General features: G+C 40.4%; 2 protein-coding genes across 2 annotated transcripts; both read left to right on the forward strand.

Annotated features, from left to right (window-relative positions):
• Positions 1 to 19645: 19645 nt before the first annotated feature.
• KBTBD12 (kelch repeat and BTB domain containing 12) lies at positions 19646 to 107803 on the forward strand. The gene is made up of 6 exons (XM_003409726.4): positions 19646 to 19757; positions 31718 to 32900; positions 40969 to 41239; positions 43427 to 43577; positions 88649 to 88846; positions 105208 to 107803. The coding sequence occupies exons 2-6, from the start codon at positions 31831 to 31833 to the stop codon at positions 105387 to 105389; spliced, it is 1872 nt and encodes a 623-aa protein (XP_003409774.1). The 5' UTR covers positions 19646 to 19757; positions 31718 to 31830; the 3' UTR covers positions 105390 to 107803.
• LOC100672896 (large ribosomal subunit protein uL6-like) lies at positions 99525 to 100203 on the forward strand. Its single transcript, XM_064274792.1, has one exon. It carries the CDS (start codon positions 99537 to 99539, stop codon positions 100053 to 100055), a length of 519 nt encoding a protein of 172 aa, XP_064130862.1. The 5' UTR covers positions 99525 to 99536; the 3' UTR covers positions 100056 to 100203.
• Positions 107804 to 144179: the final 36376 nt, after the last annotated feature.

The raw sequence follows: 144179 nt of genomic DNA on the forward strand, positions 1-144179 counted from the left end.
GAATCAACTTGACAGCACCTAACAAATAACAGTGGAATGAAAAATGCTAAAGGCATCAAAAAGGACTTTAAAAAACACGTTGGCTGCAAAAACAACAAAGTGAAAATTCCATTGTAAGAGAAAGGCAGTGCAAACAGATTAATAACAGAAATTTTTTTTAAAGTTGTAATAACAGAGAGCAGAACCAGTACACACAACTACTGCCTTTCCTCTAATCTTCCTCAGGAGAAAGAATAGTCTTGAAACTAAACCTATGGCATAACCCGAATCTAAGTAGAAGAAAATATTAGACAAACTTAAATTGAATGACTTCAAAAATAACTAGTCTTGGTGCCCAGCCACAACCGATGACTGCCCTGACAGGGAGCACAACAGAGAACCCCTGAGGAAGCAGGAGATCAGTGGGATGCAGACCCCAAATTCTCATAAAACACCAGACTTAATGGTCTGTCTGAGACTAGAGGAATCCCGGCAGTCATGGTCCCCAAACCTTCTGTTGGCCCAGGACAGGAACCATTCCCAAAGACAATTCATCAGACATGGAAGGGACTGGACAATGGGTAGGAGAGAGATGCTGATGAAGAGTGAGCTACTTGTATCAGGTGGACACTTGAGACTGTGTTGGCATCTCCTGTCTGGAGGGGAGATAGGAGGGTAGAGAGGGTTAGAAACTGGCAAAATTGTCACAAAAGGAGAGACTGGAAGGGCTGACTCATTAGGGGGAGAGTAAGTGGGAGTATGGAGTAAGGTGTATATAAGCTTATATGTGACAGACTGACTTGATTTGTAAACGTTCACTTAAAGCTCAATAAAAACTATTTTTTTAAAAAAATAACTAGTCTGAACTTTTAAAAAATGTTAAGCTCATGAAAGACAAAGGAAGGCTGCGGAAATATTCGAGATAAAAGAGGACTAAGGAGACCCAACAAGTAAGTGCAATGCATGATCCTAGACTGGGAAAAAAAATTGTATGAAGGACACCATTGAACTTGGGCAATTTAAATATGGACTATACATAAGATAATAGTTTTGTTATTCATGTTAGATTTCTTGATTTTGATCATTACATCATGGATATGTTCTTAGAATTGCATGTTTAAGTGTTTAGGGGTGAAGTGTCATGATGTTTGGAATTTATTCTCAAATATTCAGAAAAAAATTATGTATATATATATATCGAGAGAGAGAAAGTGAATGTGGCAAAAAGTTAACAATCGGTGACTCTAGGTGAAAGATAAATGAGTTCATTATTGTACTCTTTACAGCCTTTTTGTAGGTTTGAAATTCTTTCAAAATGAAAGAAGAGAAAGAAAGATTCCCAAAATTGGAGAGCCAAGGATGAGAGAATCCAAGCACTCTAAAGAACTTGGAGTTGATACCAGAGGCTCCAGATGGACAAACACTGCAGCTGCTAACAAGTAGATTCTGAAAACAATAAACTCGATATTAATCTTTGGGAAAGTTCCAGAATGTAATCTCAAATAGAATCTTTGTGAACACTTAGAAGAGACTGTGAGGATCCCTGGGGTCAATATAAACTCACCCAAAAACTAAATAAATGTATGCAAATCAGGCCAAACTAAAGGTATCTCTTTTCTAAAACAAAGTAAATGAAACAAACGATTATCAGCACAGTGTATCTCAATTTTGGCAAAGTTTTTGACCAAGTCATTCACAGCATCTTCATGGATAAGATGGTGATACCACACTACTCAAGGACATTTTCACAGCAACCTGAACAACACCGCTCCAAAAAAAAAGACTGAATCTGCTTCCTCTGTTAAACACTTCTTTGTGAAGGGAAGATAATAGAAGACCCACTTATCGCATTTGGGGACTATATAAAGATGCAAAGGGAAAATAACACTCAGGGTGACGAGACAGCTGGTCTGGCAGATATGAGGTTAGGCTTCACGGCCAGCTCCCTTGCCTGCTAACTGTGCCGCTCTGTCCTTGCCGAGACTCAGCACCCTCCTGAGTGTCGTGAGGATTAAATGAGAAAAGGTGCAAAAGGCATTATAAAAACTGCAGGCCCCACACAAGCCACTAATCATCAGCACCACCACCTGCTGGGAGACTTAATCAGAGCTCCAGCAGTGCGGGTGTGGAGCGGATGGGGTGGAAGCAGCATCTGTCATTCCTATGTGAGACCAGTCTGCCTTTTTTTTTTTTTTTAAACAGCTGTCTTTATCAGGATTGGGAGACAGGGATTTACTAATCTATAAATCTAATTGTGTGTTAATTTATAAAGCATATCTAGAAGATTTTCATCCATTTCCTGCTCTTCAGGAGAGTTTAGATATTCAGTCCTGTAAGAGAATCTCCACCGCTTTATTCTAGATACCTCCTCAGACCTCCAATTTCATATCATCCTCACAATTAGCCAGAGGAAAATGTCCCAAACTTCTTCATATTTTTCAATCTCACGCTTTCTTACAGCAAGAGTTGATTTCTCTGCTGCTCAGAAAGACTACCAGCCTTTCTATTTCCAGTTTGGTTTCTGTTCTTTCCCTCTTCTCCAACCTTGGTCCCACAACGGTCTTTCCAACATTTGAATCTTCTCCTTTCCAAGGGTGTCATGGTTTTCTCCTTCATACAAACTTAAAGCTTCTATCTTAACATACTCTTGCCTTTTCCTGAGCTCCACTTAGGCCTAATCCGTGTTTCCCAGTGTGTCTCACAGGATCTCAACAGGCATCACACCAGACCCCATTCACATTTTAGACCCAGAGGTCCCAAAATCAAGAACGTTCAGGGAACATTTAAGAACTTTTTGTCTCTTTACTGCAGGATTTCTCAGAACTTCTAATACTGAATTTTGGTTCCCCAAGAAAGGAATTTAAAATGTAGTATTTCCCAAAATTTTCAAACTTGGCACTCCAATTTTCTGGAACATCTTTTTTTTGTGCTTTAAGTGAATGTTTACAAATCAAGTCAGTCTCTCACACAGAATCTTATACACACCTTGCTGTGAACTTCTGCTTGCTCTCCCCTTACTGAGACAGCACACTCCTACTCTCCACCCTGTATTCCCCATGTCCATTCAGCAGACTTCTGTCCCCCTCTGCCTTCTCATCTCCTCTCCAGACAGGAGGTGCCCACACAGTCTCATGTGTCTACTTGAGCCAAGAAGCTCACTCCTCACCAGTATCATTTTCTATCTTATAGTCCAGTCCAATCCCCGTCTGAAGGGTTGGCTTTGGGAACCAGTCTTGGGCTAACAGAAGGTCTGGGGACCACGGCCTCTGGGGTCCTTCTAGTTTCAGTCAGACCATTAAGTCTGGTCTTTTTATAAGAATTTGAGGTCTGCATCCCGCTGCTCTCCTGCTCCATCAGGGATTCTCTGCTGTGTTCCCTGTCAGGGCAGTCATCAGTTGTAGCTGGGCACCATCTAGTTCTTCTGGTCTCAGGCTGATACAGTCTCTGATTTATGTGGCCGTTTCTGTTTCCATAACATCTTGAGGAACTAGTGTCCTGCTTTCACAAGTTCTAGTCTATACCCAGTGCCTCCACTTCCCACTGGTCTGTGACAGAGACTATTAACTGTCCACCAAAATCTTTTTTCCCTTCTTAGACACAGAGACAGATTCCATTTCCTAATCTCCCTTGCAACTAGGTGTGACCATGTGACCAAGTCCTTTTCAATGTAGTGTGAGCAGCAGTGAGATTTGCCTCCTCTAGGCTTGACCCATAAAAATTCCCATACACTTTTCCATGACCTTTATTTTCTGACTAACCCAAGTGACTTTGGATGAGATGACAATCACCATTAGTCAGGGTCCCTGATCAGCTAACTGGAGGAAAGCTTCCTTGATGATCTAAGTATCTGCCTAGGACTGTCGAATAAGCAAAAGATAAACTTCTATTATGTTAAGGCATGGAGCCCTGGTGGCGCAGTGTTAAGAGCTACGGCTGCTAACCAAAAGGCTGGCAGTTCAAATCCACCAGGTGCTCCTTGGAAACACTATGGAGCAGTTCTACTCTGTCCTATTGGGTGGCTATGAGTTGGAACTGACTTGATGGCAATGGGTTGTTTTTTTTTTTTTTTTAAATGTTAAACCATGAAATGAAGCCATTTATTCACGTGGACTTACTCTTACAGTGCTAGATTTCTTCTCCACTCCCTGTAATTTAACATCTTCTCCTCAGCTTGTCCCTGAGACTGCCTGTGAACATTGGCAGTGACTTCTTAGCCAAATCCTGAGGTCTTAGCTCTTACCTCTTCATATAATCTGACCCTCTTTATCACCTCTTCCTTCTTTCTGGTTAATTACAACCATGTTCTGTCTGTTTCTGTGCTCTTATGCTATGGAATGTTCTTTTTATCTCCTTTATTGTCTTCTATTCCTCCCATAGCTTTGGGTATACTTTCAATTGCTGTCTTTAGTGCCCCTTTTCCCTCTAAAATAGTTTCATCTCTGATCTCATTGCTTCTACCATCTCATTCGTGCAGTCATTGGGGGGCCCAGGCTGGTGGGGCTCACCCTGATCTTACACTTGTGCTCCAGCTCCTTATTTCTTCACTTAGACTCCTAGATCATAGAGTGGAAGTGACCAGAGAGATAGTCTATTGGAAACCCCGGAAGCTCCCTTTTTTAGTTCAGGTCATCTCTTCAGAGAGGCCATCTCTGATCACTTTATATATGGCTTTATTAAATTAATAATTCCTTTTATAAGGATCAGCATAAAGCTGGTTCCTATGAGGCCAAATGCCCAACTTTTTCAAACTTCTGTACCACTCCTGGTGCAGTGGTTAGGCGTTTAGCTGCTAACCAAGAGGCTGGCAGTTCAAATCCACCAGCTGCACCTTGGAAACCCTATGGTGCAGCTCTACTCCATCCTATAGGGTCACTATGAGTCAGAATCAACTTAACAGCAACGGGTTTGGTTTGGTACCACTCCATCATCTCTAACATCTATTACTCACCCTCCCCTTGGTACTCTCCTTCTCATCTCTGGGTTCCCTAATTTGCTGCAATGTCTTACAGAACTCAGGAACTATATCAAGGAAATGGCTCCTGGATTTTTGCTGGATTCATTAACCAGTCTCTGTTGGTCACATGGGCCACCACTATATTCAGGTCAACCCTAACCCGTTCTTCGGTGTTTGATATTAACATATTATCATCAATGTAATGTATCGTTACACTTCAGATCTGCACCAAGTCCAAGTCTCTTCTAACCAGACTATGACAGTAAACTGATGAGTTCAGGTAACTCTTTACCACATGAAAGCAAACTGCAGCTGGCTCTTTTATGAGATGGGGATGGAGAAAAAGGCATTTGGAAGATCAATCACTGAGTACCAGCGTGCTGTATTTTCTGTACCATTGATACCATGTCTGGAACAGCTGAAGCCACAGGTGGCACTACTTTATTTAGGCCCCAGTAGTCTACTGTTAGCCTCCACAGGCCATCTGCCTTTTTCACAGGCCATACACGGCTGTTATAAAGAGAAATCGTTGGCACCAACACCCAGCTTTTGGCATGTCTTTAATCAAAGCAGTAATCTCCTTTTGTCTACCAGGTGTCCTATACTGTTTCAAATTAATAACCTGAGTGGGTTCGGGCAATTCTAATGGCTCCAATTTAGCATGTCCAATCAATACCAGCCAGCCTAAGGGCAGACTTACACGCCTTTGGTTTTACAATATCAGGTAGAGGGAGAGTTCCCCAACTAGACATAATATCCATACCAATAATACATTCAGGTAAGGGAGATGCACTACTTCATGCAAGATCTGTTTAAATCTCCCAATTCTCATTCAAATTTCACCTTAGTCTCATCAACCATTGCATACCCATATCCACCCACTCTAATCTTTTTTTTTTTTTTTTTTTAACCTTAGGCCCCTTCAAGATTTTATTAACAGGTTTTTGGATTTCAGTACATTGGGCTTCTGTGTCCAGGAGCCCCAGGAAGATGTCTTCACCACCTCTGGGCCATTTCACAAATACATGTGCATATGGCTTCGTCTCCCCTGCTGGGGGCTGGACCAGAAGACCCTGGCCCCTTCATCAATCCTTATCTTGATCAATTAGCTGAGCCTCTGCTTCAAATGGTCCCAGGTGGGAGTTTCCATCATTGAATGCCTCCTGGCTGGGGTGAATAGAACAGACTTGTCTAGGCCTCTTTACCTTGAGGAACCAGCTGGAGCCTCCGTTGGTACACTCAACCTCCCATGGTGCTGCATTAGAACCTTTGTCTCAACTCCATAGGCGTTCGCTATATCCATCCAATTTCTTAGTAACCGTCTAAAAATTTCTGTCCTGCTGGGATAAGTTCTTTCCCTACTGCCTCTTCCCATTCTCCTATGCATCCGTTTCTTTCATCTGGTAAGACTCATGTTCGGAAGCTGTGCCAGTAGATTCAACAAGGTTTCTTGGATTGTTGCTTTGTTTCACAGTAGCAAGTTTACATGGGGTGCCCATGTAGAAGCGGCTCCCTTGATTACCATATCTGCCATGACCTGTGTAAGGGGCATACTCATTGGATGAATAGCCTGATCACCATAAAGTCATTCCAGCATGACTTGCAAAAGCAGCATATCAGTTGCTTCCTCTGGAGTGTTCCATTGGGTATTTAGAGTGGGAGAGGGGCAGTTTCCCTTCTTGGGGTAAACAAATCTCCCTGCAAATTCTATCCAGTCCACCAGGCTGGCCATCCCCTCCAAGTTAACCTGCTGTATAACTGGATATTGTATCACCGTTTGTGATTATTCCATAGTGAGCTGTGGGTCTTGCATCAACCCAAACATACTCTTCCATTTTGCAGCATTCAAAACTATAGACACTGCCACTGAATTAGCCACTCTCACAATCCATTTTAGTAATAGTTCCTCAGGAAGCTGACGATACCAATCTACAAACTGAAGCAGTTCCTTTACACTATATCGCCATGGTTAAGAGCTGTGGCTGCTAACCACAAGGCTGACGGTTCAAATCCACCAGCCACTCCTTGGAAACCTTGTGCGGGCAGTTCTACTCTGTCCTGTAGGGTTGCTATGAGTTGGAATTGACTCAAGATACAATCTAATCCTTTAGTCCTGACTCATTAACATAACTGCCTCTAATCCTGCCCATTAACATCATAAAAAACCTGTTGCCATTGAGTCAATTCCAACTCATAGCGACCCTACAAGACAGAGTAGAACTGCCCAATAGGGTTCCCAAGGAGCAGCTGGTAGATTCAAATTGCTGACCTTTTGGTTAGCAGCCGAAAGTTTAACCACTGCGCCACCAGGGCTCCATTTACAACACATAGGATAGTCATATCAGATTGCAAAACGGTTGACAACCACCCAGTACTGGGAATCATGGCCTAGCCAAGTTGATACACATTTTGGGGGCACATAATTCAATCCATAACACCTTTCTTTGCCTTTATTCCAACACTTTACCTTAAACCCTCAAAATAAATCTTTCTTGATATTCCTACTTCCATTCTCAGTCCCATACAAAGTATCCTGGTAATCTCTAGGTACTGATTCACAGAGTATTTCTAGAAGGAGTTTCAAGAAACTGATATTAGTCCCTCTAGAGATAAGGAAACGAACAAATCTGTCTTGGAATAGGTATAACCAGAATGCTCCTTAGAAGCAAGGATGGCAAGACTACGTATCACATACTTTGGACGTGTTATCAGGAAGGATCAGTCCCTGGAGAAGGATCTCATGCTTAGTAAAATAGAGGGCCAACAAAAAAGGGGGAGACTCTCAAGAAGATGGGTTGACACAGTGGCTGCAACAATGGGCTCAAGCATAACAACGATCCTGAGAATGGCAGAGGACTGGGCCATGTTTCGTTCTGTTGTACATAGATAGGGTCAATATGAGTCAGAACCAACCTGACGACACCTAACAACAACAACAGAGATCAGGAACTGGGAGGTTGAGATTTGGGTTATACTTTTAATTGTATATCCTTTTAAATGATATGGATTTTTACCAGGTGCATGTATTATTTTGAAATTTAAAAGTTTTAAAATAAGGTGTTTTTAAAGGTTGTTTCATCCCAGATTTCTTTTGCAGGTTCAGCTTTTTTTGAGGAGGGAATAAATCTCTAAAATTGACCAGGCAAAAGCTATAAAGTGAAACCATTGCCAGATGAAAAGAATGTAATTCCAAGGAAGGAAGTAGCCAGAAAAGCAAACCTGTTACCATCAAGTCAGTTCCGACGCAAAGTGACCCTATAGACAGAGTAGAACTGCCCCATAGGGTTTCCAAAGCTATAATCTTTACGAAAGCAGACTGCCACATCTTTCTCCCGTGGAGCAACTGGTGGGTTCGAACCGCCAACTTTTCGGTTAGCAGCCAAGCTCTTTAACCACTGCACCACCAAGGCTTCTTAGGAAGGGAGTAACCATTGTTAAATGACTTGAGCAAAAGGCACTAGTTTTCACTAAGTCATCTGTCACCCACCAGCGAGCAGTTTTGGGAGGGTGGTGAGAACAGCAGCAGGGAGGCAGTGAGCACCACCAGCTCAGCTCACACATTTTAAAACTCTTGGCAGTGAAGAAAGGTGAGAGAAATTTTCTAGGAAGGGCAGCAAAACTAAGTAAAAGATTTTTTGGTTTTTTTTTTTTTTTAAGATTAATGAAATATGTCTGAGTTTAAAGGCAAGAGAGAGAGAATATTAAGACCCTAGAGTTTATCTGTCTTCTCACTCCAAGAGTCCATGCCTGTTTTATTCACAGCCGTATAAACCAGCATCTAGCTCTGCTCAGTAAGTATTTGTTAAACGGCTAGACAAACGGGTAGATGAAGAGGAAGGCATTACCCCCAATTCTAGCCAAAGTTGATGCTGAGTTACTCGGATCACAGCAAAGGACAAAATCCAGAGTCCAGGTGAGAGATGTCACAGGGGTCACAGTGGTGGGTCATATACTCATGATTCCATCTTTTCTTATGCAACATGGTGTGAGATTTTTTTGCTCCAACTGAGCATTAGCAGGTGCTAAGAAAGGGTTAGAAGTTTAATCAAAGGAGAATGCCTTGGGAGAGGAGCTGTAATGAGCAGTGGTGGGCAAGCACATTATAGCTAGAATCCAAAAACTTACGTTTATTCAATAAAGGAGCCATTTGTTTTAAAGCACAAACCAGTTCAAATCGAGGTTGTGAGGGCCTCCTATGTGCCAGTCATTTGCTAAGCACTGAGGATGCAGAGATAGGTGGGAGCATTCTCTGCGTTGGAGAAGTTCACCATCCAGCAGGGAACGACCCTCTAAACCATTGTAACACCATGGGCGAAATGCTATCTACCAGCAAAGCCACCAACAATGGTGTCATCAATTCTGCTGGAGATGTGTTCTCAGAAAGACACAGAGGAGGTGACAGGTGAGCTGGATTTGGGAGATAACAAGAAGTTCCTTAAGTGTATTAATTCATTTATTCAACAACTATTTATCAAGCTCTGTGCCAGGAGCTAAGCTCTGCTCTGGAGACAAAAGGGTGAGCAGAAACAGACACAGCCCCTGCCCTGATAGCATTTGCAGCCTAGTTGGGGCAAGGGCCTTAGTCAGACAATTACACAAACAAATACAAAACCGAAGCAAGACAAGTGCTAGAAAGGAGAGGTGCATAGATTTGTAAATGGTGGAATAGTTGTTCTCCCAGAATAAAGACTACATTTCCCAGCCCTCCCCTGGCACAATTTTGCAGCTAGGTTTAGCCATGCGACTAAGTTACAGCCAGTGGTATAAGAGCAGAAGTGATGCCTGTGACTACTGGGTGTGCCCGTAATAGGAGGTGCTTGCCTTCCCCTCTCCTTCCCCACTGATATCTGCACCATCCACCCCAATGCCTTGGAGGCAGTGATTAGCCTTTTTCATCATCTTGGAACACGTGGACAAGAGCAATACTCCAGGGCAGGAGGAACTAGAAGAGAGAAGGAGCCTGGGTCAGTGACACCCTGAAGCCACAAGAGCAGCCTGGAATACTTCCACCTATGTACCCAGTGAATGGAAAATGGACGGCCTGCCCATTTAAGGAACAAGCATGTTAATTCTTCTTTAGAGTGGCTAAACATCTATCTTAACTTACAGAATAATTAAGACCACTGATAATTAATGAATTGATGCAAAAATATAACAATCATGACTGTTTCTTATCTACTTGAACCCTGCCTAAAACGGGATTTGAGTATTCATATACTCAAGATTTGAGGATTTCATTGCTAGGGAAAATAAAATCATCTTGGAATATGGAGAGAAATTTGGCCTCCGGAAGGTTTCAGGCCTCTTGAAAACCCCAAACTACCAGACTAAATTGTGTGCAGCCTCTAACAACCGGAAGGATGGAATGTCTGAACATGGCTTATCATCACAAAAGCAGGAAAGTGGAGTGTAGCAGACATGCGTCATGCTTCCCTGTGATGATGGATCTATGAAGCAGAAGAGCCTCTAAAAGAAATATAGCCCATTTCTCTGCCTCAAGACAGGATGAAATAAATATTATCAGTAAGAGATGGCTTTCTGTCCCATTTTCGAGATCTTTGAGGAAAGGAGTTTCCGCTTAATAACACATCCTTGGTCAGGGAGAAATCACTCTGAGCTACTTTACCATTTATCAAAGCATTTTTATGCCCATTAGCTTTACCATTTTGTCCTCATAATAACTTGGGTGTGAGACAGACCCATTATTATTTTGCCTATTGTGCTCCAGAATCTGAGTCACTTACATGAAGTCATGTGGCCGTAAGGAGCAGAGCCAGGTCAGGATAGCAGCAGTCCCACCTTGAGGCTCAACTCCCTCTTCACTTAATAGAATTGCCTCTCTATCATCCAAAATCAGTGAACATTTGCTGACCACCATTCTGCACAAGGGTCTAAGCTAGGCGATCTGAGTGAGTCACAAGGGTATACAAGACAGAGTTCTTGACTTCTGAGAGCTTTCAGGTTTGGTGGGGAAAGATGACAGGTATGCACACATGGATACAATAGGAAGCTCTGTAGAGTAAGCAGCATGTGATGAGTGCAGGTAACAAGGGTCTGAGCCCTTGAGACAGGATAGCCAGTAAGGACAATGAATGAAGGTGTTGCAACTTCTGGGACCCCGCCCTCCAAAACCCACAGATGCTGAACCTGAACCTGTAGACACTAACACTATGACCACTACCACCTCCAACCCTCTCACATACACACACACACATCCACATAACAGAGCTTGAGGCTAAACACACCAGGTTTCTGGCAGTCAACACTCAAGTTCAAACCTCCCAGTCCCCAGACTTCTGTCCTCTACCATACCATCACTCTTCAGTGTTCTTTATTTGCTTGCTCTTAACCCAATTCCCTACTCTTTCACCTCCCGAGCCCTTCCACTTCGCTCTCTAGAACTGGTCCTCTTTTCAAAGTGCTCCCCATACCTGGCCACCTGGCCACAACTCCAACAAAGGAAACCACTTACCTTTGGCCCTCTCAAATGGTGATGATTTATTCTCTCACACCCCACACACCACTGGATGAGAAGGTATGTGTGGCAACATGGATTCCAACTCTCCAATTATATAGAAGCTGGAAAATATAAAAAAAGAATGTTTTAAAAACCTACAATTCCTAGATTCCCTCAAAGCCATGGTGCTGGTACGTGACCTAGCTTCTGCTAATGAGAGGCACCCGCAGGAAATTTGGACGTGGAGATGAGTCAGATGTCTGAGAAGGATGGGGTCCTCTGGAAAGCACTATGATAGTAGGGTCTGAGACAGCTGTGGAAATTACTGGAGTCCAGGCCCATTACAGGGGCGGAGCAGCGGGTAGCAGTGGTATCCTGCTGACTGTGTTGCCTCCAGTGGTAAAACATCCAAGGCTGGCTCTGGAGCCTTCCAGACTAGCCAGATTGAATTCCATTTTCTGCAACCAAGAACTCTGACCCATTCACTCAACAAATATTTACTGAGCTTGTGCTTCATGTCAGGCACCTTTCCAGGAGCTGGGAGTAGAGCAGCAAGCAAAACAGACAAAGCCCCTGCCCTCAGGGAGCTCACATTCAGGGTCTCAGTTTTTCTAAGACTACCATAACAAAAGATAGCACAAGAGGGGCGCTCTAAAGAACAGAAATTCATTTTCTCATAGTTCTGGAGGCTAGAAGTCCAAATTCAGGGTGCCAGCTCTAGGGAAAAGCTCTTCTTTGTCTCTTTCAGCTTCTAGCATTCTGTACCGCTGAGTCAATTTAAACTCATAGTGACCCTCTAGGACAGAGCAGAACTGCTCCGCAGCGTTTCCTGGGCTGTGAACTTTACAGGAGTGGATTGCCAGGTCTTTTCTCCTGCAGAGCAGATGGTAGATTCGAACCGCTGAACTTCCAGTTAGCAGCCAAGGGCTTAACCATTGTGCCAGCAGGGCTTCTTTCAGCTTCTAGTAGCTGCTGGCAATCTTTGGCATTCCTGGGCTTGTAGATTCTCCTTCACAGGATGTCTTTCCCCTGTGAGTGTCTCTCCGTGTCTGTATGTTTTCCCTTCTAATATGAGAGCACTCAGAAGGGACTAGGTTTAGGACCCACCCTACTCTGTACGACCTCACTAACATAGCAAAACAAGGTCACTTATTTCTAAACATGGTCACTTCTGCACTCTGGGTTCTAGCTCCCTCTCTGTGGCCCTCCTCAGGATGGAAGATGTCAGTCCCCTCTCTTTTCACATCCCACTTAGTCTAGGCAGCAGGACACAGGTTTTCTTCCTCAGAAAAATCTACCCTCTCACCTCCTTTCCTCAGTTGGGGAAGAGGGTATCAGAAGAGGCTCCATTGCTCTAATTTACGTTTTCTCCCAACATTTTACATGTGCCAATAATTCATTCCTTTCTCCTAAGAGCCTAGGGTTCTGGTATCCAGTCAGTCCTGAAGACACCATTTTTTCCATTTCCTCCTGTTTTCTGCTGTCTCAACTCTCTCTGTGAGGCAATGAGCATAGAACAGTTTCACTTTTTGAAATAACATGCGGGAGCAAAGTAGGATAAGGAAATACATGATGAAGGAGGAAGGGTGGGAAGTAACAGCGAACATTTTAAAAATCTCACTCCACAGACAATAAGACACAGCTGAATAGTAAGAATGAAGAGATGGAAAAGAAAAGAAAGCAGATACCACTTGCTGGAGATATTCATCATTCTGTGGCAGGCTGTTGTGGGGACTGAATGAAGTTTGAAATAATCAGGCTGTTTGTTTTTCATTTAGGAATCAGGTTTTTATCTAATCAAGAGACTGCCCAAGCCAAGTTATAGACACAGCTCCAGAAAAGAACTTAACCATACTGTGTCAGGAATAACATTTCCTACGTGTGTGCTTTTTCTTTAAAGGATGGGGATGATATGCAGTGGGAGTGGGTGTGGGGAAAGCAATGACTTCTGTGACAAAGAGAAGTCATTCCACTTCTTTGCCCAGAGTCAAAGCATAATAAAAGGGAGTCAGAAACAGGTAGACGAGTTTCAAGGGACCAGAATGAAGGAATAAATTAAACCAAGACAGTAAAATCTGCCCAAAGGAATAGTGAAAAATAACTTGACAGCGTAAGAGAAACTGAAGGCTGAAAATGAATATTGCAGAAAGGGAAGGGAAAAGACCACAAGAAAAAGGAGAGCAAGAGAGAGAGATAGAGGCCAAGTAGGAAGAAAGCAGGAAGTAGAAAAAGAGGGATAAGTCACTGCTGAGTATAGAAGAATACTTTTTTTTTTTTTTAATGTTCAAACAGCATACTCCTTAAAACAAGTTTTTGGTAAATTAGTATATCTGATTAATATTCAATGATTAGTCCTTTGTTTCTTTATGTTGAGGTGTAATCCATACTAAAGGCTGTGGTCTTTGATCTTCATCAGTAAGTGCTTCAAGTCCTCTTCACTTTCAGCAAGCAAGGTTGTGTCATCTGCGTAACGAAGGTTGTTAACAAGTCTTCCAATCCTGATGCCCCGTTCTTCTTAATAAAGTCCAGCTTCTTGGATTATTTGCTCAGCATACAGATTGAATAGGTATGGTGAAAGGATACAACCCTGATGCATACCTTTCCTGACTTCAAATCACAAAGTATCCCCTTGTTCTGTTCAAATGACTGCCTCTTGATCTGTGTACAGGTTCCTCATGAACACAGTTAAGTGTTCTAGAATTCTCTTTCTTCACGATGTTATCCATAATGTGTTATGATCCACACGGTCAAATGCCTTTGTGTGGTCAATAAAACACAGGTAAACATCTTTTTGGTATTTTCTGCTTTCAGCCAGGATCCATCTGACATCAAGCAAGGATAACCCCGGTTTCATGGCCTCTTCTGAATCTGGTTTGGATTTCTGGCAGTTCCCAGTAGATGTACTGCTGCAACCACTTTTGAATTATCTTTAGCAAAATTTTACTTGTGTGTGATATTAATGATATTGTTCTATAATTTCCACATTCGGTTGGATTACCTTTCTTGGGAATAGGCATAAATATGGATCTCTTCCAGTCAATTGGCCAGGTAGCTGTCTTCCAAATTTCTTGGCATAGACAAGTGAACACTTCCAGTGCTGCATCTGTTTGTTGAAACATCTCAATTGGTATTCCTTCAATTCCTGGAGCCTTATTCTTTGCCAATGCCTTCAGTGCAGTTTAGACTTCTTCCTTCAGTACCATCGGTTCCTGATCATATGCTACCTCCTGAAATGGCTGAACGTTGACCAATTCTTTTTGGTACAATGACTGTGTATTCCTTCCATCTTCTTTTGATGCTTCCTGTGTCGTTTAATCCTTTCCCCGTAGAATCCTTCAATATTGCAACTCAAGGCTTGATTTTTTCTTCAGTTCTTTCAGCTTGAGAAATACCGAGCATGTCCTTCCCTTTTGGTTTTCTAACTCCAAGTCATTGCACATGTCATTACAATACTTTACTTTGTTTTCTCAAGTAGCCCTTTGAAATCTTCTGTTCAGCTCTTTTACGTCATCATTTCTTCATTTTGCTTTAGCTATTTGATGTTCAAGAACAAGTTTCAGAGTCTCTTCTAACATCCATTTTGGTCTTTTCTTTCTTTCCTGTCTTCTTAATGACCTCTTGCTTCCTTCATGTATGGTGTCCTTGATGTCATTCCACAACTCATCCGGTCTTCAGTCGTTAGTGTTCAATGTGTCAAATCTATTCTTGAGATGATCTCTAAATTCAGGTGGGTTATATTCAGGGTCGTACTTTGGCTCTCGTGGACTTGTTCTAATTTTCTTCAGTTTCAACTTGAACTTGCATGTGAGCAATTGATAATCTGTTCCACAGGTGGCCCCTCATCTTCTTCTGACTGATGATATTGACTTTTTCCATTGTCTCTTTCCATAGATGTAGTTGGTTTGATTCCTGTGTATTCCATCTGGTGAGCTCCACTTGTATAGTTACTGTTTGTGTTGGTGAAAAAAGGTATTTGCAATGAAGAAGTCATTGGTCTTGCAAAATTCTATCATGCTATCTCATTTCTATCTCCAAGGCCATATTCTCCAACTACCAATCCTTCTTCTTTGTTTACAGCTTTTGCATTCCAATCACCAGTAATTAGTGCATACTGATTGCATGTTCCATCAATTTTAGACTGCAGAAGTTGGTAAAAATCTTCAATTTCTTCATCTTTGCCCTTAGTAGTTGGTGCAGAAATTTGAATAATGGTCACATTAACTGGTCTTTCTTGTAGGCATATGGATATCATCCTATCACTGACAGCATTGTACTTCAGGATAGATCTTGAAATGTTCTTTCTGATGAATGCAATGCCATTCCTCTTCAAGTTGTCATTGCCTGCATAGTAGACCATATGACTCCCTGATTCAAAATGGCCAATATGGGTCCATTCCAGCTCACTAATGCCTAGGATATTGATGTTTATGCATTCCATTTCATTTTTGATGATTTCCAATTTTCCTAGATTCATACTTCATACATCCCAATTATTAATAAATGCAGCTTTTTCTTCTCATTTTGAGTCATGCCACGTCAGCAAATGAAAGTCCTGAAAGTTTGATTCCATCCACATCATTAAGGTTGACTCTACTTAGAGAAGTCAGCTCTTTCCCAGTCATATTTTTAGTGACTTCCAACCTGAGGGGCTCATCTGGCACTATATCAATGTTGCACTGCTATTCCTAAGGTTTTCCTGGCTAATTCTTTTCAGAAGTAGACCGTCAGGTCCTTCTTCCTAGGTTGTCTTAGTCCAGAAGCTCTGTTGAAACCTGTCCTCCAGGTTTCCTCACAACTGGACCAATAAACAACATCATGATAAACGGAGAAAAGATTGAAGTTTTCATGGATTTCATTTTATTTGGATCCACAATCAACACCCATGGATGCAGCAGTCAAGAAATCAAAAGACACATTGCACCGGGCAGATCTGCTGCAAAAGACCTCTTTAAAGTGTCGAAAAACAAAGATGTCACCTTGAAGACTAAGGCACACCTGGGACCCAAGCCATGGTGTCTTCAATTGCCTCATATGCATGTGAAAGCTGGATAATGAATAAGGAAGCCTGAAGAAGAACTGATACCTTTGAATTGTGGTGTTGGCAAAGAATACTGAATTTACCACGGACTTCCAAAAGAATGAACAAATCTGTCTTGAAGGAAGTACAACCAGAGTGCTCCTTAGAAGCAAGGATGGCAAGACTACTTCTCACATACTTTGGACATGTTAACAGGAGGGATCTGTCCCTGGAGAAAGACATCATGCTTGGAAAAGTAGAGGGTCAGTGAAAAAGAGGAAGACCCTCGAGGAGATAGAATGACAGTAGCTGCAACAGTGGGCTCAAGCATAACAACAATTGTGAGGATGGCGCAGGACCATGCAGTGTTTCATTCTGTTGTACACAGGGTCACTATGAGTTGGAACCGACTCAATCACACCTGACAACAACAACAGTCCTTTGTTAATCATTTGACAAATGGATTTTTTGAGTCTGAGTTTTTGAATCAGCTAAAGTTACTTTAGGAGCCGTGTTGCAGAATGGTTAAAGCGTTCAGCTGATAACCGAGAGGTCAGCAGTCCAAATCCACTAGCCGCCCTGTGGGTGAAAGATGTGGCAGTCTGCTTCCATAAAGATTACAGCCTTGGAAACCCTATGGGGCAGTTCTGCTCTGTCCTGCAGCATAGCTATGAGTTGGAATTGACTCGACAGCAATGTGTTTGGTTGGGTTAAACTGACTTAGTCACAGAGCCCAGCTTCTAACTTAGCTTCCTGATCCTGAGCCCAGGCTTTTCCCACTAAATTCCACTTTCTCCTGAAACAAACGAAAGAGGTGTAAATAATGTTTTCAAGTAGAAAATCAAACAGGACTTTCAAAGAAAACTGAGAATCATTCACTTCACACAAACATCCTGCAAACAAAACCAGAAGCAGGAATAGGTACAGTTGTAAAAAAAAAAAAAAAAAAATTTTTTTTTTTTTTTTTGAGTATCTAAATGGGACTAACAGGTCAAGGAATGTTTATGGGAAAGGGAGAGAGGACTCTCTATCAAAAAAAAAAAAAAAGACTTTAAATAGGTAAACGTGTGTATAAGGATTGACATGAAGTCCTTCTAAAATTTTTCCAGGGACTTTACCTATCAATATAAAACTTGTCTTCTTTTAGTTGATCTACTACTACTGTCTTATACACATAGTAGATATTCTGTGACCCTGAACCCTTAAGGGAAGCTTCCTCATTTCTGTTCCACCCAAAAGCTAAGGGCAGCTAACCAGTCCTTTCTCAGGCTTCCAGAAAATGTTCCACTCTGAGGGGTTTAGGGCAAAGTTCACAAGCTGATGTCTCCCTGATAGGGTTGCCAGGCATAGCAAAAAAAAAAAACACAAAAATCACAGGACACCCAGTTAGACGTGAATTGACTATACAATATTTGGGACACGTTGCTGTTGTTGGTTGGTGCTGTCAAGTCGGTTCCGACTCATAGCAACCCTATGCACAACAGAACGAAACACTGCCCAGTCCTGCACCATCCTTACAATCTTTGTTATGCCTGAGCTCATTGTTGCAGCCACTGTGTCAATCCACTTCGTTGAGGGTCTTCCTCTTTTCTGCTGACCCTGTACTCTCCCAAGCACAATGTCCTTCTCCAGGGACTGATCCGTCCTGACAACATGTCCAAAGTATGTAAGACCTAGTCTCACCATCCTTGCCTCTAAGGAGCATTCTGGCTGTACTTCTTCTAAGACAGATTTGTTTGTTCTTTTGGCAGCCCAGGGTATATTCACTATTCTTCGCCAACACCACAATTCAAAGGCATCAACTCTTCTTTGGTCTTCCTTATTCATTGTCCAGCTTTCACATGCATATGATGCGACTGAAAATACCATGGCTTGGGTCAGGCGCACCTTAGTCTTCAGGGTGACATCTTTGCTCTTCAACACTTTGAAGAGGTCCTTTGCAGCAGATTTACCCAATGCAGTGCGTCTTTTGATTTCTTGACTGCTGCTTCCGTGGCTGTTGATTATGGATCCAAGTAAAATGAAATCCTTGACAACGTTAATGTTTTCTCCGTTTATCATGATGTTGCCCAATGGTCCAGTTGTGAGGATTTTTGTTTTCTTTATATTGAGGTGCAATCCGTACTGAAGGCTGTGGTCTTTGATCTTCATTAGTAAGTGCTTCACGTCCTGTTCAGTTTCAGCAAGCAAGGTTATATCATCTGCATAACACAGGTTGTTAATGAGTCTTCCTCCAATCCTGATGTCCCGTTCTTCTTCATATAGTCCAGCTTCTCCAATGATTTGCTCAGCATACAGATTGAATAGGTATGGTGAAAGAATACAACCCTGATGCACACCTTTCCTGACTTTAAACCACTCAGTATCCCCTTGTTCTGTCCAAACAACCGCCTCTTGATCTATGTAAAGGTTCCTCATGAGCACAATTACACATACTTACACTAAAAAATTACTCATTGTTTATCTGAAATTCACATTTAAATGGGCTTCGTGTATTTTGACTGTCCTACCCTCAGGTGGAGAACCGTGGTGGCATAGTGGTTAAGTCCTACAGCTGCTAACCAAAGGGTCGGCAGTTCGAATCCGCCAGGTGCTCCTTGGAAAGTCTATGGGGCAGTTCTACTCTGTCCGATAGGGTCGCTATGAGTCCGAATCGACTGGAGGGCACTGGGTTTATTTTTTTGGGTTTACCCTCAGGCCACATTCAATGAGACTACACATGGGGTTCTTTTTTATTTTGGTCGTTTTGCATTTTTTTTTTAATTAAGAAATATTTGTCACTTTTTAAAGCATTTGCGACGTTTTAAAAAATCTGACTTCTGGATTCTCTTTAAAAATGTGTCCTCACCCAGTTCCGAAGTGGCCTAGGCACGCGGGCGAGCGTGGAAAGTCCGGGGCAGACGCATGGTGGCCGGCGGGATTCCGAGGCGTCCCGGGTCGGCGCGGGAAAACCCGGCGCAGGCGCAGAGCAGGCCGCGAGGTAGTCCGGGGCGCCTCCAGTGCCTGCCGGGGGCGAGCAGCCGTGACCTCGGGTAACCGCTGCCGCCGCCGGCGCCCGCCCTCCCCGACAGGGCTCGGGCTCTCGGCCCCACACCCCGTGCCGTCTATTTATATCGCGTGGCCGAGACAGGCCCATATTGGGCAGTGACGGTCGTCAGCCCGCTGGCCACCCCGCCCAGCCTGCGGTCCAGAGGGCCCTGGCGAGCGCGAGGGTGCGGAGGGCCGGCGGGACGGTCGACCTGGCTCTGGGCACCCGCAGCCCAGAGGGTCCGCATAGCCACATCGCGACGGCGTCTGGGGAGCGAGAGGGGCCGTGGCACACCTGACTCAGGCGCTGGGGCGGCAGCTCCGTAAGTAGGGGTAGAGGTAACAGGGAGTCCGGGGCCCAGTCACAGCCTCGTCGCGGCTTTCCCGGTGAGGCCATCGGCGCGGGATCACAGTACCGGGAGTTCCCATGCCAGCCTCTGGGCCCGCGGCACTGACAGGTCCTTCAGGTCCCACATGTAGGTGGCCGTGTGGCCGGCTCCTGTCACCAGGTCTCAGCTCACCAGTGGCTTCCTCCTCGAGGCCAGTCTGCCCGTCCAGGGGTCGCCTCCCTCGTGTCTGTGGCATTATTCATTTTCCCATCCTTCCTAGTATTATCGTCCTTTGAATTATCTTAAAACCCAGAAAAACCAAACCAACTTCCGTCTAGTCCATTCCAACTCACAGCGACCTTGTAGAACAGAGTAGAACTACCACATAGAGTTTGCAAGGAGCACCTGCTGGATTTGAACTGCTGACCTCTTGGTTAGCAGCCATAGCGCTTAACCACTATGCCACCAATTACTGATTATTTGCCTTCCCCACTAGACTGTAAGCTTCATAAAGGTAGGAACACTTTTGTCTTTCTGTCTGTGGTTGCAAACCTAGAACCCAGAACAGTACCTGGCACTTAAGAAAGGCTTCAATGTATGTTAAATGTATCCCTAGACAATTCTCTTTAAAGCAAGGAAAATAATTGTCCTGCATTTTCCCCAAATGATTCATAAGAGGAACTAATGAGCTATAATGCATATTGAAACACTTTGAAAAGTATAAAGCACTGTGAGAATGCAAAACATTGTGAACTCCTCAAAGGCAGACTAGAAAACTTGTCTTATTTCTCTTTGGCATCTCTACGCCTGGCAGTTAGTAAATGCCTAGTGTGGGACGTATTATTACTATTAAATGAAGCAGGCCTTTTTTCATACTAGTGGGAGATTCAGAACACATTTAGGGCGGGCCATTTCCTGCCAGTTCTCCAAGTGTACGGCTTGAGCAAGATGGTGATGCTGAAGCAAAATAGGGTATGGGAACATAATGGTGTAAACCAGGGGTCACAAATTTAAATGGCTGTAAGCTAATGTAAATGGACGGGGTGAGAAAAGCAATAGTAGAAGAATTACAAGTGATGACTGATGCGCTGATCTCAATAGAGGATGACAGGGACTGGGGAATTGGAATCCACTGTTGCTATATCTTCCATTTTTTCAGTAGATGCTAAGATGTTTCAGGTTTGCGTGTTGACAACTAATTTACCCAAAAGTAGGTTTGTGAGCAGCCAATTTGTGATCTCTGGCATAAGTGAAGCCAGTACATAGCTTCAGTGGTTCTCTAAGACTGGGGGCCAAATCCCAGACAGCAGAGGAGTGAGATGTGGGTATCATAATGTATGAAGCTATAGGCAAGGGGATCAAGATAATGATTCTGAATGATTTATTTTACTTGTCAGGGAGATAGCAACTTGAAGCATCAAGTGTGACTTTTGTATGTAGAAGAAAAAAATCTTCAAGACAGTGGTTTATTAACATGTGGAAGAAAAAAGGATAGCATTAATTTAACTGAACAAACCTTACTGAACAATTATTATGTGCCAGGCATCACCCACAGACAGATGTTAGGAATGCAGAAATGATTAAGACATAAGTCCCTTACTTTCAATGTGCTCATCCTCAAAAAAGGAGGCAGGCATACGCACAAGTAAATTGCAATACCAACACTGCAGTAACCACTATGTACAGGTACAAGCTATGAACAAGGAAAGGCAGAGAAGGCTTCCCTGAGAAAGTGAAGTCTGAGCTGAACTTTGAAGGGCCAGTTGCATTTTTTCAGGTTGTCAGGGGGAGAAGGATATTCTAGGCACAGAGAACAGCATGTGTAAAGGCATTTATGTGTTAGACTAGTCAGTGATTCAGTACTACTAAAAGATTAAAAGTGTAAGGAAGGAAAGTCAGGAGATGAGACAGGAAAGATTGGGAGGTACCAGCTTGTGAAGGGCCTCATACTTCCTGAATTAGGGCTAGGGTCAGGATAGTTTTGTTGTAATGTGGGATAATTTATTCATGGTCATAACCAACTTGGAGGGGAGTTGTGGTTCAGTGGTAGAATTCTCACCTTCCATGTGGGAGACTCAGTTGGATTCCCAGCCAACGGACCTCAAGTGAAGCTACCACCATCTGCCAGTGGAGGCTTGTGTGTTGCTAGGATGCTGAACAGGTTTTAGTGGAGCTTCCAGGCTAAGACAGACTAGGAAGGAAGGCCTGGAGACCTATTTCTGAGAATCAGCCAATGAAAACCCTGGGATCACAATGGTTCAGTCTGCAACTGATGATGTGGATGGTGCAGGACCAGGAAGCATTTTGTTCCATGGTGTCATGAGTCAGGAGCTAACTGATTGGTAGCTTACAACAAGAAGTAACCAACTTAAAAAAGACTTTTGTTTTGAACATTGGAATTGGAACATCATTTTCGGATATAATATTAAAGTTCCTAGGCTTGTCAACCAAGGTCTCTTTAAGAAGGTTTTTAGATAAACTCTGAAATGTAGGAGCCCTTGTCCAAGTCATTTCCCAGGTCTTCAGATTTTTCATCTATAAAATTCAAGATTTTGATGTTGCTCAATCTTGTAGTTTCATGTTTGTAACCTACCCACCATACTGAAAATTTCTGTGGGAAAAAAATGCATACCAATTCAGGAATCCAGTAACATCTTTACCCAATAAGTGGAAGTAGGAATTATTTCCGCCCTCCCCCTTTGTACAGACTGATGCCAGGGTGTCCAGGATGTACCAGTAATGTGCAATTTGTCTCCAGAAATGGAGGGTGCTGAGAGACCAAAGAAAGAGGTGGGCAACTCTAGTGTAGCAACAAAGGACTATATTCGGGAGACTGACATGAGGCAAATCCTGCACTGCTGCAGGAACAGAGCAGATCTCCACACTCCGCAGTGGAAAGGCAGAAGTTTTGTAGTGGTGATGGACAGTAGTGGTTCCATGCCAGGGGCTTACATAAGAATGCACACTGTAGTGAACTAGTGGACCATATGAGGGTGCTCATGTTAGGCCTTTCAAGCGCTGTTTCCCCTTCGATCCACCCCTCAAGGCCGGCCCTTAACAATCTGGATCCTTTTTTGTGCTGCTCCCCATCTTGTGCCATAGTACAAGAGACCCCATTCCCTCCCACAGATATAGAAGTGGGGTTGGCCAGGTGCCGTATGGTGCCTGCACGTGTGCAAGAGACAGAAAAAGCTATTGTGTGCTCAGAACAGGGTGAAGACTTTGCTGATAAGGAGAAGGAACTGGGGGAGAGAAGGTGACCCAGTTCCCTCCCTCCTTATCAGAGAATGCTCTGGGCCCAAGGCCTTTACTTAGGCAGTCTGGCTGGGAGGCATAGAGGCAGACCATTCCCCTAACAGTCCACCCCCCTACTCCCATCAGGGTGCCAGATAAAGAAGTGAAGCAGTACCTAGTCCTGGTATGCCCATTACCCATTTTGGACATTGAGATGCATGTCCGTGGTTTGGTGCATAACTCTGGTGAATGTTATATTTGTGCATCATTTGAGGCAGCATTTAATGATTGTTACTAGTAGGACTGACCCCAGCAGGTTGATGACTCATGCTTGGAGGAGAGATGCCAACCAGCCGCCCTAGTTATGGCTTAGTCTAAGCCAACTGAATAGATCGAAGGGCTGAATTTGTCCAATCTTACGTATATATAACATGTCCTAATCAAGACATTTGTGTGAAAACAGCATATTTCTCCCAGCATGGCACATTATATGGACAGTACACATTTCAGTACGAGTAATACAAAAGCTCTCTTTCTCAGCACAATTGAACAAGGTATTCCCATTGCCAGACTAGGCTAATTCAGGCTTGTTGTAGTCAGTGTACATTGGGCCACCTGGTCATATTCTGCAAGTTCTCCGTGTGTAGAGTAACATCAAACTCAGTCTTAAAACTATCGTTCTCAGAGTCAAATCAGCCATTCTTGTGCTGTTTACATTTTTAACACACCAAGAGAGAAATCTCCTCTTAAAGCTGGCACACTCCCTACAGGCAGCTTTTATATTTTAAAAGATGGTTTCCATGAGTAGTGGAGTCAACCGTATTCATTTACCACATGATCTCCTCAGTACACCAGGTTACACATTCAGTTGGTTCACGAGGTGTTCTCCTTTTTGACAGATCAGCTGGAACAATGTGGAGACATGACTCGTCATCTCGGTTCAGATGTTGACAGAGCCAACAGCTGGTGTGATCTGTAGCTCTAGGAAAGCGTGTATCATTGGGTCCCATGAATGAGGGGCTTGTCTATCATTGTGAGATCATCTGGGAAGAAAAAGAGACCTCATTAACAATTCCCCCTTCCCCTCCCCTGTCTCCTGTGAGACTTGAGGTGAGGGTTGCCTGGGTATAGCCACCCAGGCTGTCTGTCCTAGGTTTGAAGCAGTGAACTCTGTAGGAACCCAGATCTTTTGTCAGAAACAGTTGTATGCAAAAGAAACACATTTTATAGACTAGACAGTTTGATCAAACATATGCACAAGTAAGAAACGCCTTTGCATTCAGAACTGCTGGATTGAGACCCCAGACTGCTTGCCTGAGATGCGCGGTTCAGGCTGAGCTTGTCCTGTCCCTTGCCATCAGCCATTTAAGCCTGTCCACTGAAGTTGTCAATCTCTGCTATGGTTTGGGGGTGATACAGAGCGCAAAGAGTTCATTGAAGATCCAGTGGAAGCCTCGGCATAGGGTAAGAGGCCCCGATATGGTCTACCTGCCGAGAATGCCCTGGCCTGTTGGCTCAGGAATATGTCTCCTGAGCAGGTTTTAATCTTGGCCAGGGTCTCGTAGGCAGATCAGCTTTTCTGTGCTGTCCGGGTTTTTCTGATGACAGTGGTAGTCCATGCATGCAGGCCCAGTCTAGTAAATCTCCATGGGCCATCATCTCTTAAATCCAGGAGGTGGTCGGTTGCACATTTCTTTGCTCTGGAGCAGAAGATGCTGCAACCTCTGCGGTCAGTTGGTAGAAGCTGTTTGTTCATTGGTGGTTTTCCCCTGTCAGCAAAGGGGCCTTTCTGGTGACCAGCCACACAAGTAACAAAAGCTTATCAGGAGCAGAACTGATTTTTTTTTTTTTTTGGTCCAGGTATCTCATCCCCATATGGGCTTGCTTTATATGTCAGTCTGAGGGTTGTTAGTGGACAAATTGAATGACCAGGCTATTAGCTATAGCTCCTGTCACAGTTTCTGTGTGCCCTGCTAAAAAATGACCGTAACTGCAGCAATTCCCATCAGGGCTTGGAGGCAGAAGTTTACAAAGGTGTGCATTAATAATATATCAACATCATCAGTACATATATAATAGGGGTTTTGGAGGCCTGTGTAACGGTACTAAAAACCCAAGACATACAATGCTTTTCATTTCCTCATTGAACTTTCCTTGTACATAAGACCTTTGGTCTTCCCTGGGACAGAGGGACTTAGGCTTAACCCTCCCTCAGTCTTCATTATTTCTGAAAGTCAGAAATCTGGACAAAGTTGGTAGAGCCCGCAGTCATTCGTGGAGCCACGCCTCCACCATACTGAGCGCAAGCGTGGATTCAGCCCAGTTGCCTAGTAACATGGAGGCAGGCCCCCCCTATTTTAGTTTTCCGCTTACTTGCAGCTGCGAGTATGTTGCTGCTTGGTTATCTTGCTGGGGGCAGGTATCAGAGGATTCAACAGAGGGCCTCTAAGGCCTCTTCAAGGCCACTCAACACAAGCTATCTTAAAGGGCATTTTACTTCTTTTTTTTCCCCCTGCTGTTTTAACTCTCGCTTTGCCCTGAGTATTACAGGGTGTTCTCGGCGCCAGGGACCTGCTTAGCCCCTTCAACTATCTCCAGTCCCATTATTGGAAGGCTTTGAGCAATAGCTAGGGAATTGTCCCCTTATCCCTTGAATCGCCCATCTTTACAAACTTGCAGGCAAGTGTTTCTTGCTCCTCATCCTGTTTGCAGACTGCCACACATACCTTTCCAAGCGTGACCCTTTCTGCAAAGCTCTTATGCATACTTCAGCAGCTAGCTGGGCTTCTGTGGCTAGCCTGGGATTTCCCCAGCAAAAAAGCATATGGGCCAGACCTCCCCACGTGGAGGTTTCTGGCCAGCCCGGGATTTCCCCCACAGAAAGACGTACAGGCCAGACCTTCCTACATGGACATCATGGCTGGCCAACTAGGATTTTCCCCGAAGAAAGGCATATGGACCGGACCTCCCCATATGGAGGTCGCTGGCCATCCTGGGATTTCCCCCACAGATGCCTTACTTCCACTCACAGTTTCCTTGGTCTCCTGTCTGGTTTGCCAATTGTCCAAGCATGGGCCAGTAATGTGAAATTTGTCTTCAAAAATGGAGGGCCAAGAGACCATAGAAAGAGGCAGGCAGCTCCAGAGTGGCAGCAAAGGAGTATATTAGGAAGACTTACATACAAGGTGAGTCCTGGACAGCTGCAGGACCAGAGCAGATCTCTGTACCCCACAGTGGGAAGACAGAGGTTTTATAGTGGTGGTAGATAGTAATGGCTCCATGCCAGGGGCTTATATATAAACTAGCAGACCACATGAGGGTGCTTATGTTTGGCCTTGAAAGCCCTGTTTTCCCTTCACAGGGAAATTAAGGAGGGCAGAGGGCTACAACCACAGGTTTTCAAAGGTTGGGACAGCAGTTCTTATTCAGACTGGATAAGGAGGTGGTAATCTTTTGTATTTTCCAGTCACTCATAAGTTGGGCTACCTACACCTTGCCTCTTTAAAAAGAAAACTTATAATTTATCTCTGTCTTTATGGCTATCAGGAAATGCACAGACATGGTTTACAAAAGGTAAAAATGATCCTAATGTTAATACAGTTTTTATTTTAAACTTATTTTATGAAATATTTGTTGTCGTATGCTGTCAAGTCTATTCCGACTCATAGCGACCCCATGTGACAGAGCAGAACTGCCTCAGAGAGTTTCCTGGGCTGTAATCTTTACAGGAACAGATTGCCAGTTCTTTTCTCCCAAGGAGCTGTGGGTGGGTTCAAGCCACGATCATCCAGTTGGCAGCTAAGTGCTTAACTATTAACCACAAAGGTTTCTTATGAAATATTTAAAATACACAAAAAACATACCCATTGCCATTGAGTCAATTCTGACTCATAGCCTACAGGACAGAGTAGAACTGCCCCATAGGGCTTCCAAGGAGTGGCTGGTGGATTCTAACTGCCGACCTTTTGGTTAGCAGCTGAAAGCTTAACCACTGTGCCACCAAGCCTCCTCAAAAAGGCATAAAGAATAATAAACATTAATTATACAGTTGAAACTTGTCACCCTTCCCTAATTGCATCATCTCCTTCGTCACTTCCTGAAGGCAGCCACTCTGCTGAATTTGGGGCTTATAATTATCCTTTATTTCTTTATATTACACTACAGTTGTATGTATCCTTAAAGAATAAGTAATATATTATTAAAATTTTTAATTTTATATAACTTCAAACTTTACAGAAAATTTCCAAGAATAGTATTAAAAACTCCCATATGTCCTTCACTCAAATTCAACAATCGTTTTTATTTACTTTGTCAGACTATATAATCTACATTTGATCTATCAGAATATATATTGTTTTGCATATTTTGAACATTATATAAATGGCTTGTTGCATGTATTCTGTTTTTTTTAACACATTATTTGTGAGATTCAATTATGTTGATACATGAAGCTCTAGTCATTCATTTTTTTACGCTATATAATATTCTCTCGAGTGAATATACTACAATCTATCCATTCTCCTGTTAGTGGACACTTGGGTTATGTCCAAATTTTTCCTATTTCAAGCAGTGTTGCTATGAATTTAAACTAGTTTTAACTGCAGCAATACATGAAGGGTCTTCACAGAAAAGAAGGCATAGTCATGTATCAGTCATCTCAAAAAAAGTAGCAACTTTAAAGATATTGTAAAGAGTATAAAGTTAAACATAGTTTTAAAAAATTGACAGTTTAAGTAAATTAACATTTTTGTGCCACCTTAAAATTTATAGCAGTCAATTTCTGAAAACTAAAAATAATGGACATGGGTTTAACTGCATTTTGGATTCACAAAGTAATTAGGCTTTATTCTTATGATTTATATTTATCTTTGCTACTCATTTTATTCTCCATTATTATGGGTACTATTAATATAAATGTACCAGTTCAGTCTTCCATAAATTGGAGCAGAGAATAACTTCCCGTTGATATTATTGAGAACATTTGTACAATTTTGTTTTGCTGATGAAAGTAGAATGCCCTCTCTGCCCTCATTACAAGAAAAAGTTGCTGTCAGCTCTCTTTTATTGAGGCTGTGTCTATGGTTTGTAGATGTAACCAAACATTTTTATTATTTGAAAGTTGTTTGTAGAGGTGTATCTTGCTTCAGCTTTACCAAACAAATTTTATGAACCAAATTCTAGATTGTACATGCTTGGCCTTATTTAACACCCCCAACTATTATTACATAACTCTCAAAACTAACCCAAGGTGAGAAAATTGAAGCTTAAAGAGGCTAAGAAACTTTTCCATCACAGCCAAACAAGAGACAAGCACATAAGGGACACAGTAACACCCAAGAGGAATGTGCTTCTTAGAACAATCAATTATATGAGATCAATAGGATAATATCTCCCCAAAAACAAAGATGAGGAAGCAGAAGGGAGGAGAAAATCAAAATAAAAGGAAATGAGGAACCCAGGGTGGAAATGGGGAGAGCGCTGACACATGGTGAGGCATGAAACCAAGGTCATGAAACACTATATACAAACTATCTAATGGGAAACAAATTTGCCCTGTAAGCCTTCTTGTGATGCACAAAAAAAAAAAAAAAAGGGTAGGAGGAGGAAATGGAATGTGTGACTAATTGCCTTCATGAACAACTACCTCCTTTGCCATGAGACCAGAAAAACTTAACATTTTCATCAAAGATTCTATAGAAGAATTCTGATCAAAGGGGGAAAATTCAGAACAAAATTTCATATTCTCATGGAATCCAGGATTTTTGGAGCCATGGAGGGTGGATGAATCCCCGAAATTGTTGCCGTAAGATAGTCTTTAAACCTTAAACCAAAAATACCCCCAAAGTCTTCTTAAAACCAAATAATAGTTTAGCTTAACTAGCAAAGAATGTCTGCCTTGAGCATTGTGTTCTTTTAAGATCTATCTATACAGGATCAAATTAACAACAACTTGAAAGATTAGATAGGAAACTTAGGGGGCAGTAAGTTTATGTTAATGGGGGAAGAACAATTCAGAAAAGGAGGGTTAGAATGGTTGTGCAACTTGAAGAATGTAATCGATGCCACTGAATTGTACATGTAGAAATTGTTGAATTGGTATATGGTCTGCTGTATATGTTCTCAACAACGACAACAAGAAAAATAAACTTAATTAATTTAAAAAAAAAAAAGAAACTTGTCTGTGCTACCAGATCGTAGAGCAAGGGTTCAAATCCAGGCCTCAGTAAAATAATAGCTCATGTTTCTAACCTCTGAGCTACACAGTGCTATACCACTGTAAAGTAATTAATAATAATTTCCATTTATTTAGCACTTGGATGTCAAGGACTAATCTAATTGCTTTGTTTATATACATTATCCCCGTTTTACAGATAAAGAAACCAAAGGTTAGAAAAGTTATATAATTTTGTTTACAGCAAATAAGTGGCTAAACTGGAATTCAGCCCAGGGCTATCTTACTTCAGAGCCCTCAACTGCCATGCCAATATCTTCTATGCACCTTATATGTACAAGAAATAATGCCGAGAATGTTTTTTGAAGTGTAATGGCCCAGGTATTTTCCAGGACTTTCATCAGTAAATTCACTTGTTCTGTTAATTCTTAGCAATAAAGCGTCTTTCAGTTGTATAAAAGGCAGTTGGAAAGAAGAGAGATTTAACAAACATTTACGGCCCTTTTAAAAATTCAAATATATTTTTCCAAAGAATGTTTGAAATGGTTATTTCTGTTTTAAAAGTATTTTATTGTTTTTGTTGAAGCCAGTGTTTGAGACAGATAAGCTATATCCAAGTAAAGTTTTTATTCAAGAAATTGATTTGTATGTGGGAGCCCTGGGGTCAATCGAGTGATCTTTTTAAAACAGGAATGATAGTTTCCCTTCTGAAAACTCTTCAGCTGGATTTAAGCAGAGAAGTAGAGATTAAACACCCAGACAAGGAATGTTGTCCTACTCATAATCTTATAAAATAGAATTATTTTCAAACATAGAGCAAGAGTTGGCAACCTACCACCTGTTTTTATATGGCCCACGAGCTAAGAATGGATGTTTTTAAAAACTTTTGCACATACCACTTACAAGAACTCTTGATTTGCAAATATAGCTACTATCTGTAAAGTTCATTGATGTGATGTGTGTATGTATAAAGAAGTCTAAATAATAAATATGATTTCAGCTAGTCATAATGTATTGTAGGAGAGTTCAGAAATATAATGACTTCTTAATTGTATTATCTCTTTGTAAAAGTGTGAAACAAATAAAAGCAAAAAGCAAGGGATTAACTTTTAACCTGAAGCCTTTGCAAAGACAGCCTTAAGTTTTTGTTGAAATAAAACTGAACCCTTAATGTGAGAAAGTCCAGCAAAGAGGGTTTTATTCCTATTCCAGTATAAAAAAGGGAATTTTATCAGTTTCGCCCTTTTGATTAGGATTGTGCTATAGAATCTTTGATCAAAAGCAAGAATACAAATTCTAAGTCTGGCTAGTTATGATAATTCCACACACTTCAGCACAGTGCTTCTTGGGTTTTATAGTTGCCATTATATAACTAAACATTCCTGTCATGTATAACACTTATTTACTAAATGAAGTTTAACACTGAAAAAAAGTCATTTCTCATTGTGATCCATAACATTTCTAATCCTTTTCAAAGTTACAGAAATTTAGAAGATGTCTAACCTTTACAGCTGACAAATTTTGCGTTCACTTTATTGAAATTATTGCCTCCCCTTCTTTTTTAACTCCCAGGACTAACTTTTCAATCATCGACTTTTATGCATAGTATGTGCAATTTATAGCCAAGGAAGAACTAGAAAGGGTGACAAAGACTTGAGACTCTCTCCTCACATTGGAGTTTCTGATTCTAGGAATGTGCTTTTTAAATCAAGACAGCTAATTAACTTCCTTGAAATATTCTGTTTCCATTCCCTCAGGGAAGGTGAAGATCAGACAACTAGCTTAAAAAAGAGACTTTTAATTAGACTAGAGCTTTTTAAGGCAGGGAGTGACTCAGTCTCTGCCACTGTGAAACGGGACAAAGAGGAGCTGAGCAAGGAGGGAGAATAGAAAAACTGGATAACTTTTACGCGTTTTCTAAGTTTATGATGATGTAGTTGTACATTTCAAGTATTTTGAATTCTCAGACCAGCAGACATTTGGCTGTGTTTTCCAAGGCCAGATAAAAAGGATCTTTGTATTATCCACTGTTTTGAATCATTTGCCCTATAGCAAAATTTAAGCAGAATTTTAGTGAACTTTTTTTTTCCAACCTTCCACCTTCAAGGATGTGTTCTGTGTGGCCCCAGTCCTGATTCTGTGGATTGGCCCTTGCGTGCATTTGGAGTGATTAACCTTTGTGCACATTTGGAGTGATGATGTTTTTGCCTAATGCTGGCTGGCAGACTGTATTTGGTAACTGGGAATGGGATTGTAAAATGTGCCCACTTTGTCAAGTTTTTTTTGTTTTACTTTGGGAGGGAGGATTTTTTAGTCCTCCTAGAAAAACCTCTGTGACTGATTAGGAAGATACTGTATTAGTTGTTAATAATTCACTTTATATACAATCAAATGCATTATTTTTAGATACAAGAGTAGTTGTCTTAAAGTTAAACTGCGCTGTTTGGAATTAATAGTATTTATTTAAAAATACTTCTCAGAACTAATACTGCACTCTTAAATTGTAGAGAATTTTTTCTCAGAAGAAACTTTCTGTTCTTTCTCTCAGGAATGTTACATGACATCTCTATTGCTTTGTGAGTAATCAGACATGCAAATAGCTCCCTCAGAAATCCAGCTCAATTTGAAGAAGACTTACCTAGGCACTTTGGAGACTGGATCATGGAGTACAGGATTGAGGGAAAAGAAAAATACCAACATAGCTTGAATTTACTGAATAAAATAAAGAACATGAAAGAATTAGCAGAAATGATTGATGTAGTACTCATAGCAGAAGAGGAGAAATTCCCTTGCCACAGACTGGTCCTGGCTGCGTTTAGCCCGTATTTTAAAGCTATGTTCACCTGTGGACTTCTTGAATGTACTCAAAGGGAAGTCATACTCCATGACATCACAGCAGAAAGTGTGTCGGTGATATTAAATTACATGTACCATGCCACCTTGGAGATCAACAATGCCAATGTACAGACTGTAGCGATGGCTGCCTATTTTATGCAGATGGAAGAAGTCTTTCGTGTGTGTCAGAAATATATGATGGACCACATGGATGCCTCCAATTGTGTAGGTATCTATTATTTTGCAAAGCAGATTGGAGCTGAAGACCTAACTGATCAATCAAAGAAATATTTATATCAGCACTTTGCCGAGGTGAGCTTACATGAAGAAATACTAGAAATTGAAGTGAACCAGCTTCTGATGCTTATTAAATCGGATGATCTTAACATAACCAGAGAGGAGAGCATTCTGGACCTTGTTCTGAGATGGGTAAATCATAACCAAGAATTGCGCACAGAGCATCTTGTTGAGCTTTTGAAGCAAGTCAGATTGGAACTTATAAATCCTTCTTTTTTAAGACAAGCCCTAAGAAGGAACACAATGCTTCTGTGTGATGCAGGTTGCATTGACATAATTCAGAATGCATTCAAAGCCCTCAAGACACCCCAACAGCATTCTCTAAATCTTCGTTATGGCATGGAGACTACCAGTCTTCTGCTTTGCATTGGCAACAATTCTTCAGGAATCAGATCAAGACATAGGAACTATGGGGATGCCAGTTTTTGTTATGATCCTGTGTCACAGAAGATCTATTTCATCTCATCTCCAAAGTATGGGGAGGGTTTAGGAACCGTATGTACTGGTGTTGTCATGGAAAGCAACACTATAATTGTGGCTGGAGAAGCAAGTGCCTCTAAACTCTCTAGACAAAAGAATAAGAATGTTGAAATCTATAGGTTTGTATCTGGCAGTAAATCTGTACATTTGTTTTTACTGGGATGCTTTGATATTAGCATAAGAGAGTTCTGCTAAATGAGGGGGTCACATCTTAAATTACGTGTAGTCAAAATTACCCTGTAAGTCTCCCATAAAGAACGGTATTCAGAACATGGTTTTATATATACACTCTTTGGAGAGTGTACCATGGAGTAAAAGATTGAGGGAAAAGAAAATACCAACATAGCTTGAGTTTGCTGAATAAAATTAAGAACATGAAAGGATTAGCAGAAATGATTGATGTAGTGCTCATAGCAGAAGAGGAGAAATTCCCTTGCCACACACTGGTCCTGGCTGCACGTGGTCCGTATTTCAAAGCTATATTCACCTCTGGACTACTTGAGTGTACTCAAAGGGAAGTCATACATTACAGCAGAAAGTGTATGACTTTATATGTATAGTGAGGACATTGATGGTTCTGTGGTAGAATTCTCACCTTCCACGTGGGTCGCCCAGGTTCAATTCTCCCACCACCCCCCTGTCAGTGGAGGCTTGCATGTTGCTATGATGCTGAACAGGTTTCAGCAGAGCTTCCAGACTAAGACAGATAGGAAGAAATGACTGCTGTTCTGCTTCTGAAAATCAACCAATGAAAATCCTACTGATCACAGTGGTCTCATCCGCAAGACCAGGCTGCAGTTCGTTCCATTGTGCGTGAGATCACCATGAGTCAGGGGCTGACTCCATGGCAGCTAACAACATCAAAAAATATCTGGTAAATATGGCATATGTGTAAAATTCATAATGAAATCACCCACATTTTAAAATTATTTTTCTTTCCCTTTAATCACTGAGAACATATAGTTGAATTTGCATAAGTTAAATGTATGCATAGTATTATTCCATTGTGTATTTTCACTCTTATCTTTCATTATTTATCCATGTGATAAGACACATACAGCTTCATTTTTAAAGCACTTGATATAATTTTTTAACAAGATGTTGTCACTGTCATTAGTTGCCGTCAAGTTGGCTTTGACTCATAGTGACCTCATGTATAAGAGAACAAAACGTTGCTCAGTCCTGTGCCATCTTCATATTTCATTCTATATTTGAATCCATTGTTTTGGCCACTGTGTGAATCCATCTCACCAAGGACCTCCCTCACCTTCACAAGCCCTCCACTTTACCAATCATGATGTCCTCTTCTAGCGATTGATGTTTCATATTTCCAGATGTGTCCAAAGTAAACAAACCGAAGTCTTACCATGCTCACTTCTAAGGATCATTCTAGTTGTGTTTCTTCTAAGACTGATTTTTCCTTCTTCTGGCAATCTATGGTATATTCAATATTCTTCACCAATACCATGATTCAAATGCAGCAATTCTTCAGTCTTCCTTATTTATTGTCCGGCTTTCCCATACATTTGATGCGAATGACAATACCTTTCCTGGGGTTAGGTGAACCTTAGTCCTCAAGGTGACACCTTTGCTTTTGATCACTTTAAAGAGATCTTTTGCAGCAGATTTGCCCAGTGCAATGCGTCACTTGATTTCTTGACTGCTACTTATACGGGTATTGATTGTGAATCCAAGTAAAATGAAATCATTAGAAATTTTAGTATTTTCTCCATTTATCATGACATTATAATTGGCCCAGTCGTGAGAATTTTTGTTTTCTTTTTGTTGAGGTGTAATCCATACTGATGGCTGTGGTCTTTGATCTTCATTAATAAGTGTTTCACGTCCTCTTCACTTTCAGCAAGCAAGGTTGTGTCATCTTCATATCACAGGTTGTTAATGAGTCTTCCACCAGCCCTGATGCCCTGCTTTTCATATTATTTGCTCAGCATACAGACTGAATAAGTATGGTGAAAGGATACAACCCTGGTACACACCTTTCCTGATTTTAAACCACTCAGTGCCTCCTTGTTCTGAGTGGTCTATGTACAGGTTCTGCGTGAGACAATTAAGTGTTCTGGAATTCCCATTCTTTACAATGTTATCCATAATTTGTTATGATCCGCAAAGTTGAATGTTTTTCCATAGTCAGTAAAACACAGGTAAACATCTTTCTGGTATTCTTTGCTTTCAGTCAAGATTCATCTGATATCAGCAGTGATGTCGCTCATTCCACGTCCTCTTCTGAATCCAGTTAAATTTCTGGCAGCTCCCTGTCTACATACTGTTACAACCGTTTTTGAATGATCTTCAGCAAACTTTTATTTCCGTGTGATATTAATGATATTGTTGGATAAATTCTGCAATCTGTTGGATCATCTTTCTTTGAAATGGGCACAAATATGGGTCTCTTTGAGTTAGTTGGCCAGGTAGCTGTCCTCCAAATTTCTTGGCATAGATAAGTCAGTGCTTCCAGCATTGCACCCATTTGTTGAAACATCTCAATTGTTATTCCGTCAGTTCCTGGAGCCTTGTTTTTGACCATTCCCTTTAGTGCAGCTTGGACTTCTTCCTTCAATACCATCAGTTTCTGATCATATGCTACCTCTTGAAATGGTTGAATGTCGACCAGTTCTTTTGGGTACAGTGACCGTGTATTCCTTCCATCTTCTTTTGATGCTTCCTGTACCATTCAATATTTTGCCTATAGAATCCTTCAGTGTTGCAAATTGAGGCTTGAATTTTTTCTTCCATTCTTTCAGCTTGAGAAAAGCCAAGCTTGTTGTTCTTCCCTTTTGGTTCTCTAACTCCAGGCCTTTGCACATGTCTTTATAATACTTTACTTTGTCTTCTGGAGCCACCCTTTGAAATCTGTTAAACTCTTTTGCTTTATCATTTTTTCCATTTGCTTAAGCTACTGTACATTCAAGAGTAAGTTTCAGTTTCTTCTGACATCCATTTTGGTCTTTTCTTTCTTTTCTTTTAATGATCTTTTGCTTTCCTCATGTATGATGTCTTTGATGTCATCCCATAACTCGTCTGGTCTTTGGTCACTAGTGTTTAATGCATCAAATCTATTCTTGAGATGATCTCTAAATTCAGATGGGATATACTCAAGGTCATACCTTGACTCTTGTGGACTTGTTTTAATTTTCTTCAGCTTCACCTTGAACTTGCCTGTGAGCAATTGACGGTTTGTTCAGCAGTCAGCCCCGATCTTGTTCTGACTAATGATATTGAGCTTCTCCATTGTCTCTTTCCACAGATGTAGTCGATTTGATTCCTCTGTATTCCATCTGGTAAGGTCCATGGGTATAGTTGCCATTTATGTTGGTGAAAAAGTGATTTGCAATGAAGAAGTTGTTGGTCTTGCAAAATTCTGTCATGTGATCTCCTGTGTCATTTCTATAACCAAGGTCATATTTTCCAACTACTCATCCTCCTTCTTTGTTTCCAACTTTCAAATTCCAGTCATGAATAGTTATCAGTCCACCAGGTCACTGAATCAGGATCAACTCGATGGCAACAGGTTTTTTTTTTTTTTTTTTGGTAATTATCAATGCATCCTAAGTGCATGTTTGATTAATTTCAGACTGCAGAAGTATGTAAAAATCTTTAATTTCTTCATCTTTGACATTAGTGGTTGGTGCATAAATTTGCATAATACTCATATTAACGGGTCTTCCTTGTAGGCATAGGGATATTTTCCTATCACTGACAGCATTGTACTTCAGTATAGATCCTGAAATGTTCTTTTTGAAAATGAATGCACACCATTCCATCCCTGGCATAGTAAACCACATGATTGTCTGATTCAAAATGGCCAATCCCAGTCCATTTCAGTTCACTAATGCCTGGGATATCAATCTTCAAGTGTTCTATTTCATTTTTGACAACTTCAAATTTTCCTGGATTCATGCTTCGTACATTCCATGTTCTGATTGTTAACGAATGTTTGTAGCTGTTTCTTCTCGTTTTGTATACATCAGCAAATGAAGGCTCCAAAAGCTTGACTCCATCCACGTCGTTAAAAAAAAGAAAAAAAAACCCATTGCCATCAAGTTAATTCTGACTCATAGTGACCCTGTAGGACAGAGTAGAACTGCCCCATAGAGTTTCCAAGGAGTGCCTGGTGGTTTCGAACTACCAACCTTTTGGTTGGCAGCCGTAGCACTTAACCACGACAGATGTCATTAAGGTCAACCCTATTTAGACCCAGACAGACTAGGAAGTAGGTCCTTCTTCCTAGTCTGTCTGGGTCTGGAAGCTCTGCTGAAACCTATCCACCATGGGTGACCCTGCTGGTGTTTGAAATACCAGCTGCATAGCTTCTAGCATCATTGCAACACGCAAGCCACCACAGCACGACAAACTACAAATGAGTGATGGACTTAACAAGATAGAAAATTTTGGTAATACAATCCCCTTTGAACTGATATTTTAGTTCATAATTGGGAGTAACAAGTAATTTTTTTTCTTGACCAAAATTACTAATTATCTGTCAGTTGTTATTTTCTATCCTAAATGTGTGGCTGTTTCCTAACCATCCAGTATTTCAAAATATGTGTAGCCTAAGAAGGCTTCCATCCTAGAATTGTGAGCAGGAGTGCCTGCTAAGAAGTGGCATATCGTCTAGACCTTGTATGTGAGAACACATACATTTATTTACTCTTTATTCAGCAAGTATTCTGTGCTTAAATCTAACTGGGTAAATAAGGAATATGCACACAGAATAAATGAGAGGTAGTACAGCTCTCCTTCAATATCCTGCTCATCTCAGACTTCAGTGCCCTTTTTCTTACCAGGGTTTGTTCAGACTTTTCAGTCCGAAAGTAATTCTTGATAGTGAAGATGGAGCAAAGAAAGGAGACGTCTAATATTTTTCTGTCATCTAGCACTACATTATTTGTTTCCAGCTACAGGCCTATCCCTTTTTCATGTTCTTATTTTGAAGAGATGCTTCATTTCCCCTAGTAGTGACAGAGGAGGGGGGACCTGGGCCAATGCCCATGGTGGCAGAGCATGTCGCTGAGTAGCAGAAGCAGCTTTCTTCAGAATTGTCAAGTATAGACCACAGAGCCAGGGTATCAACTCATTACGGTAGGAGTCTTTCCTGGCATGGTTCTTCTAGGTCCATGTCATTTTTTTTATACTTGCTCTTGGTTAGATGCCCTTCTTCCCGTCTTATAGTCTCTGCTAGAAGTACTTTAGGTTCTTTGGATAGCTCTTTTTCTTCCTCATCAAAATAGTTCATAATTCTGCCATCAGAATTTTTTTTTTTTTTTAATGAAAGTCCAAACCCGTCAAAGTGCCTTTCTATTTTTGATCCTTAAACATTTTCCCTCTTATTTTGAAAGCCTGCTTCCCTTTCTTCTGGTGTATTTTTGACTATATGCCCTATGTTTCCCTTTTTATCTATCTTGAACTCAACCAGGGTTCCTATCACCAACCAGTTCCTCCGATTAGTCAAAATTAGGGTAAAAGTATCAATTACCCTCATCGTTGTCTCTAATAATGAACTTGTCAGCAAGGCAAATGACATGAGCATCGCTTTGAGCATAAATGAGATTTCCAGCAGATGTCTAGTTAAAATCTCCTAGCACTACTGAAGGTCGCTTTGGTGCTACTTTTATGATATCTGTGAGAAATGTATTATCTTGTGGCACATTACTAGTATGTTATTTCTGTTACGTATCCGTTTCATCTTTGCCCAGATGCTCTTCGGTTTGCCTTTCCATTACAGCTCATAGGTTTTTCATGCAGGTATATTTTTTTCTTGATTTAAAGGAAGAAGTAAAATAGTACTCTCGGAGGTCATTTCTTTTCAAGTTGATATACCTTCTTATCTCCGTTACTCATTCCTTACATTTTGGTGTATAAACAACTGAGGATGTAAGTGTTGTCTTTAAACTATCAGCTTTTGTGAAACATTGAATGCTTTCATCACTATTGCTTTCTTTTTTATATCATATCCACTTCTCTTCATAGCAACAAGTTTATAGTTTTATTTGGGCATTTCTCTCCCTATTTTCAGTTCAAAATGTTAAAAACCAGAGAGCAAGTAACCCAGAAATAATGTACTTCCTAACCTTCATGGGATATATTTTGTCCCTAGCCTCATTCCTTAAACTATGTCTCAGAACATAAAAGCTCATTTCTCAAGTCTATAGCTACATTCATTCAAATGGCTTTACTTGAGTAATCCCTATGTATAGATAACTAGTCCTCTTTTCTAAAATCCAGTACAATTAAAAATAGTGGTAAAAATATCACTTGTGTTTCTAGGGACTTTGGTTTCCTGCCTAGAATTTTATAGTAGAACACAGCTATCACAGTGTTTGATAAATTTCTGCATTCAATTTTGTGACAAACAATACATGCCCTGTAGGAACAGAGTATACCTTCCAAGTTCCATATCAGGCCTGAAGTAAAAAGTTATCTTTTGGTAAGAATGTAAAAGTTGCCACCAGACTGAGTCCCACACAACTAAATGGTGCCCAGCTACCACCACCAACTGCTCTGACAGGGATCACAGTAGAGGGTCCCAGAGAGAGCTGGACAAAAATGTAGAACAAAATTCTAACTCACAAAAAAAAAAGACCAGACTTTACTGATCTGACAGAGACTGGAGAAACCCCAAGAGTATGACCCCCAGATATCCTTTTAGCTCAGTACTGAAGTCACTCCTCAGGTTCACTCTTCAGCCAAAGATTAGGCCGGCCTATAAAACAAACAATAACACACGTAGTACAACCATGTATACGAGACTAAATGGGCACATAAGCCCAGAGGAAAGCATGAGAAGGCAGGAAGGGACAGAAAAGCTAGACAAATGGAAATGGAGAACCCAAGGTCTAGAAGGGGAAAGTGTTGACACGTCTCCAGGTTGGCAACCAATGTCACGAAACAATATGTGTGTTAATTGTTTAATGAGAAACTAATTTGCTCTGTAAACTTTCACCTAAACCACAATAATAAAAAAGAAAAAATGTAAGAGTTGGCCTAGAACAGCAGAGAAAGACTCCTGTATGTGATCAACTGCCAAATACTTGATGCAAAATAAGTAGTGTATACTTAAAAGTTGTATTCTGTATGAAACACATATATACAATTTTTTCATTCGTTTCCTCACAGAACAAATTTTATTTTTTTCCTCTGTTTCCCTGCTCTTTTTGTTTCGTTTTGTTTTAGTTTTGAATTCCAGGTATACTTCCTGGATTTTCTGGGGCAGATATAATTTCACATATTTTATCCCATTGTCCCTGCAAGTACTTTTATCCTTCTTGAACTGTGCATCCCAAATCATAACTGGAGAAAATAGACTTACTGTTATTATGAGGCAAGACCAAGGATAGCCACATACTCAAACACTCAATGACTATATAACGCTATACACACAGATACGCACATTGTATATATAAGCACACACCTACAAGCACACATGTACGCACACACATACACACTCAGTTAATGAGTTGGATTCTAGGAGGCATTGAGACACCAAGTATCCTAATGTCCTTACCCAAGACTCTTCTCATATAGATATAACTGTTAGTGAAAAAAAAATTATCTTACCAATTGGATTAAAATAGGTGTTAAATGCCCAGCAGACATCTACAGGTAGGTTTTTATCAATGCTCTTGACCTTATTTTAAGTCAGTTAGAAAAGGAACAATCCTTAAAACTACATGTTCTATATCATCCCATTAGAAATCTCTAAGAGGTGTTTCAGATTCTTTGCTATAAAATTATGGTATTCTTTAATATAAAAGTGACAGTTCTGGTCCACAGAATAAGGCATTTTGTATTTTTGTTTATTTATACTTATTCTTTTTTTATGGCTAAGTTACAAATGACTTGCAGAAAGACTTTCCTATTTGTTCTTGATTTTCTTTCCCAGAATTAGGAAATGAAGGCTAGTCTTGAATAATTTATACTTTTCCTCTATGTTTCCCAGAATTCTTGAGGTAGATGTGGTTAATCTTTTTATGCATATTATATTCCATTCATTAAAAACCAAAAAAGAAAAAAAAACTGTACCACTATCTTGGATTAATGTTTTTTCCTCTTCAATTAGAAGAACCAGATCACGTTGTTTTTAATTGGAAAAGAAACTTAAGGGTATTTCTTGGATAAGTTGTTTTCATGTTAACTCTAATTCTGGGTTCTCTCTCTGTTAATTTACAGGTATCATGACAGAGGAAACCAGTTCTGGGAAAAGCTATGCACAACTGAGTTTCGAGAGCTTTATGCTCTGGGCAGTGTCCATAATGACCTCTATGTTATAGGAGGACAGATGAAAGTTAAAAACCAGTATCTGATTACAAACTGTGTTGAGAAGTACTCTGTAGAATGGGACAGTTGGAAAAGGGTGTCTCCACTTCCACTACAATTGGCATGTCATGCTGTAGTAACAGTGAATAATAAACTTTATGTGATTGGAGGCTGGACCCCTCAGGTTAAGACATTTCCTGTGTACCTAATTGGCATGGCTATGCTGAGTTTGGCTGCTATGTTGAAAATGTTGTAGTTGTTTAATACTAAAAGAGTATGACTTATATTTTTGGTAAAATGCTTTCTGTTTTCTGGAGCATTAAGCTTTAGATTTTTAAAGTGCTAATGCAGTTTAGAAGAATGAATTTTAAAGTGTCTTACTCATAGACCCGACTACATTCAGTATTCAGGCTGTGTTCTTCATCATTCTTTCCATTCTTGTTCATCAGGGAAGGTGTTTGTGCTCTGTAGAGATCTTCTAAGTAGGAGGCAGGGAAGCTGAATGCTCACCCAGTTCAGTCTGCTTCATAGCTATGCCACCTGGAGCAAGTAATTTTTAAATCTCTTCCATATTTAAAATTTTCATTCTTCCTGGGGAACCAGAGGGGCAGTTCTACTCTGTCCTACAGGGTCGCTGTGAGTCGGAATCGACTCAATGGCACTGGGTACTGGGTCTGGGGAACCAGAATACTGATCATATGATGGCACAATCATTTGCATAAAAGTACACCGTGATTTTAAACACTTCTTGTCTTTGCTGGCCATTAGTAGGTAGAGAAACCAGAATACCATTTATACTGAAGGCCAGAGAAGTGATGGCAAGCCACAACTGAAAAGTCATTAAAATGTGACCTCCATGGCCCTTTCTCTTCTCTTTGGGTGTCCGCTCCCAGTGCCTTAGAGCCCTCACACTAGTATCATCCCAGCGCCTTTTCTGCCCTGGTCATCCAGTCTTTCTAATAAAAATTAGTCTTACTAGCTCTTTGACTATCCCCATGAAGTAAATTTATTTTTGTCTACGTGATTTGTTTCTCCAGAAATGCTTCACAATAAAACTGATACTTTTTGTAGTAAGTTATATGTTTGGATTTTGCCATTTGTAGCATATCATATCTGTTGTAAAAACTTAAACTTCATTTTAACGCATTTGTATTTGTACTAGGTATCAAAAAGTATTACAGATTTCATCCCAGCTAGTAACTGAAACCTGATAAATTATTTGTAAAGGTTTTTCAAAACTATCAATTTATGTAATTAATTTTGCATGAGTGAGCTCCAATGACAACTTAGAAGCTTTTCTTTCACTAAAACAGGTATTAAAAAATTAGAAGGAAAATTAAAATGTTAACGTGAATATTTGTCCATTATAAATGTGTCTTTGAATAGGCGACATATGAAGGCTTATTGCATAAAGAGGCTTTGACTAGTTTGGTTTAGTACCTAACACAATAAATGAGATTGCAAGACAACCTGGGGTTGTGTTTGCACAATAGTGCTTATCTCTTGGTATATTTAAAGTAGTCAGCTAAAATTAATTGCATACAACTTCCTTAAATATTACAGTTGTTTCTGTGTTGAACACTTACATTAAAAAAAAAAAAAAAGACACTTAAGAATCCTTAGTTTGAAGTTACGTAAAGTTCCTGACACACTGTGTACAAAAAAACATTGCTTCCACCTGAAGTTTATCAATAAGAGAGGCTGCTTAGGTCTGTGTAAGAATAAACAATTATTTGATTTATACTATCTTTCTGTCAAAAAAAAAATTTTTTTTCTGTCATAGAAGTATATATAAATAAAGTAAAATAACTGCAAATTATTTAGATTAATCCATATATCTTGAAAATTGAATTCAGACCATTCTTAAATTATGAATTTAGGTGTAAAAATTTATAATTCAATTCAGGATTATGGTGTAAAAATTCCCTAATTACTAAAATATTTTTGCAAAACACCTTATAAATTATTAAAATTAATTTCTCAAAAACATTAATATCCACAACTATAAATTTTGGTAAAGTAGATTTATACTTTCTTTTTTTAACTCAAAAGAGCTTAGCTTCATTTTTAAGGCTTTGCTGTTGCTTCATTTTTTAAAAAAAGCTGTATCATCTCACTGCTAAGATCACAAATTGTTTGCTATAACCCAGTGCCTCAGCTTCATTGTTAAAAACAACAGAATCTAAATTCCTCTGGTATTGACAGTGTACTTATAACCCCAAATCATAGGATTTGGTGTGTTTGTGAGTATGAGTCACTTTGGTTAACCCCTATTTATCTCTTTGGCTGTCTGCTTTGATTAGTGACATTTGTGCACTCACAAAGATCTCTAAATGGTACACTATTATATCAGCTGCCCTATTTCATACAGATGGATCTTCCTGATGAAGAACCTGATCGATTAAGCAATAAACTGTTACAATACGACCCCAGCCAAGACCAATGGACAGAGCGGGCACCCATGAAGTACTCGAAGTACCGATTCAGTACAGCTGTAGTCAACAGTGAGATTTATGTTTTGGGTAAGAAACTGATTGCAAACAGAAAATATAACTACTTTTTATTTTCCTCAGCAGTTTGCACAGGTAAAAATGAAATAGTCTCCCTTTCTTTTGCTTCCTAGTTCAAATGCATGTATAACTAGCCAAAATTTTTTCCTTATTCCTGGATTAAATGAAGGTTCATTGATTTGTTGGAAGCAAAAATTATTTTTATGGCATTTTCAAGTGCCTTGAAATGCAAGAACAATAGTGATACATCTTTATATACAGTACCAAGTAAAATATTTTGAAATGGGAATAAGCTGTTAGCCACTTTTAGTCAATGAAATGTGGGACTTTGCAACCAACTGTGATTTTCTGTGCTAATAGAAGAGAAAGCCACCATAGATAAGATCATACCACAGATTATGCCAATCCTCTTCATTTTGCCTCCCCCACCAAATTTCTGTAGAGGTGTTACCAAATAATCCTCATCTGAAATTTTTTTTTTCCTGTCTCTTGAATATGTCTGGTTTTGTACTAATCAGTAGGGATTGGTGAAAGTCTTTGATTCAGTTCCACTAAAGTCGGTAAAAACAACTCCAGAACATGCTCCATATTTCCCCTATTCTTCCTGACTCCTTGTTCTTTCCTCTTTTATTAAGTCATTTGCTGATTTAAAAGCAGCCCTGCTGGCCCAGAGGTTAAGCACTTGGCTGCTAACTGAAAGGTTGGTGGTTCAAACCCACCAGCAGCTCTGCAGGAGAAAGATGCTTCCATAAAGACTACAGCCTTGGAAATGCTATGGGGCAGTTCTACTCTATCCTATAGGGTCAGTATGAGTCAGAATTGACTTCACGGCAATAGGTTTCACTCTTCCAAGCACATTCCATCTCCTTAACATCATCCTCTATTACCTTCCCCACCTCCCATGAGTACAAGAAAGAGACTGAGATAAGGAGGCTGGCTGGGCTGGTAACTATGTCAATTCTTTATTTCATCACATCTGCATCCACGCCAAGCTGGCAAAAACATGGGAAAGATGATGGGCAGCAAAGAGAAGGCATAGAAAAAACATGAAATATGGGATGAAAGCAAACCAAACATTTCAATAATAATAAAAAAAAAAACTTGTTGCTGTTGTTTCAACTCATAGTGACCCTACAGGATTGAACAGAACTGCCCCAGAGGGTTTTCAAGACTGTAAATCTTTATGAAAGCAGATTGCCATGTCTTTCTGCTGCAGAGCTGCTGGTGGGTTCAAACCACCAACCTTTCAGTTAACCGCTGAGTGCTTAACCACTGTGCAACCAGAGCTCCTCAAACATTTTAACAGAAATGATTTTTTTTTTACCAAATGGAAACCATTATCTCTTGGCGGTTCGCACAACATGAAGCAAAATAATAAAGACACTCAAATATTAATAGTTGTTTTATGATTTTAGGACCAAGACATTATGCAACATAATTTATGACTACCTCAGTTATGAAACTCACTTGTGATTATGAAATTTTCTCTGTAATATATATTCCTTAATTTGTTATATGCTATGTCATTTTTTTTTTTTTTTTTATGTCACAGGCCCAGAAGAGATAATACCAAAGCTATGATAGACTGTCTGGAATAGAAACATAATTCAAGGGGGGGGAGAGCCAAGCTGACTAATTATATTAAAAGCTGAAATTACCCAAAAGTGGGATAAAGGAGGGATATATCAATTTACCCAGAATGAGATTTACCCTTAATGTGGAGCTATAACTAGGCTAACTGCAGAATAGAGAAATAATATCTTTATTGGTAAAATTAATAGGGAAAAGCACCTAGAGACAACCTTTAGAGCTTACACTTGTTGATATGAATAAATGTCCACTGAATAAATGAAAGGAGGTAGATTTTAAAGGACTTGTAATATTTTGATAGGTGAAGTAGGGGTTCCCAGAGCTGTGAATCTTTTTAAAGGTGGTCTGCCACATGTTTTTCCCATGGAGTGGCTGGTGGGTGTGGGCCCTGGCCTTTCAGTTGGCAGCCAAGCTCTTGGCCACCATGCCAGCATGGCACCCAATCAGAAAAAATTTCCCATGATAAAAAGAATACAAAATTTAAACCCCCCAAAAAAGATGACAAAATGGCTTAAATTCAACAAAAGATAGTAAAACACAAAAATCACAAGAGAAGAAAGAACAATCAAAAGCAAAACTTGAAGAAAAGGAAATTTCTCTTATCGAGGTCAAATAATGCAAAGAATTGATAATTTTCAGACTATGGTGCTAAATATATTTGAAGAAATCAAAAAGCACACAGAAAACAAACTAGCAGAGATCAAGAAACAAATGGAGGAACAAAATGAGAGACTTAACAAGGAAATTGAAAACATAAAAAAAAGAGAACTACTGGAACTGAAGAATATAACATCTGAATTAGAAAAAGCAAGAGAAACACTCAACAATAGAGTCGAACAGACAAAAGATATAAGTGAACTAAAAGGCAAAATAACTGAAATTATTGTCTCGAGGAAATAAAAAAGGAAAGCAGACAAACCCAAAATGAAATGTGAGATTCAATTAAAAAGTCTAACATTAGAATTATGTTAACCCCAGCACTATGACAACAATAAAAGCACAGAAACAATTTCCTGAGAGATAATCAGAATTTCCCAGAAGTGAATAGAGAATAAAGCCTGCAAATACAGGAAGCTACATGAACCACAATTAGAAGAGACACAAAAAGATAAACTCCATGCTGTATTCTAATAAAACTCTTGAAAACCAAGGACAAGGGGAGAATTCTGAAAGCAGCAAGAGAAAAATGCAGTATAACATACCAAGGGTCTTTCATTGGAATCAGTGCAAATTTCTCCCCAGAAACTCTTGAGGCCAGAAGACAATGGAGCAACATATATAAAATACTGAACCAAAACAATTTCCAACCAAAAGTACTTTACCTAGCAAAATTGTCATTCAAAACTGAGGGGGAAATCAAAACATTCCCAAACAAACAGAAGCTATGGGAATGTATCACTATCAGACTAACTTTGCAAGTATTTCTCGAGGGAGTAGTCCAAAAAGAAAGGCAAGAGCAATAAGAAATAAGTACAGAGTAAAATTATAAAATACAGGTTTTATATTGAGGTTAATGGAGACACGCCAACTGAAAAAGGAGAGAGTGGAGCATATTAGGAATAGATTTATTATACTAAGGCTGTATGTTAACTGTTGTTCATATATTAAACAATGTTGAAATTGTAAGTCCTGTAATCTAACGTATGTGGTAATGACTAAGAAATCACCAGGAAGAAACATTCAAAAGACAAGAGGGAAGATAACAAAAAGGCTCATCACAAGAAAGCACCCAAATAAAAACAGAAAAATCAGAACACGAAAACAAAGAAGGTGCAAAACACTCAAAAAACAAATAGCAAAATAAGTGAAGTAGACACTTTGTTTTCAGAAATAACCCTACATATAAATGGTCTAAATGCTCCATGCAAAAGGCAGAGAGAGGCAAAATAGATTTAAAAAAAAAAAATCCATACTTTTTATGTCTGCAAGAAACACAACTTAGACAAAAGGACATAAACAGAATGAAAATAAAAGAATGGAGAAAAATCTTCCATGCAACCAGTAAACAAATCGGGATTGGAGGAAGACTCGTTAACAACCTGTGATATGCAGATGGCATAGCCTTGCTTGCTGAAAGTGAAAAGGACTTGAAGTACTTACTGATGAAGATCAAAGACCATAGCCTTCAGTATGGATTACACCTCAATATAAAGAAAACAAAAGTCCTTACAACTGGACCAATAAGCAACATCATAATAAATGGGAGAAAAGATTGAAATTGTCAAGGATTTCGTTTTACTTAGATCTACAATCAACACCCATGGAAGCAGCAGTCAGGAAATCAAAAGATGCATTGCATTAGGCAAATCTGCTGCAAAAGACCTCTTTAAAGTGTTGAAAAACAAAGATGTCACCTCGAAGACTAAGGTGTGCCTGACCCAAGCCATGATGTTTTCAGTAGCCTCATACGCATGCAAAAGCTGAGTGATGAATAAGGAAGACCAAAGAAGAATTGACACCTTTGAATTGTGGTATTGGCAAAGAATATTGGATATACCATGGACTGCCAAAAGAACGAACAAATCTATCTTGGAAGAAGTACAACCAGAATGTCCCTTAGAAGTAAGGATGGTGATACTGCGTCTCCCATGTTTTGGGCATGTTATCAGGAGGGATCAGTCCCTGGAGAAGGACATCATGCTCGGTAAAGTAGAGGGTCAGTGAAAAAGAGGAAAACACTTGATGAGATGGATTGACACAGTGGCTGCAACAATAAGCTCAAACGCAACAATTGTGAGGATGGCACAGGACTAGGGAAGGTTTCGTTCTGTTGCACATAGAGTCACTATGAGTTGGAACCGACTCAACAGCACCTAACAACAACAACAACAATAGTAAACGAAAAAGAACAGGGGTGACCATACTGATACCAGATAAGATAGACTTTAAAGAAAAAGCTATTACTAGAGAAAAAGGAAATTACATAATAATAAAAGGGTCGATTCAGGAAGAAGACATTATAAATTATAAATATCTATGCACCTAACAGCAATGCACCAAAATACATGAAAAAAATACTAACTAATATGAAAGAAGAAATAGACAACTCCACAATAATAGTAGGGGACTTCAACACATCACTTTCAATTATAGACAGAACATGTAAAAAGGAAACCACTGAGGATATTGAGAACTTACATAAAACCATAAGCCATTTGGACCTATGGACATATATAGAACACTTAACCCAACATAAGAACAATACAGACTTTTCTCTAACACACATGGATCATTTTCCAGAATAGACCAAATGGTAAGACACAAAACAAGTCTCAAAAAATTTACAAAGATTGGAATAGTACAAAGCATCTTCTCTGAACATAACAGTATGAAGCTAGAAAGCAACATCAGGATAAATAAAGAAAAAGGAATAAACACATGGAAACTACATAATACACTACTAAAAAAGTACTGGGTCAAACAAGAAATCAAAAGTGAACTTTAAAAGTCCTTAAAATCAAATGAAAATGAAAGCGCAACATATCAAAACATTTAGGATACAGGAAAAGCAGTACCCAGAGGAAAGTTTATAGCAGTAAATGCCTACATTAAAAAAGAAGAAAGATCCTGAATAGAAAAACAATAGAAAGAATCAACAAAGCAAAAAGTCGGCTCTTTGAAAGCATCAACAAAATCAACAATTCATTGGTGCAATTGACAATAGAAAAACAGGAGAGTAAGCAGAGAACCCAAATAAGAAAAGAAATGGGGGACATTACAACAGACCCAACTGAAATAAAAAGGATCATAACAGAGCACTATGAAAAACTGTACTTCAACAAATTTGAAAACCTAGAAGAAATGGGCAAATTTCTGGAAACACATTACCTACCTAAACTTATACAAAACTCGGGTGAAAAGTCTGAACAGAACTATAACAAGAGAAGAGATTGAAAAGATAATTTAAAAAAAAGTCCTGGTCCAGATGGCTTCACTGGAGAATTCTACCAAACATTCAGAGAAGAGCTCACACCAGTACTACTCAAACTATTTCAGAACATAGAAAAGAAAGGGACACTTTTAAATTTATTCTCTGAATCCAACATAACCCTGATACCAAAACCAGGCAAAGGCACCACAAAAAAAGAAAATTACAGACCATTATGTCTCATGAATATAAATGCAAAAATTCTCAACAACATTCTAGCCAATAGAATTCAGCATCACATAAAAAAAAAAAAAATTAAACCATGACCAAATGGGATTCATACCAGGTATGCAACTATGGTTCAACATTAGAAGATCAATCGACATAATCCACCACATAAATAAAACAAAAGATTCACATGGTCATCTCAACAGACACAGAAAACACATGCGATGAAGTCCAACACCCATTCCTGATTTTAAAAAACTCTCTATAGAATAGGAATAGAAGAGAAATTCCTCAACATAACAAAGGGCATCTATACAAAACCAACAGCCAACATCATTCCAAAAGAGAGAGGCTGAAAAATTCCCCCCGAGAACAAGAACAAGCAAGGATACCCTTTATCATCACTCCTTTTTAACTTTGTGCTAGAAGTCCTAGCTAGAGTAATAAGACAAGAAAAAGAAATAAAGGGCATCCGAATTGGTAAGGAAGAAGTAAAACTATCCCTATTCATGGATGATATGATACTATACATAGAAAACCCTAAAGACTCCACAAGAAAATTACTGGAACTAATAGAGTCAGCAGAGTACCAGGAAACAAGATAAACATACAAAAATCAGTTGGATTCCTACACACCAGTAAAGAGAACTATGAAAAGGAAATCAGGAAAGCAATAGCATTTATAATAGCCTCTAAAAAAATAAAATACTTAGGAATAAGTCTAACCAGGGACATAAAAGACCTATGCAAAGAAAACTACAAAACACTACTGCAAGAAGCCAAAACCCATTGCTGTCAATTCCGACTCATAGCAACCCTATAGGACAGAGTAGGACTGCCCAATAGGGTTTCCAAGGAGTGGCTGGTGGATTCAAACTGCCAAAAGAGACCTACATAAATGAAAAAACATACCATGCTCATGAATATGTAGGCTTAACATTGTGAAAATGTCAATTCTACCCAAAGCAATCTACAAATACAGTGCAATCCCGATCTGAATACCAACTGCATTCTTTAAAGAGTTGGAAAAACTTATCATTAACTTTATATAGAAAGGAAAGAGGCCACAGATAAATAAAGCACTATTGAAGAGGAAGACTAAAGCAGGAGACTTGCACTACTTGACCTCAGAATCTACTATACAGCTACAGTAGTCAAAACAGCCTGCTACTGGTACAACAGACACGTTGACCAAGGGAAGAGAATCGAGAACCCAGATGTAAACCCATCCACCTATAGTTACCTGATCTTTGACAAAGACCCAAAGTCTATTAAATGAGGTAAAGAGTGTCCTTTTAACAAATGGTGTGGCAAAACTTGATGTCTGTAAAAAAATGAAACAGGACCCACACATCACACCATACACAAAAACTAATTCAAAATGGATCAAAGACCTAAATATAAAACCAAAAACTATAAAAATCATGGAAGAAAACATAGAATCAATGCTAGAGGCCCTACTACACAGCATAAATAGGATACAAACCATAACTAATGATACATAAACTCCAGAAGATAAGCTAGATTACTGGGATCTCCTAAAAATTAAACACTTATGCCCATCAAAAGACTTCACCAAAAGAGTAAAAAGAGAACCTACAGACTGGGAAAAAAAATCTGACTGTGACATATCCGACAAAGGTCTAATCTCTAAAATCTATAAGGAATTTCAACACCTCTACAACAAAAAGACAAATAATCCAGTTAAAAAATGGGCAAAGGATATGAACAGATATTTCACCAAAAGAGACATTCAGGTGGCTGACAAACACACGAGGAAATGCTCAAGATCACTAGCCATTGAGAAATGCAAATCGAAACTACAATGAGATACCATCTCACCCCAACATTACTGGCAGGAGACCAAAAAAAAACAGAAAATAATAAATGTTGGGGAGGCTGTGGGGAGCTTGGAACTCTTATGCACTGCTGGTTGCAACGCAAAATGGTACAACCATTTTGGAAAACAATGTGGCACTTCTTAAAAAGCTAGAAATAGAAAGACCATACAATCCAGTAATCCCACTCCTTGGAATATATCCTAGAGAAATAAGGGCCATCACATGAATAGACATATGCACACCCATGTTCATTGCAGCATTATTCACAACAGCAAAAAGATGGAAACAACCTAAATGCCCATCAACAGACAAATGGATAAACAAACTATGGTACATACACGCAATGAAATACTATACAACAATAAAGAAATGATGAATCTGAGAAACAACTCACAACGTGGATGAATCTGGAGGGTATTATGCTGAACAAAATAAGTCAACAATAAAAGGACGAATACTGTATGAGACCACTATTATAAAAACTCATGAAAAGGTTTACATACAAAAAGAAACAATCTTTGATGGCTACAAGGGAGGGGAGTTGTGGAAGGGAAAAACACTAACTAGACAATAGATAAGTGGTAATTTTGTTGAAGGGTAACACACTACACAATTTTGGGGAAGCCAGCACAACTTGACCAAGGTAAAATCATAGAAGTTTCATAGATACATCCAAACTCCCATAGGGATTGAGTTACTGGGCTGACAGCTGGGGACCATGGTTTCAGGGAACATCGGAAAATGTTCTACATCTTACTTTAGTGAGTAGCGTCTGGGGTCTCAAAAGCTTGTGAACGGCCATCTAAGATACTGGTCCCACCCCAACTGGAGCAAGCGAAAATGAAGAAAACCAAAGACACAAAGGAAAGATTAGTCCAATGGACTAATGGAACACAACTATCACAGCCTCTGCCAGACTCTGTCAAGCACAACTAGATGGTGCCTGGCTACCACCACTGCTCAACAGGGATCACAATAGAGGCACCCAGACAGAGCTGGAAAAAAATGTAGAACAAAATTCTAACTCACACACACACAAAAAAAAGACCAGACTTACTGATCTGACAGAGAATGGGGAAACTCCAAGAGTATGGCCTCCGGACACCCTTTTAACTCAGTACTGAAGTCACTCCAGCGGTTCACCCTTCAGCCAAAGATTTGATAGGCCCATAAAACAAACAATAATACACTTAGCTCAACCATATATATGAGACTTAGTGGGCACACCAGCCCAGGGTCAAAGACAAGAAGGCAGAAGTGGACAGAAAAGCTGGACAAATGGAGAACCGAAGGTCGAGAAGGGGAGAATGTTGACATGTCATGGGGTTGGGAATGAATGTCACAAAACATTAAGTGTATTAATTGTTTAATGAGAAACTAATTTGCTCTGTAAACTTTCATCTAAAGGACAATAAAAAAAGGAGATCCAAAATCATTAACTTAAACCAACAACTTGAACAAATGGAAAAGGAAGAACAAAAGAAGCCAAAAACAACCAGAAGAAGAGAAATAATAAAGATCAGGGCAGAAATAAACATAATTGAAAATAGAAAAACAATTGAAACAACAAAACCAAAAGCTGGCTCTTTGAAAGGATCAATAAAACAGATAATCTACTGGCTAAATAGACAGAAAAAAAAAAGAAGAAGAAGAAGAGGCAGGTAACCAAATTAAGAAATGAAATTGGTGATATTACAACCAATCCAACAGAGAAAAAATTATACTCCAACAAATTTGGAAACCTAGATGAAATGGAGAAGTTCCTAGAAACACACTACCTACCCAAATTAACACAAACAGAGGTAAAAAATTTAAACAGACCTGTTACAAAAGAAGAGATTGAAGATGTCATCAAAAACTGCCCAAGAAATAAAAGCCTAGGACCAAACTCAACAACAAAACGAGAAATAGTCCCGTCAAAAGATGGGCAAAAGACATGGACAGACACTTCACCAAAGAGGATATTCAGGCAGACAACAAATACATTACATGCAAATCAAAACTACCATGAGATACCATCTCTCCCCATTAAAAATGGCAATGATCAAAAAAAACAGAAAACGGCAAATTCTGGTGAGGTTGTGGGAGGATTGGAACTCTTACACATTGCGTGTGAGATTGCCAAATGGCACAGCCACTACGGAAAATAAGCTAGAAATAGAAATATTTTATGATCTAGCAATCCCATGCCTAGGTATATATATTCTAGAAATACAAGCACTGACACAAATAGACATATGCACGCCCATGTTCATTGCAGCATTATTCACAATAGCGAAATGATGGAAACAACCTAAATGCCCATCAACAGATAAATGGATGAACAAAATGTGCCACGTACATACAGTGGAATACTATGCAATACAAAGAATAATGAGGAGTCCATGAAATATCTTACAACATGGATGAATCTGGAAGACATTATGCTGAATGAAATAAGTCAATCACAAAAGGACAGATACTGTATGGTTTCACTTTTATAAAAAGTCAACAATAGATATACACACAGAGAGCAATATTCTTTGATTGCTACCAGGGATGGGAAGAGAAGGGAGGGGGAATCACCTTGTAGATAGTAAAAACCAAACGAAAACCTGTTGCCATTGAGTCGATTCTGACTCATGGCCACCCTGTAAATAGTAGACACTTGTTATTTTCGGTGATGGGAAAGGCAATACCCAATATGGATGAAGTCTGCACAACTTGTCCAAAGTAAATGAAAACACCCAGAAGTAAGCAAGAATAAGGGAAAATTTGGTAAATGCTATAACATTTTTTTTTTTTTTACAAACAATTTTGCAACAAGAATAATAAAAATGTATGTATGTGTTTACATAGGTAGGCATATATGCATAGGAAGGTGTGATGATTAAGATTGTGTGTCAGCTTGGCCAGGCCATGATTCTCAGTGTTTTGGCAATCATATAACGTTGTGACCACTTCCCCTTGAGATCTGATACGTGATCACCCCTGTAATGGGATCTGCTGTGAGTAGCCAATCAGTTGAAGGGGAGTTTCCTTGGGTGCATGGCCCGCATTAAGTGTAGGTGGACGTTCAGGCAGGGCTCTAGGGCTTTTTGCTTGTTATGGATCCTGCAACTGGCTCTTGTTTGTCTGATCTCTGTTTCTTGGGACTTCAGCTAGCAGCTTACCTCTGGTTTGCCTGCCAATCTTGGGATTCGTCAGTCTTCACAGCCTGTGAGCAACAGCCCTGCTCTCCAGCCTGCCCTCCTTGGGTTTGCCAGCCCCTGTGTCTATGTGAATCAGGAGAAGCCTCTTTCCTGACTGTCTTAGTTATCTAGTGCTTCTATAACAGGAATACCACACATGGATGGCTTTAACAAAGAGAAATTTATTTTTTCACAGTCTAGTAGGGTAGAAGTCCAAATTCAGGGCGTCAGCTCCAGAAGAAGGCTTTCTCTGTATATCGGCTCTGGAGGAAGGTCCTTCTCGTCGATCTTTCCCTGGACTAGGAGCTTCTCTGCAGAGGAACCAAAGGACATGCTCTGCTCCTGGTGCTATGAGGTTCCCAATCTCCGCTTACTTCCCTTTCCTTTTATCTCTTATAAGATAAAAGGTAGTGCAGGCCACACCCTAGGGAAACTCCCTTTACATTGGATCAGGGATGTGACCTTAGGAAGGGTGTTACAATCCTGCCCTAATCCTCTTTAACATAAATTACAATCACAGAATGGAGGACAACCACACAATACTGAGAATCATGGCTTAAAGAACTTGACATATATTTTGGGGGGGGGGACACAATTTAATCCAGGACACTGACCCATGGAGTTGGGACATTATAGCCTTTAAAACCATTTCCTTGGTATAAATCTCTCTCTATGTATATATATTTATATGCTTTACTGATTTTGCTCCTCTAGAGAACCAGGCTAAGGCATTTGGTACCAAAAGTGTTTCTAGAGAAACAAAATTGTAGGGATGAACTTTCTAAAATTGGTTCTATAGTCAGGTTAGTCTTTTAAGATGTTAATGGTTCTGCTTCCAGTAGTAAAGAGGGCACTACTAATCCTTGTCATGAGGTGGTAATTCAAATACTCAAAATATCACCACCAATAGATCAGGTATTGGTGAAAGACAAGGCTCTGGGTGATTGCATGTATACCTTTCTAAAATTTTATCATAATGAGAAGTATAAGGAAGCTTGTTGGTTGGTCCTTCCTTCACTAGACAAATTGGTGAAAGAAAGAAATGAGCTCAGGGCTTCAGAGACAGAGCTCAAGCGCTGCATAAACAACCTCAAAGTTTCCACTTGTGCCTTGAAAGAAAGCCTTATTTCTTATTGTAGCAGAGCTGATGTTGCCAAAAACCAAACCCAGAGTCTTATTGTAAATGTGACTGAATTCCAAGGCCAACTCAACTGCCAAACTCGAGAAGTGTCAGAAGTTAAAGTGAGGGCATTGATTGGGAAGAAATGGGATCCTGAATGGGGACATATGGGCAGATATCAGGAAGCTGGAGACACTGATCTGCTAAATTCCACTGAGTCCTTCCTGCCAACAGAACCATTAGCCCCTCCACTCCCATCTAATGAGATTAACCTAGCTGCATCTAAAGCAACTTTGAGTCATTGCCTGGGACATTGCCAGAGGCAGATGCTTTACAAGACAATGCTGAATGTTCTCAAAACCTTTCCCCACCGATTTTGGCTTCTAGACCTATAACTAGACTTAAGTTCCAGTGAGCCCCAGTAGGTGAAGTACAAAGTGTAACCCAGGAGGAGGTACACTACACTATGAAAGAACTGTTTGGCTTTTCTAATATGTACAAACAGAAACCTGGGAATGACTATTAAGGGTGTGAGATAATGATGCAAGGAACATAAAGATGGATCAGTCTGAGTTTATTGATATGGGCTCACTAAGCACAGATTCTTCATTCAAAGTTTCAGCTGGAGCAGTTAGGAAAGGATCTAATAGTTTATTTGGTTGGGTTGCTGAAGCATGGATTACACAGTGGCCTACACTAAATCAAATGGAAGTACCAGACCCATAGGCCCACATATGGAGTGCCCAGAGGACATACCTTCTACCACAATGGTGAGGAACAATTTGTGAAGGGAGCTGCAGCATCCTTGAAGACTGCCGTGATTGCTATTTTATGTAAGTCAGATTTGACAGTAGGAACTGCCCTAACTGAATTAAGACACTTAACTGTAATGGGGCTGATCGGAGCCCTTGGTGGTAAGGGCCAAGTGCTGGGACTCAAACTACAAAGACAAGGTGGGCGTGGTTACCATAATGGACAAAAGAGTCAAAGCAGTAATCAGAATATTCTGACTCGTATGGACTTATGGTGTTGGCTACTTAGTCATGGTGTCCTAGGAGTGAAATAGGTAGGAAATCTACTAGATATTTACTTGATCTGTACAAGCATATGAATTCTAGGTCAAGTGAACAGCAGTCTAACTCAAATAGCCAAAATAGAGAGTCCTGACCCCTCAGTCAATTCCCAGACTTGAGCAAGCTTACAGACCCATAACCCCTTGATTGAATGGGAGGCCAGGTCCCCTTGAGGAAGGACTCCAATACACTGCCAAATCTTATACTGTTTATCTTTCTCCCAGCCTTCTCCAAAGGGATCTACGGCCTTTTACAAGAGTGACTGTTCATTGGGGAAAAGGAAATAATCAGACTTTTCAGGGAATACTGGATACTGGCTCTGAACTGACACTAATTCCAGGAGACCCAAAACATCACTGTGGCTCACCAGTCAGCAATAGGGGCATATGGAGTTCATGTTATTAATGGAGTCTTAGCTCACATCAGTGGGTCCCCGAACCCATCCTGTAGTGATTTCCTCAGTTCCAGAATGCATAATTGGAATAGATACACTCAGCAACTGGCAGAACCCCCACATTGGATCACTGATGAGTGAAGTAAGGACTAATATGGTAGGAAAAGCCAAGTAGAAGCCATTAGAATTGCTCCTACCTAGGAAAATAGTAAACCAAAAGCAATACAGCATTCCCGGAGGGATGGCAGAGATTACTGCCACCATCAAGGACTTGAAGGATACAGGGGTGGTGATTCCCACCACATCCCCATTCAACTCACCTATTTGGCCTGTGCAGAAAACAGATGGATCTTGGAGAATGACAGCATATTATCCTAAACTTAACCAGTTGGTGACTCCAATTGCAGCTGCTGTTCCAAAGTGATCTCATTGCTTTAGCAAATTCATATATCTCCTGGTACCTAGTATGCAGCTATTGAGCTGGCCTAAATGTTTGATTAATGCCTTTTTCTCCATACCTGTCTCAAAGGACCATCAGAAGCAGTTTGCCTTTGGCTGGCAAGGCTAGCAATACACCTTCAGTTGCCTACCTCAGAGCTACATCAACTCTCCAGCCCTAGGTCATAATTTAGTCCACAGGGAACTTGATCACCTTTCCCTTCCACAAGACATCACACTGGACCATAACATTGATGACATTATGCTGACTGGACCTAGTAAGGAAGAAGTGTCAATGACTCTGGACTTATTGGTAAAACATTTGTGTGCTAGAGAGTGAGAAATTAATCCCACAAAAATTCAGGCACCTTCCATCTCAGTGAAATTTCTAGGGGGCCAGTGGTCTGGAACATGTGTAGATATTCCTTCTTAAGTGAAGGAAAAGTTATTGCATCTGGCTCCTCCCGTAACTAAAAAGGAGACACAATGCCTAATGGGCCTCTTTGGATTTTGTAGGGAGCATATTCTTCATTTGGGTGTGCTACTCCAGCCTATTTATCAAATGACTCAGAAAGCTGCTAGTTTTGAGTTGGGCCCAGAACAAGAGAAGGCTCTGCAACAGGTTCAAGCTGCTGTGCAAGCCACTCTGCCTCTCCGGCTATATGATCCACCTGATCCAATGGTGCTTGACATGTCTGTGGAAGATAAAGATGCTGTTTGGGATCTTTGGCAAACCCATCTTGGTGAATCACTGTGCAAACCCTTAGGCTTGCCATCTTCTGCAGATAACTACTCTCCTTTTGAGAAACAGCTTTTGGCTTGTTGCCGAGCATTAGTAGAGCCTGAACGTTTAACAATGGGACACCAAGTCACCATGCAACCTGAGCTGCCCATCGTGAACCCAGCTGCCAACTGGGTGTTGTCTGATCCACAGAGTCATAAAGTTGGATGTGCACAGCAGCACTCTGGCATTAAATGGAAGTGATACATATGAGATCCAGCCTGAGCAGGACCTAAAGACACAAGTAAGTTGCATGAGGAAGTGGCCCAAATGCCCATGGTCTCCACTCCTGTCACATTACTTTCCATCTCCCAGTCTGCACCTATGGCCTCATAGGGAGTTCCTTATGATTAGTTGATTGAAGAAGAAAAAACTCAGGCTAGGTTTACAGATGGTTCCACGCAATATGCAGGCACCACTGAGAAGTGGACAGCAGCAGCATTACAGCTCCTTTCTGGGACCTCCCTGAAGGACAATGGTGAAGGGGAATCCTCCCAATGGGCAGAACTTCGAGCAGTGTACCTGGTTGTTCACTTTGCTTGGAAGGAGAAATAGCCAGATGTGTAATGTGTACTGATTCATGGGCTGTGATTAATGGTTTGGCTGGATGGTCAGGGACTTGGAAGGAACATGATTGGAAAATTGGAGACAAGGATTTATGGGGAAGAGGTATGTGGGTGGACCTCTCTGAATGAGCCAAAGAAGTAAGGATATTTGAATGTGAATGCTCACCAAAGGGTGACCTCAGCAGAGGAGGATTTTAACAATCAATTGGATAGGATGACACATTCTGTGGAAACCAGTCATCCTCTTTCCCCAGCTACTCCCATCATTGCTCAATGGGCTCATGGAAAAAGTGGCCATGGTAGCAGAGATGGAGGTTATGCATGGGCCCAGCAATATAGACTTCCACTTCCACTCACCTACAGCCACTGCTGAGCCACTTGGCTACAGCCACTGCTGCATGCCCAATGTGCCAGCATCAGAGACCAACACTGAGTCCCTGATGCGGCACCATTCCTCAAGGTAATCAGCCAGCAACCTGGTGGCAAGTTGATTACATTGGACTGCTTCCTTCACAGAAAGGACAGCATTTTGTTCTTACTGGAATAGACACTTACTCTGGATATGGATTTGTCTTCCCTGCACAAAATTCTGCCAAAACTACCATCTGTGGGCTTACAGAATGCCTTATCCACCATCTTGGTATCCCACACAGCATTGCCTTGATCAAAGGACTCACGTCACAGCAAATGAAGTGTAGCAGTGGGCCCAAGCTCATGGAATTCACTGGTCTTACCATGGTCCTCATCATCCTGAAACAGTTGGCTTGATGGAACAATGAAATGGCCTCTTAAAGACACAATTGCAGTGTCAGCTAGGTGGCAATACCTTGCAGAGTAGGGGCAGTGTTCTCCAAGAGGCTGTATATGCTCTAAATCAGCATCCAATATACGGTGCTGTATCCTCCCATAGCCAGGATTCGTGGGTCCACAAATCAAGGCATGGAAATGCAAATAGCACCACTCATTGTTACCCCTAGTGACCCCCTCACAAGATTTTGCTTCCTGTTCCCGTGATCGTTCACTCTGCGGGCCTAGAGGTCTTAGTTCCAAAGGGAGGAATGTTCCCATCTGGAGACACATCACTGATTCCACTAAACTAGAAGCTAAGAATGCCACCTGGCCGCTTTGGGCTCCTTATTCCTCTAGATCAACAGGCAAAGAAGGGACTTACCATACTGGCTGGTATGATTGATCCTGATTACAAGTGAAAATCGGATTAATATTACATAATGGAGTTAAAGAAGAGTATGTTTAGTATGCAAATCCCCTAGGACATATCTTAGTACTGCCGTGCCCTGATTAAAATCAATGGAAAACTATAGTAACCCAATTCTGACATGACTACTAATGGCCCAGACCCTTCAGGAATGAAAGTTTGGGTCATCCCACCAGACAAAGAGCCACGACCAGCTGAGGTGCTTGCTGAGGGCAAAGGGAATACGGAATGGGTGGTGGAAGAAGATAGTTCTAAATACCAGTTACCGCCACATGACTAGTTGCAGAAACGAGAACTGTAATTGTTGAGTATCTCTACTTTGTATGTGCGCATCAAATATTTTTGTTTTCTTCCCTTACAAAATATAAGATGTAAACAGGGCTATCTTATTTTGGATTATATGTGTTGTATCATGTTAGGCCCAAGTATGACTTTATAATTGTCTTTATTCAGAGATTATGTATGTTTTAAGGAGAAGTGTACAGGGGCCAAACTGACAAGGGGTGGACTGTAATGGTTAAGATTGTGCATCAACTTGGCTGGGCCATGATTCTCAGTGTCTTTGGTAATTGTATAATGTTGTGATCTCTTCCCTGTTGAGATGTGATATGTGATTACCCCCATGCATGTGCCCTGCACAGAGCATGGATGGATTTTCAGACAGAGCTCTTGGGCTTTTTGCTTGTTCTAGATCCTGCAGCTGGCTCCTGTTTGTCTGACCTTCAGTTCCTGGGACTTGAACTAGCAGCTTACCTGTGGTCTTGCTTGCCCAATCTTGGGATTCGTCAATCTTCACAGCCTGTGAGCAACGGCTCTGCTCTCTGGCCTACCAGTCTTGGGTTTGCCAGCCCCTGTGGCTCTGTGAATCAGAAGGTCTCTTTCCTGACCCATGGAGTTGGGACATTGCAACCTCTATAACTGCATGAGCCATTTCCTTGATGTAAATCTCTCTCTGTATACACTTTACTGGTTTTGCTTCTCTAGAGAACCCAGCCTGAGGCAGAAGGCATATGTGACCATATGCGTGGGCAAGTATAGGTGTATATGTAGGCACATGTCTATACATGCTTATGTGCATTGCATATATATTCATATATATATAATAAGCCACATAAGGGGCACAATTACAGATACTTCCTAGCCAAAACCAAACACCTCGCAGGATTGGTTTACTGTTGAAGCTTGGGACCATAGTCTCATGGGACAACTAAGTCAATTAGCAGAACATAGTCCATAAAGATAATGTTCTACATCCTACTTTGGCAAGTAGTGTCTAGGGTCTTAAAAGCTTGCGAATGGCCGTCTAAGATAGAACTATTGATCTTTACTTCTCTGAAACAAAAAAGAATGAAGGACACCAAAGACTCAAAAAAGAAACTAGGCCACAAGACTAACAGCCCACATGAACAATGGCCTGATCTAGCCCAGAGAACAGAAGAACTAGATAATGCCCAGCTGCCACCACTGACCATTCTGACCAGAGACACAACAGAAGGTTCCAGATAGAAAGGGAGAAAAATGTACAAATAATTTTTACAATGCTTTTATAAGAAGACAATCCAATTAAAAATGGAGACATTTGAGTAGACATTTCACCAAAGAAGATATGTGAATGGCTAGTAAGCACATGAAAAAATGTTCAACATCATCATCATTATGGAAAATCAAATTAAAACCAGAATGATATACCACTACCACCCACTAGAATGGCAGTGTTTAAAAAGAATGACAGTATCAGTTGTTGACAATTATGTAGAGAAACTGGAATCTTAATACATTGCTGGAGTGAATGAATGTAAAATCATAGAACAACTTTGGAAAATAGTTTGAAAGTTTCTTAAAAAGCTAAACATAGACTTACCGTACAGTCCAGCCAATCACCCCTAAGTACTTACTCAAGTGAAATGAAAACATGGTTACACAGACTTGTACATGAATATTCACAGCAGCATTATTCATAAATAGCTCAAACTGGAAGTAATTTAAATATCTATCAACTGGTGATGGGTAAACAAAATGTGATATAGCAATACAATGGAATACTATTCAGCAATAAAAAGGAATGAGTTATTGATACATGTGGGTGAACTTCAGAAACATGCTGAGTGAAAGAAGCCAGACCCAAAGACTATATACTATATGATTCTATTTATGTGAAATTTCTATAAAAGGTGTATCTACAGGGACATAAAGCAGATCAGTAGTTGCACAGGGCTGGGAGTAGAAGTGGGGACAGACTGCAATAAGCACAGGGTACATTTTTGGAGTAATGGTTTGCACCAATGGCTACACGACTCTAAAATTACTAAAAATCATTAAGTTGTACTCACAATGAGTGCATTTTATGGTGTGTAAATTATGCCTCAGTAAGTGAATGCAAGGAGCCCTGGTGGTCCAGTGGTTAAGCCCTCAACTGCTAACTGAAAGGTAAGCAGTTTGAACCCACCAGCCACTCCATGGGAGAAAGATGTGGCAGTCTGCTTCCATAAAGATTTACAGCCTTGGACACTCTATGGGGCAATTCTATTCTGTCCTACAGGGTCACTATGAGTCAGAATTGACTTGATGGCAGTGGGTTTGGTTTGGGGTTTTAAGTGAATGCAGAAAACCAGTGCGTATGTCAAACCTGTAAAATCTTAGCTTCAATTTTCCAGGCTTACAGATTACAAAAAGTCATTCAAGATGGGAAATCTAATTAGAATCATTCTCCACATAAAGCTGGTACTCCAGAGAGCTATACCCTCTGCCTAATAGTATACAAGAAATAAGCATGCCCTACATCTCTCACCTCAGAGGACTGCAAGGAAGCTTGCCTTGGCACTGAGCAAATTACTGGGATGGAAGGTCCATACGTCCTTGAGAAGTATTATCACAAATAAGCCCTCAAATGGAATTTCAGCCCAAATTCACATACCAAGGGAGTAAAAAAAAAAAAAAGTTTTTGTTTTTATTTTTTTAATTGTGAATTTAGTTTAAAGTCTTCCACACTGATAGTGCCCTCAGATACCTGGCAAAAGCAAGTGCAAATTCTCTAAAGCAATACATTCTTATCCTAAACCTCGAAAAAATCCCTACAAATAATTTCCCAGGGAAAATAAGCAGCTCACAGTTAAAACAAAAAATCCACCAAAAAAAAAGCACCTTGGGCAAGTACCAATGGAAATAATCACTGATAAGAGAAATAAAATAACAGAAGTCTCGCATACTGGAATTATTAGGCAAATAGTATAAAATATCTATGCTTATTCTGTTTAAAGACATAAAGTATAAGGTTTGCAAAATCATCAGAAAATAGAAAACTATAAAGAATGGCCAAGAATATTTGGGAAAGGACCAAATAGAACTACCAGGAATGTAACACATATTTAATAATTAAAATTAAAGCACAATGGGGTGTGTGAAATCACATTAGACAAAGAAAAAGATAAAATTAGTGAATTGGAAGATTTTGTTCCAAAGAAATTGCCCAGCATGCAATGCAAAGAGGAAAATATATTTTTTTAATATAAAGGAGAGGTTAAAGGACATGGAGAATATGACCTAACAATTCCACTCCTATGTATATACCCAAGGGACTTGAAAGCAGTGACAGACACATATACACCAATGTTCACTCCGGCACTCTCTACAATAGCCAGAAGGTGGAGATGACCTAAATGTCCATCAATGCATGAATTGATAAACAAAATGTGCACATGCATACAATGAAATACTGTTCAGCCATAAAGAGAAATGAAGTCCTGATACATGCTACAACTTGGATGAACCTTGGAAATATGCTGAGTGAAATTAAGTCAATCACGAAAGGACAAATGCTATATGATCTCACTTATATGAAATGACAAGAATAGGCAAGTGTGTAGAGACCAAGGTTTATTAGTGGTTACCAAGAGTTGGGGGGGGGAGCCATTGTTTGGGATGCAGTGAGTTTATGTTTATGATGATGGGAAATTTGGCATTGATAAAAGGTAATGGTTGCACAACATGATTAATCGATATCACTAAACTGTACCCCTGAAAAATGTTGAATTGGGAAATGTTGTGCTACATATATTTTTACAACAATTTTTTAAAAGAGACACATGGAGGATAGAGTCAGAAGGATTAATAATACTTAGTCAGAGCTCCATAATGAGAGGAAGGACAATGGAACAAAGGCAATATTTGAAGAAATAATGGCTGAGAGTTTTCTAAAACTGGCCAAAGATGCCAATGCACAGATACAAAAAGCCCAGAGAATGCCAGGCACAAGAAATGCATACATAGAAGTCTGATGGTGAACCTGAAAAATACCATGGAAAAGGGGTGATCTTAAAAGCAGTTAGAGAAGAAATGACATTACTTTCAAAGAAGTAGCAGATTAACAGCTGACTTTCCAACAGAATAATAGAATCCAGAAGACAGTGGAATTATATTTTTAATATGCTGTTGTTAGTTGCCATAGAATTGATTCTAACTTATGGCAACCCCATGTGTGCAGATTAGAACTGCTCCATAGGGTTATCAAGGCTGTGACCTTTTGGAAGCAGATTTCCAGGCCTGTCTTCTGAGGCACCTCCAAGTGGGTTCAAACTGTGAACCTTTCAGTCGAGCACCTAATCTTTTGTGTCACGTAGGGACTCCTAGTAGAAAATAAATACCAACCTAGAATTCTATACCCAATTAAAGTATCTTTCAACAACAAGGATAAAATAAAAACAGTTTCAGGAAAGTAAAATTGAGTTTACCACCAGCAGACCGCCACCAAATGAATCTTAAAATATGTTTTTCAAGCAAAAAACGTGATCCCAGATTGAAGGTCTGAGATGAAAGCCGTAATAAAGAACAAAGAGAGTGGTAAACAGATGGGTAAGCATAATCATTTAATATTTAATAATTGAATATTTTAATAGAAATTATAAGTATTTAAATATTTACTTATAAAACAGTAAAAATAATCATAATAGACAATAAAATAATAAGGATAGAACTAAAATTCACAGTTAATAATAGCAAAAAAGTCAGGAGAGGGGTAAATGGAGTTAAAGTGTCCCAAAGTCCCTGAATTGTCTAAAACCCATTGCCAATGAGTCAATTCCGACTCATAGAGACCCTATAGGACAGAGTAAAACTGCCCCATGGAGTTTCCAAGGAGCGCCTGGTGGATTTGAACTGCTGACCTCTCAGTTAGCAGCTGTAGCACTTAACCACTAGGCCACCAGGGTTTCCCTGTATTGTCTAGGAGAAGAATAAAGGAAGTGATTAAATTTAGCCTTTTTAAAAGTTAAGTATGCATACTGAATTTCTAGGTTAACCACTAAAAGAATTAAAAAAAAAAAAAAGTATAAAATTTCCAAACTAGCAGTATATCGACAGGGAACTGCCAGAAATTCAGGCCAGATTCAGAAGAGGACGTGGAACCAGGGATATCATTGCTGATGTCAGATGGATCCTGGCTGAAAGCAGAGAATACCAGAACGATGTTTACCTCTGATTTATTGACTATGCAAAGGCATTCGACTGTGTGGATCACAACAAATTATGGATAACATTGCAAAGAATGAGAATTCCAGAACATTTAATTGGGCTAATGAGGAACCTTTATATAGGTCAAGAGGCAGTTGTTTGGACAGAACAAGGGGATACTGAGTGGTTTAAAGTCAGGAAAGGTGTTTATCAGGGTTGCATGCTTTTGCCATACCTATTCAATCTGTATGCTGAGCAAATAATACAAGAAGCTGGACTATATAAAGAAGAATGGGGCATCAGGATTGGAGGAAGACTCTTTAACAACCTGCATTATGCAGATAACAGCCTTGCTTGCTGAAAGTGAAAAGGACTTGAAGCACTTACTGATGAAGATCAAAGACCACAGCCTTCAGTATGGATTGCACCTCAACATAAACAAAACAAAAATCCTCACATCATGATAAATGGAGAAAAGACTGAAGTTGTCAAAGATTTCATTTTACTTGGATCCACAATCAACAGCCATGGAAGCAGCAGTCAAGAAATCAAAAGATGCACTGCATTGAGTAAATCTGCTGCAAAGGACCTCTTCAAAGTATTGAAGAGCAAAGATGTCACCCTGAAGACTAAGGTGTGCCTGACCCCAGCCATGGTATTTTCAGTGGCATCATATGCATGTGAAAGCTGGACAATGAACATGGAAGACCGAAGGAGAGTTGACACCTTTGAATTGTGGTGTTGGCAAAGAATATTGACATACCACGGACTGCCAAAAGAACAAACAAATCTGTCTTGGAAGAAGTACAACCAGAATGCTCCTTAGAAGCAAGAATGGTGAGACTGCATCCTACATACTTTGGACGTATTGTCAGGAGGGATCAGTCCCCGGAGAAGGACATCATGCTTAGCAAAGTACAGGGTCAGCAGAAAAGAGGAAGACCCTCAATGAGGTGGATTGACACAGTGGCTGCAACAATGAGCTCAAGCATAACAACGATTGTAGGGGTGGCGCAGGACCAGGCAGTGTTTTGTTCTGTTGTGCATAGGGTCGCTGTGAGTCGGAACCGACTTGACAGCACCTAACAACAACAACAAGCAGAAGGTGAAAACACAGAACTAAAAAAAATTGATGCAAAAGAATACTATAAAGAAGAGAGAAATATACCAAATATCATAAGCTAGACCTTCTCCAGAGGGGCTGACTTAGGGAAACTAGTTCATCATTATGTAAGCATATAAATTCTGTGTTGTTTTTTCCATAATTGGAAGAGTGGGATAAAGCACAAACTGACATACCCCAACCTTTTGAAGTAGGATGGCCCTAATGGTGGCAGTGAGAATCCCTGAGAGCACTCATTAAGTCTGCTTCTCTGGTCTAGGCTCTTGAGGCCCACCCACAAAGTGACTTCTTCCTCCTGGAGAGTAAACGCATTCAGTTACGCTTGTTAAATTCATCCTCCCAAGATCATCTTATATAATGGTCTGAAACTAAGATTTAGTAGCACAAAACAAGCAAAGACAGCGAAGGAGGGGAAAGCTGACCAGGAAATTTTCCTTCATTCAACCACTCTAGTTTAATGTCTATCTGGCACATAATAAGTGGTCAACAGATATTTTTGACAGAACAGTCATAAGGACATCTTCTCCCTGACTCAGTTTCAACTATACTTTATTCATTGAACCAACATTCCTCACAGCCTTACTCTTTGTTACATTCCCAACTTGGGAAATCTTGTGGGGAAGACACAATTCAATGTGATTTACAGAGGTATATGCAAACCTAGGAGCCCCTGGGTATTGCAAACTTTTAACAGTCTCGGCGGCTAACCAAAATATTGGCAGTTCAAATCCAGCCCATAGGCACCTTGGAAGAAAGTCTTGGCAATCTATTTCTGAAAAATCAGCCATTGAAAAACCTGTTGGAGCACAGTTCTACTATGGCACACATAGGCTTCCCATGAGTCAGAGTTGACTCCACGGCAACTGGTATACAAGCCCCAGGGTTTTAGGGAAGCTTCACAGAGATGTTGACTCTGAGCTCACTCTTGAAAGAGCAGGAGTTTGCCTAACAGAATAGCGTGGGGAGAGAACTCATGGTCATTAACATGCAAACAGCATGGTGTGTTATCTGATGGTAGTTTTGTATGTCAGGAATGTCAGATGGATAATGAAACCATTGTAGATGCACCTGGAAAGGTAGGCAAGAGCCAACTCGTAGAGAGCTTCATATGCCATATGCTTTGGAATTCAAAATTTATCTGTAAAGAATGGAGAGCCTTTGAAGGGTCTTAAACAGTAAAGATTAAAAAAAAAAATAGATTAGTGCTTTTTAAAAGGGCCAAACACCTCTGTTCTCCTGCAGACACTTCCCAGAAACTAAAAAGGATTATCCTATTTGCAGTTGTTAAACTTGGAGACTATGATTGTCCTGGGTCTACCCATTGCCCCTTGCCCTTAGATACAGCTCATGAGTGGACAAGTAGGCACGAACTCTATTTCTAGTATCCTAAGTTAATGGGACCTGTACGGCCTTGTCACAAAATCCAAGTTGAGAACCAGATTGAATGAAAATTTGACGTTAGAGTTCTAGCTGGGTCGTTAAGACAGTCTCACTCTTTACAGACTAAAGCAAGTGGAACTCTGCTTCTTTCTATTGACTGCACTTTAGTTATTACACTGCTGATGTGTAAGCCAGAGAAAAGAGAGGAGCCGGAAATCAAATGAGCTAATTTTGCTCTCCGACTTAATAGCTTTTATGAATGGTTTGTCAGGGAAATAGCTAAATTACGGTTTGGATAAAATGTGGATTTTTATTATCTGTGCTTTCTTTGTTCTCTATTAGCATGAGAATTTAATAACTGTCTTCATAGTTTGACCCATTGGGTTTGGATGGGAATGTAATGTGATTTCTGTTACTTTTGTAGTTTTTGAATCTCATTCATTATTATCCAAACTTTATAAAACAATATTTGCAGTATGTATAAAAATTAAAATTACAAAACATTCCATTGTACTAAGAAAGATGTAAAGAGAGGGGAAAATACACATACTGGTGAAAAAAAGTATAGTATATTAGATGGTTAATGTTACACATCAACTTTGCTAGGCTATGATTCTTAGTGGTTTGGCAAACAATGTAATCATCTTCCATTTTGTGGTCTGATGTGAGCAGTCAGTCAGTTGGAAAGGGCATTTCTTTGGGGCTGTGGCCTGCATCCCATATATAAATGGATGTTCTGGCAGAGCTCGCTCTGTCTCTCTCAACCCTGCAATCTTCTCATCACCTGATGTCTGGTCTCGAGATGTAAACCAGCAGAGGCCTACAGCCTGTTGCCTGACCTGTAGATTTTGGATTCGCCAACCCCTGAAATCAGCAGAGGTTTTCAGCCTGTAGTCTGACCAACGGATTTGGGACTTGCCAGCCCCCACAATTCCGTGAGCCATTTCCTCACAATCATGTGATCCATTTCCTTGAAGTAAATTTCTCTCTCTATATATCTATATATGCTTTACTGGTTTTGCTCCTCTAGAGAACCCAGACTAAGATAGTCTAAAACCCAGAACCCAGTTCTAGAAATTCAAAATTATTACAATGGCGGAAGTATGAAGAAGGAGGCAGCAAGGGTCCTGGGCTAATTGGGAAGAATGAAGGCAGCCCTTAGGAGCCAGATGAGTGAAAGGAACAAAATTTGGCCTCTCAGAATTGAGAGGAGAAATAATTCAGTGGAAAATAAGCTTTTTTTAATAACAGGTAAAATTCAACTGAGTAACACTGGTATCAGGTAGACTAATAATTTCCATTGGGAATATATTGTATTCTTCTCATTATTATACAATTTAATTCAACAAATACTTGTTTTGGGCATATAATGTGAAAGACACTGAGCTGAGTGCTGAGGAGCCAGAGATGAAACACACACTGTATATTCAGAAGGAACTCATGGAAATAGATCAAGATGTAGACAGATCAGTTGTATATGCAGTTAAGTGCACATCTGTGGGGACATAGTGGAGGATCAGCTAACTCACTCTGCATGTAGGAAGTAAATGAAAAAGAAGAAAGATATACTTGGTGCCGGTAAGCATGATAGAGAAAGAGTAGGTTGAGCTACTTTATTGCTTTAATTCCTTCATACCTCAGTATTCATGAATGAATGTTCATTTAGTCTGTTTTTCAGTGAAATGCCAATTATTGATTATTGTCAAAGGATGAGACCACCACTCAATATCGGAAATCAAAAGAACTCAATTTATTGCTTACTTAAGTGTAGGAATGGTTAGTTAGGAATGGTCAGACATATTCTCATTAAACAAAGCAAGCGGATGATCTTACATGGGATTTTGGGTGAAAGTTTATTTTGAATTAGTGTTGGTTATAAAGGTGGGAGTGGGTTGATGTCAACCTTGGAAGTGTGGTTTGTGTTCATTACAGAGTCAGGAGTGGGTCAATCAATGTCAGTTCTAGAAGAGAATTCAGGGAAGTGAATCTACCACTGACTGGCTACTTTCAGAGTGGGAAGCTATCTAACCAATTGGTTCCAGAGCCACATTCACTGAAGCAAGTAGTTTGTCACTGATTGATTAATCGGGTTTAAAATCAGTTCTGATGTTTGTGCATGTCACCACAACTTAGAACAGTTAGCCCTTTCTTAGGAGTGTGGGGACTTTTATATAGTCTCACTTTTCCCTTTTGGCCTTCCATCAGCCAAAGCAGCAGGAGAGATCAAGTGTTGTCCATATATTAACCAGTGTTGTTGAGTTTTGAAGGCAAGGTTTTGTTTGTGGGCCTCGTTCTCAGTTTGTGTGTCAATTGGCATGAGCTCATCCTGTTTTTGTCTTCAAGTCATTCATTGTTGAAACATTTTTTAGGACAATGGCTGTTTAGACACGTCAAATAACTGTGCAATAAACAAGTATAACTAGAAGTATTACAAGAAGAAATTGGCAGACACTCTAATGCCATGATCTAAATTTTTCCAGATCTGACCATGAAAACAAGTCCCAACAACTCCCTGAGTCTTCCTTAGATCATCATTTTGCCTTTTCTGTTTGTTTAGATAGAAATTGTGTTACCTTATCTATGGTGTCAATCCAGTTACAAAATGAAGTCTCAGCAATGGCACTGAAACCCTCTGGTTAGAAAAATAAAATCCAAGACTATGCTATTATCCATTACTTCTCTGGGAAAGGAATTTAAGCTAGTTGGTTGTTTCTCCAGGGCATGGGCTTTACTACTTCCTATACTTGCCTTGCTTGCTGAAAGTGAAGAGGACTTGAAGCACTTACTGATGAAGATCAAAAACCACAGCCTTTGGTATAGATTACATCTCAACATAAAGAAAACAAAAATCCTAACGAATGGACCAATAAACAATATCATGATAAATGGAGAAAAGATTGAAGTTGTCAAGGATTTCATTTTACTTGGATCCACAGTCAACACCCATGGAAGCAGCAGTCAAGAAATCAAAAGACACATTGCAAATCTGCTGCAAAGGACCTCCTTAAAGTGTTGAAAAGCAAAGATGTCACTTTGAAGACTAAGGTGTGCCTTACCCAAGCCATAGTATTTTCAATCACATCAAATGCATGCAAAAGCTAGACAATGAATAAGGAAGACCGAAGAAGAATTGATGCCTTTGAATTGTGGTATTGGTGAAGAATATTGAATACACCACGGACTGCCAAAAAAACAAACAAATCCATCTTGGAAGAAATACAACCAGAATGTTTCTTAGAAGCAAGGATGGCAAGACTGCACCTTGCATACTTTGGACATGTTGTCAGAAGAGATCAGTACCTGGAGAAGGACATCATGCTTGGTAAAGTACAGGGTCAACAGAAAAGAGGAAGACCCTTAATGAGATGGATTGACACGGTAGCTGCAACAGTGGGCTCAAGGGTAACCACGATTGTGAGCATGGCACAGGATTGGGCACTGTTTCATTCTGTGGTACATATGGTCACTATGAGTTGGAACCAACTCCACAGTGCCTAACAACAAATAACAATATTAGCCAAAGTGAAGGACAGCTTTTGGAGGGCCTCACCTGAGCAGAACAACACCTATAGATGGGATTGTTATCCTCAGGAGTCTGTTCCTAAGAATAGACTACAGTGTTCATTTACAGTTCTCAAGAAGATTATTATCCATTCAGACTCTTTATATGAAGACATAGTTCCCTAAGGGTGTTGGAAAGCCATAAACTTGAATGATCTAATAGACCAATACAACAATTAGTTCTGATCCCGGATGGCAGCAAAGAGCCTGATTCCCATACAGGAAAAAAAACCTGGGTGGTGCATTAGAGATGTGGTCAGTCATACTGGACCTATAGGCATATTTTCTTTGGTGCCATGGCAAACAGTCACCGCTATATTCCAAGAAAGTTTTTATCCCCCTATTCCAGTGAAAGAACATTTTTCCCATTTTTGTGTTGTATCATCATTGGTAATGTTAGTATCACATATCTCTATATCATACTTCAAACTGGCTGCACAAGCAGTAGTTTGGGAGGGCCAAATTATATGTTTAGGATGGTCATCTTCCCAAGTAAAGCCCAGTCTTAGGAAACCACTATGGAGAAAAAATACAATCAAAGGGATAAAGAACAAAAGAACACAAAAAAGAGTGTGGCAATGGTTCTAGTAGAATCTTGTTCTGATGGTCTCGGGCAGAAGCTGTTTGCCCTGTTCAGTTGTCTTCTTAGTCCGAGGGTTTTCCGTGGACAAAATACCTCTGGAGGTTATCTGGAGAACCTCAGTTTAAGATCTTTAATGGATGTGTGCACAGTTCTGTTTACTTTCTTAAGCTCTTTGAAAATGTCCAGACACATGTTAGAGATCTTCTAAATCAGCAATTTTTCCATTCCAATTTATTTTTGCTAAAACACCTATTTCAGGTTTGAGTCCATTTTTAAAAAGAGAGGACAAGGCTTACTTTACCTTAGTCATTGGGTTTATCCCCAGAAAATTGTTTTGCAGTTTCCTAAAGTATTTTTATTTTTATTTTATTTGTTTTGTTGTTGTTGATAATATACACAGCAAAACATACTCCAGATCAACAATTTCTACAAGTACAATTCAGTGACACTGATTACATTCTTCAAGTTGTGCAATCATTCTCATCCTCAGTTTCTGAGTTGTTCTTCCCACATTAACACAAACTCACTGCTCCCTGAGGTTCCTATCTAATCTTTCGAGTTGCTGTTGTCAATTCGATCCCATATAGGTAGTTCTTAAAAGGGCATAATGCTCAAGGCAGACTTTTTTACTTGTTAAGCTATAATGTGGTTTAGTTTTAAGAAGACTTCAGGGGATATTTTTGGTTTAAGGTTAAAAGATTATTTTAGGGTAATAGTTTTGAGGGTTCATCCAGCCTTCATGGCTCCAGAATGTCTGGATTCTGTGAGAATTTGAAAGTCTGTTCTGCATTTTCCCACTTTTGATCAGAATTCCTGTATAGAATCCTTGATCAAAATGTTCGGTAATAGTAGCCAAGCACCATCTAGTTTTTCTGGTCTCATGGCAAAGGAGGCAGTTGTTCATGGAGGCAATTAGCTATACATTCCATAACCCAGTGCCGTTGAGTTGTTCCATACCCTCCTCATTTTCCTGACTCTCCTTCTTCTTCTGTTGCTTCAGGCAAATTGAGACCAATTGTGCCTTGGATGACTGCTTGCAAGCTTTTAAGACCCCAGGCACTACGCAACAAATGAGGAGGTAGAACAGAAGCGCTAACCACATTATCAGGTCAATTAACTGGGATGTCCCATGAAACCATGGCCCTAAACCTCCAAACCAAGGAATCAAATGCCATGAGGTCTTTGGTTGTATATAAGCAGCCTCAGCAACTACTATTTTTTTTTTTTTGTATTTGTTGTAAATATATCTATCACACGATTTTTGCTAATTCAACTTTTTACAGGTGTACAACTTCTCGACAGCACTTACAATAATCAGCTCTACAACCCTACCCTTAATCAGTATGATTTTTCCATGACCATTAACCCCCTTCTTTCCTCTTTCCTCCTGTCCCTGGTAACCAGTAATAAACTTTGGTCTCTATGTATTTGCCTGTTCCTGTCTTCTTGGACAAATGAGGTCATCAGTATTTGTCCTTTCAGGATTAGCTTATTTCACTTGGCATAATGTCTTCCAGCTCCATCCATATTGTAGCATGTATCAAGACCTCATTTCTCCTACCAGCTGAGTATTCCATTGTATGTATGTACCACATATTGTTTATCAGTTCATCTGTTGATGGACATTTAGGTTGTTTCCACTTTTTGGCTATTGGGAGTAGTGCTGCAATGAGCACCGCTGGAAAAGTCTCTGAGTCGTTGCTTTCAAGTCTTTTGGGCGTATACCAAGGAGTGGAATTGCTGGGTCATATGGTAATTCTGTTTTTATTTTTTTGAGAAATCGCCACACTCTTCTCCACAATGACTGTGCCATTTTGTATTCCCACCAGCAATGGATAAGCGTTCCAATTCCCCCACATTCTTGCCAACATTTGTTATTATCTGTTTCTGTTTTTTTATCTTAGCCATCCTAGTGGTTGAACCCTCAAAACTCTTAACCTAAAATAATCTTTTAACCTTAAACCAAAAATATCCCCTGGATATTGATTTGCATCTCTCTGGAGGCTAATGACATCGAACATCTTTTCATGTGTTTGGAGGCCTTTTGAATATCATCTTTGGTGAACTGCTATTCAAGTCCTTTGCTCATTTTATGATAGGATTATTTGTCTTGTTATTTTAAAGTCCCTATTGATTCATCTTTATTGAATTTGCAATTTTGAATCTTTGAGTTCCTATTACTTATCCAGGACTAATCAATCAGGTAATTACATGAACAAGGTCACTGTCCACAAAAAGCTTATAAGCTCACTTTATTGGGTAAAGCATACTCTTCAGTAAATAGACACTCCCTTAATGGTCTCTATCTTAGTCATCTAGGGCTGCAATAACAGAAATACCACAAGTGGATGGCCTTAGCAAGAGAAATTTATTTCCTTACAGTAAAGTAGGCTAAAAGTCCAAATTCAGGGTGTCAGCTCCAGGGGAGCTATCTCTCTCTGTCGGCTCTAGAGGAAGGTTCCTTGTCCTCAAACTTACCCTGGTTGAGGAGCTTCTCAGGCGCAGAGACCCGGGATCCAAAGGATGTGCTCTGCTCCCGGTGCTGCTTTCTTGGTGGTATGAGGTCCCCCAGTCACTCTACTTGCTTCTATCTTGTATATTTCAAGAGATGGTCTGAAGACACAATCCCGTCCTGTAGGTTGAGTCCGGCCTCACTAACACAACTGCCACCCATCCTTCCTCATTAACATCGTAAAGGCAGGATTTACTACATATAGGAAAATCACACAATAGCAGGAATTGTAGCCCAGCCCAATTGATACACACATTTTGGGGGGGATGTGGTTCAATCCATGACAGCCTGAGTTCTGAGTAGTACAAAAACTTGTATTTCTAGCATTCTTGAAAAATAAAAGATTCTTTGCAGTTATGTTTTCTAAATCATTGATGCCAGCGCTTTTAGGTGCCAAACTCTGATACCATTTTTAACAAGAAAAAGATATTTTAAGCTAGCTTACTCTGCTATGCCTCAAGAGAGGTTTCTTTGAAGGAAAGTAGTATCTGTCAAAGAACTACTAAAAAAAATGCTAGGTAAATTATATGTATTGTCTGCCCGTTTACTGTTGTTGTTAGGTGCCGTCAAGTTGATTCCGACTCATACCAACCCCGCATACAACAGAACGAAACGCTGCCCGGTCCTGTACCATCCTCACAATCTTGTTGTTGTGCTTGGGCCCATTGTTGCAGCCACTGCGTCAGTCCATCTCATTGAGGGTCTTCCTTTTTTTTGCTGACCCTCTACTTTACCAACCATGTTGTCCTCCTCCAGGGACTGATCCCTTCTAATAACATGTCCAAAGTATGTGAGACCAAGTTTCACCATCCTTGCTTCTAAGGAGCATTATGGCTGTACTACTTCCAACACAGTTTTGTTCATTCTTTTGGCAGTCCATGGTATATTCCATATTCATTACTACATTTTTACAAATCATCTCTGTTAATCCTATCTGTACAAAGATTTCGTAGGCATCTTCTTTGCCTTAAAGAAATCAGAGAAAGGAATGGGCCTTCTGCAGACAAATCCTATTTCTGGAACTTATTAGCAAGTGATTTTAAGCAAGTTTGTTTTCTTCATTCATAAAATGAAGATGATAAGAATACATTGTTAACTCATGCAGTTCTTTTTTTAATATATAATATCAGTCATACACAAGTTATTTTGGCACACAGAGAATGGAAATTTTTCAAAACCGTTATATGACTCTATAATAATACTGATTTCCAAAAATAACTGTTATAAGAAAGGTACAGACAAACATGCCTTACGAACACATAGACAAAAATTCTTAAAATAATGTTAAGAAATCAAATCCAGAATTATATGGAAATGTTAATATAACTAATTTGGTTTTACACAAGGAATGCAAACAAGGTTGGTTAAACATTCAAAAATCAGTTTTTACATGAACATGGCATTACTCTCCATTTCTTCAATTTTCTTTAAGCAATGCTTTGTAGTTTTCATTTTGAGGTCTTGCACTTTTTTTGTTTAGATTTATTCCCACGTATTTGTTGTTTTTGATGCTACTGTAAATTATATTGATTTTTTAATTTTAATTTTCCGATTGATCCTTGCAAGCATTTAGAAATACAACTGAGTTTTGTGTATTGATTTTGTAACCATGAACCTTGCTGAACTCACTTATTCATTCTAGTATTTTCATTCCCATAATATTTTCTGAGAAGACAATTGTGTTATCTGCTAATAGCAAAAGACATGCAGTTCTTGTAAAGCTCAAGAAAGAAAATGATGACAAATGCTGAATACTGTGCCTGGCATATAATAACTGTTCAATAAATCGTAGTTATAGCAATTATTATTATTTACTTATAATAAGTGGCAAGGGGTCCATTATACTTAAAAGGCTGCGACTGGGCCATGATTCTCAGTGTTTTGACAGTTATGTAATGATGTAATCATCTCATGATGAGATCTCACATAATGTAATCACATCCATGATGGGATCTGCTGTGAGCAGCCAGTCAGTTGAAAGGGAGTTTCTTTGGGGGTGTGGCCTCCATCCAATATACGTGGACTTCCGGGCTTTTGCTCTGCTTTGGATCCTACATTCAGCTTGTCTTCATCTGACCTCCACTTCTTGGACCTTGAGCCAGCAGCCTGTCATCTTAACCTGTAGACCTTAGGCTCGGCAGCTACGTGAGACAGGAGAAGCCTCCAGCCTGACACCTGACACATGGACTAGGAACTTTCCAACCTCTACAACTGCATGAGCCATTTCCTTGATATAAATCCCTCTCTCTCCCTTCCTCCTTCCCTCTCTCCTCTCTCTCTTTCTCTCTGTCTCTGTCTCTCTCTCTATGTATATGTATTTATAGAGAGAAGTATATATATATATACGCTTCACTGGTTTTGCTTCTCTAGAGAACCCAGCCTAAGACAGTGCCCTAATAATGCTTATCCCAGTTCTTCTCTTAACTGAGGTATTTCAACTCCTCCACCCCTAGCAGGTCTCTGCTGCTAGCAACATGGCCCAGCTGAAGAAGCATCATCATGCTGAAATCACCCTGTCTTCATGCACCTGGGGTCAAAGAGCCAGTTCGTCCTGTTTTCTTCATCTCTTCCTGCTGTAAATATGTACCAACAACATTACGCACATTTACCCATGCCTGCTGTTCTTTTAGTGGGCTGTTCTTCATGGAATAGGCACACATTTTCATATGGGGAATTCTGAAAATATTGTACAGAATACATTCTTCACATAGGAATTAAAGATGAAAACATTAAACTACTGAACACTGTGGTTAACACTGACCCTAGAGGTTTTATTTGAGGTTTAAAGATTTTAGAATATTGGTTTCAGTTAAAATCCATTCTAATTTTTTACTTGTGGAAATGTCTTGTCTCTGAGAAAGTGTGTTGTCACAGATACCATAAGTAATTTGAATTTAGATGAAAACAGCATCTGGAATTATGGAAAACTAGCCAAGGGGCATATTAGTCAGATATTTGACAGTTTTCCTGGAAATCTATAAATCGTGTTCTTAAAATAAAAATACGGCTGGAATGTTTGCCTAAGTAACTCCATTGTTCATGTGGTTACATGTGTATTTTATCAGCTTTGTTGTTGTTAGGTGCTGTTGAGTTGATTATGATTCATAGTGACCCTATGTACAACAAAATGAAACACTGCACCATACTGAGCCACCTTCACAATTGTTGTTATGTTTGCGCCCATCGTTGCAGCCACTGTGTCAATCCATCTCATTGAGGGTCTTCCCCTTTTTCACTATTTTTTTTTCTACTTTACCAAGCATGATGTCTTTCTCCAGGAATTTGTCCCTCCTGATAACTTGCCCAAAGTACATGATAGGAAGTCTCACCAGCCACACATCCAAAGAGCAGTCTGGCTGTACTTCTTCCAAGACAGATTTGTTGGTTCTTTTGGCAGTCCATGGCAGTCTTTGCCAACACCATAATTCAAAGACATCAATTCTTCTTCTGTCTTCCTTATTCATTGTCCAGCTCTTACATGCATATGGGGTGATTGAAAACACCATGGCTTGGGTCCAAGGTGCACTTTGGTCCTCAAAGTGACATCTTTGCTTTTCAAGACTTTAAAGAGGTCTTTTGTGGTGTATTTGCCTAATGCAATTTATCCCTTGATTTCTTGACTGCTGCTTCTATGGGCGTTAACTGTGGATTGAAGTAAAATGAAATCCTTGACAACTTCAATCTTTTTTCCGTTTATCATGATGTTGCTATAGGTCCTGTTGTGAGGATTTTTGTTTTCTTTATGTTGAGATATAATCTATACTGAAGGCTGTAGTCTTTGATCTTCATTAATAAGTGTTTCAAGTCTTCACTTTCAGCAATCAAGGTTGTGTCATCTGCATATCACAGGTTGTTAATGAGTCTTCCTCCAATTCTGATGCCTCATTCTTCTTCATGTAGTCCAGCTTCTCAGATTATTTGCTTGGCATACTGATTGAATAAGTATAGTGAAAAGATACAAACCTGATGCACACCTTTCCTGATGTTAAACAAACCTTGTTCTGTTCAAACAACTGCCTCTTGGTCTATATACAGGTTTCTCATGAGCACAATTAAGTGTTCTGGAGTTCCCATCATTCTCAATGCTACCCACAAGTTGTTATGATTCACACAGTTGATAGTCAATAAAACACAAGTAAACATCTTTCTGATATTCTCTGCTTTCAGCCAAGATCCATCTGACATCAGCAATGATATCCCTCATTCCATGTCCTCTTCTGAATCCAACTTGAATTTCTGAAAGTTCCCTGTCGATATACTGCTGCAAACATTTTTAATTATCTTCAGCAAAATTTTACTTGTGTGTGATATTAATGACATTTTTTGATAATTTCCACATTCTGTTGGATCACCTTTCTTTGGAATGGGCACAAATATGGCTTTATTCCAGTCAGTTGGCCAAGTAGCTATCTTCCAAATTTCTTGGTATAGACAAATGAGAGCTTCCAGCATAGCATCCATTTGTTGAAACATCTCTTTTGATGTTACATCAATTCCTGGAGCCTTGTTTTTTGCCAGTGCCTTCAGTGCAGCTTAGACTTCTTCCTGCCATACCACCAGTTCTTGATCATATGCTACTTCCTGAAATGGTTGAACGTCAACCAATTCTTTTTGGTACAGAGACTCTATGTTTTCCTTCCATCTTCTTTTGATGCTTCCTGTGTTGTTCAATATTTTGCCTATAAACCTGTTGACCCATTGTTGTCGAGTCGATTCTGACTCATAGAGTCATAGGGTAGAACTGCCCCATAGGGTTTTCGAGGAGCGGATGGTGGATTCAAACTGCCGACCTTTTGGTTAGCAACCGAGCTCTTAACCACTGAGCCACCAAGCCTCCATTTTGCCCATAGAATCCTTCAATGCTGCAACTCTAGGCTTGAATTTTTTCTTCAATTCTTTTAGCTTGAGAAATTCCGAGCACGTTTTTCTTCACTTTTGGTTTTCTACCTCCAGGTTTTTGCACATTTCATTATAATAATTTACTTATTCTTCTCCAGCCACCTTTTGAAATCTTCTGTTCAGCTCTTTTACTTCATCATTTCTTTCGTACATTTTAGCTCCTCTACATTCAAGAGCAAGTTTTAGAGTCTCTTCTGACATCCATTTTGGCCTTTTCTTTCTTTCCTATCTTTTTAATAATCTTCTGTCAGCTTTACCACACTATAATTGGCTCTTCTGTTGAATAACTTCCTGGGAGGCTTAAAATATTTTAAATAGTCAACATAAGACTTATGAGTAAACAGATATCCTTATTGAAAATCTGGGTATTTAATGCTGGCTAATTTTCATTTTAACTTTTTTTTTCCCTGGGACTTTTCTCAGGAACCTGACTGCATTTCTTAGGAAGTCCATGAAAGAGTGGTACTATGTGCCTAATGGCTGAGTCCATTAAAATATTTTGGGAAAGAAACTAAATGGAAGAACACTGTTTAAAGTCATGCATTTTAATATGCTTTTTTTATTTAAAGAAAATCTTGTTTTATGTGTACTGTGAAAGCTCATTATAAGAGATAATTAAGCTACTTAACTCAAACTATACCCTAATCTTCTAAAATATTTTATTTAAAAAGGCAGTCTGGAAAATTTAGGTTAATATAATCTATTATTATTAAAAATAATAATAATAAAATAAAATAAAATTATTATTAGGCGATGTTAACTCTTCGTTTTCATGGTTTTAAATCTTTTTTCTATTAATAATAAAGTAGAAAATGAACTAAATGAAAGCTCCTATTAGTAAAATTTGAGAAAGATAGGACTTTCTGGGTTTCAACTCATTAAAACCTAGTTGTGAGCTCTGGTTGAGTGCCTTTATTATAAAATTCCGATTTGAATGTGGTACCAGAGGCTCTTTCTTTGAAAAAAGTTTGTGTGTAAGATAAACTAGCAGGCATTTTAGATTTTATACTATTAGTTATACTTTTGAATAAATTACACTTGCTTCTGACATGAAAATGTATATTCATAAATATGCTTTGAATTTCCATCAAATTTTTTTTTTAAAAGGCAGTTCTATTCAGAAGTTGCTTCAGCTTGATGGGTCAGGAAAAACTGAATATAGGGAGTAAGCACAAAGCTTATTTGTGAAGACGTTAAGATCTTTTTATAGACTGACTCCAGCCTGCCTCTCTAGCCTGATCTCTTCCAGCCACTTCTCTCCCAACGCCACACAACTTAAACTCTAACCCCACAGGTGGAGGTCATTTCCTGAACATACCTCACTTCCTCATCCTTCTGCTTAAAAGGCCTCCTCCTCTGTCCAGCGAACTCCTACACATCCTTCAAAGTCCAGTCATCTCATCCCAATGGTTTGTATAACCTCTTGGTCAGAATTAATTGCATAGGTTCCCACAGCACCCTGTTTTACCTATGTCATCGCCCTTGTCACACTTTATTCAGACTGTCTGGGAGAAGAGACCTTGCCTTGTTCATCTCTGTGTCTCTTCTAAAAGCCAGCCCGAATCCCAGCTTATGTAATAGTTGCTTAGTAAATATTGGTTTACTCAATTGGATTTTTTCATCTCCATAGCCTCTCCTATTCTTCTGTTATGTAAAAAGCCACAAAAATAATCAGTTACAGTTCTTATGGGGAATTTTTTAAAATAGGGACTTTTCATTTCCATCTGGGGAGACAACTAATATTAAGTCTTCCCACACAGCTAATGTCCCAAACTATCAACGTTATTTTCTCCAGGAAACCATTTTGTGCCTCATTGGTTTACTGAAAACATAACAACATTGTGTAAGTCAGACTCTCAGCTTGAATGCCATTAAAAAGTAATGAAGGGAAAAGTTACATAAAAGGTTCAAGTCATTATACTCAATGCATTTCAAAGATCACTTTAATGGTGAATTATTTTATGAACTTAGAAGACCTGGATTTAAGTTTCCTTGTAGTTTCATTTGTCTTTTTCTTTCTTTTGATAAAATTTCAAGCAAGTTTTTGTTACATTTTGTTTTGTTTTAATGTAAGTGGTTCTCAAACTACCAACATAAGTTTGCTTTTAAAAATGGCAGATTCCTGGTCTTCAAAATTAAACTGAAGCCTGTTGCCATTGAGTCAATGCCAGCACCGTTCACAAATTCTGAGTCTGTAGGTCTGAAGTTGGACCTAGGAATCTGAATTGTAGGAAGCATCCAGGCAATTCTGGTGCAAAGAGTCATAGGACTACACTTGGAGACACACAGATATTGTTAGAAAAGTGGGAAGGTGATATAATGGGTGTTGATCGTGGACCCAAGTAAAATGAAATCCTCGACAACTTCATTCTGTTCTCTGTTTATTATGATGTGGCTTATTGGTCCAGTTATGAGGATTTTTGTTTTCTTTATGTTGAGGTGTGATCCATAATGAAGGCTGTGGTCTTTGAGCTTCACTAGTAAGTGCTTCAAGTCCTCTTCACTTTCAGCAAGCAAGGTTGTGTCATCTGCATAATGCAGGTTGTTGATGAGGCATTCTCCAATCCTGATGCCCGGTTCTTCTTCATATAGTCCAGCTTCACAAATTATTTGCTCAGCATACAGATTGAATAAGTATGGTGAAAGGATACAACCCTGACACACACCTTTCCTGACTTTAAACCACCCAATACCTCCTTGTTCTGTCCAAACAACTGCCTCTTGATCTATGTACAGGTTCCTCACAAGCACAATTAAGTGTTCTGGAATTCCTGTTCTTCACAGTGTTATCCATAATTTGTTATGATCCACATGGTCAAATGCCTTTGCGTAGTCAATAAAACACAGGTAAACGTCCTTCTGGCATTCTCTGCTTTCAGCCAGGATCCATCTGACATCAGCAATGATACCCCTGGTTCCACATCCTCTTCTAAATCTGCCTGGACTTCTGGCAGTTCCCTGTCGATATACTGCTACAGCTGTTTTTGAATGATCTTCAGCAAAATTTTGTTTGTGTGTGATATTAATGATATTGTTCGATAATTTCTGCGTTCGGTTGGCTCAGCTTTCTTGGGAATAGGCGTAAATATGGATCTCTTCCAGTCAGTTGGCCAGGTAACTGTCTTCCAAATTTCTTGGCATAGGCGAGTGAGCACTTCCAGCACTGCATCTGTTTGTTGAAACATCTCAATTGATATTTCGTCAATTCCTGGAGCCTTGTTTTTCGCCAGTGCCTTCAGTGCAGCTTGGACTTCTTCCTTCAGTACCATTGGTTCCTAATCATATGCTACTTCTTGAAATGGTTGACCATTAACTAATTCTTTTTGGTGTAATGACTCTGTGTATTCCTTCCATCTTCTTTTTATGCTTCCAGCTTACTGAGACTAGATGAGAAATATCTCAGGACAATGCTGTTGAGTCATTCTCTGATTTAGTTGTATGTGTTTGCAGGAAAGCATAACGTTACACAGCCAGAGAGTTATGCAATTACACATTTTGAGTTTTGCTTTTATGATAAAGAGGCACACAGCATAAAGTCAAGCCAGTTGCAAGGGTTTTTTCAAGAGAGCAAATCTGAGGTATGTCTTCATGTGGCCTAATGTGTAGAACAATGTATATCTATGGTGTATTATGACACCAGGTCATATCATTACCCCTGAATCCTTAAGAAAATGTTAAATTATATTTGATATCCTCAATTCACTAAGGCATGGAAGAATGTAATATATATTTTAAAACATCATAAAAAGTTGAAGCAAAAATTTCAATGCTTTAAAGAAGAATATATCAGTTGTCAAAAAAATTCTATCATTTTGAGTAAAATATGTTATCTTTCTCCCATTGTTGTTGTTGTTAGGTGCCATCGAGTCAATTTCAACTCATAGTGACCCTACACACAACACATCGACACAGTGCCCAGTCTTGCATCATCCTCACAATCATTGCTATGTTTGAACCATTGTTGCAGCCACTGCGTCAATCCATCTCATTGAGGGTCTTCCTCTTTTTCTCTGACCCTCTATTTTCCCAAGCGCGATGTCCTTTTCCAGGGACTGGTCCCTCCTGATAACATGTCCAAAGTACATGAGATAAAGTCTTGTCATCCTCACTTCTAAGAAGCATTCTGGCTGTACGTTTTCCCAGACAGATTTGGTCTTTCTTCTGGACAACCATGATATATTCACTGTTCTTCACCAACACCATAATTCAAATTCTTTTTCAGTCTTCCTTATTCATTGTCCAGCCTTCACATGCACATGAGGCAATTGAAAATACCATGACTTGAGTCAGGTGCACCTTAGTCTTCAAGGTGACGTCTTTGCTTTTCAATACTTTAAGGAAGTGTTTCGCAGCAGATTTGTCCAATGCAATACTTCATTTGATTTCTTGACTGCTGCTTCTATGGGCATTGATTTCGTGAATCTAAGTAAAATGAAATACTTGACAACTTCAATCTTTTCTCCATTTATCACGATGTTGCTTATTGGGCCAGTTGTAAGGATTTTTTGTTTTCTTTATGTTGAGGTGTAATCCATACTGAAGTCTGTAGTCTTTGATCTTCATCAGTAAGTGCTTAAGTCCTCTTCACTTTCAGCAAGTAAGGTTGTGTCATCTGCATATTGCCGGTTATTAATAACTTTTCCTCCAATCTGATGCCACGTTCGTCTTCATATAGTCCAGTTTCTCAGATTATTTGCTCAGCATACAGATTGAATAAGTACGGTGAAAGGATACAACCTGACACACACCTTTCCTGATTTTAAACCACACAGCATCCCCTTGTTCTGTTCAAATGACTGCCTCTTGTAGATGTACAGGTTCTACGTGAGCACAATTAAGTGTTCTGGAATTTCCGTTCTTTGCAATGTCATCCATAATTTGTTATGATCCACACAGCCAAATGCCTTTGCATAACCAATGAAACTGTAAAAAACCAAACCCGTTGCTATCAAGTTGATTCAGGCTCAAAGCGACCCTCAAAGCGACTCTTTGGAAACCCTGTGGGATATATAGACCCTGTAGGGTTTCCAAAGAGCTGCTGGAAATTCGAACTGCCAACCTTTTGGTTAGCAGCTGAGCTCTTAACCCCTATGCCACCAGGGCTCCATAATCAATAAAACACAGGTAAACATCTTTCTGGTATTTTCTGTTTTCAGCCAAGATTCAGCTGACATCAGCAGTGATATCTCTCATTCCACAGCTATTTCTGAATCCTCTTTGAATTTCTGGCGGCTCCCTGTCCATGTACTGCTACAACTATCTTAATTATCTTCAGCAAAATTTTACTTACATGTGATATTAATGATTTTTTTTTCTGCACTCTGTTTGATCGCCTCTCTTTGGAATGGACACAAATTTGAATCTCTTCCAGTCAGCTGGCCAGGTAGCTGTCTTCCGAACTTCTTGGCATGGATGAGTGTGTGCTTCCAGCATTGCTCTTTTTTCTTCAATATTTATTCAACAAATACTGCCAAGCATCCTGTAGAAGAAAGGCATTATGCTTGGCACCTAAGGGAATATAAAGACATTCAGAGGAAGGAATGGACATTTACTGAGTATCTACTAAAAGGGCTAATGCACTCAGCTGCTAACTGAAAGGTTGGAGGTTCTAGTCTACCCAGAAGCACCTTGGAAGATAAGCCTGGCAATCTACTTCTAAAAAATCAGCCATTGAAAACCCTATGGAGCACAGTTTTAGTCTGACCCACGTGGGGTTGCCATGAGTCAGAATCGACCTGACTGCAACTGGTTTTTACTACATACAAGCCATTTTGTTTGCTTGTATTAAATAAGTACATAAAAGAAAATTCCTATAATACTGTGAATAGGTACACAGCAAATGCCAATTCCCCCTTATCCTTCCCCTCCTTTGCATGGTTAGCTCATAATTTAATCTGTGCCATAATTTATGAGATGGGTATTATTAAATCTTAGTTTACAAGGTAAGAAATTGAGACTTAGAGAAATTAAATTAACCAAAGTTGTCCAGCTGGTAAGTGGTGACACAGAGATATGAACCAGGGTTTGCCTGTTTCCCAAAGCCCACATGCTTTTTCCATAATACAAGGGGAGCCTAAAGACAGCAATTATATATATTTCTAAGGCTGGTTTAGCAATATAAGCAACTTTGAGAGCTTATCAGAACTATCATGATATCCCTTGAATATGACTCCCCCCCCACCCCACCCCTTTTATTTCTTGGCTCGTCTGTTCTATAAGCCCAGGGGAGAATAGAATAAGTCTGCCACCTTGAGGCAACCTCACTGACAGAAGGACATGAGGAGCCCAAGAACCATTATACTCAAGGGCACATGGATGGCACGTCCTCGAGAATATCAGAGAAGCACAACTGCTCTCCCCTGCCAGACGTTGTGTGCCAGAACACGCCCTGTGCCAGGAGGTCTTGAATGGGGACAGATGTTTCCTCCTGCAGCCCACAGAAGGGAAAGATTCTGTACCTGCCTAACACAAGAAGAGCCGGTTTTCGTATTGGTAGAAAGGGAAACGGGGAGAGGGAGGCGTTGTCCTCTTCTATGATTTTCACCGCACCACCACCACCCCCCAAAAAGGTATATATTTTGTATTTGAAACCCATTTGGGTATAAATCACAAAGATAATTTCTATTCTTTCATCTGTTTTTGAATAAAGAAAAGTCAGGCTCTGCTAGTGTGTAAATTAAAGATATGGAGGTATCTCACTGAAATTCTACAGATGTGCTGATCCTACCCTAGGGTTTCTCTCATCAAAAGGTTTCTCTTGTAGTGCTGGTGTTGACTTATTAATAAAGATCATGCTTTTATTTGGTGATTTTTCTAATCAAGATTCACCTTAGTTTAAGCTCATTAAATCTGCTGCTAATAAGTGATGCTGGAAGGGTACTTGATGGTGGAATTACATCCAGGTGAGACAGAAAATGTGTTCAAGCATTAATGGTCAGAAACAAAGACAGAGTTCCCTGGAAGGCTGCTCTATCCTCCTCGAGTGGAGCGTGGGAACTGTCTGCCAACCAAACAGAAGCAGCTCATATTTAAATGGGCACATATTTAAAAGGTTAGTTTTGTAGTAAGAGGTGAACATTATAATGAAATACTTTGGGTAACAGAACGACAAAAATGATAAGGACTCTAATTATTCTAAAAATCAAGAGATAATACCCATTCTTTATATGCATTGTGTTGGGGAAGCTTTTCTAATGAGCTTTTACGTAAAACTTCTGAGTTAGATTCAAGATTTGGGTTGCCTGACGTGCCCCAGCCTGTTTGCTTCCACTTACTGGTTGTAATACAAGCCACCCAATAATCTCTCTTCCAGGCCTTGCAGAAACAGATAACTCAATCATTTTATTCTTACCTTACCTGATGGATAGCTGCTGGGTTCAATTGCTTTAAGGCCTCTGCTGCACAAATATGAAATCCCACTTCTTGTAAGGCTACAAAGCCTTGGCTACCACACTGCCACATAGAAAGAGGGCCCATAAAGAGCAGGGCTGTGCAGTAACCGAGGCCAGCACGTCCCCTACTTGGAAACACTGCAGCTCAGACTTGGCATTGTAATGGGCTAAATTATTTATCCAGTCAGGTAATGGAGAAAGCAGCTCAGAGCTTTCTGAGTTTATAGCTTCAGTTTCTGGATTCATATGAAGACAGGAAATAAGCAAGGCTCCATCAGAAAAAAAAAAAAAAAAGACTTTTACTCCAAAGCCCTATTTTGCCTGGCATAAGCCCCAGCCATGGTGAAAATAAGCTGGTTTCACCAACCTTCACGGATTACTTAAATACTTACTGTGTGCCAGGCACTGTGAAATAGAAAAAGATGTGTAAAAAGTGGCCTTTGCCCTCAAATGAGCTTACGGTACATCCTTTACTTGGACAGACAGGGAAAACATGAAAAGTTAAATTCCTCATTAATCCATTCCAAAAATACAACATATCAGGCACAATGCTGGGTACTGGGGATACAATAGCCAAGACTATGGTCTTGTGAGCAACATAGGGAAGCAGGCAATGACTAAAATACAGTCTGACTAGTGCAAGGATGGGTAAAGGGTGTTAAGTAGCAGTGAAAATCGAAATACCATGAGATAATGTGTAATTAATTTCCCAGTAAATAAGACACACAGTAAGTGCCATGAGATAAAGCAGTTCATAGTTTTGGTTTTGATATTGCTGTAAATAACATATCCAAACACCAGTGAACATTCCACCTGTTCAATGGCTCTTCTAAGATCTCTCTACATGAAAGAGAGCTGGGTTAGCCTGAGGCCAGCATTTTCAAGTCTTTTTGGTTGGTCGTGGAGATCAAGCAACAGGCCTAGATGGGATTTTTCTAGATGGAATTCAGTCATTGATGAAATGAGTGTCTGTAAGTACTGGTGTATTTCTTCTTCCTGGGAATTCATTCAGTCTCAGGACCATCCTTCAGGTCAGGAAATATGGCCCTGACCTTGAAGACATTTCACTGTTGGACTTGGGAGAAAAGAACAAAAAAGATCTCCTACAAACTTGTGTTTCTTATTACAGTGGATTAGAGGTTCTTATACAATTACTTTTTCCCACGAAGGGTTGCACTTAAAATCATAATTATGTAAATATTACTTCTGTTACTTGTTACAGTCTCTGGACTTCTGAATCTAATTTGTATCTCTCTTAAGATACCTGTCATAATGTCCTCTCTTCTAGTTATTTGTATGCATGGCTCCTTCCACCCCATTAACTTCTTGAGAGCAGGAAATATGCCTTATTCATATTTCTAAGCTTAACACTATTGCCTTGTGTGTAACAGGCACTCAATATCTGTTGAAAGAATGTACCATCCAAAAATGGAGGATGCATTGGACATTTTGGTTTGGGCCTTCTTGACCCCAGTCCTGAAATTTACACACACACGTGCACACACACAAGATGGCCCTTCCTTAATTGTGAAAGATATATGCAACTTAAGAAGTGATGGAGAGGCAGCAAAATCATTCCTGATGATCTACAGGAAGGCAGATGTCAGAGTTGGGTTCACCTGCTCATTCTGTGAACCTGTGTTGGATATTGGAGAATCTATGGCCTACCGTGGAATCAGCCTCATGCACGAGCACAAACAGAGGGGGCGCTATCAGCAAAAATCAAATCAAATTTTTCTGTGGAGCACAGACTAGACATTGTGGTTACTTAGAAGTTATCTAATTCGGGCAAGAAAAATCAAAGGCTCATAAACATGTGATACAGTCCATGGCAGGGAAGGGGTGCCATCTACAATAGAGTTGTGATTCTCGGTCATCTCATTTCTGTGTATCATTCTCTATAGGTGGGATTGGCTGCGAAGGTCGAGACAAAGGCCAGGTTCGAAAATGCCTTGATGCCGTGGAGATCTACAACCCTGATGGGGATTTTTGGAGAGAGGGCCCACCCATGCCGAGTCCCCTCCTCTCCCTTCGAACCAATTCTACTAATGCAGGAGCAGTGGATGGGAAACTGTATATCTGTGGGGGATTCCATGGAGCAGGTACTGATCCAGGTTAAATGTTTTGTAACCTCCTTTGGTGTTGATTTTTACCTCTCTTAACCCAATCGCCAGTGAATAATCCTGAGAGCAGAGTGTGCACTGAAAAGCATGATTTTCAGAGTTCGGAGTCCTTGAGCAACTTACCAAACCTCTCCGAACTTTGGTTTTCACAACTGTAAAATGGAGGTGTTAACCTACAGGCTGATGTAAGAACTAAATGAGATCTAATTTATAATGCATCTGGCACATAAAAAAAAAAAACACACATAGCAGACAATAAATATTGGTTGACTATTTTTTTTTTTTATAAAGAGAAAAGAAATGATATAGGAAAGATTTGTGCCTGGTTGTTGGACTAAAGAAGGAGAGATTTAAAAATATGAAGAACAAGTGGTAGTGGATGTAATGACCAGAAGCACTAGATTTGATTTTTGTCTTTATGAGCAAAAAAAAAAAAAATCTGCCCTTCAGAAAACTCTCTTGTTCGTATCCCCACTACTGCCACTTGAAATAAATTGCTTAAAAGCATCTCTAAAACAATGCCTACCTAATGCATATATTATGGAGCCCTGGCATTGTAGTGGTTAAACATTTGGCTGCTAACCAAAAGGTCAGCAGTTCGATCCACCAGGCATTCCTTGGAAACCCTGTAGGGCAGTTCTACTCTATTCCATAGGGTCGCTATGAGTTAGAATCAACTCAATGGCAACACAGGTTTGCTTTCGTTTTTTAATGCATATATTATTACTGAGCTTAATTTGCAGATATCTAATTGTACCATCTTTGCATTCTACAGTATAGATTCATCATTTTTAATGCAACAGGAAGATTCCAAAATATGCATAAATCTAGCAACCAGGGGCCTCCAAAGTTTCATTAGTTGCATCAATAAATAAGGGCAGAATGCAGTTATGTTAAAAATCCCTGCATGTGTAGTTCTAACCTGACTGATAGAGCACTATGCCAGTACATACCCATGAAAAATAGGCCTTGAGAATATTTCTATTTTGGAAGAATGCCAAAATAAATAGAGTAAAATAAAGCTGACACTGCAGCAAAGCAAAACCTTTTATAAACTGACCTTCATTTTATAAACTCATAATTGTATGTAAATTAAAAATAGACTTTTCATTACGAATTACAAGGGACTTAGGAGATATATAAGTAGACCTTGTTTGGCTGTTTGTGTGTGTGTGTGTGTATGTGTGTGTGTGGTGAAATACATGTAACAAACCATTTGCCATTTCAGCCATTTTTATGTGTACAAGTCAGTGAGCTTTTGGGTTCTTGATTCAAACAAATCTGTAAAAAGACATTTTTTTTCTGATATCTGGGAAATCTGAACATGGACTGGGGTATTAGATGGTATTATGGAATTGTTGGCTTTGTTAGGGGTAATGATGGCATTGTAGTTTTATAAAGGCAAGAAAGGAAAAAATTTTTTAAAGTCCTTGACAATTACAGATTATTCAGAAGTATGTATGGATGAAAGTGATATCTGAAATTTGTATTAATGTACTCCAACAAGTATTTTTTTGAAAGTAGAGGGGGAAAGTGAAAATAGATTTTAAAAGATCAGTAAAATGTTGATAATTATTAAAGCTGGATGGTGGGTACATGGGGCTTTATTTTACGACTTTTGTGTATGCTTGAAAATTTCCATATTAAAGAGCTTCAAAATTTTTTCTCTATTTGTTCTTCAGAGGACTGTCCAAAGAGGTTTTTAAAAAACTGTCTTAATATCTTTTATATTAAACATCATATGCCATGCTTGTATGAAGGCAATCATCTATCCTAGTTGCAAGAAACCTGGCCTACTAAGTTTCTCTGAGTAAAGAGGCCTTAGAAGTCAGGAGGGAGATTCAAAGTGCTGGGCGCCCTCATCCACCAGGGCTGCTCCCCCTCCATCATCTGGCTTTTGGCTTTCTCTTAACCAGAAAAGAAGGGCAGAGAATACACAACCTCCAGAGATAGGGGTGGCAATTAGTGTCTGAAGATCTAGAAGACATTCTGTTTTGTCTTGTTTCTTTATCTTATCTTTCTTTGTATTATATTGAGTTAGAGAATTGATATCCTCCATTTTTCAAACATGTCTAAACTCATACCATGAATCAACCCCTCTTCTTAGCACTACAATGGGCTGATATTGCTTGTAGCCAGAAGGAGAGGGATTTATTATATGAGCTTTCAAAGACCATTTTAATTATTTGGTTCTGAATTGTCACTGGGGTTTTATGCAAAATAGAACAATTATGTAATAGCGTACTTATTATGAACTAGAGATCTCACCATCAGACCTAAAAACAAACACTGAATTTTCTCTCCTTGTGTGATACAGACCTACTTGTCCCATTTATTTATTCAGAAAACTACAGTCAAGAAGTTAATCTTTTTTAGCTATTTAGCTAATTCAATAATAATGGATTGAAACATATTGTGTGCAGACATTTGGGATACAACCTTAAGATATTCAACATTGGATGGAAAAGACAAATACATAAACGTGTATTAAATATAGTAATTTGTTTCTGGTTAAGATAGTAGATTGAGCACTTCTATTTCCCTCCAAACTCCATTAAAATGACCATAGTCAGATAAAGAGAAGAGGAAAGAAAACAACAGCAACAAAATTTTGGAAGCTGGAAGGCAGATGAATGAATAGTAAATAACTAGACCTGAGAAACTTCCATCCCGAACTGGCAACAGGAAAAGGAAAAGGGGGGGGAAATGTGATTTGTACCACAGAACCCCAGATAGGCTCAGAAATTGGCAAAAAACAAGTAACTCTGGAAGAAGGAATGAAGGTGACCCTGAAAACATGAAGATTGGTTGAAAGGCAGACCTCTCAATCACCTTCCCTACTTTCAATAGTCAGATAAAGTCCCTCCTTCACCCAGACAAAGAATGAGGTTGAGGGCAGGAGTCCAGTACAAAAATCAGAGGGATTAAATAAATTTTGCATACTGAGTATTGAAATTCTCAACTTTCTTCCCTCCCTGACTCCCAGAATGTTGGCAGCCATACCCCCCAGGCAGGAGACTGGAAGATTCTTCTTTGGGGATCTGACCAACCCAAAATAGGGCACAGCCAGATCATGCTATAAAGGACCTTACAGAAACATGCATTGCACTTCTACATGCATTGCACTTCCATGGAGTACCACTCTTAAAGATAAGCAAACAGTTAAGAATCATTTGAGGAAAGCATGTATATGAACGATAGAAATCTAAACAAATGAAGAAAAGCAAGCTGGAGGAAACAGAGACCATGGCAGGAGAAGAAATATTCTCAGAGAGATAAGAGAAAACATTGCATCGATGGAACAGGAAAAGGATATTTAAAAGTACTTGGAAATTAAAAAAAAAAAATTTTTAATTAAAAAAATATAGCAGAAATTAAGTACATAATAGAAAATTTGGAGGGTATAATGAGGAAACTTCTCAGAAAGTAGAACTAAAAGCAATTAGATGGAAAATAAGAAAGAAATTAAGTCCAAGAAGTTCGATGTATGAGTACTAGAAGTTCCAATAAAAGAAAAAAGAGAAAATGGAGAGTAATAAATCATCCATGAAGTAAATTAAATTTTTCCAGAACTTAAGTCACCAGATTTAAAGGATACACTAACAAGCACAATGGATGAAAATAAACCGAAACCATCATTATGATATTACAGAACACTTGGGACAATCAGAAGATCCTAAAAGCCTCTAGAGAGAAAAAAATTTCGTACAAAAGGTCAAGAACCAGAAAGGCATCAGACTTCTGAACCACGACATTTAACGCTGAAAGAAAATGAAGTAAATGCCTTCAAAAATTCTATAGGAAAATTATGTTCCACCTAGACTTCTATACCCACCTAACTATTAATTAAGTGTGACACATGCAGTGTCTCAAAAAATCTATTTCCCTCGTGCCCTTTTATCAGCATGTGTTTCACCTAAATGAAGGCATAAATCAAGAAAGAGTAGACATGGGATAGAGGAAACAGGATTCAGCACAGTAGAGAGAAAAGAGAATCCCTGGGAAATGCTGAAGGGATATCCAAGAGTGACAGGTGCCCAGCAGGCCTAAAGAGCAGTCAGCACAGGATGGAGTTGGTCAGAAGGCTCTGGGGCAGATGTATTCTGGAGAAAAAAACTTATCAAATGTTAGTGTTTTGAAGGAAGATTTAGACATTTAGACACTTAGAGAAGAGCAATGAAAACCAAAAAAATAAGTTAATTCCAGAGAAAACAATAAGTTGTACAGGAAGGGAAAAGTATACCACATGGCTCATCTGTGAATAGCATTTACAGAGTCATAATAAGGTAAATACTAAATATTGAGCTAACCAAAACTGTTGTTGTTAGTTGTTGGCAAGTAGATCCTGACTCATGGTAACCCCATGTGTGTAAAGTACAACTGCTTCACAGAGTTTTCAAGGCTGTGACCTTTCAGAAGGAGATTACCAGTACTCTCTTCCAAGGTGCCTCTGGGTGGGTTCAAACCAACAATCTTTCAGCTAGTAGTTGAGCGCTGAACCATTTGTGCGACCCAGGTATTAACCAAAACTATGCCTTATCTATTCTGGAAGGATGGTGTCTTATTTACCTAGTGCTCTCTAACGAAAAATATCACCAGTTGGTGGCATTAAAGAACAGGCATTTATTGTCTCAGTTTTGGAGAATAGAAGTCCAAACCTGGGCATCGACTCTATGGGAGGATTGTTCTTTCACGGTAGCCAACCCCAGAAGTTCCTTGGCATTCCTTCGCATTTCTTGGCATCTGTCTTGCCCCTGTGTGTGTCTGTGTGTCTATTCTGCTCTTTTTATAAGACACCACTTCAAGTGATTAGATTTAGGACCCACCCTACTGTGGTATGACCTCATTAACAGAACAAGAGAAAATCCCTATTTTCAAACAGGTACAGGAGTTACAGCTACAACCCGTATTTTGGGAGGACACAATTCGATAACACATGGGGAAACAGAAAGTAGGTAGATATGGTGGGAATGTAAAAGAAAGCTAAATCCACATTTTCCACAGTAGAAAGTCAAAAATTAATGCTTTCAACACAGGAAGCGGCAGTAATATAAAACTGTAATTTATAGATGTAGTGGTCAGTTCCAGAAGAATTGGCCAGAGCTGAGGAGGAGTAGTAAATAGGACCCCAGGAAGCATGGGGTCCTATTTACTATTATTTACTACTCATCTTTGCATTCCTTGACAACAGAATGTGGAAATTATCAAACAATATTATTAATATCACACACAAGTAAAATTTTGCTGAAGATCATTCAAAAGTGATTGCAGTAGTACATCAACAGGGAACTGCCAGAAGTTCAAGCCGAACTGAGAAGAGGACATGGAATGAGAGATATCATTACTGATGTCAGATGGATCTTGGCTCAAAGCAGAGAATATCAGAAATATGTTTACCTGTGTTTTATTGACTGCGCAAAGGCATTCGATTGTGTGGATCATAACAAATTATGGTAACACAGCAAAGAATGTGAATTCCAGAATGCTTAACTGTGCTCATGAGGAACCTGTACATAGACCAAAAGGCAGTCTTTCGAACAGAATAAAGGGATACTGTGTGGTTTAAAGTCAGGAAAGGTGTACATCAGGGTTGTATCCTTTCACCACACTTATTCGATATGTATGCTGAGCAAATAATTCGAGAAGCTGGACTATATGAAGAATTCGGCATTAGGATTGGAGGAAGACTTACTAACAACCTGTGATATGCATATGACGCAACCTTGCTTGGTGAAAGTGAAGAGGACTTGAAGCACTTACTGATGAAGATCAAAGACTACAGCCTTCAGTATGGATTGCACCCCAACATAAAACAAAAATCCTCACAACCAATAAGCCACATCCTGATAAACAGAGAAAAGATTGAAGTTGTCGAGAATTTTGTTTTACTTAGATCCATAACCAATGCCCATGGAAGCAGCAGTCAGGAAATCAAACAACATATTGCATTGGACAAATCTACTGCAAAAGACCTCCTGAAAGTATTGGAAAGCAAAGATGTCACTTTGAGGACTAAGGTGCGCCTGACACAAGCCATGGTATTTTCAATTGCCTCATATGCGTGCAAAAGCTGGACAATGAATAAGATAGATCGAAGAATTGATGCCTTTGAATTATGGTGTTGGCAAAGAATATTGAATAAACCATGGACTGCCAGAAGAACCAACAAATCTGTCTTGGAAGAAGTACAGACAGAATGCTCCTTAGAAGCAAGGATGGTAAGACTTCATCTCACATACTTTGGACATGTTATCAGGAGGGACCACTCCCTGGAGAAGGACATCATGCTTGGTAAAGTGGAGGGTCAGTGAAAAAGAGAAAGACCCTCAACGAAATGGACTGACACAGTGGCTACAATGGCTCAAACATAGCAACAATTGTGAGGATGGCACAGGACCAGGCAGTGTTTCATTCTGTTGTACATAAGTTTGATGTGAGTTGAAATCGGCTTGAGAGCAGTGAGTATGGGTTTTTTTTTGGCATTAAGGAAACTGGAGCCCTGGTGGTGCAGTGGTTAAGAGCTCAGCTGCTAGCCAAAAGGTTGGGAGTTAAAATCCACCAGCCACTCCTTGGAAACCCTATGGGACAGTTCTACTCTGTCCCATAGGATCACTATGAGTCGGTATAAACTTGACCGCAACTGGTTTGGGTTTTTTGTTGTTGTTGTTGTTTGTTTATTATGGGAACTACTAACAGATTACTCTCTTAGGAGTCCGTTTTTCATGTGTCCCATGCTTTTCTGCATGTCTTGTCAGCAGAGATACTGACTGCCTTTGTTCTGGACTATCTTTTCAAGGATGTTTGTATAGCAGACGGCCTTAAAAATATAGTAAAGGGCAGGAGGGTGAATGGAGAGTGATTGCTAATGGGTACATTATTTTTGGAGTAACAAAAATTTTCTTAAATTAGATGGTAGTGATGGTTGCACATCTCTGTGAATAAACTTTAAAAACCACTGAATAGTGACTAAGAGCTCAGGCTGCTAACCAAAAGGTTGGCAGTTCGAATCCACCTTGGAAACCCTGTGAGGCAGTTCTACAGTGTTATATAGGGTCACTATGAGTTGGAATCAACTCACTGGCAACAAGTTTGGGTTTTTTTGATACAATAAAGCTGTTATTAAAGAAAAAAGAAAATCCAAGCTCTTCTTTCTTTCTCCTCCTAAAGTAATCAGCTTTTGTGTTTGATACCAACGAGGAGAATTAAGCTGAATTACCCATAGGGAGAGTGCATGGGTGTGAGTTTTTTGGAGTAGAAGAGGCAGAAATGGCCCATTCCAGGGCAGAAAGTTAGATTTCCTGAGACGAAGAGAGAAGACAGTGGTGACAAGTGACACCTAGTAGCAGGATCCTATTCCCTGCTCATAAGAGCCTCCAATAGATGACAACATTGAGGCACAAAGACAAAAAAAGAATGACTGTGTCCTTATAAGAGGAGAAGAGACATAGAGGGAAGACAGAGGCAGGGATTGGAGTGATAGTGCCACAAGCCAAAGAACACCTGGGGGCTACCAGAAACTGAAAGAGGAAGGCTTCCTGTAGAGACTTCAGAGGGAGCATGGCCCAGCTGATACCTTGATTTCAGACTCCTAGCCTCCAGAACTGTGATAAAATAAAATTCTGTTACTTTAAGTCACCCACCCTGTAGTTGGTTACAACAACTCTAGGAAACTAATACAGTCTCTACTGCTTTTCTCTGTCAATCCACTTGCCACTCAGCCCTGGAGGCAGATCAGCCACAGGAAGTGTGCAGCAGAGCAGGGAATCTAAAGCTCTATTCAGATAAATTTTTCATCAGAAACCGTGAAGTCCAGAAAGCAATGGAACAAAATTTTTAAAGCACTGAAAAAGAAAAGAACTGTCTGGAATTCTTTATTCATCAAAAATATCCTTCAGGAGGACTCCAGAGGTCATGGCCCCCAGACCTTCTGCTGGACCAAGACTGGAACCATTCCCAAAGCCAACTCTTCAGACACGGATTGGATTGGACTATAAGATATAAAATGATACTGGTGAGGAGTAAGCTTCTTGGCTCAAGTAGACACATGAAACTATGTGGCAGCTCCTGTCTGGAGGGGAGATGAGAAGGCAGAGGGGAACGGAAGCTGGCTGAATGGACACAGGAAATACAGGGTGGAGAAAAGGAATGTGTTGTCTCATTAGGGGGAGAGCAACTAGGAGTACACAGCAAGGTATATATAAATTCTTGTATGAAAGACTGACTTGATTTGTAAACTTTCACTTAAAGCACAATTAAAAAAAAAGAAAAAAATATATATCCTTTAGGAATGAAGGCAAAATTAAGACATTCTCAGTTGAAGGAAAACGAGGAGAATTCATTGCCAGCAGATCTGCTCTACAAAAGAAGATTAAGGGAAGTCCTTCAGTTCTCCTCTTCAGTTCTTTAAAATATGGATGACACTTGACAGCAAAAAATTTAACACTACCTGTGTGATGGTTAAGGTCAACTTGGCTGGGCCATGATTCTCAGTGGTTTGACAATTATGATGTAGTTTAGCAGCTACATGATGATATAATCACTTCCATAATGAAATCTGATATAATGTAATCACCTCCATGATGAGATCTGTTATGAGCAGCCAGTTGAAAGGAAGTTTCCTTGGGGCTTGGCCTGCATCCAATATAGGTGACCTTTCTGGCAAGCTTGCTGGGTTTCACTCACTCTGGATCCTGCAGCTGTTTCCTGTTCATCTGACCCCTAGTTCTTGGGACTTGAGCTAGCAGCTTACCCGCCAAACTTGGGATTTGCCTGCCTCCACAGCCTGTGAGCCAGCAGCCTGCCATCTTATCTGCCAATTTTGGGTTCGCCAGTCCCTGCAGCTACGAGAGTCAGGAGAAGCGTCAGCCGTGGCTTTGGGACTTTCCAGCCCCTACAACCAAGTGAACTATTTCCTTGATATAAATGTATATGTATGTGTGTATGTATATACATATATATTTATATGCTTTGCTAGTTTTGCTTCTCCAGAGAACCCAGCTTAAGACAGTCCGACAGTGTTTTCAATGTATGTTGCTGTTGTACAGAGAGGAACACATAGGGCTACCATGAGTGGGAATAAACTAGATGGCAAAATATTTGGTTTTTGTCTTAAGGAACTTATGTGGTGGTAAGATTTCTCTGTTTCACATGAGGTGACAAAATAATTCAAAGTAGTCTGTGAAAAGTTATGTATATATGTTGTAATCCTGAAAACAATTACTTAAAAAAAAAAAAACTATTCAAAGAGTTATAGTGAAAAACTCAAGATATATTAAAATAGAATATTAAAAATAAAAATATTCAAATAACCCAAAAAGAAGGCAGAAAAGGAGAAGAGAAGAACAAAAACAAAAGAATTGATAAGACCTAAATCCAAACATATCAATAAAACCAAAAAAACCAAACCCATTGCCATCGAGTCAATTCCGACTTATAGTGACCCTATAGGACAGAGTAGAACTGCCCCATAGAGTTTCCAAGGGGCACCTGGCGGATTTGAACTGCCAACCTTTGATTAGCAGCCATAGCTCTTAACCACTGTCCCACCAGGGTTTCCAAACATATCAATAATTACATTAAATACATTGGTCTAAAACAAGAGTTAGCAAACGATAGTCTGCCACCATTTTTTATAAATAAACTTTATTGGAAAACACACATACTCATACATTTACATATTATCTAAAACTATTGTCTATGGTCTAATCACAGCAATTAAAAGACAGAAATATTATATATTCTCATTATTAGAATAAATAAACAAAACAAAACCCAACTATATACTGACTAGAACTAGAAGAAATCCAATTTAAACATAATGCATACCAGTTGCTGTCAAATCATTTCCTACTCATGGCAACCCCGTGTGTGTCAGAGTAGAACTGTGTTCCATAGGGTTTTTCAGTGGGTGATTTTTCAGAAGTAGATCGCCAGGCCTTTTTCCCGAGGTGCCTCTGGGTTAGAAGCTGCGTGTATTAACCATTTATGCCACCCAAACCAAAAACCCGTTGCCCTTGACTGGATTCCAGCTCATAGCAACCCTACGGAACAGAGGAGAACTGCCCCATAGAGTTCCAAGGAATGGCTGGTGGATTCAAACTGCAGACCTTTTGGTTAGCAGCCCAGCTCTTAACCGTGGGTACTCAAAATATAATGCATGGGTAGGTTAAAAGTAAAAGGATAGAAAAAGATACACCATGCACACACTAACCAAAAGAAAGTTGGACTGGCTATGTTAACATCAGGCAAAATAAATTAACAGGGATAAAGAGGGATATTATAAAATAATTAATTTACCTAGACGATATAACAGTGCTAAAAAATGTGTATGTACCTAAGAAAAAGCCTCGAAATACACAAATGAACAAACAAAAACTGATAGAACTGAAAGGAGAAATTGATAGATTTACAATTATAGTTGAAGATTTCACCATTCCTCTCTCAGTAAACAATAGAATAAGTAGTCAGCAAGGATATAGAAGAATTGATCACCACTTTTTATCAACCAACTAGATCTAATTGATATTTATAGAACACTTCATCCAACAACAGCATAATATACATTCTTTTCAAGTGCACATGGAGCATTTATCAAGATAGACCATATCCTGAACCATAAAACAAACCTTAAAATTTTTTTTTAAGAATTTAGGCCGCATCTACTGCGAGAATGAAGACCATTCTTAGCAACCAGACTGTCGACATTCCGGAAAATGTCGACATCACTCTGAAGGGACGCACAGTTATTGTGAAGGGCCCCAGAGGAACTTTGCGGAGGGACTTAAATCACATCAATGTAGAACTCAGTCTCCTTGGAAAGAAAGAGAAGAGGCTTCGTGTTGACAAATGGTGGGGAAATAGAAAGGAACTGGCTACAGTTCGCACTATCTGCAGTCATGTACAGAACATGATCAAGGGTGTTACACTGGGCTTCCGTTACAAGATGAGGTCTGTGTATGCTCACTTCCCCATCAACGTTGTTATTCAGGAGAGTGGGTCACTTGTTGAAATCCAAAACTTCTTGGGTGAAAAATACATCCGTAGGGTTCGGATGAGGCCAGGTGTTGCTTGTTCAGTATCTCAAGCCCAGAAGGATGAGTTAATTCTTGAAGGAAATGACATTGAACTTGTATCAAATTCAGCTGCTTTAATTCAGCAAGCCACAACAGTTAAAAACAAGGATATCTGAAATTTTTGGATGGCATCTATGTTTCTGAAAAAGGAACTGTTCAACAGGCCGACGAGTAAGATCTAAGAGTTGTCCAGCTGCGGAAATGAGGCCGGATGATTCCTAAGACTTACCAGGTGATATTTTTAAGATGCAATAAAATTCATATATTCAAAAAAAAATTTTTTTTTTTAAGAATTTTAACCATACAAAGTATGTTCTCTAATATAATGACATTAAATTTGAAATCAAATACAGAAAGATAACAGGAAAATATTTGGAAATTAACTACCAGCTCTCTAATAACCCATGTGTCAAAGAGGAAGTATCAAGGGAAATTAGAAAGTGTTTTCAATTAAATTAGAACATATCAAAATTTGTGGGACACAGCTAAATCAGTGCTTGGAGGAAATTTATAGCATGAAACACTTTTACTTAAAAAAGGGAAGAAAGGTCTCAAATCAACTGTCTAAGCTTCAACCTTAAGACACTAGAAAAAGAAGAATAACATAAACCTAAAGCAAGCAGAAGGAAAAAATAAAGAGCAGAAATCAATGCAGTTGAAAACAAAAACAGTTGAAATGCAACAAAAACTGGTTCTTTGAAAAGATCAATAAAGTTATAAACCTCTAGCCAAACTGAAGGAGAAAAAGAAACACAAATTACTAGGATGAAAGGCAGGGTATCACTACAGACTTCACAGACACTAAAAGGATAGTAAGGAAATACTACAAACAACTCTGGAGTCCCTGGGTTGTACAAATTGTTAACATGCTTAGCTCAGCTGCTAGCCAAAAGGTCGGAGGTTCAAGACCACACAGATGCACTTCAGAAGAAAGGCCTGGCAATCTAATTCCAAAAAATGAGACATTGAAAACCCTATGGAGCACAGTTCTACTCTGCACACATGGGGTTGCCATAAGTCAGAGCATAGTCAGCTTGCAGGCAACTGTGTTTTGTTTTCTTCCACAAACAATTCTATGCAGATAAATTCAATAACTTAGATGAAATGGACAAATATATAAGAGCCATGAACTGCCAAAACTCACCCTGAATGGACCTATATTTACTTTAAACATTGAGTTTGTACTTTAAAACTTTCCAAAAAAGAAAGCTCTAAATAGTTTCTTTAAATGTTCTATCAAACATTTATAAAAATAAATAACTCCAATTTTACACAACCTCTTCCAGAAAACAAGAGAACACCTCCTAACTTAGTTTATGAGACCAACGTTACCCTGATATTAAAATGAGACAGAAAATACAAGAAAAGCACAAATATCCCTCATTAACATAAATACAAAAATCCTCAACAAAATGTTAGCAAATTGAATCTAGCAAGATACGAAAAGAATAATGCATCACAATTAAATGGTGTTTTACCCAGGAATACAATGTAGATTCAGTGTAGCAAATCAACCAAGGTAATCCATTGTATTAGCAAACTAAAAAAGAAAACTAATATGAGTTGATGCAAAAAAAAAGTAACAAAATTGAACACCGATTCATGATTTTAAAAAAACCCTCTGGCAGTTAGGAATAGAGAGAACTTCCTTAACCTAATAAAGAAAATCTACTTAAAACACACACATAACTGATACCATACTTAGTAATGATAAACTGAATGATTTTCCCTTGAAGATGGGGAATAAGGAATGGGACTCCACTCTCACTACTCCTATTCAACGTTGTAAAAGAAGTTTTAGCCAGTTTAAGAAGGCACTAAAAAGAAATAAAAGTCATACAGATTGGAAAGGACAAAATAAAACTGTCTCTGTTTACACATGACATGATCGTCTATGTAGAATATCTCAAAGAACCCACAAAAAGCTCCTAGAATTAGTGAGCTTCACCTGGTTGTAAGATACAAGGTCAACACGCAAAGAAATTAAGTGTATTTTTTATTTACCAGCAATGAAAAATTGGAAACTGAAATGTAAAGAAGCAATGCCTTTTACAATAGCTCCAAATAAGTAAAATACTTCAGAATGAATATAACAAAACATATTAGGATCTCTCTGCTGAGAAGGCCTAAATAAATGGAAGGACATGCCATATTCATGAATTGGAAGACTCAATATAGTAAAGATATTAATTATTCCCAAATCATTCTAGATTTGACACAATCTAATCAAAATCCCATCAGGATTGTTTATAGATAAAAATACACACAGGCTTATTCTACGATTTAGAAAAGCAAAGAAACTAGAATAGCCAAAACAATTTTCAAAGAATAAACTTGGAAGATTCACACTACCAGCCCTAGTGGTGCAGTGGTTAAGAGCTAACGCTGCTAAGCAAAAGGCCGGCAGTTTGAATCCACCAGCTGCTCCTTGGAAACCCCATGGGGCAGTTCTACTCTGTCTTACAGGGTTGCTGTGAGTCAGATTCGACTCAGTGGCAATAGAATTTTTTAATAAAGCACAGAAATCAAGATAGTGTAGTATTGTCAAAGGGATAGATATCTAGATGAGTAGAACAAAACGGAGTACCCAGAAATAGACCCAAACAAATATGGCTGGTAGATAATTAACAAAGATGAAATGGCAATTAAATGGAGTAAGGACAGTCTTTTCAACAAATGGTGTTGGAACATTTGGACACCTATATGCAAAAAAATAAGCTTTAAGCTATACTTCAAACCTTATACAAAAATTAACTCATAATGAATCTCAATGTAAAACTTTAAGACTTCTAGAAGGTGACAGAAAAAAAATTTGTGACCTTGTTGTCTTTAGGTGCCATTGAGTTGGTTCCGATTCATAGAGACCTTACGTACAACAGAACCAAACACTGCCCATGCTGCGCCATGCTCACAATCACTGCTGTGTTTGAGTGCACTGTTGCAGCCACTGTGTCAATACGTCTCGCTGAGGGTCTTCCTCTTTTTTGCTGACCCTCTACTTTACCAAGCATGGTGACCTTCTCTAGGGACTTGTCCCTCCTGATAACATGTGCAAAGTACATGAGATGAAATCTTGCCATCCTCGCTTCTAGGGAACATTCTGGCTGTACTTATTCCAAGATAAATTTGTTCATTCTTCTGGTAGTCCATGGTATATTCAATATTCTTCACCAACGCCGTAATTCAAAGGCATGAATTCTTCTTTGGTCTTCCTTATTCATTGTCCAGCTTTCCCATGCACATGAGGTGATTGGAAATACCATGGTTTGGGTCAGGCACACCTTATCCTTGAAGTGACATCTTTGCTTTTTAACACTTTAAAGAGGTCTCTTGCAGCAGATTTGCCCAATGCAATATGTCCTTTGACTTCTTGACCGATACGTCCACAGACATTGATTGTGGATCCAAGTAAGGTGAAATGCACATCAAAAATAGCTAATAAGTTGGGAAGGGAAATAAATATAATTAAACCATTTGAAGGCCCTCCAAGAAGAGGGTCAAGGTATTGGTTATCTTTATATGTTGATAAGTTCCATATACATGTTTTAATTCCTAGGATAACCACCAGAAGAATAGAAATAGGGTGTGTAACTTCTCGATCAGTAGAGGGAAAGAAATGGAATGATGAAAAATACTCAGGCAATCAATCCCAAAGACAGCAATAAAAGAGAAAAGAAAAAAAGAACAAGTGAGACAGGCAAACCACAAAATAAGATGGTAAATTTAAGCCAAAATGTAATTGTATTAAATGCAAATGGACTAAATGCTCTAACTAGAAGACAAAGATTGTAAGAATTTTTTTTTAAATCCTGCTTTTTACTACTTATAATATTAACCAAAAGAATTCTTACGTAGCCGTATTTGTATCTTACTACAGTAAGAGGGCCACTTCATAATGATAAAAGGTTTAAGTTCATCAGAAAGATGTAAAAATTTTTAATTTATATGTACTTAATAACACAGATTCAAAGTGTGTATGCTAAAAATGGACATTACTACAGGGAGAGATAAAAAAAAAAAAAAAATCCGTAATCTTAATGGGACATTTTAACACAATTCTCTAAGTAACTGGCAGAACAGTCTCACAAAAATCAGTAAAAATGTAGAAGAGTTGAATAATATGACCGAATGAACACGGCTCAAGCATAACAATTCTAAGGATGGCGCAGAACCGGGCAGTGTTTTGTTCTGTTGTACATAGGAATGCTGTGAGTCAGAACCAACTCAATGCCACCTAACGATAATGAACATGTATAGAGGAAGAGGAACCCAACAACTGCAGAATGCACATTCTTTACAAGAATACATGGACCATTTCAAAAATTGACTTTTATATGCCAGGAATGGACTGGGCACATTTAAATATATTATTTCCTTTAATCATCATAAAATTGTGAAATAGGCATCTGGGCTGGAAATCATCGATTTTACCCTTCCAAACCCATCCTCTACCCTTCCCTACATGCTCTGGACCCTGTGAGGCTGACCTGTATGAACTGCATCAATGGGCTTGCTCTCCGGATGGGTTCAGCCAGTGGGAGGTAACAGCAGGAAACTGGTAGGTAAAAGGAAAGTAGAGTCAGGGTATTTATCTTCCCTGCTAGCTTGCCAGGAAGGGCTGTATTCCTCTTCCTCTACTAAATCTGCTGCAGCCAGGTGGCCCTCTTCATACAGCTACCCTTTCCAATTTCCAGTAACTGCTCCTTCTCCTTACCTTTCAGGCCTAGGGGTGGTAATGGCCTCTGCCTGCTATTAGTCCAAGAATATCATTTCATCCTTTGTAGTTTTCCTAACTCCATCCAAGCCTTTTCTCATGGTCCCTCTACTAAACTCTCTTCAAATTACCCAGTTTGAGTGTGCTATTTCATGAAAGGAAACTGAGTATTAGCATCCCTGTCTGCACGAGAGGAAACATCAGCTCAGCAAGGTCAGTGACACATAACTTCAGCCATGCTTCCTCTCGTCAGTGTAGAAGTAAAGACAGTTTTCATCCCTTGCTTGCATAGTTGATAGGTTATTAGCATGGCACTGGAATATCTTTCAACTTTATACGATTGTCAGTACTTCCTGAATTCCTTCCAAATGTGAATTGTAACGTGGCGCTTCTTATATATTAGAAACACTGTGCCTTCCATTTAAAGTATTTTTTTTTCCAGTTAATTCTTTGTGCATAGTGCCTTTTGGAGGAAATTGTTTAATACAGCGATGATGACTTCTGAATTTAATACCCCCGTGGGTATTTTGTCTTATTTGTTTGCTGTTTTTCAGATCGCCATGAGGTTATCTCCAAAGAAATATTGGAGCTGGACCCATGGGAAAACCACTGGAATGTTGTAGCCATCAACGTCCTCATGCATGACAGCTATGATGTGTGCCTGGTGGCCAGGATGAATCCCCGAGACCTCATCCCTCCACCTTCAGATCTGGTGGAAGAAGGCAATGAGCACTGAGGTCACATTGCCGGAGAACCTTCTATTGTGTCTGCAAATGAGGCACTTGGAATGGAGAGAGCCCATCAATCTTCTTGGAAATGAGCATTGCATGCGTAGTGACCCATGTGCAAAGCAGTATGCTGGGCACTGTGGGGGAGTAGGCCAGCATCTGCCCTCAGGGACCTCAGTCTGATAGAGTAGATGAGGCACTGGAAGGCAGAATGTGAAGATGACTACGAGAGGAGGACAGAGTGAGTGCCATAGGAGTGCAAGGAGATGGAGGGATCTTGAGTTGCTGGGGGATTCAAGGACAGCATTACCAAAAAGCGGGCCTTTTATCAGGGCCATGAAGGATGAGGAGGAAGCAGTCCTGTGGGTGCAGTTGATGGTAAGGTCCCTGAAACAGCTGAGCAAAGGCCCAAAGTGGGAAAGCACTATGCATTGGGCCATTCCAACTGGCCAGATTGCCTGGGGAACAGGGTTTACTACTAAGACTAGAAAAGTAGGTAGTAGCTAAATGACCAATACCTAGAACTGAGGATTTTGAACCTGGTCTTTGGGCGGGGGAATTATCTGAAAGTAATGATGTTAAAGGAAAGTAGACTTCTCTTTATACTCTGTTTTGGCTTCAGTCTTATAAATATTGCCTGTTCTCATTCAGAATACCCTTCTGCTGCAGCAACACAGCCAACAGTGTGACTAGCAGTAGACTACAAGTCCATAACAGCTAAGGCTCTCAAACCAAACCACAGTGAGCAGAGCAATTCAGCCCTGGGCTAAGTCCATGTCAGGGGACAGAGATGAGGGATCCGACAGCCCTAGTCCACTCTAGAGTTGATACACAGAGTCCTGGACTGGGCTGACCCAGGCTGCCTTTCCCCAAGCCCTCAGACACACATGATCTTCTGCAGGCTAACCCTTAGCTAAATGGGACTGGACTAGCCCACCCACCCCAGGGATTAGGCCAGTCTCTGGAAAGGAGGAGAGAGGAAGCAAAGTTGCTTTGGCTACCTGCTGCCCTCTTGGACCCAGCCTTTGCGATATCTTCACCACTGTTGTAGGGCAACGATGGAGCAACCTTCTTGAGCTCACAAGTGGCCATAACCAGAAAACAGCCCGGTTCTGTTTTAGGGGCTACATTTAAATAACACATGGGAAATCCACTTATTTTACTTATCATCTGTACTTGTGGAAGAATGCATTTGGTAGCTGTTTTTCAACAACTTTTCAAAAGAGGTTCACATAGCACCAGGCAAAACCAAACCAGTTGCCATCAAGTCAACTCCAACGCATGGCGAGCCCATGTGTGTCAGAGTAGAACTGTGCTCTGTTTGGGTTTTCTATGGCTGTGACCTTTTGGAAGTAGATTGTCAGCCCTTTCTTCTGAGGCCTCTCTGGGTGGCCCAACCTTTATGATTAGCTGCCAAGCACTTAACTATTTGTGCCACCCAGGCGCTCCATTTTTTTAAGCATAAATGGCCAATAAGTCCCTGATGGAAAACTCGTGTCCCTAGGATTTTCCCAGAGGAAGACAATGCCTATGTTGAGAAAACTTTTTTTCTGGTGAAGTGTTAAGTGTAACTGTGAGGACCCTCATGCCCATGTCCCAGATTTCAGCTGCCAGCTCAGGCAGCAGAGACAGGTCCAACGGTAGCTTGAGCCACTTGGAAATTTGCTTCTGCCACCATGGAAGGGAGGCCGTGAGACCCAGGGGAGCCCACACCACTGTCTGAGTATGCTATCCCCAAGGAGGCTAAACTCCAGGAGAGCAGGGGCCACGTCAGTCTCTTCTCAGTTGTACCCCAAGTACCCACATGGGTGGTTCAAGTGGGGCAGTGCTTCTAAGCCAGAGGTCTTGGTCTCTGACTATGTTTAGGAGACCGAGTTAACACGAGCTGATACAATTATTTTCCCTGACAGAGGGTCACAACCTATGGATTCTTTTTCTTATTGTGAAGATAGAGCACTCCTTCATGGTGGACTGGGCCAGTTGGTGGCAGTCACTGCAGAGGATAGCGCCTGTAGGATCTCTGCTCCCCTGAGCTACTCTGAAAAGAATCACTGTGCCTGCTTCAACCTACCTGAACATTCTAGAAGCTGTCCCAGTTCCCCAGATCAAAGAGGCCCTCTTGGTGCACCATGATACATCTTTTACATATATTGAAGTTGAGATCTGAGTTCTAGTTCCAGCTCTGCTACTTAACTAGCTGTGTGATATCAGACAAGATAACCTTTCTAAAGTCTTATTTTCCTCATATGCAAAATAGGAAGAAAAATACTACATGCTTTAGAGGGTTGGCGTGAGAACTAAGAGAGATCTGAGCAGAGTGTCTGTTAAACCCTAAAACAAGAAACATTATTTACCTGCCATTCTAATGTTATCATTGCAATCAGCATTGTTCCCAAAGCAAAGTGCCCAAAACAGAACTCAGTACTTGCGTTGAATTTCTGGGATTCTAGGGCAAAAAAAAAAAAAAAAATTTTTTTTTTTTTTTTTAGGGCAAGATTTGCGTATGGTTTGAGATAGTTCTTAATTCCCCAGATGCAAGCCGCTGGGCCCTCCTGGTTGGAGCACTGGGAAGTGTGCTGGCAGCCCAGGGGCCAATGGACCAGCAGAGCTTTGCTGGGAGCTGAGGCATCTCTGATGGCTTTTGTGTGCTCTTCCCCGAGCTAGACTTTTGCAGGCTGCATAGCAGAGGCACCTGAGGCTCATACTGGGTGACACCACCGCCCACTCAGTGCGAGGCATCTAATGTGAGACCTCATCCAGGAAGTGTCAGGCTGGAGATAGCTGGAAAGTGCTGAGGGCCAGTAGAGGAGGGCGGAGGGCCTCGGCCTGGCAGATCAGGAAGACCAGCCTCTGAGCTGGCTCAGTGCTAAAGGACAGGAAGGCATCTACATGTTGAATTTCTCAAATTTCCATTTGTGGAAGCCCTGGGATCCAGACAGGTACTTCTCAGATTCCAGATGTTTTGTGTATAATAGACTGCTTGCTTGCTTTACTGCTTATTTAAGCTCTGGATATTCCTTGTCTGACTTCATATTTGTAATTAAAAACAAGAAGCCCTGCCCCCTGTTCTTAGATATTGTATGAGAGTCAACTCTGAAACAAAATTTTCCTGTCACTCTTTTCTCTTAAATCGAAGACGGACCCAATATTGCATGAAGGCCTCATATAAAGCTTCTACTATTTGCTAGTCCTTATCTTTGTGAAACGGGATTGCTCGAAACTGAGCAACAAAGCATAGGAGGGAAATAATTTGGACACTGAGGCTGACATAAGACTCCAGCTGTCAGCCGTAACCCTGACTTCGGTTTTTGTGTTCCTCAAGACAGCCTCATCGTTCGCTCTGATTGACTCTATAATAAGCAAATCCTTTAGATTTGAACTTATAAAATATAATTTTATTAATAAAATATTGCTTTCATTTTGTTTTTCATATTGCAATTCAGTGTAACTGTTGTTTGAGAAAGGGGTTCCTGCGCCTACAGAATGTGCGCTTCACAAGAGTGAGGGGATGGCCAGCCCGGAGGTCAGAGAGAGGCCAGAGGCGAGGGTGTGCCAGGCGGGTGGAGGCCAGTGGTGGTCCCGTCTCCAGAGTAGCTGAAGCCCAGAGGGTGTCAAGAAAAGAAGAGGCTGATCACCACAGACCTAGAACGCCACACCAGGGAGCCAGGTCTTCACTCTTCAGCCACAGACTCAGGCAAGGATGCCCTCTGAGAACACATCCCAGCCCCCTGGAGATGAGCAGGGTGAGAACAGCAGTAAGAGGCCATGAGGAGCCTGTGTGGGTGCCCAGAAAGCCTGAGCCAGCCTAGTAGCAGTGGGTAGAGCAGCAGTGCTACTGCACAGCAGCCCCAGGTGGAGAGCAGCAGTGGTTTCCTGGCACATCAGAGAGCAAGGAGATGCCAGGAGCTTGACCAACTCTTCCAGCAAAGGATGGCCAATCAGCAAAAACCAAAGACCAGAAGATCTTTCAAGGGGTCCCCTCTTAGCAAGGGGACCCACTCTTCTATTGGCATTTCTTAAAGACAGCCGCCACCTGGATGGCTGTAGCTGTTCACCCAGCCCCAAGAGACAGGAGAAGAGGCATTGGGGTGCAGAAATCAAGTCATCCCACTTCTTCGCCAACCTAGCAGACACAGTTGGGTGTCTCCCCACAGCCATTGCCCTATTCTTCCTTGAGAACAGACATAAGGACCCTGTCCCAGCTTATGGGTAAATCCTGCCCAGGCCAAACCCATCATAGTCATCCCATTCCTTTTACCAGTGAGTGGTTTCCCACGGACACAGGGCATAATTCTGGCCAAAAAGACAAGGAGAAGTCTACTGAGGGGCTTTAGGGGCATTTGAACTGAGTGTGCTAGTGTGGCTTGTAGCATGGGCAAGTTTTCTGACTCTTAAAAAGAAAGAGATATAGAGGAAGATACGGGCTCCTCTTCAGCTGACTCTTACCAAGTCCACCCAAGCCTGGAACTGAAGTGGCTGTCCTGCAGCCAGGAGAGGAGGTATCATCAGGGCAGCATTCCTTCTGCAGACTCTGGGGATAATCCACTTCCTTACCTTTTCTAGCCTCTGGAGTCAGCCCACATTCCTTGGCTCATGGCCCCTTCCTCCATAGTCAAAGCCAGCAATCACATCATTCTACCTGGCTTCCATGTCACATCAACTTCTCTGACTCCCTGTTCTGCCTCCCTCTTCCACTTTTAAGGACCCTTATGATTACATTGAGCCCATTTGGATGATCCATGATAATCTCTCTGTTTTAATTCATTAGACTACCAACCTTAATTCCATCTGCAATTTAACCCCTTTGTTATATAACATTACATATTCACAGGTTCCAGGTATTAAGAGGTGGACAATTTGTGAGGATCCATATTCTGCCTATCACACCTCCCAAATTCTCTAAATTGCCTATAAATACAGTATACACATCTGTGTGTATGACCTATGTAGGATTTCATGTACTCACCAAAGGTGGGGAGCCAAGGAGAAGAACTCAAGTGAAGTCAACAGCAGATGTCTGGTCACTGAAAGCATGCTGCTTTAAGACCTCCACGAAGTCCTAAAGGGGACAGTGAATTGGAAAGGAGACCCCTTGCCTGCAGGAAGAGGGAGGCAGAACAGGGCGTATAAATTTGGTTACCAGCCAAGCTCTTAACCGTTAGGCAAGTGAAAAAGCTAGGTAATTATTGCCATTATAAAGAAGCAAAAAATACAGTGTGATCAAACGGAAGCCAAAGTATAGTGCCCCAGTTGGGTCTGAAATTAATAATTTTACACAGTCATACTATCCAGACACCATGTAAACCAAAAAAGAAAAACAGCTATTTGAGGAAGAAGGGAAGTAGAGCTATGGAAAAGAGCTAAATCTACATGTAAAATTGATAAACTAAGACACAGCAGTAATAAAGAAATTATTTATACATATGGAGGCAACTACCCGAAAAAATCACTAGACAAGGACCTCATGTTTGGTAATGTAGAGGGTCAGTGAAAATGAGGGAAACCTTCCATGAGGTGGATTGACATAATAACTGAAACAAGGGGCTCAAATATACTAATGATTGTGAGAATGGTGCAGGACTGAACGTTTCATTCTGTGATACATAAGGTCGCCTTGGGTCAGAGACAATTCAACAGCGACTAACAACAACCAGAAAAAAAAAGATAAAAGTGGCTGCCTCTGAGGAGTAGGACTGGGAGGAGGGAGTGTGGGGCAAGAGGCTACTCATTTAATTAGCAGATTTTGGGAAAATTTTGTGTGTCTGTATTAATTTGATTAACATGCTGAATGCTTAACATTTAAGATATATTAAAAGTGGAACCCCTATGTGGTACAAAAAGTTAATGTGTTCAGCTGCTACCTGAAAGTTTGCAGGTTCTAATCCACTCAAAGGCATCTCAGAAGAAAGGCCTGGCAACCTACTTTGGGAAAATCAGCCATTGAAAACCCTATGGAGCTCAGTTCTACTCTGACACACATGAGATCACCATGAGTAGGAGTTGGCTCGATGGCAACTGGAAAAATAAAATAGGTGGGACTAGAAGGTATCACAGTCCCTTAGCATAATAGACTATTCCAGGTTGGACTGGACCTTGAAGCTACTCCTCTGTGAAGTCAGACTGGCCCACCAACCTCAGAAGGGCTGGCCCAGGACTAGGACAGTGAGCTGGCCCCACTCTCAGGAGCCAGTCCGCCTGGAGCCAGAGACCCCACCTCCTGGCAGCTCTCACATTGCCTCATGCCTCATGCACTAATCATGGCTGCTGTTTGTTCAGGCGGCCCCAAATGACTGGGAAGGCCAAGGGTCAAAGAAAAGTAAAGGAGTGTAATTAATTGGCCATGAAGTGACCTATTGAACAGATGGGCTGTTTCCGGTAGAATGACTAACCAAATCAAGCCGGAGTGGTCACTCCGAAAGCCTGAGTCTGGCCCCTGAAGATCAAGGGATGCTTCTCTCCTAGCTTTGTTCCCTGCGCCCCTCAGGCTACTTCTCAGTCAGGTTAGATCTTTGCAAAGGGGTCCCTGTCTGCCTTGGGACCCCAGGAAGAGGGGCCTTGGAACTGACTTGGCCCCACATATCGTTTTTTCCATAGTTTCAAATGCAAATACAGGAGGAGATAAGTCCTTCCCAGTGCCACTTTCCAGTCCATTCATTTCACCAGTATCCACCGCCTCCTTTCACTGCCACAGGACTCTGGAGTCTAAGGCCAGGAACGTGCAGGAATTGTCCTGCAGCAATCCCTACATGCTGGGGAGACACTCAGGTGCCCAATTGCTCTGCCCTGCAGTCTGCCCGGTGAGAGGGGAGCTACACAGGCAGTGAGCTAGGGGCAGGGGCGCAGACGCTCACATTTTGGATGGGAGTAAATATTGGCAAAGCCCCTTTGGAGGACAATTTGGCAATATAATAAGTGTGAATTCCCATATTTGTTGATATTATTATTTTTGTTTCTGCCTGAAAGCCTGGGAAGTCAACTGGAAGAAGACATACCCCAGGACTTTGCACCCTGGAGTGATCCCAACCCCGTCTGCTTCCCTCTCTTCCTCCCTTGGGACTACTCATGTGGTCTGAAATCACATCTCTGGCCTCTAGCCCAGAAATCATGGCACCTGTCCTTCCCTTCCGAGCCTTCTTGCCTTGGCAATGAAGTTTTTCTATGTATGAACTGATTCATACATATAGAAGATGGGTTGAGAGAAGAATGTGAAAGATGAATGTATGGACCAATGAATGTATGAACCAATGCATGGATCAGGGGATACGTGATTGAATGGATGGAACAATGGGAGATGAAATGAGGAGGATGGATGGACAGACAGACAAGTGGATGGACTGATGGGCTGACATACGCATGGATAGAAGCCCCAGGACATCATCCCTGAGCCCAAGGTTTCTCTGTTCTGCCATAAAAGATGGGTTTCGGCCTCTTCCCTTACTGTCAACAGCTTTAGCTGCTTTCCTAGTGCAAACTGGGTACTGCTGGCAGGCAGCAGGGAGAGCAGAGCCTCAGTTCCCTGCCCCAGAGTCTCGGGGATGCCTCTTGAGCACCTGCTCCACACAGGGACAAAGGCTAGACTGTCCTGGGAGTCTATTTAGATGCCCAGTCCTCCCGCAGACGTAGTTCTTGGTGCTCAGCCAGGGCCCACTGAGTGAAAAGAGATTAAATGAATGAATAGAATGACAGGGTTAGAAGATCGCCAAGGTTCCTTTAAAGTCATACATGCAACATATGGTTCAAAGTCTGCCTGGTAAATTTCTTGGGTGATTCTGGAAACCAGTCAGGAGCTTTCCTCACATGTCTACTCTACCCTTACCGGGGGAAGCCATCTCTCTGGAATAGCCTGGACCCCAGGGCAGGAGGATGGACTCCATCCTTACCAGGGCCCGAGCCATGATTCTGTGCTTCCACCACACGTTTCACCATAGGTTCCAGCCCACCAAGCAGAAGCACTGAGGCCTAACATGCCTATGAACTATTTATATATTTACAGATTCTCATGGAGTCCTCTGGAGTCCCCAAAGCAAGACAGGGTAGCCAGACAGCAGCAGCTGTTGGGGAACAACCACCTGCCTCTCCAACTGCAGAACTGAAAGTTCCATTGTCCCTCAGCCTAGCACACAAATCAGCATCATTGCCCATAGGGTGTTTCCAGGACAGACAGCCAGATGGGGCATCAGCTCCATTTTGACACCAAGACTCTGATATACCTACAGTCAACTGAGTCAGCACTCTCTACAGAGCAACTGACACAAGAAGTTCACGAGCCATCAGGAGTGGGAAGGGGGAGAAGATGCCCAGGAGGAAAAGAAGACCAAGATCATTTCTTTTTTTTTTTTTAAATAAATGCTGGTGTATGGGTCCTGGTAGATGGAAAATGCCTCTCGTATTTCACCAGGATTCTTGAATTACCATATGTATTGCCTCAGTCACCTATCACAGACATCCACATGGGGCTGGGATGATGGGATGGGAAGGATGAAATCACCTGCCCAAAGGCACTGGTGGAAACTCAAGTCCAGCTCTTCCCACTCACCTGGATGCCAGTGTACAATGTGGAGACAAAAGTGAGTTTGTTGTTGCTGTTAGTTACCATGGAGTTGATTCCAACTCATGGAGACCTCATGTGTGCAGAGTAGAACTACGCCATAGGCTGTTCAAGGCTGTGTGACCTTTTGGAAGAAGATTTTCAGGGCTATCTTCTGAGGCACCTCTGGGTGAGTTCAAACCTCCAACCTTTCAGCTAGCAGTCAAGCGCTTAACTGTTTGTACCACCCAGGGACTCAAATGTGACTTCCATTAGCTTCCTTTCCAACTGAAGATGCCCTTGGACCTAGATTCAAGCTGGAGGTGACCACTGCTCAAAGATGGCTTCCTTCTCTGGGTCTTGACCAAACTCCAAGGAAAGGCCTCCTAGGCACCTACCTCATGGGAATAAGTGGTTATCACCCAGAAGTCAGGCCTAGTCCCAGGGCCTAGGGCTGCCCCCAAATGGAAAACTTCTGGGGGTGGAATTGGCCTGGCCCTCCTAAAAAAAAAAAAAAAAATTTTTTTTTTTTTACCTAGGACACTAATATTTCCAAGATTGGCTGCAGCAGTTGTCCACGAGGCCCCAGAAGGAAACAGTGCAGCTGTAAATTTGGCTCCCCTAGGCGCCATCTTGCCATTCCCAGCTATTGACCTATTGTGAGCCCTCTTTGAGCCATTTTCTCTTCTGTTCAGTGAAGAATAATGATAACCCAGCTAATCCTTAGAACAATTCTGCTTTAAGGATTACAGTATAGATCAAATAAAGCAATGTAGATGAAATGCCTTTGTGACTGGTGGAGAGGGGCTTCAAAATTTTAGGAAGTCTAGTAATATAAAACACCATATGATCAGAGTCCAAAACCAAAAACCAAACCCACTGCTGTTGAGCCAATTCCGACTCATAGCAACCCTATAGGACAGAATATAACTGCCTCATAGAGTTTCCAAGGAGTGCCTGGCAGATTTGAACTGCTGACCTCTTGGTTAGCAGCCATAGCACTTAACCACCAGGCCACCAGGGCTTCCAAAACTCTTAGTAAAACAGGAAAATATAGATGCTTTCTTACCATGATTTTTAAAAACATATATAGCACTTCCACTTTCAGCCATGTTGGAGTAACTGGACTGGCCTTACCCTTCCGCTTTAAATGCCTAGAAAACTGGACAAAGTATATGAAGCATTCGTTTTCAGACACTGGACAATAGGCACAGTCTCAGGACCGTGATCCCTAAGAAATGGCAAACAAAGGTAATGAGCCTTGTGACCACCCCAGCTCTCACCTGGAGGTACCTTCCAGACTTCAGTGCTGGGGATGGGAACCCAAGCACAGCACAACAAACAGACTGGAGTCAGAAAGGGCAAGGCAGCTGGAACTTGCAGGGCAGGGTAAGAGGAAAAGGGAACAGTCCGGAGATTTCATTCCAAAATCCTGTGTGGGAGTTTGCTTGAGTCTATTGCTAAACGCTAATTTGCACATGTCAAGGTGAAATTCCAAAAGGCTAGACAAAGAACTACTGGTGAATTATAAGCTGAAAACTTCCCAGGGAGGCATATGAGCTCTGACCGGACAGAGTGGAGAGGCCCCACTGAACACCTGGGGCATTCAGTAGAGGCTCCAGAAGGGTCATGCCTTTGAAGTAAGGTTAAACAAGCCCTAAAGTAAATGCCACTCTCAACCCACTATATCAAAGATTAAAATAAGCCATGAAAGGGTCAAGATGATTCACAAAACCATAACGTCTGCCAGAGCATAGTCCAACCATCTACAAAGAAAGACAAGAAAATCTAGCAATCATTCCCAATGGTTATTCAAAAATACCTAGACATCCAAAGAATTAGGAAATGTGACTCACAACCTGGAGAAAAACCAGTCCATAGAAACAGACTCAGGAATGACAAAGATGATGGAATTTGCAGAGAAGGAATTCAAAACATCTATTATAAATATGCTCAAGCATTTAAAGAAACACGTAAATGTAATGTTGTTATTAGATGCCATCAAGTCAGTTCCGACTCATAGCAACCCTACACACGACAGAACAAAACATTGCCCGGTCCTTCACCACACTCACAATCATTGCTACCTTTGAGCTCATTGTTGCAGGCATCTTGTTGAGGGTTTCCTGTTTTTTACTGACCCTCTACTTTGCCAAGCAGGATATCTTTCTCCAGCGAGTGTTCCCTCCTAATAACATGTCCAAAGTACAGGAGACAAAGCTTGCCATCCTTGCTTCTAAGGAGCATTCTGGCTGTACTTCTTCTAAGTAAGATTTGTTCCTTCTTCTGGTAGTCCATGATATATTCAGTATTCTTCACTGTCATGGATTGAATTGTGTTTCTCATAAATATGTGTTAACTTAGCTAGGCCATGATTCCCAGGACTGTGTCATTGTCCACCATTTTGTCATCTGACGTGATTCCCCTATGTGTTGTAAATCCTACCTCTATGATGTTAATAAGTCAGGATTAGAGGCAGTTATGTTAATGAGGCAGGACTCAATCTACAAGATTAGGTTGTGTTTAAGTCAATCTCTTTTGAGATATACAAGAGAGAAGTGAGCAGAGAAACATGGGGACCTCATACCACCAAGAAACAAGAGCCAGGAGAATAGCGTGTCTTTTGGACCCAGGGTCCCTGTGCTGAGAAGCTCCTGGACCAGGGAAGTTTGATGACAAGGACTTTCCCCCAGAGCCAAAAGACAGAGAAATCCTTCCCCTGGAGCTGGTACCCTGAATTTGGGCTTCTAGCCTCCTGGATTGCAAGAGAATAAATTTCTCTTTGTTAAAGCCATCACTTGTGGTATTTCTGTTATACCAGCACTAGATAACTAAGACATTCACCAATGCCATAATTCAAATGCATCAATTCTTCTTTGGTCTTCCTTATTCATTCTCCAGCTTTCACATGCATATGAGGCAATTGAAAATACCATGGCTTGGGTCAGGTGCACCTTAGTCCTCAAACTGACATCTTTGCTTTTCAATACTTTAAGGAGCTCTTTTGCAATGCAATAGGTCCTTTGATTTCCTGACTGCTGCTTCCATGGGCATTGATTGTGGATCCAAGTAAAATGAAATCCTTGACAACTTCAATACTTTCTCCATTTATTATGATGTTGATAATTGGACCAATTGTGAGGATTTTTGTTTTCTTTATGTTGAGGTGTAATCCATACTGAAGGCTGTAGTCTTTGATCTTCATTAGTAAGTGCTTCAAGTCCTCCTCACCTTTAGCAAGCAAGGTTGTGTCATCTGCATATCACAGGTTGTTCATGAGTCTTCCTCCAATCCTGATGCCCCGTTCTTCTTCATATAGTCCAACACCTCGGATTATTTGCTCAGCATGCACATTGAAAAAGGAAAGATCAATGAGTTTGAAAAGATTACAATAGGAACTATCTGAAACGAAACACTGAAAAAAAGTAAAAAGAACAGAACTTAAAATATTATCTGTGAGGCAATACCAAGTAGTATAGTAGTATATATGTAATTAGGGTACCGGGAAGAGGGGAAGAAAAATATTTGATAACAATGTTCTAAATTTGAAGAACTTCATAAATCCGCAGATCCAAGAAGCTCAATGATCCCCCACCTGGTAAATATGGAGCTGCACTGCCCAGAGTTCCCTCCCAGGAAGGACTCACACAAAAGCTATGGGGATGTAGAGGACAGAAAGCCTCAGCTGATAGCCCATCACAGTTTGCTTCATCTGGCAGAGAGCCACCCCTTCCAGAGCAGACTGCATAAGTGACTGAGAAGAGGGGGAATGTAAAAGCTGAGCCATTTGGACAACTGCCTGGTCAGCACCAGGCAGTACATTCTGGTGGACAATTCTTGTTCCCTGCCAGGTTGGCCAAGAGCTGATGAGACACGCATTGCAGTTCTACTCCACCTGCCAAAGTCTGCCTTTCCTTCTTTCCTTTCACGTGCTGATGCTCAATAAATGTCTGGCACCCAAACTCCAACTCATAGGTTGCCAGAGAACCCAGCCCACAACATCCAGGCAGTGCAAACAGAATCAAACCCACATGTAGCCCGTCCTCATCAAATTGCTGAAGATGAGTGATAAAGGGGAACAGAGACAAGAATGACGGCAGTCTTTTCAGCAAAAACTGTGCAAAAACTATGCAATATAACACCATCTGTAAGGGCCTGAGAGTAGAAAAGGTGAACCTATAAATCTATATCCAGAAATAAAAAATGCAGGCAAAATAAAGACTCAGACAAGCCAAAGCTGAAACGTTTTGTAACCAGCAGACCTGCAATACAAGAAATGTTGAAGGAAGTTCTTCAAGCTGCAGGTAAATAATACCAGATAAAAAGCTTGGAGCTATGTGAAAGAATGAAGAATGATGGAAATGGAGAATGCGTCAGTAAATATAAGAATTTCTTCTCACTTCTGAATTCCCTTAAAATACAATTAACTGTTTAAAGCAAAACTAATAGCAACGTATTGTGGGGTTTATAACATATATAGGAGTACACTGAATGAAAAAATAGATCAAAGGACAGGAAGCGAGAAAATGTATACTGTTAGAAGGGTTTTGCATTATTTGTGAAGAAGTAGAATATTATCTGAAAATAGACTCTGAAAGCTAAAGATACATGTTGTAAACCCTAGAGCAATCACAACAAAATAAATAAAACAGTATAGCTAATAAACCAATAACCAAAACCCACTGCCGTCGAGTTGATTCCAACTCATAGCGACCTTATAGGACAGAGTAGAACTGCCCCATAGAGTTTCCAAGGAGCGCCTGGCAGATTGGAACTGCCGACCTCTTCGTTAGCAGCCATAGCACTTAACCACTATGCCACCAGATTTTCCAATAAACCAATAGAGTGGATTAGGGAAATACTAAAAAATGATTAATGCAAAAGAAGACAGGAAAAACGGAACCAAGAACAGAGGGGACAAATAGAAAAGAAAAAGCAAGATGGTAGATTTAAACACAAACAAACTTACAATACATATAAATGTTGTTGTTGTTCTTAGGTGCCGTCAAGTTGGTTCCAACTCACAGTGACCCTGTGCACAACAGAACGAAACACTGCCTGGTCCTCTGCCATCCTTACAATCGTTGTTATGCTTGAGCTCATTGTTGCAGCCACTGTGTCAATCCACCTCGTTGAGGGTCTTCCTCTTTTCCGCTGACCCTGTACTTTGCTAAGCATGCTGTTCTTCTCCAGGGACTGATTCCTCCTGACAACATGTCCAAAGTACCTAAGACGCAGTCTCGCCATCCTTGCTTCTAAGGAGCGTTCTGGTTGTACTTCTAAGACAGATTTGTTCGTTCTTTTGGCAGCCAATGGTATATTCGATATTCTTTGCCAACACTACAATTCAAAGGCGTCAATTCTTCTTCCGTCTTCCTTATTCATTGTCCAGCTTTCACATGCATATGATGCAATTGAAAATACCGCGGCTTGAGTCAGGCGCACCCTAGTCTTCAAGGTGACATCTTTGCTTTTCAACACTTTGAAGAGGTCCTCTGCAGCAGATTTAACCAATGCAATGCGTCTTTTGATTTCTTGACTGCTGCTTCCGTGGCTGTTGATTGTGGATCCAAGTAAAAAGAAATCCTTGACAACTTCAATGTTTTCTCTGTCTATCATGATGTTGCCCACTGGTCCAGTTCTGAGGCTTTTTGTTTCTTTATGTTGAGGTGCAATCCATACTGAAGGCTGTGGTCTTTGATCTTCATTAGTAAGTGGTTCAAGTCCTCCTCACTTTCAGCAAGCAAGGTTGTGTCATCTGCATAACGCAGGTTGTTAATGAGTCTTCCTCCAATCCTGATGCCCTGTTTTTCTTCATATAGTCCAGCTTCTCCAATTATTTGCTCAGATTGAATAGGTATGGTGAAAGGATACAACCCTGACACACACCTTTCCTGACTTTAAACCACTCAGTATCCCCTTGTTCTATCCAAACAACTGCCATTTGATCTATGTAAAGGTTCCTCGTGAACACATTAAGTGTTCTGGAATTCCCATTCTTTGCAGTGTTATCCATAGTTTGTTATGATTCACACAGTCTAATGCCTTTGCATAGTCAATAAAACACAGGTAAACGTCCTTCTGGTACTCTCTGCTTTCAGACAGGATCCACCTGACATCAGGAGTGATATCCCTGGTTCCACATTCTCTTCTGAAACCAGCCTGAATTTCTGGCAGTTCCTTGTTGATATACTGCTGCAGCCGTTTTTGAATGATCTTCAGCAAAATTTTGCTTGCGTGTGATATTAACGATATTGTTCTATATTTCTGCATTCGGTTGGATCACCTTTTTTGGGAACAGGCATAAATATGGATCTCTTCCAGGCAGTTGGCCAGGAAGCTGTCTTCCGTATTTCTTGGCATAAACGAGTGAGCACCTCCAGCACTGCATCCATTTGTTGAAACACCTCAATTGATATTCCATCAATTTCTGGAGCCTTGTTTTTTTCCCAATGCCTTCAGAGCAGCTTGGACTTCTTCCTTCAGTACCTTCAGTTTCTGATCATATAAATAGACACTCCAATAAAAAATCAGAGATTATAAGACCAAATAAAAAGCAAGACTATCTACCAGAAACTTACTTTGTCAATTGTGATAAAACTGTCAATTTGTCAAGAAGACATAATAACCCTAAACATGTACATACCTAATTGGTGTGTGTATAGGTGTGTGTATAGATGTGTACATATGGGTATGCATATATGTGTGTATGGGTGTGCTTTTATATGTGTGTACATGGAAATCCTGGTGGTGTAGTGGTTAAGTGCTGGAGCTGCTAACCAAAGGGCCAGCAGTTCGAATCCACCAGGTGCTCCTTGGAAACTCTATGGGGCAGTTCTACTCTGTCCTATAGGGTCGCTATGAGTCGGAATCGACCCCACAGCACTGGGTTTGGTTTTGGTGTTTATACGTGTGTACATGGGTACGCATGTGTGTATGAGTGTGTGTATATGTGTGTAAAAGGAACCCTGGTGGCACAGTGGTTAAGTGCTTAGCTGCCCAGCACTCTATAGCCCAGCCTTGCCTGAGAGGCTGATGCTATTATGATCAGTCCCATTTTACAGACAGGAAACCGGATACTTGTCCCAGGTGACAGAGCTGGTAGCACACTGGGGTGGGAATTCACACCAGACCTGCCCACAGCAGAGCTGTGCGCCACCCACATGCTCATTTTCCTTCCCGCGTGCCAACTTAGGCTGGCAACGCTTCAGGCCCCTGGGAGCTTGCCGCTCTGCACCATGGTCCTGGCTCTCCACCCAGTCCAGGATCTCCTAACTGCTAGGGCTTCACTCCCGCTGACTCCCATGCCAGGGGCGCCTGCACCCGCTGCCCGCCAGACAGGAGCCACTACCAGCAGGATGTTGGAACTGGGTGGAGAGCCAGGCCTCCAGGCCCTAAGGCCGCTAATTATATCAGGACCACGGGGCGGGGGGGCGGGGCGGCGGGGCGGTCTTGCAGCCGGGATTGCTCTTTGGTTCATTTAAAATTACCGTGAGCAGGAACAGGAAAACCCAAGAGGCATCTGGAAAATGGAATTGGATCTAGTGGGGATGGTCCGGCCCCAGCCCTCGGGCAGGTAAGGAATGACTGTCCGCTTTGGACCACTGAGACAGCCACATCCCAGCAAGGCCAAGGGCTGCCTAGGATGGCACGCCAAGGGCATGCTGGGGGCACAGCCCAGGTAGTAAGGGCAGCTCACTCCTTGCCATCCCACTCCATCACCGTCCGGGGTCTTACTCTGCACTAGCAACGGTCCCTTTAGACCCTTTTCTGGCTAAAAATCCGCTGTCCGGGCCACTTCCCTGCCTGTGGGCCCCGGGCCGCTTCCTCTGCCACCTGCCGGGCCCTGCCCGCCTGTATGTGGCTGCAGGCGGCAAAGGGCTTTCCCTGGGGCTACCGCTCCGAGCAGCGGTGGAGCAGCGCCGCCCCCTGGTGGCCGCGCGGGTCCAAGCTCCCGCAGCTCGGGGACAAGCTCTGACCCCACTAGGACGCACCCTCTGAGCGCCAGGACCCGTTTTGCAGGCAGAGAACTACTGCTGACACAATCTGAACAGCTGCGGTCAGCAGCAGCAGGAAAGTAAGCAAACAACGCCCTTAGACACCATCTAGAAACAGGAGACATAAAGAATTGCTGCAAATCTTAAGAAAGAGAAATGTGCAACAGGTATGAGCACGTTTCACAGAAAGGGAACCTTGACTGGCTAATTAATTAATGATTGGAAGGGTGCTCAGCCCCACTGGTGTTCAGGTAACAATAAATTCAAACCACGATGAGCTACCCCTTCACCCCCTCCACTAGGAAAGACCACCATCACTAGAGGTGGGTGATAGCCACATGGCTGATACAGTAGGAAACAAGTCTGGCATTACCCAGTAAAGTTTGCTGATGCCCTACCACCCTCCTGGAAAAACCCTTGCCCCAGGGCACCCGGAAGCACTCAGAAGGATATTCACGGCAGTGCTGTTAGTAACGGTGGGCTGAGTGTAAGAAAACCACTGGGGTTTTCTTACACCCAGGGGAGTGGAGGAATACCCTGTGGTGTATTCAAACAGTGGAATCCTCTACCCAGCTTGAAAGGATAAACCAGAATGCACATATATGTGTGGGTGAAGCACAGAAACGTAATGTTGAATGAAAAAGAGCAAGTTGCAGAATAATATATTCAGTATGATACCAATTACATAAAGTTTAAAACATGTAAAATAATATTATATACAATTTAGAGATGTATACATGCATAATAAAAGTATAACAATGAACAACAAAAATTCACCCCAATCTCAGGATGGTGGTTACCTGCAGGGAGAGAGACAGGAAAATGGGATCAAAGGAAGGCGTGAAAGTGGCTTCAACTATAAACCAGTTGCTGTCCAGTTGACTCTGATTCATGGCAACCCCATCTGTGTCAGGGTAGAACTGCTCCACAGGGTTTCCAATGGCTGTAATCTTTATGGAAGTAAATCACCAGGCCTTTCTTCCAAGGCACCTCTGGGTGGACTCAAACCTACAACCTTTTGTTTGGCAGCCAAGCACGGTAACCATTTGCACCACCCAGGGCTTCAACTGGGAACCCTGGTGGCATAGTGGTTAAGTGCTACGGCTGCTAACCAAGAGGTTGGCAGTTCAAATCCACCAGGCGCTCCTTGGAAACTGTATGGGGCAGTTCTACTCTGTCCTACAGGGTCGCTATGAGTCGGAATCGACTCGACGGCACTGGGTTTGGGTTTTTTGGGGTTTTTTTAGGGCTTCAATTATAGCCTAGTGCTTCATTGACCCTGAATCAAATATAACAAAACATTATTGTTGTAAGGGGCCATCCAGTCACTTCCAACTCATAGTGACCCTATGTATAACAGAATGAAACACTGCCCGGTCCTGCACCATCCTCACAATCATTGCTATGTTTGCTGTGTTTGAGCCCATTGTTGCAGCCACCATGTCAACTTACTTGTTGAGGGTCTTCCTCTTTTTCACTGACCCTCTACCTTACCAAGCATGGTGTCCTCTTCCAGGGACTGGTCCCTCCTGATAACATGTCCAAAGTACATGAGACAAAGTGTCACCATCCTCGTTTCCAAGGAACACTCTGGCTGTACTTCTTCCAAGATAGATGTGTTGTTTTTTTTTTTCTGGCAGTCCACAGTATATTCAATATTCTTTGACAATACCATAATTCAAAGGCATCAATTCTTCTTCTGTTTTCCTTATTCATTATCCAGCTTTTGCACCGATACGAAGCAATTGAAAGTAACGTGGCTTGGGTCCAGCCCACCTTAGTCCTTAAAGTGACATCTTTGCTTTTCAACACTTTAATTTCAGCAAAATTTTACTTGTGTGTAATATTAATGATACTGTTCAATAATTTCCACATTCTGTTGGATCACTTTTCTTTGGAATGGGGACAAATATAGATCTCTTACAGTCTTTGGCCAGGTAGCTGTCTTACAAATTTCTTGGCATAGGCAAGTGAGCACCTCCAGAGCTTCATCCATTTATTGAAACATCTCAGTTGGTATTCTGTTAATTCCTGGAGTCTTGTTTTTCACCAATGCCTTCAGTGTAGCTTGGACTTCCTTCAATACCATCAGTTCTTGATCATATGCTACCTCCTGAAATGGATGAATGATGAACAAATTCTTTTTGGTATAGTGGCTGTGTATTCCTTCCATCTTCTTTTGATGCTTCCTGTGTCATTTAGTATTTTCCCCCATAGAATCCTTCAATATTGCAACTTGAGGCTTGAATTTTTTCTTCAGTTCTTCCAGCTTGAGAAATGCTGAGCTTGTCCTGCCCTTTTGGTTTTCTAGCTTCAGGTCTTTGCACATTTCACTATAATACTTCTTTGTCTTCTCGAGGCACCCTTTGAAATCTTCTGTTCAGCTCTTTTACTTCATCAGTTCTTCCTTTTGCTTTAGCCACTCTACATTCAAGAAGAAGTTTCAGAGTCCCTTCTGACACCCATTTTGATCTTTTCTTTCTTTCCTGTCTTTTCAATGTCCTCTTGCTTTCTTCTTGTATGATGTCCTTGATGTCATCCCACAACTCGTCTAGTCTCGGTCATTAGTGCTCAGTGCGTCAAATCTGTTCTTGAGATGGTCTCTAGATTCAGGTGGGACATAAGCAAAGTCATACTTTGGCTCTCATGGACTAGTTCTAATTTTCTTAAACTTCAACTTGAACTTACATATGAGCAGTTGATGGTCTATTCTGCACTCAGCCCCTGGCCTTGTTCTGATTGATGATATTGAGCTTTTCCACAGTCTCTTCCCACAGATGTAGCCTATTTGATTCCTATGTATTCCATCTGCCAAGGTCCATGTGTATAGCTGCCGTTTATGTTGTTGAAAAAGGTATTTGCAATGAAGAAGCTGTTGATCTTGCAAAATTCTATCATTCGATCTCCTGAGTCATTTCTATCACCAAGGCCATATTTTCCAACTACTGATCCTTCTTTGTTTCCAGCTTTGCCATTACAATGGTCAGTAATTATCAATGCATTTTGATTGCACATTTGATCAATTTCAGACTGCGGAAGTTGGTAAAAATCTTCAGTTGCTTCATCTTTGGCCTTAGTGTTTGGTGCATAAATTTGAATAATAGTCATATTAACTGGTCTTCCTTGTAGGCTTGGGGATATTATCCTATCACTGACAGGGCTGTACTTCAGGATAGATCTTGAAATGTTCTTTTTGACAATGAACTCGACACCATCCCTCTTCAATTTGTCATTCCTGGCATAGTAGACTATATGATTGTCTGATTCAAAATGGCAAATGCCAGTCCATTTCAGCTCACTAATGCCTAGGATATTGGTCTTTATGCATTCCATGTCATCTTTGACAACTTCCAATTTTCCTAGATTCATACTTTGTACATCCCACATTCCTATAATTAATGGATGCTTCTCAGTTTGGAGTTGTGCCACATTAGCGAATGAAGGTCCTGAAAGCTTGACTCCATCCATGTCATTAAGGTCAACTCTACTTTGAGAAGGCAGCTCTTCCCGGTTGTATTTCGCGTGCCTTCCCATCTGAGGGGCTCCTTTTCTGGCACTATATCAGTGTTCCACTGCTATTCATAAGGTTTTCACTGGCCAATTTTTTCAGAAATAGGTCCCTCTTCCTACTCTGTCTTAGCATGGAAATTCCACTGAAACCTGTCCACCATGGGTGACCCTGCTGGTATTTAAAATACCGGTGGCATAGCTTCCAGCATCACAGCAACACACAAGCCAACAAACTGACAGATGTGTGGTGGAACAAAACATTAGGATTTGTTCAATCCTGATGATGTTCTCATGAGGATTTGTTATATTGTTATCACACTTTCCTGTATGTTGAAAATATATTTTGTAATTGCAAAATATTTTCTAAAACATTGGTTTGGTTTGGAACCCACACCAAGCTCTCTGGTTCTAATCCCAGCCTCCCCACCCCCTAGACCTTGGCCTGGTCACTTAACCTGTCTGAATCTTAGTTTCCTTATCTGTATTAGGAAAAGAGTAATGTCTACTATTCTTACTATCAAGTAAGAGAAATAAGGGACTCAAGTCATTCAGCATGTTGTACTGAGTACTCACTACATGCCAGACACAGTGCTAGGTAACCACTGAGGAGTCAAAGCCGACCCAGACCAGATAGCCCCTGTGGCGTGAGCTGAGCCCACAAGTTCATGGTATCAAGGCTCCTATCTTTTTGGTGGTGCTTAGAGACAGATGCTCATCAACTCTCAGTGAAAAAGTCAGTTCCTTCTCAGTTCCCTTTCAAGCATGCAATCTGTCTCAGGAGCAGTATGCTTTTACACGTCTCTAACACGAGCTGGTCTCCCTTTTTAACGGAAAGAATGAGGGGCATGACTTGGAGCCTCAGCAGGCAAAGGCATTGAGTGAGAATGTGATCATAGTATTTGGTTTCCGTGGTTAGTATTTTTACAGTTGCCTTCAAATAGGACAAATGAAGCTGGTTTTCCATTTTCAGCCATAAAAATTCCTTCTGAAATAAATGTATTTCTACAAAAGATTGATTTAAGGAAAATATAACCCAAATACTCAAGTTATTCAAATGGTTCATAGATATGACAGAAATTGTGGAGATGAAACACAAATGATGAAATTTGGAAAATTCTAGGCTTAAGGAAAATTCCTCCAAAGAGCTCAGGCAACAAGGACTTGAATAAAAGAGGAGGAAGAGTGGGCATTTCAACAAGGAGGACATGGGGTCGAGATGGAACTGTTTAGCCAGTCACTGCCTTTCTAGAACAGTCGGTAAGGTGTGGATAGAGCCTGGAGGATGTGCTCAATAGGCTATCAAACCCACTGCTTTTGAGTCAGTTCTGACTCATAGTGACCCTATAGGACAGAGTAGAACTGCCCCTTAGGGTTTCCAAGGCTGTGATCTTTATGGAAGCAAACTGCCAGATCTTTGTCCTGCCAATAGACTGCAGTGGATTCCAAACTTTAGTCAGCCATTAGCAGAAGTCAGACACTTTCTTCTGTAAAGGGCCAGATAGTAAACACTTTAGGCTGGCCAGCTATATACTATCTCTGTCACATTTTCTTCTTGGGTTGTTTGCTAACCTCTGGTTATAGGAATCACCTGGGGATGCTGGAACAGTGCAGATCCCTAGGCCCCAGCCCCAGTCGCTCTGTTTCAAGAAGTCTAGGGTCAGGCCTGGGAATGTGCATTTTCCTGTGTGCCCTGCTTCCCTTCCCACTCCCATCCCCACCCCCACCTGACTCCTACCAAGACTTTGAAGTAGGTAGTGCATGGGCACTGCTTTGAGAAACAATCCACTATCATAAATTTTACCCACTTAAAGTGTACAATTCAATGGTGTTTAGTGTATTCACGGAGGTGTGCAACCATCACCAGTCTATTTTAGAACAATTTTATCACCCCAAAGAGAAAACCACACACTTTAGAAGTTAGCTCTCATTTCACCCTCAACTCCTGCAGTTCCTGGCAGCCGGTAATCTGATGTTTGCCTCTGGATTTGACTATTGTGGACATTTCATATAAATGGAGTCATAAAATGTGTGTGTGCTCCTTTGTGACTGGCATCTTTCATTCAGCATAACATTTCCATGCTGTAGTATGTACTAGTATGTCATTACTTTTTTATGGCTATATAATATTCCATTGTATGGATATATATATGCATATACATATACACACACACACACACATATATATATATATATCCTGTTTAGTTTATCTACTCATCCTTCAGTTGATGGGCTGTTTCCACTTTTTAGCTGTGGTGAACAGTGCTGCTATGAACATTCATGTAAAAGTTTTTGGTTATATAGCTAGAAGTGGAATTGTTGCATCAAATGGTAATTCTGTTTAATCATTTGAGGATCTGCCAGACTGTTTTCCAAAGCAGCTACCCCATTTTATATTCCCACCAGCAATGTATAAGGGTTCCAGTTTCCTACATCTTCTTTAACACTTACTGTCTGTCTTTTTTATTCTAGCCATCCTAGTGGGTGTGAAGCGGTATCTCATTGTGGTTATGGGTTTGATTTACATTTCCCTGATAACTAATGATGTTGACCATGCGCATTTTGACCATTTGTATATCTTCCTTGGAGAGCTGTCTATTCACATCCTTTGCCCATTTTTTAATTGGATTATGTGTCTTTTTGTTATTGAATTGTAAGAGTTCTTTACATATAGATACAAGCCCTTTATCAGACATATGATTTGCAAATACTTTCTCCCATTCTATTTCTTTTGTTGGTGGTGGTGGTGTTGCTTTCGCTTTAAATGTCCTATCTCAGAAAACACTGTTTAATCTAAGGTCAAGATTTACACCTATTTGTCTTTTTAAGATTTTTATAACTTTAACTCTTATATTTATGTCTTTGATACTTTTTGTATATGTGCTGTTGAGGTGAGCACAGGTCTCTGATACATTTTGAGTTAGTTTTTGTTCATAGTGTGAGATATGGTCAATTTCATTCTTTTGCATGTGGAGACCCAGTCGTTCCAGTACCATTTGTTGAAAAGACTATTCTTTGCCCATTGAATTGTTTTGGCATCATTGTTGAAAATCAGTTGACCATAAACATATGAATTTATTTCTTTATTCTCAATTCCATCCCATTGATCTATGTGTTTATCTTTATGCCAGTACTACACTGTTTGGTTATTTTTGCCATGTAATCAGTTTTCAAATCGGGAAGCGTGAGCCTTCCAACCTTGTTCTTTTTTTTTTTTTTTTAAGGTCAGCTTGTCAATTTCAGCAAAGAAGCCAGCCAGGATTTTGATAGGTATTTAATTGAATCTGTAGATCAATTTGGGCAATATTGCCATCATAACAATGTTAAGTCTTCCAGTCCATGAACACAGATGTCTTTCCCTTTATGTAGCTCTTCTTTAATGTCTTTCAATGTTTTGTAGTTTTCAATGTACAAATCTTGCGCTTACTTTGTTAAATTTATTCCTAAATATTTTATTTTTTAATGGTATTGTTAAAAGAATTGTTTCTTGATTTCATTTTCAGATATCTTGTTGATAGTGTATAAAAATACAACTGATTTTTTGCATGTTTATTTTATATCCTGCAACCTTTTGGACCACATTTATTAACTCTAATAGTTTTGGGGTTTTTTTGTGTGTATGTGTGTGTGTGGATTCTTAGGATGTTAGGTATACAAGATCATGTCATCTGTGAATAGTTTTAATTCTTTCTTTCCAATCTGAAAGTCTTTTATGTCATTTTCTTGCCTAATTGTCCTGACTAGAACCTCCAGTACAAAAAATGAATAGCAGTGGTGAAAGCAGACATCCTTATCTTGTTCCTGATTTTAGAGGGAAAGCTTTCAGTCTTTTACCATTAAGCTTGGTCTGGGGTAGGTTAAACAGTAAGCAATGTACACACTGGCTTACAGTAGTAAGCAAGGTACTCACGGGCTCACTTGTGTTTACTTACTAATCTGTAGTGCACAATTTCACACGGGTGTTAGCACATCTTTGATGTGCCAAAAAACAGGTGAAATTGTGCGCTAAAGGTTAGTAAATAAACACAGTTAAGCTCGTGCGTAGCTTGCTTATTGGGTAATCCTTTTCTGAGCATGATGTTAGCTGTGGGTTTTTCATGAATACCCTTTATCATGCTGAAGAACTTCCTTTATACACCTAATTTTCTGAGGATTATTATCACAAAGGCTATCATATTTTGTCAAATTTTTTTTTGCATCCATTGCAATGATTGTGTGTGTGTGTGTGTGTGTGTGTGTGTGTGCATGTGTGCTTCCTTCATTGTATTAACATGGTGTTTTTTTTTGGATACATCAATTGATATTCTTATGTTGAACCACCCTTGCTCTTGAAATAAATCCTACCTGGTCACAGTGTATAATCGTCTTAATGTGTCCTTGGATTTGATTTGCTAAAATTTTGTTGAGGATTTCTGCATCTATATTCATAAAGGATACTGATCTGTTATTTTGTTTTTCTTACCGTGTCTTTATATGACTTTGGTAAGTTAAGAAGTGTTTCCTTCTTTTCTATTTTTCTTTTTTAAAGTTTGAAAAGGATTGGTGTTAATTCTTCTTTAAATGTTTGGTAGAATTCACAAGAGAAGCCATTTGGTCCTGGACATTTCTTTGCTGGTAATTTTTTGATTATCGACATAGTCGTCTTACTTGCTATAGGTCTACTCAGATTTTCTATTTCTGCTTGAGTCAATTTAGGTAATTTGAATTTGTCCATTTCATCTATATTATCTAATTTGTTGACAGACAATTGTTCACAGTATTCTCCTGTATTCCTTTTTATTTCTGTATGATTGGTAGTAATGTTCCCATGTTCATTTCTGATTTTATTTTTTTCATCTTTTATCTTTTTATTTTTGTCAGTCTAGCTAAAGGTTTGTTAATTTTATTGGTCTTTTCAAAGATCCAAATTCTAGTTTTTGATTATTGTTTTTCTATTCTCTATTTCATTCATGCCTTTCTGATCTTTATTATTATTTCCTTCCTTCTACTAGCTTTGGGCTTTGTTTGCCCTTCTTCTTCTAGTTCCTCAAGTTATAAAGTTAGGTTATTGACTTCAGATCAATCTTCTTTTTTAATGTAGGCATTTATCACTATAAATTTCCCTCTGAGCACTGGCTTCACTGTATCTCACAACTTTTAGAATATCAGGCTTTCATTTTTATTCATCTGTAAGTGTGTTCTCATCTCTTTTGTGATTTCTTCTTTGACCCATTGGTCGCTTAATAGTATGTTTTTTAATTTCCAGATATTTGTGAATTTTCTGTTTTTCCTTCTGTTATTGATTTGTAGTTTCATTCCATTGCGGTCAGAGAAGACACTTTATATGAATCTTCTTAAACTTATTGAGACTCATTTTGGGACCTAATATGTGGTCTTTCCTGGAAAATTATTCATTTGCACTGGAGAATAATGTATATTCTGCTGTCATTGGGTGGAGTGCTCCACATATGTCTGTTAGGTCTAGTTGGTTTATAGTGTTGCTCAAGTCCTCTACTTCCTTATTGATCTTCTGTCTGGTTGCTCTATTCATTATTGAAAGTGGGGTATTAAAGTCTCCAACTATTATTGCAGAATATTCTGTCAATATTTGCTTCATATGTTTTGTAGCTGTGTTGTTAGTGCATGTGTGTTTATAATTGTTATTTCTTCTTGAAGAATTAATCCTTTTATCACTATACATTGTCCTTCTTTGTCTCTTGTAACAGTTTTTTTTTTTTTTTTTTAAATTTTTATTAAGCTTCAAGTGAACATTTACCATTCCAATCAGTCTGTCACATGTAGGTTTACATACATCTTACTCCCTTCTCCCACTTGCTCTCCCCCTATTGAGTCAGCCCCCACAGTCTCTCGTTTCGTGCCAATTTTACCTTCTTCCATCTCTCTCTATCTTCCCATCCCCCCTCCAGTCAAGAGTTGCCAACACACTCTCCCGTGTCCACCTGATTTAATTAGCTCGCTCTTCATCAGTATCTCTCTCCCCCCCACTGACCAGTCCTTTTCATGCCTGATGATTTGTCTTCGGGGTTGGTTCCTGTCCTGTGCCATCAGAAGTTCTGGGGAGCATTGTCTCTGGGATTCCTCTAGTCGCAATCATACCATTAGGTGTGGTCTTTTAATGAGAATTTGGGGTCTGTATCCCACTGGTCTCCTGCTCCCTCAGGAGTTGTCTCTTGTGCTCCCTGACAGGGCAGACATCGATTGTGGCCGGGCACCAACTTGTTCTTCTGGTCTCAGGATATTGTAGGTCTCTGGTTCAAGTGGCCCTTTCTGTCTCTTGGGTTCTTAGTTGTCGTGTGACCTTGGTGTTCTTCCTTTGCCTTTGCTCCCGGTGGGTTGAGACCAATTAATGCATTTTAGATGGCTGCTTGTTGGCATTTAGGACCCCAGGTGCCACAATTCAAAGTGGGATGCAGAGTGTTTTCATAATAGAACTATTTTGCCCATTGATTTAGAAGTCCTCTCAAACCAAGTTCCCCAGACCCCAGCCCCTGCTTCGCTATCCCTTGAAGCCTTCATTTTATCTCGGAAACCTCCTTACTTTTAATCCCGTCCAATTAGGCTGACCTTCCCTGTCTTGAGTGTTGTCTTTCCCTTCACCCAAAGCAGTTCCCATCCACAGATTGATCAATAAAAAGCCCTCTCCCTCCCTCCCTCCCTCCCTCCCCCCTTTGTAACCACAAAAGTATGTGTTCTTTTCCATTTTTTCTATTCCTCAAGATCTTATAATAGTGGTCTTATACAATATTTGTCCTTTTGCAACTGACTCATTTCGCTCAGCATAATGCCTTCCAGATTCCTCCATGTTATGAAATGTTTCAGAGATTCGTCACTGTTCTTTATCGATGCGTAGTATTCCATTGTGTGAATATACCACAATTTATTTACCCATTCGTCCGTTGATGGACATCTTGGTTGCTTCCAGCTTTTTGCTATTGTAAACAGAGCTGCAATAAACATGGGTGTGCATATATCTGTTTGTGTGAAGGGTCTTGTATTTTTAGGGTATATTCCGAGGAGTGGGATTTCTGGTTTGTATGGTAGTTCTATTTCTAACTGTTTAAGATAACGCCAGATGGATTTCCACAGTGGTTGTACCATTTTACAATCCCACCAGCAGTGTATGAGAGTTCCAGTCTCTCCGCAGCCTCTCCAACATTTATTATTTTGTGATTTTTGAATTAATGCCAGTCTAGTTGGTGTCAGATGGAATCTCATCGTAGTTTTAATTTGCATTTCTCTAATGACTAATGATCGAGAGCATTTTCTCATGTATCTGTTGGCTGCCTGAATATCTTCTTTAGTGAAATGTGTGTTCATATCCTTTGCCCACTTCTTGATTGGGTTGTTTGTCTTTTTGTGGTTGAGTTTTGACAGAATCATGTAGATTTTAGAGATCAGGCGCTGGTCTGAGATGTCATAGCTGAATATTCTTTCCCAGTCTGTAGGTGGTCTTTTTACTCTTTTGGTGAAGTCTTTAGATGAGCATAGGTGTTTGATTTTTAGGAGCTCCCAGTTATCGGGTTTCTCTTCATCATTTTTGGTAATGTTTTGTATTCTGTTTATGCCCTGTATTAGGGCTCCTAGGGTAGATCCTATTTTTTCTTCCAAGATTTTTATCGTTTTAGTCTTTATGTTTAGGTCTTTGATCCACTTGGAGTTAGTTTTTGTGCATGGTGTGAGGTATGGGTCCTGTTTCATTCTTTTGCAAATGGATATCCAGGTATGCCAGCACCATTTGTTAAAAAGACTATTATTTCCCCAATTGACTGACACTGGTCCTTTGTCAAATATCAGCTGCTCATACGTGGATGGATTTATATCTGGATTCTCAATTCTGTTCCATTGGTCTATGTGCCTGTTGTTGTACCAGTACCAGGCTGTTTTGACTACTGTAGCTATATAATAGGTTCTGAAATCAGGTAGGGTGAGGCCTCCCACTTTCTTCTTCTTTTTCAGTAATGTTTTGCTTATCCGGGGATTCTTTCCTTTCCATATGAAATTAGTGATTTGTTTCTCTATTCCCTTAAAGTATGACATTGGTATTTGGATTGGAAGTGCGTTGTATGTATAAATGGCTTTTGGTAGAACAGACATTTTTACTATGTTGAGTCTTCCTATCCATGAGCAGGGTATGTTTTTCCATTTAAGCGTGTCCTTTTGAATTTCTTGTAGCAGAGTTTTATAGTTTTCTTTGTATAGGTCTTTTACTTCCTTGGTAAGATTTATTCCTAAGTATTTTATCTTCTTGGGGGCTACTGTGAATGGTATTGATTTGGTTATTTCCTCTTCGGTGTTCTTTTTGTTGATGTAGAGGAATCCAAGTGATTTTTGTATGTTTATTTTATATCCTGAGACTCTTCCAAACTCTTCTATTAGTTTCAGTAGTTTTCTGGAGGATTTCTTAGGGTTTTCCATGTATACGATCATGTCATCTGCAAATAGTGATAGCTTTACTTCCTCCTTACCAATCTGAATACCCTTTATTTCTTTGTCTAGCCTAATTGCCCTGGCTAGGACTTCAAGTACGATGTTGAATAAGAGCGGTGATAAAGGGCATCCTTGTCTGGTTCCCGTTCTCAAGGGAAATGCTTTCAGGTTCTCTCCATTTAGAGTGATATTGGCCGTTGGCTTTGCATATATGCCCTTTATTATGTTGAGGAATTTTCCTTCAATTCCTATTTTGGTGAGAGTTTTTATCATAAATGGGTGTTGGACTTTGTCAAATGCCTTTTCTGCATCAATTGATAAGATCATGTGGTTTTTGTCTTTTGTTTTATTTATGTGATGGATTACATTAATGGTTTTTCTGATATTAAACCAGCCTTGCATACCTGGTATAAATCCCACTTGATCAGGGTGAATTATTTTTTTCATGTGTTGTTGGATTCTATTGGCTAGAATTTTATTAAGGATTTTTGCATCTATGTTCATGAGGGATATAGGTCTAAAATTTTCTTTTTTTGTAATGTCTTTACCTGGTTTTGGTATCAGGGAGATGGTGGCTTCATAGAATGAGTTGGGTAGTATTCCGTCTTTTTCTATACTTTGAAATACCTTCAATAGTAATGGTGTTAAGTCTTCTCTGAAGGTTTGGTAGAACTCTGCAGTGAAGCCATCTGGGCCAGGACTTTTTTTTGTTGGGAGTTTTTTGATTACCATTTCAATCTCTTTTTTTGTAATGGGTCTATTTAGTTGTTCTACTTCTGTATGTGTTAGTTTAGGTAAGTAGTGTTGTTCCAAGAATTTATCCATTTCTTCTAGGTTTTCAAATTTGTTAGAGTACAATTTTATGTAGTAATCTGATATGATTCTTTTGATTTCATTTGGTTCTGTTGTGATGTGGTCCTTCTCGTTTCTTATTCGGGTTATTTGTTTCCTTTCCTGTTTTTCTTTAGTCAGTCTAGCCAATGGTTTATCAATTTTGTTAATTTTTTCAAAGAACCAGCTTTTGGCTTTGTTAATTCTTTCAATTGTTTTTCTGTTCTCTAATTCATTTAGTTCAGCTCTAATTTTTATTATTTGTTTTCTTCGGGTGCCTGATGGATTCTTTTGTTGCTCACTTTCTATTTGCTCAAGTTGTCGGGACAGTTCTCTGATTTTGGCTCTTTCTTCTTTTTGTATGTGTGCATTTATCGATATAAATTGGCCTCTGAGCACTGCTTTTGCTGTGTCCCAGAGGTTTTGATAGGAAGTATTTTCATTCTCGTTGCTTTCTAAGAATTTCCTTATTCCCTCCTTGATGTCTTCTATAACCCAGTCTTTTTTCAGGAGGGTATTGTTCATTTTCCAAGTATTTGATTTCTTTTCCCTAGTTTTTCTGTTATTGATTTCTAGCTTCATTGCCTTGTGGTCTGAGAAGATGCTTTGTAATATTTCGATGTTTTGGATTCTGCAAAGATTTGTTTTATGCCCTAATATGTGGTCTATTCTAGAGAATGTTCCATGTGCGCTAGAAAAAAAAGTATATTTTGCAGCAGTTGGGTGGAGAGTTCTGTATAAGTCAATGAGGTCAAGTTGGTTGATTGTTGTAAGTAGGTCTTCCGTGTCTCTATTGAGCTTCTTACTGGATGTCCTGTCCTTCTCCGAAAGTGGTGTGTTGAAGTCTCCTACTATATATGTGGAGGTGTCTATCTCACTTTTCAATTCTGTTAAAATTTGATTTATGTATCTTGCAGCCCTGTCATTAGGTGCGTAAATATTTAGTATGGTTATGTCTTCCTGATCAATTGTCCCTTTTATCATTATATAGTGTCCTTCTTTATCCTTTGTGGCGGATTTAAGTCTAAAGTCTATTTTGTCAGAAATTAATATTGCTACTCCTCTTCTTTTTTGCTTATTGTTTGCTTGATATACTTTTTTCCATCCTTTGAGTTTTAGTTTGTTTGTGTCTCTAAGTCTAAGGTGTGTCTCTTGTAGGCAGCATATAGATGGATCGTGTTTTTTTATCCAGTCCGTGACTCTCTGTCTCTTTATTGGTGCATTTAGTCCATTTACATTCAGCGTAATTATAGATAAGTAAGTTTTTAGTGCTGTCATTTTGATGCCTTTTTATGTGTGTTGTTGGCCATTTCATTTTTCCACATGCTTTTTTGTGCTGAGACGTTTTTCTTAGTAGCTTGTGAGATCCTCATTTTCATAATGTTTAACTTTGTGTTTATTGAGTCGTTACGTTTTTCTTGGCTTTTTTCTTGAGTTATGGAATTGATATTCCTTTTTGTGGTTACCTTTTTATTTACCCCTATTTTTCTAAGTAAAACCCTAACTTGTATCCTTCTATTTCGCCTTGTATCACTCTCCATCTGGCAGTTCAATGCCTCCTATATTTAGTCCCTCTTTTTGATTATTTTGATCGTTTAGCTATTGATTTCCATGATTTCCTGTTGTATGTATTATTTTGTTTATTTATTTATTTTTTAGAATTAGTCTTAATTTGTTTGTTTTTGTGCTTTCCCTGTTTGAGTTGCGTTGATATCAGGACGTTCTGTTTTGTGTCCTTGTATTGTGCTGGTACCTGATATTATTGGTCATCAGGCCAAACAATCTCCTTTAGCATTTCTTGCAGTCTTGGTTTAGTTTTTGCAAATTCTCTAAACTTGTGTTTATCTGTAAATATCTTAATTTCTCCTTCATATTTCAGAGAGAGTTTTGCTGGATATATGATCCTTGGTTGGCAGTTTTTCTCGTTTAGTGCTCTGTATATGTCGTCCCATTCCCTTCTTGCCTGCATGGTTTCTGCTGAGTAGTCTGAACTTATTCTTATTGATTCTCCCTTGAAGGAAACCTTTCTTTTCTCCCTGGCTGCTTTTAAAATTTTCTGTTTGTCTTTGGTTTTGGCAAGTTTGATGATGATATGTCTTGGTGTTTTTCTTTTTGGATCAATCTTAAATGGGGTTCGATGAGCATCTTGGATAGATATCCTTTCTTCTTTCATGATGTCAGGGAAGTTTTGTGTCAGGAGTTCTTCAACTATTTTCTCTGTGTTTTCTGTCCCCCCTCCCTGTTCTGGGACTCCAATCACTCGCAAGTTATCCTTCTTGATAGAGTCCCACATGATTCTTAGGGTTTCTTCATTTTTTTTAATTCTTTTATCTGATTTTTTTCCAGCTATGTTGATGTTGTTTCCCTGGTCCTCCAGAAGTCCCAGTCTACATTCTAATTGCTCGAGTCTGCTCCTCTGACTTTCTATTGCGTTGTCAAATTCTGTAATTTTATTGTTAATCTTTTGGATTTCTACATGCTGTCTCTCTATGGATTCTTGCAACTTGTTAATTTTTCCACTATGTTCTTGAATAATCTTTTTGAGTTCTTCAACAGTTTTATCAGTGTGTTCCTTGGCTTTTTCTGCAGTTATCCTAATTTCATTCGTGATATCTTTAAGCATTTTGTAAATTAGTTTTTTATATTCTGTATCTGATAATTCCAGGATTGTATCTTCATTTGGGAAAGATTTTGATTCTTTTGTTTGGGGGGTTGGAGAAGCTGTCATGGTCTGTTTCTTTATGTGGTTTGATATGGACTGCTGTCTCCGAGCCATCACTGGGAAACTAGATTTTCCCAGTAGTCAGCTAAAAAAAAATGCAGTCAGATCCCTATCTGAATTCTCTCTCTGGCTCCGGGTATTCGGATGTTAATGGGGTCGCCTGGGGAGGGTGGGGGAGGGATCTGAGAGCTAGGAGTGTAGCACCACAGAATATAGAGCTGAACACCACGTTCACGCTCCGCCCCCGTTTGCCAAAATCCGGGCTGGACGGGTCCCTGGCTAGGACACTGCTTTCCTTGCTCGAAAACCAGTCCCTTCCTCCTGGGGACTTCCTCCGGTGCGCGGCACCGCTCGTGGGCACTGGGTGGGCGTTTCCCGCACGAACGGGTGGGCCCGCCCCCAGGGTCTATTCAGGCGATTATAATTAGATCCCGCGGTCACGCCCCGCCTGTGCGCGCGCCCAAATCCCAGCGGGATGACTTCCGGGTTGAGACGCTGCTTTCCCTGTTCGGGAACCAGTCACTTCCTCCCCGGGACTTCTCCTTCCGGAGCGCCACACCTCTCGCGCGAACTGGGTTGCGTCACCTGCACGGCCAGGTGGGCCCGCCCCCTGGGTCAATTCAGGGCAATAAAAATGGACTCCGTGCTCACGCCCCGCTCGTGCGCGCGCCCAAGCCCCAGCAGGACGGAACCCCGTCTGGGACGCTAGTTTCTGCGCTTCGGGACCAATCAGTTCCTCCGCACGGCCAGGTGGGCCCGCCCCCTGGGTCAATTCAGGGCAATAAAAATGGACTCCGCGCTCACGGCCCGCTCGTGCGCGCGCCCAAGCCCCAGCAGGGCGGCACTTTGTCTGGGATGCTACTTTCTGCGCTTTGGGACCAATCAGTTCCTCCCGGGGACTTCTCCTTCCAGTGTGCCGCACCTCTCGCGCAAACTGGGAGGGCGTCACTCGCACGACCAGGTGTTCCCGCCCTCTGGGTCAATTCAGGGTAATAAAAATGGACCCCGCGCTCATGCCCCGCCCGCGCGCGCGCGCGCGTGCCCAGATCGCAGCGGAATGGCTCCCCGTCTGGGATGCTGCTTTCCCTGTTTTGAGACCAGACACCTCCGGGGATTTCTCCCTCTGGTGTGCCGTGCCACACGCGCGGACTGGGTGCGCGTCCTCCCGCACGAACGCGTGGGCCCCGCCCTGGGGTCACTCCAGGGAAACACAGCTGACCCCCCCCCCGCGCGCGCCCCGTCGGCTTCTCGCCTAACTCCCGGCGGACAGCAGGGCACCCCAGCTGGGACGCTGTTCTCCCCCCTCTCAGATCAGTCACTGCCTCCCGGGTGTTTCTCCCTCCGGCTGCGCCCCTACGCCGCCCGCGCCAACCTGCTAGGCTTCCTCCCGGGATGGGTTCGGGGGGGAAGGGGTGGGCCCCCTTTCTGTGCCGTCTGCCCCCCTGGGCTCTGCCCCAGATCGAGCTCCGAAGGTCACCTGCCTGGTGCGCTGGCTCCTAGTTCTGAAAACAGTCGCTGTCTGCCCGTATTTGTTCGTCCTCCGTCTCTAAGTCTGTGCTTGTTGTTCAGAGTTCATAGATTGTTATGTATGTGATCGATTCCCTTGTTTTTCCGAGTCTTTGTTGCAAGAGGGATCCGCGGGAGCGTCCACCTAGTCCGCCATCTTGGCCCCCTCTCTCTTGTAACAGTTTTTTATTTAAATTCCATTCTGTCTAATATTAATACAGCCACCCAAGCTCTCCTTTGGTTACTATTTGCATGAAATTCCTTTTCTATCCTTTCACTATCAACTTATTTGTATCTTTGGGTCTAAGATGTGTCTCTTAGCACATATGGACAGCATGTAATGTATTGTACTTTTTTTTATCCATTCTGCCACTGCCTTTTGATTGCAGAGTCAATCCATTTACACTTAATTACCAGTAAGAAAGGACTTACTTCTGCCATTTTGCTATTTGTTTTCAGTGTGTCTTATACCTTTCTTGCATGCACAGTAGGGCTCAGCGAAAGGTCAGGGAGGGGACAGAGGTCTGGGGGCCATCTGCTATAGAAGAGCACTGACACCACGGGTGGAATGAAGTGAGGTGAGTGCACAGTACAAAGAGGAGACAGAGACTACAGAGTTAAATGAGTAACTACCACATTTAAGTGCTTTGGAGATGAGAGTGGGTTTGCAAAGAAGGATGGGCAAGGAAGAGGAAAACCCAGAAAGTGTGATTTCATAAAGATAGAGAGGGAATTTTGGGATAGAGATAATCACAGAAAATGTCAACTGCAGCAATTAGCAAGCTAAGGCTGTCAATGACTTTAGCAAGAGTTGTCTTAATGGCATAATGGGAGGAAGCCAGGTCAGAGTGATGGAGAGGCAATCAGGAGATTTGATGGTAGTAAATTCTCAAGAAGGTGGCTGGTCTTAGAGATGAAAGGGAGCAAACAGAGGAGGATGCAAGTAGACATGGCTTTGGGGAGGGTGTGCCCATTTGAAAGCTTCTGTTTGCTCTGTGAGCAGAAAGTAAGGTCATTTGCTGAGGGTGAGAAGGCGGTGGGGATCTGAGGTTTGATCAAAAAGAAGAAGTTTGAAAATGCTATTGTAGTACTCTCCACTTGAATACAGCTGATTAAAAATGAAAGAGTGTCTGTATCTACCAAAAGACACATACAAAAATATTCAAATCACTCTTCATAACAGCCAAAATATGGAAACCACCAAAATGCTGACAATACCAAAACCAAAATCATTGCCATCGAGTCACTTCTGACTCATAACAACTCTGTAAGACAGAGTGGAATTGCTCCATAGGGTTTCCAAGGCTGTAATCTTTGCAAAACCAGACTGCCACATCTTTCCCCCAGGAGTGGCTTGTGGTTTCGAACTGCTGACTTTTTAGTTAGCAGCCAAGTTTTAAGTGCTTAACCACTGTGCCATCAGGGCTCCTAAGCTCACTGGCAATAGAATGGATAAATATACTCTTGTATGTTCACATACTACACACAGTATAAAATACTATACAGCAAAAATAATGAAAGAACTACAATTATGGATGAATGTCAAAAAACATAACGTCAAAAACCAAATAAAACAAAAAAGCAGGACAAAACAAACAAATCTACAATCAATAAACGAATGTCCTGGACACAGCAGACAATATCAAAACATAAAAAAAAAAAAAAGCCAGGATGGTTCCAGAAAGTGACCAAAATAAAACACTAGATGACATTCCAGTAGAAAAAAGGCACTGGAACTACCTGATATGGGATTCAAAACTCTAATATTCAGGGCTCTCCAAGAGATGAAGGAAAGTGCAGACAAAACTAAGGAAAAAAAATTGACAAAATCATGGAAAATACAGAGAAAACACAGACAAAGCAACAGAAGAATTCAGGAAAATAATATAGGAACAAAATGTCAAAATAAACAAACAACTAGAAATCAGGCAAAAACAGCAATTAGAAATCCAAAAGATAAACAACAAGATTTCAGAAACAGTGCAATAGAAGGTTTTAGGAGCAAATTTGAAACAATGGAAGATAGGATCAGCGAAATTGAAGACAAATTCTTGGCTACCACTTTGAGGAAAAATCAGAGAAAAGAATGAAGAAAAACAAAGAAACCCTGAAAACAACGTGAGGTACAATCAAAGGTAAAACTATGCATGGCATTGGAATTCCAGAACAGGGGGAGAAAACGGAAAACACAGAGAGGATCATTGAAGATCTGCTGACAGAAAACTTCCCTAATATCATGAAACACAAAAAGCCAACCATCCAGGAGCTCAACAAACCAACTTTACAATAGACCCAAAAGAAAAACACCAAGACATAACATAATCACACTAACTAAACCAAAGACAAAGAAAGAATCCTGAAAGCAGCCCAAGAAAAATGAAAGGTACATGCAAAGGGGAAAAAATAAGACTAAGCTCTGAATACTTGAGAGAAACCATGCAGGCAAGAAGGCAATAAGATGACATATATAAAGCCTTGAAAGAACCAAGAACAATATACCCTACATAACTCTCACTTAAATACGATGGCAAAATTAGGACATTTCCCGATAAAAGAAATTAAGGGAATATGTAAAAACCAAACTAAACTTACAAGTATTATTAAAGAATGCTATGAGCCCTAATACGTGGCATAAACAGAATACAAAACATTACTAACAATGCACAAACACCTGAGGAGAAACTAGATAACTGGTAGCTCCTAAAAAATCAAACATTCATGCTCATCAAAAGACTTCACCAGAAGAGTAAAAAGACAGCCGACAGACTGGGAAAAAAATTTGACTACAATATATGCAATTAGGCTCTAATCTCTAAAATCTACAAGACACTGTAAAACCTCAACAATAAAAAGACAAATAACCCAATTAAAAAATGGGTGAAGGATATGAACAGGTACTTCACCAAAGAAGACATTCAGGCAGCTAACAGATACATGAGGAAATGCTCGTGATCATTAGCCATTAGAGAAATGAATTCAAAACTACAATGAGATAACATCTCACCCCAACAAGGTTAGCATTAATCAAAAAAAACCCACAAAATAATAAATGTTGGAGAGGTTGTGGAGAGACTGGAACACTTATACACTGCTGGTGGGAATGTAAAATGGTACAACCACTTTGGAAATTGATTTGGCACTTCCTTAAAAAGCTAGAAATAGAATCACCATATGATCCAGCAATCCCACTCCTTAGAATATATCCTAGAGAAAGAAGAGCCATCAGACGAACAGATATGTGCACACACATGTTCACTGCAGCACTGTTTACAATGGCAAAAACATGGAAGCAACCTAGGTGCCCATCAAAGGATGAATGGATAAACAAATTATGGTATATTCACACAATGGAATACTACGCAACAATAAAGAACAACAATGAATCTGTAAAACATCTCATAACGGATGAATCTGGAAGGCATTATGCTGAATGAAATTAGTCAGTCGCAAAAGGACAAATATTATATGAAACCACTATTATAAGAACTCAAGAAAAGGTTTAAACATAGAAGAAAACATTCTTTCATGTTTACAAGGGTGGGAAGGGAGGGAGAGAGGAAGTCATTAACTAGATAGTAGACAAGAATTTTCTTGAAAAAGGGAAGGACGACACACAATACAGGGGAAGTCAGCACAACTGGACTAAACCAAAAGCTAAGAAGTTTCCTGAATACAACCAAACACTCTGAGGGACACAGTAGCAGGGGCTGGGGTCTGGGGACCACGGTTTCAGGGGATATCCATGTAAATTGGCATAATAAAGTTTATTAAGAAAATATTCTGCATCTCACTTTGATGAGTGGCGCCTGGAGTCTTAAAAGCTAGCGAGCAGCCATCTAAGATGCATCAATTTGTCCCAACACACCTGGAGCAAAAGAGAATGAAGAACGCCAAAGATGCAAGGAAAATATTACCCCAAGAGACAGTAAGACCACATAAATCAGAGACTCCATCTGCCTGAGACCAGAACTAGATGATGCCCAGCTACCACCAATGACCACCCTGACAGGGAACACAACAGAGAGCCCCTGACGGAGCACGAGAAAAATGGGGTGCAGAACTTAAATTCTAGTAAAAAGACCAGACTTAATGGTCAGACTGAGACTGGAGGAACCCTGTAAGACATGGCTCCTGGACTCTCTGTTAACCCAGAACTAAAGCCATTCCTGAAGCCAACTCTTTAGACAACGATTAGACTGGACTATAAGACATAAAATGATACTTATGAAAAGTGTGCTTCTTAATTCATGTAGATACATGAGACTAAATGAGCAGCTCCTGTCCAGAGGCAAGATGAGAAGACAGAAAGGGGCAAGAGCTGGTTGAATGGACATAGGAAATTCGGGGTGGAAAGGAGGAGTGTGCTATCATGTTATAGAGAGAGCAACTAGGGTCACATAACAATGTGTGTACCAATTTTTGTATGAGAAACTAACTCAAACTGTAAACTTTCACGTAAAGCACCATTAAATAAATAAATTATTAAAGGGAGTGCTTCAGTTACAGAACCAACCTCAGACAACAACCTGAATCTAGAACACAAGACAGTATCAGCCAGTGTCATAGATTGAATTGTGTCCCCAAAAATATCTGTTGACTTGGCTAGGCCATGATTCCCAGTATTGTGTGATTATCCACCATTTTGTCATCTGATGTGACTTCTTACATGTTGTAAATACTTTCTCTATGATGCTGATGAGATGGGATTAGTGGCATTTATGTTGATGAGGCAGGACTCAATGTACAGGATTGGGTTGTGTCTTGAGCCAATCTCTTTTGAGATATAAAAGAGAGCAGTGAGCAGAGAGACAGGGGGACCTCATGCCACCAAGCAACAAGAGCCAGGAGAAGAGCGTGTCCTTTGGACCCAGGGTCCCCGCTCTGAAAAGCTCCTAGTCCAGGGGAAGATTGATGACAAGGACCTTCCCCCAGAGCTGACAGAGAGAGAAAGCCTTCCCCTGGAGCTGATGCCCTGAATTTGGACTTCTAGCCTACTAGACTGTGAGAGAATAAACTTCTGTTTGTTGAAGCCATCCTCTTGTGGTATTTCTGTTATAGCAGCACTACATAACTAAGACTGCCAGATACCAACCAAGGTAATGAACTCTCAAGGACAACAAGGAACCAGAGAAATCAATCTGTAAATGACAACATGTCAGAACAATAAAAAAGGGAATAAATGGTATATGTATAGAACTTTCAAATGGAGAGGAAGTCAAGGCAATATCAAGTAATAAAAAACTGGTTTAAACTTAGGGAGATACGGGTGAATATCAAGGTA

This window comes from Loxodonta africana, chromosome 22, assembly GCF_030014295.1.
Source record: "Loxodonta africana isolate mLoxAfr1 chromosome 22, mLoxAfr1.hap2, whole genome shotgun sequence".
Taxonomy (NCBI): Eukaryota; Metazoa; Chordata; class Mammalia; order Proboscidea; family Elephantidae; genus Loxodonta; species Loxodonta africana.

Excerpts from the sequence above, each read along its gene's own strand:
- KBTBD12 (XM_003409726.4), top strand. The coding sequence starts at position 31,831 with ATGGAGTACAGGATTGAGGGAAAAGAAAAATACCAACATAGCTTGAAT. Across the intron at positions 43,578-88,648 it reads CAGTGAGATTTATGTTTTGG|GTGGGATTGGCTGCGAAGGT; the intron begins GTAAGAAACTGA and ends CATTCTCTATAG. Across the intron at positions 88,847-105,207 it reads TGGGGGATTCCATGGAGCAG|ATCGCCATGAGGTTATCTCC; the intron begins GTACTGATCCAG and ends GCTGTTTTTCAG.
- LOC100672896 (XM_064274792.1), top strand. The coding sequence starts at position 99,537 with ATGAAGACCATTCTTAGCAACCAGACTGTCGACATTCCGGAAAATGTC.